Source organism: Haliotis rubra, unplaced genomic scaffold (assembly GCF_003918875.1).
Source record: "Haliotis rubra isolate DU_JTF1 unplaced genomic scaffold, ASM391887v1 Scf204, whole genome shotgun sequence".
Taxonomy (NCBI): domain Eukaryota; kingdom Metazoa; phylum Mollusca; class Gastropoda; order Lepetellida; family Haliotidae; genus Haliotis; species Haliotis rubra.
Genome location: NW_025766048.1, coordinates 727878 through 837500, shown reverse-complemented (window position 1 = coordinate 837500; position 109623 = coordinate 727878). Strand labels below are relative to the sequence as shown.

At 40.2% G+C, this 109623-nt stretch overlaps 7 protein-coding genes and 2 long non-coding RNA genes across 12 annotated transcripts in view; 6 read left to right on the top strand and 3 right to left on the bottom strand.

The window, feature by feature from the left end:
• Positions 1-2787: 2787 nt before the first annotated feature.
• LOC124275915 lies at positions 2788-5673 on the top strand. Its single transcript, XR_006898380.1, has 2 exons — positions 2788-3640; positions 3827-5673. It is a non-coding gene; the product is annotated as an uncharacterized LOC124275915 (long non-coding RNA).
• A 22477-nt stretch (positions 5674-28150) lies between these two features.
• LOC124275912 (retrograde protein of 51 kDa-like) lies at positions 28151-42053 on the top strand. Of its 2 annotated transcripts, none has more exons than XM_046711601.1 (11): positions 28151-28769; positions 31491-31677; positions 32031-32126; positions 32726-32884; positions 33300-33425; positions 34206-34426; positions 34795-34910; positions 38488-38618; positions 39162-39266; positions 40012-40137; positions 40579-42053. In XM_046711601.1, exons 1-11 carry the CDS (start codon positions 28273-28275, stop codon positions 40618-40620), a joined length of 1806 nt encoding a protein of 601 aa, XP_046567557.1. In that variant the 5' UTR covers positions 28151-28272; the 3' UTR covers positions 40621-42053. The 2 variants fall into 2 exon arrangements, with proteins under 2 accessions (XP_046567557.1, XP_046567556.1); XM_046711600.1 differs by having other exon boundaries at positions 38467-38618.
• Positions 42054-54530: 12477 nt separating this feature from the next.
• LOC124275913 (non-neuronal cytoplasmic intermediate filament protein A-like) lies at positions 54531-56092 on the top strand. Its single transcript, XM_046711602.1, has 3 exons — positions 54531-54736; positions 55252-55356; positions 55599-56092. The coding sequence occupies exons 1-3, from the start codon at positions 54608-54610 to the stop codon at positions 55743-55745; spliced, it is 381 nt and encodes a 126-aa protein (XP_046567558.1). The 5' UTR covers positions 54531-54607; the 3' UTR covers positions 55746-56092.
• A 746-nt stretch (positions 56093-56838) lies between these two features.
• LOC124275914 lies at positions 56839-57978 on the top strand. Its single transcript, XR_006898379.1, has 2 exons — positions 56839-57039; positions 57440-57978. It is a non-coding gene; the product is annotated as an uncharacterized LOC124275914 (long non-coding RNA).
• Positions 57979-62371: 4393 nt separating this feature from the next.
• LOC124275909 (non-neuronal cytoplasmic intermediate filament protein-like) lies at positions 62372-74354 on the top strand. 3 transcript variants are annotated; one of them, XM_046711597.1, is made up of 6 exons: positions 63074-63200; positions 67334-67432; positions 68051-68260; positions 70401-70505; positions 71715-71840; positions 74211-74354. In XM_046711597.1, exons 3-6 carry the CDS (start codon positions 68111-68113, stop codon positions 74274-74276), a joined length of 447 nt encoding a protein of 148 aa, XP_046567553.1. In that variant the 5' UTR covers positions 63074-63200; positions 67334-67432; positions 68051-68110; the 3' UTR covers positions 74277-74354. The 3 variants fall into 3 exon arrangements, with proteins under 3 accessions (XP_046567554.1, XP_046567553.1, XP_046567552.1); XM_046711596.1 differs by lacking the exon at positions 63074-63200 and adding an exon at positions 63631-63898; XM_046711598.1 differs by lacking the exons at positions 63074-63200; positions 67334-67432 and adding an exon at positions 62372-62433.
• A 3321-nt stretch (positions 74355-77675) lies between these two features.
• LOC124275910 (transmembrane protein 141-like) lies at positions 77676-81488 on the bottom strand. The gene is made up of 4 exons (XM_046711599.1): positions 81286-81488; positions 80507-80573; positions 79439-79630; positions 77676-77900 (listed from the first exon to the last, which is right to left on the bottom strand). The coding sequence occupies exons 1-4, from the start codon at positions 81325-81327 to the stop codon at positions 77866-77868; spliced, it is 336 nt and encodes a 111-aa protein (XP_046567555.1). The 5' UTR covers positions 81328-81488; the 3' UTR covers positions 77676-77865.
• An 855-nt stretch (positions 81489-82343) lies between these two features.
• On the top strand, positions 82344-90245 carry LOC124275908 (exosome complex component RRP4-like). The gene is made up of 8 exons (XM_046711595.1): positions 82344-83171; positions 83470-83571; positions 85091-85226; positions 85849-85914; positions 86846-86914; positions 87506-87682; positions 88601-88729; positions 89220-90245. The coding sequence occupies exons 1-8, from the start codon at positions 83050-83052 to the stop codon at positions 89298-89300; spliced, it is 882 nt and encodes a 293-aa protein (XP_046567551.1). The 5' UTR covers positions 82344-83049; the 3' UTR covers positions 89301-90245.
• A 1582-nt stretch (positions 90246-91827) lies between these two features.
• On the bottom strand, positions 91828-93088 carry LOC124275937 (glutaredoxin-1-like). The gene is made up of 2 exons (XM_046711641.1): positions 92870-93088; positions 91828-91938 (listed from the first exon to the last, which is right to left on the bottom strand). Exons 1-2 carry the CDS (start codon positions 93086-93088, stop codon positions 91828-91830), a joined length of 330 nt encoding a protein of 109 aa, XP_046567597.1.
• A 9007-nt stretch (positions 93089-102095) lies between these two features.
• Positions 102096-109623, bottom strand: part of LOC124275907 (probable inactive glycosyltransferase 25 family member 3) — a 21134-nt gene continuing 13606 nt past the window's right edge. Inside the window, exons 10-14 of the mRNA XM_046711594.1 lie at positions 109224-109298; positions 107207-107264; positions 104410-104537; positions 103602-103805; positions 102096-102403 (exon numbers count right to left, since the gene is read on the bottom strand). Of these exons, the coding sequence (XP_046567550.1) occupies positions 102172-102403; positions 103602-103805; positions 104410-104537; positions 107207-107264; positions 109224-109298 (697 nt within the window). The 3' untranslated portion in view covers positions 102096-102171. The remainder of the gene's footprint in view (positions 102404-103601; positions 103806-104409; positions 104538-107206; positions 107265-109223; positions 109299-109623) is intronic.

Below are 109623 nucleotides of genomic sequence, written 5' to 3'. Positions count from 1 at the left end.
CACTTTGTTAGGACATTGTTTTGTGCTGTAGTCAGTAAAATTCTTCACCAGACAGTCGTGAAAATGAAACCAACAGCAGGTATGCATGCCATTGAGTCAGGACAACGAAGGCACCAAAATCACAGAACCCGCTCTCAATTCCCGCATCTAGGCGAGTACCTGGTGACCCCAGTGAATTTCGGTCGTCAGTTCATACATTTTTCACCACCAGGTGGCCAATAGAATCTGTTTCGGCTGATACTCTCTGATACTTCATATTGTCTCCTAGTTCTTAAGGGGTAGTGAGGTAGCGTTGAAGACAGGGGTTCGATTCCCCTCATGGGTACAACGTGTCAAGCCCATTACTGGTGTCCCCAGTCGTGATGTTGCTGGAATATTGCTTAAAGCGGCGTAAAACTGTACTCATTCACTCCTGGTTCTTAAGACATACATGAGTTCCTCAGTGGCTGGGCCGACCCTGAATAACCATATATGTGTGTATGCACGGTGGTTGGCTAGCCTTTCCATTTGTTTATTACTGGTGCCACCAGTGGGGCAGGATAACCTCACCGTTTCGCGAACACCTGTTATCATCATTGTCTGACAATGATACATGCACACATTCTCACGACACAGTCGGTATTATCGATTCTGATGTTAGCAGAGATTTCTTATGGATGTGGAAGGGGCTTTGTCTTTTTTTATCTGTATATGAATATTTATGAATTCATAAACTGAAATATTTCTACTGTGGAAGAGAGTGAGTGAGTGAGTGAGTTTAGTTTTACGCCGCACTCAGCACTATTCCAGCTATATGGCGGCGGTCTGTAAATAATCGAGTCTGGACCAGACAATCCAGTGTTCAACAGCATGAGCATCGATCTGCGCGATTGGGAACCGATGACATGTGTCAAAAAAGTCAGCGAGTCTGACCACCCGATCCCGTTAGTCGCCTCTTACGACAAGCATAGTCGCTTTTTTGTTGCAAGCATAGGTTGCTGAAGACCTATTCTACCCCGGAAATTCAAGGGTCCTGTGGAAGATAATGTTGATATAAAGGTAAATCACCAAGGTACCCCCATGACCCAAACTATGTTCGTAAATCCGGTATTCACTATATTTTCAATGTCGGATGACTCGAATTATCTGGTATAACGAATCCACTCGTTATACCACTACACATCAGGGACCATGTCCACAAAGTGTTCGTAGCACTGCGTCATTCGTAGGTCAATGATGTTGTATAGAGTCGTAACGTTACGAACGCTTTGTGGATCCGGACCTTGATTCGTACAATACATTATTTGGCGAGTTTTACATCTGTTTTTCATTTATTATCACCATAAAACGAAATAATACTGCCATACAGTGACAGTTGAACCCCGTTAGTCCGTACACTATACAATCCGGACAATTACAATGACAAGAAAAATCGAAAAAAGGCGAATATTGACTGAGTTAAGACTTTCATTCAACGTCGTTTAATATGTAAAACGCAAACAACGAACTCTTCTATAACTGACATGTAATCGCAGAACAATACTGAGGTGTGATGTCCTTCTCTTGTAATATATCTATGACGTCATCACCAAAGAATATCCAGTGTTGATTCTCCGACAAAACAAACTTCATTGGGAGTAAAGTCATAAGACAAAATCGGACTGAATATATATGAATGTATCACTGATGACACCAGGTGTTAAAGGGTTAGTTTATCCTGCCCGATCAGCAGCATATGAACAGATAACGGAAGACTAATAAGGACACCAGGTGCTAAAGGTTAGTTTATCCTGCCCCATCAGCAGCATATGAACAGATAACGGAAGACTAATAAGGACACCAGGTGCTAAAGGTTAGTTTATCCTGCCCCATCAGCAGCATATTGATAGATCACGGAAAACCAATACGGACACCAGGTGTTAAAGGGTTAGTGTATCCTGCCCCATCAGCAGCATATGGATAGATCACGGGGAAAACAATTCGGACACCAGGTGTTAAAGGTTAGTGTATCCTGCGGTATCAGCAGCATATGGATAGATCACGGGGAAAACAATTCGGACACCAGGTGTTAAAGGTTAGTGTATCCTGCGGTATCAGCAGCATATGAATAGATAACGGAAGACCATAAGACACCAGGTGTTAAATGATTAGTTTATCCTGTCCCATCAGCAGCATATGAATAGATCGCGGAAACATCTTTAAGGACACCAGGTGTTAAAGGATTAGTTTTTCCTGTCCAATCAGCAACACCTGAAACTCACAACTTGCTTAAAACACGTGTTTGTCTGACAACACACAGCAGTAAACAATAGTCAAGAAATAAACACCAAGAATAACCGTTCCACAAGCTATGTCACTGCTGATATTTCGAAAATGGAAAATAACCAGATGACGATGAAAAACAACGGGCTACGAATTATACACACTGACACAAATCCAAGAGGAGTTAGTCCCGCAGGAATCCAGAGAACATGGATGTTGTTCGCGATGACATAACAACCACCGTTACAACACTGGACCTCGGGAAGCTTGATTGATTACTGCCGATTGTGCGGCAATGCATCTTTCTGTAAGCCCGATGCCAGAGCAAATATACGGTCTGCGGTAATCCTTGCAGTCTCGTTTTGTTCTTCACATTTTCTCCTGCACTCGGATAGGGATGAAATCAATGAACGGTGTTTTCGCAGACAAAGCCTCGATATGGAACTGCTGGTATAAGCATGACATCAGGGAAATGTATAAATCATAGGCACCGTGCCAATAACGGTAAATGCTGGGAAACGCCTCACCAGTCATCAGTCATTGACTAGTCACCATTGGACATTTTACGAATCAAGAATATGACGTTTTAAATATGGACGGTGTGTTTGATACTTACCTGAAAGGGTGGAGTGATGAAGAGACGAAATTATTTGATTCAGTGATATATATAATGATATCATTGAGACATTTCTATTTTCAAAGACGCAAAGACTTAAAAGAAAGCTGAAATTTATTGAAATTGTGCTTTAAAGCCGCCTCAATTGTGACATAACTGTTTGATAGTACCTTCGGACAGCGCCAGGTACGATCGATGTTCAAGTTATCGATCCATCATATTCCCCTGTAAGGCTGTTGTTGTTGACAATGGATCATTCAGAGAGACGTAACAGACGGTGGACCTGCTGAAAGGAGTTCTCTGTTTAACTACAGCTGTGGTGTTCAATGTGTATGAGACAGAACGTGTACATGAACGTCTGACACCAGGGGAACGTCGTACATGTGAAACAACTGTCAAGAAACAGCTTCTACACATGTAATAGCTTTTTGAAGTGGGCGTCTCTCAAAAAATAGCTTTATATAAATGGACTTCCAAAAAGGAATAGCTTCCAGAAGTGGACGTCTAACACGGAATAGTTTCTCAAAGTGGGATCCTATAAAAAATAGCTTCCTACATTCGATGTCTAACAAGGGATAGGTTCAAGGGATGTGGTCGTCAGTACGAGAACTGCCTCCAGAAGTGGGCGTCTATCAAAATATAGGTTCTGAAAGTGGACTTCCAACAAGGAATGGTTTCTAGATGTGGACGTCATTCAGAGAACAGCTTCCAGAAGTGGAGGTCTATTGAAGAATAATGTGGACCTCAATAAAGTGGACGTCTAACGAGGAATAGCTTTCAAAAGTGGATGTCTATCAAGGAATAGCTTCCCAAAGAACGCGTCCATCAAAGGAACACACCTAAAATGGACGTCTATCAAAGAATAGCTTCCTAAAGTGAACGTCTATAAAAGAATAGCTTCCTTAAGTAGACGCCTATTAAAGAATACCTTCCTAAAATGGACGTCTATCTATGAATATCTTCATAAAGTGGACGCCTATCTACGAATAGCTTCTAGCTATGGACGTCTATCAGAGAATAGCTTCCATAACTGGACGTCAACCAGGGAATAACGTTTCGAAGCGGACGCATATCAAGGAATGGATTACATCAGTGGATGTCTTACATATCCGAATTATGTACACTTCGAAGGAAAATCAAGTAACAGCTCTTTGCGGTGTATATCACATGGTTGAACTGTGTCCTCGTTCGTTTCATAGACAGATCAGAAGAGATAAGTAAGTGAACTGAACCAGATTCGACTCCAGGCATGTGTCTAGCTCAGAGCAGCATATTACACAAAGACGTTCGGAGACGACGTTTCCGATTTTACCACTGAATGATGCCTTTCAGTAGACGTCAGGGCACTTGTTCACGCTTAACATGGGATAAATGTTGAGCAGACCGCCATACCAATGCTAGATAATGTAATTGCACTCGTATTTTCGATCGCCTTCCATTTCTCCAACACCATGCGGTAATAGACTGGAAATAGGCCTATATGCCAGAACATCTGTTATTACAACATAGGGTACTGCAGGAAGTTGGCATCGATTTCCCCTATTAAGTGGCAGTGTTGCACTTGGAGACAGAGTTGAGGCACTGAAGCTGTGCAAAGTGTGGTATTGTCATGGGACGTCTCACAGACCTCGGGTGGTTCTCGCCGAACGAGAAACGTTGGATTCAGCTCAGATCATTTACACTTTATTCTTTTCAACAGGAACGGGACTAGACGGTGTATTCAATATTGATATAAACTGACAATTAATACGCTTCAAAGTTGCAGAGGGATATAGTTTAATCTCGTTAAGTAAATCAAAAATGACATGAAAAGAATCTCAATCAAATGAATTACTTATATGAATGTTCCTACTTTGAACATAACTAAATAAAGTTTGCAATGAATTCAAATGTAAAATAAAACAAATGTTTTACATTTCTATACATGTATACAAATATTAAATGTAACTGTCAAGAGCATTCTAAGGTGTGCCTATATCGTAGTACAGAAAATGATGAGTCAGCAAACAGATATAACGGTAGTTCTATATTAAGTACCTTCTACGTTAAATGCATCCCTTTTATCGCTGGAAATAGATGAGCCGTGAGCTGCAATGAAGCTTAATGGGAGGCTGATTAGGGAGGTATCAGTGTCCACAACAACTGTAAAGGTTAATACGGTGGCCCGAGCTTCGTGTCTAGGGTTACACTATATTCAGATTAAAACTTGGTTTCCACCTTCTGGACGGTGTAGCTAAGTGTATTGAGTGCGTGCGTGATTTGGAACGGGAAATCGGAGAGTTTGATTGGGACACCTGTTTCCAGGAAGAGAACGACGTGAGCTTTGTTGATAGTGTTGGTTGTAGGTCTGCCGGGATGGGTAAAGAATAATAAAGCTTTGTGATGGGTGATGTGGAGGGCATTTCAAAATGTGACACTTAAGTGACAAATGCCAGTTGCATGTGCAGCAGTTTAATACTTTGACCTTGTTCCCGAGTTGATTTTTTCAGGTGAACGCTTGACATGCTTTTGCATGTATTTCGGACAGGTGCTACGGGTTGGGCAGGACTCTTTCGCCAGTTTCACGGACACCAGGTGTCATTCCCATTTGATACCGGTTCATAAATACATGCTTTTGTTAACGTGAATTGACGAATTACAATAGTAGAAAGATGTTTGTCTTGTATTTATACAGACTATACCAATATGATGGGAAGGAGTTATTTTGTGTTTCAACACAGGGGACACTAACACTACTGTTAGAATAACAGATTGCACTGTTATTCTATTTCAACAGCATTAACTTGCTATGATAATAAAGTCAAGCATATACATACTTTACTATTCTGAGACATTCTATGTGATTGTGTGAACCAGTCATGAGCCATTGGTAGGTCTTTAATTGGTGACTTAATTGAATGTTTACATCGATGGCCTTGGTCGATGCTCACAATATCAATCACTTGTTTCCTACAAAGAGCGATATATTGACTGGAAGCATAATATTACTAAATATTTGTAGTTGAACAACATATGTTGAATAAAGAGAGAAATCCCATGTAGACATTGATATATGGACGTATAAACCCTGTGTGCTCAGAAGAAATCCGAGGTTCGGTTTGATTTGATACCTGAGCATGAATCAGTAACAATAATGACGGCACCGGGTGTCCACAAAATTAGCGTATCCTGGCACACGTGACAAACACATGCAAAGACATGTCAATGCGCAGCTAAAAACACACACACGGAATTCCAAGGAACAATTACTCTGTTAGTTATATCTGAAGTTCGAACGAGGAGTATTTTTTTAAATCAACATTTTTTTAGATTGGGATTAGATTTGATTGAGTACAGTCAACTATTCAATATGCAGTTCTCTCATATCCGAAATGGTTGTCTACTGAACCCAAACATACATCAAATCAATATTGCTTAATTGCCAAATCCTATTAATGTTAACAGGTAAAGAAATCTGTGTGCACGACCTCTGTGTAACTGATTAACAGCACCGAACTGTACAGCTCTACTAATACCCTATGACTATATATTGTCACTTTTCCTCATTATGTATTCATCTCATGACATCCCAAGGAAAATCAATGAGAAACCAAGACACATCTGTTGATCTGATCGATGAAGCTCAGCCGGCGGGCCTTTGATGAATTCACTGACAGTGTTTGATGATGCCAAACGATGCAGGTAGAAATACAGGTGTGTGTCCTGAAAGCCATTTGTTACTGCGATTTGAACGGTGTAGTCTTGTCAAGGACTGTTTGTGCAAGGTGCTGCACTCCAGCTATGCTTGTTTGCATTAGATGGGCATGACTGGAGAAAGGCTACAGTTTCGTGTGATTTAATGTGGCAGTTCATGAATTATACCTAGAGAGCATATGTGTGAAGCATATTCATGATTAAATCATGAGTAAGCACATGTGCATGTGTTCGACTGGAAAAGAGCCTGATGACACTGTGAGGTGAAACTGTGATGGTTTTATATTGCATGCAATACCTACATGATATCAATGATAACAGGGTATCATTATAGCCTTACGTGATCCTAAATTGGACTATTGCTATAATCAGATCCAGTATCGAAATACTGATGAGCAAAAGATTGTATACACTTATGTTTGATGGTTGCTCAAACTGAAACAAGAAATGGTTATTTGAGACGTGTACCATAGTGTACTCACCTTGCAGTATAGGAATGAGAAACTCGAGGTCTCAATCCACTGTAATACTGACTGACTGACTGAGTTTGGTTTTACGCCGTTTTTAGCAATATTCCAGCAACATCACGGCGGGGGGACACCAGAAATGGGCTTCACACATTGTACCCATGTGGGGATTCGAACCCGGATCTTCGGCGTGACGAGCCAACGCTTTAACCACTAGGCTACCCCACCGCCCCCACTGTAATAATAATGATGGGTACATATAATGCGCTTACTGGTACAGACAATGTGTAAAAGTCATTACCACTATAATTCTGAATGATATTTTGTCACGTCACAGATATGCTTGTCATTTCAAGCCAAATTATGATACACATATTCTAATTTCATCAGGCCTTTTTTCAATCAATGTCAATTATTACCATTCGTCATCGATGTATTGGCATCGAACCCTGAACATTTGCATCGATGGTTCAATAATCAGGTCCACACAGGTAGATGCCTGTTTAAGGGTATTAATGCCCGGTGATTCAGCATATAGTATTGCATTAATATATGGATGACACATGGCAAAACAAGAAGAAATGTGAGAAAAGAAACAAGCACATTTAAACTATGACTAAATGCAATCCTGTTGTAAAGAGCATCACACATCATAATGGGAAGAACACACCCTGGTGTTAATTTTGGAACATTTATACGTTCCTAGAGATGGCTGTATTTGTTCTGAATGAGTAAAGGGTAGCTATATATGCATTCGGTACACTGTGTTTATATACACTGGTTCACTTCAACAGGAGTACACTGGTAGCCTGGTACAGGGGTACAGCAAGGAGGAGGACTTAGGCTACATTTGTTCCTAACATAGAAGCTCTTCACAAATGACCATTGTTCAATGGAAAATCATAATGGTTAATATGTGTCTGGAATGTGATAACGTAGTTTTGATAGTTGCCATGGTAATGTATTTACGTAGGATAACGTGGGTAAATACTAGTAGATATATACGTTATCTGACGTATGTTTTAAAACGGGTTCGATAGTTATTTCAGAATCATGCCGAGAAATATGCATAGGAAAACTGGTGTACCATTTTTGCATTGACATTAATGCATGGATGGGTTCATCCAAAACTGAACGTGTATAGTGAACATAGTGAGTTATTCATGAAAATGTAGTTAGATATCACTTGTCCAAACCATTTTACATATTGTAATAATAGCTGACACAAGTAGATGAGGTGGGACATAAAATAGCAGTATTTTACCTTTCATAATCAACGTAACCAAGGTTACACGTACGTCCATACGTCCAGACAAACAAACGTATCTATTCAACGTATCCTCGCTATAAGGACGGGGTAATGAAAATAATGGTAGATTTTAATCAATTATTTGTCGATTCAAATGTGAATCTATATTCAAACTGAGAACCTGATCATCCGTCATCCTTTATAGCCTTGTGTTAAACAAGATATTGAATACGCATGTGTTTTGACTCTATTGCAGGTTACTGCAAGACCCATTCGTTCTCTGTGGCTTGGCTAATTAATTGTAAACAGAAAATGACTAAATATATCCTTGTTCCCGAGGACCTGTAGCCCAAATTACACACAGTGTGTTTAGCTTAAGCAGACCGATGCATTCATTTCAGTCATGTACATGGGCAAGGTTTGGGGACACCCAATCAGACAATGTAGAAGGGACTCTGAACCGGCTGTTGTGTAACTTAGCGTAGGTGTTGAGAAGGTCATGTCACCTCTCCATAGAACATAACTGCACGCTGGTCTATTTGCTTTAGAGAAAGCGGGACAGCACCTACATATCCCCGTAACATTGTGCCACCAGACAAGACGTCGTCCTCCTAGCAATCTGGGGACGTTAGATCGTGTTTGATAGCAGACACTGCTCCTAATCTCATGATGCTTCCATGAAACGAGAATTAGAAGAATCTGGGTTCTTTTGAGCGTATATTGACCAGTGTGCTTTGCATGCATTAAACCGTTGTGGTCTCATTCCCTTTTTGAAAAAAATATTTTTTGTCAGCTAGCACGACGTGCACACAGTTTTGGTATTTCGGGGTTGTGGTGTATTATGAACATCGCTTTGGCATGATTATCAACATAACGCCTATGGAATATTAAGAATGCACTTAAATGGATCTTTGCTTAAGAGCCGTGATGTTCCCATGTCTTTGTAAAACCCGACTAAGAGTTGTCAACTTGTACGTCATGTGTACGTAAGACATTACTCAAGTCTAAGGTCAACGATGACAAACACTTTAACACGTTTAAAACACAATACCCTAATGCATAGCGATAATGTACTTTATAGGCCATTTGACGTAAATCTGTCAACCGATACATAAATGATAACAGAAGGTATCATAGGTTTAACTGATATCAACAAATCTGTCGGTTGTTTTGATGTTATATGTGAGACAGGCTTTTAAACAGACACAATACCTGCTAACTTGTCTGGACATGTACGACGTTATTTGCTTAATCATAAAGATTCATACAAGTGATCTTCAGAACGTTACCTGTGTAGTGTGTATGTTCTATCGCTAGTGTATATTGTTAATATGTTTGCTGATACCTAGGAATATTTGCATTACTCGATTGATAGAAAGCAACATTTCGGGATGCAGTTAATATTTACAAAAAGTGGAAAAAGAAAATCTGTTAAAATGTCTTAAGTGTCTAGTGCTACAAAATATATCATAGATAAACAGAAACATCATACAACCAGGAGGAAAAGGTTAGAGTAACAACCAGGATTACTGTTGGCAAGCTTCTACTTGACCCTTGTCGTGACCGTGTGTGGTGTGGAAACATTCACAGTTACAATAAACAATACACGCCTTAGCATACGCCCTTGTTGTACGCATGTGTTGTTATTGATTATATTTCGATGCACAGGCCCACTCTTAACAAGAGACTTCGACCTGCGTACAACAGAAAATGAAGGTCTCCATAACACGCATAATGTTAGGTCAATACTGAACGACGGGCCGACTACACACATATTCAACATAGTTTGGAGTCATATATTATATCTGAACGCATGTTTCAAAACCAACAACCATCGATGTGTGAAAAGAACTGAGTCATCGCTGCTTTCATTTCGTTATGAATTAGATACTTGAGTGTAAAACTGCTTGATAAACAGTTAAATGAAATACAATTTGCTTCAAATTCATCATTTGCAGTTTGCAATTACAGTTGTACAATGATTATCCGAAATATTAATGTATTCCAAGAATAATGTTTTCAATCATTTAAAAAGCAGGGATAGTCGCGTTTGACATACCGTGTACAAACATTTCGCTGTCTCCACCGTACATGTACAGATAATTGAAAACATTAAAGTACCCTCCCTTTCAGTGCAGTCGTATATTTACAGCATTTAATTATTTTCTCCACGGTATGGACTATGAACTTCATTTTGCATTAACACAAAATTTCTCAAATAATGTCAGAGAAGTTTATTAGTAATATATTCGGGAACATAAACCCTTACGAATATTTGCTATATCTCTTGACATGAACGACCTAGTTTTTAGTCAGGAACGCCCCGCTACTGGTATAATCTATTCTCAGCGTCCACATAGAAAAGGTCGACTCACAAGATCACTCATTGACAAAAGCGAAAATTGCATTACTCGACAGATCTCTCGCTGCTCCAACTACAAAGGAGCACGGAGGTGTATTCACACACATCAACCAATCAACGCCAGCAATGTGTCAAACCCAGAATGAAAGAAATAATTCATACATAGACGCCCGCTCAGTACAAGTGAGACTTTTTATGGTCATCCAGTTGGGTGACATCAAAACGCAGGAAATAGGTTTGCCTCCTGCACAACAACGAAGGGATGTGAATAATTTGATCCTATTATTTCATTTCCTTATTGTCTAATATCGGAGCAGTGGGTATGCCATCAACTGGAACATAATGGCCTTTTTTAGAAATTTTTTTTTGTGCTTTAGTCCTTAAGTACTTGATATTTTGTTTGACGAAAACAACACTATATTTATTGCCTTAAAATTGCACCTGACTTGCTGACCCTACACATAGAAAAGTCTTCACATAATAGTCATTTATTTTTGTTATATTTAGTGATCTATTGTAAGGTAAAAAATGCTTGTCTTTTTATTCAGTATGAATTATGTCTTCATTGTTTAAGTCAGTAAACATTTTCACGATAACGGTTTATAGGAAAATGATAACTACGGAATATTTAGTTGTGTCTTCAGTAATACTTTCGAGTGACATACTTTAACTTCTACTCACTACATAAGGAGGGACGAGGGTGTCACCGGTCAATGCTTATCTTTATGTCCCCTTGAAAACCCTGTCAGACCGTCTCAATTGTTTGGATTGGATATGGAGCGTATCCAGATACCAATCGACAATAGTCAAAAGTCATATGAAGATACTTGTGATCGCTCTAGATGAGTTACCTACGCAACGATATTAATACGAATACCGTAAACGTTGGTTTTAACGAACACGCATATAACGATCTGGCGGTTATAACGAACTGGCGGATTTAACGATCTGGTATATTTTGTACAAGTCACTAGTTGTATATTTTAGTCGAAATGCATATAACGAACTGACGGATATAACGATTTGGTCAAACTGGATGGTCTGGTGTATCACTGGATGGTCTGGTGCATCACTGGATGGTCTGCTTCATCAGTGGATGATCTGGTTCATAACTGGATGGTCTGGTGCATCACTGGATGGTCTGGTGTATCACTGGATGGTCTGGTTCATCACTGGATGGTCTGGTGCATCACTGGATGGTCTGGTTCATCACTGGATGGTGTGGTGTATCACTGGATGGTCTGGTTTATCACTGGATGGTCTGGTTCATCAGTGGATGGTCTGGTGCATCACTGGATGGTCTGGTTTATCACTGGATGGTCTGGTGTATCACTGGATGGTCTGGTCTGGATGGTCTGGTTCATCACTGGATGGTCTGGATTCATCACTGGATGGTCTGGTGGTCATCACTGGATGGATGGTTCATCAGTGGATGGTGTGGTGTATCACTGGATGGTCTGGTTCATCACTGGATGGTCTGGTTCATCACTGGATGGTCTGGTGTATCACTGGATGGTCTGGTGTTAATCACTGGATGGTCTGGTTCATCACTGGATGGTCTGGTGTATCACTGGATGGTCTGGTGTATCACTGGATGGTCTGGTTATCACTGGATGGTCTGGTTCATCACTGGATGGTCTGGTTCATCACTGGATGGTCTTGTTCATTACTGGATCATCATTAGCAAATCACTAGCTGTATATTTTAGTCGAAATGCGTCTAACGAACTACGTTATAAGGAACAGGAGTAATCTCTGCTACAAGAAGAGAACATTGCATGATTCTCACTATATCATAAGCATGTGTTTATGAATCATTATCAAACAGCGATTACAACAGGTGTTCGCGAAACAGGTGAGGGTATACTGTATAACCGGTGTCCCCAGTCACAACACATGCAGTGGGAAGTCAACTGATCTCTTAGAAAACACGTGGGTAGATATGGAATAAGTAAAACAATAGGAAATGGCGTCAGACATGAGTTCGGTCATTGACTGGAACTTGGAACACAATTTGGTGCTCTAGAATAAAAGAAGTTGTCATCCATATATACTTGTTCTATCTGACTTCCAACTTCTAAAATGCCACTCAAAGAAAACAATTTGGAACTGTCATACACATATCTCCCATTGAAAAATACGAAACGTACATTCAGGCCTTGGATGTTGTAATGCTGATCAAACTTTGAGCAAGAGTCGTATGATGTTCCTTTCTTCTTCACAGTCCCAGAAGGTCTTTCGGACTAGGGTATGACTGTATCAGTTTTCCACCTTGAGTACATGAATGTTTTCTAGTACACAGCCTTTTACGCAGGTACATATCCAGTTTGTGTACAACGTATTTACACTACAATGTGCCATTTCCTAATAATACACCCAATATAACAATGTATACAGGTTCATTCAGAAGAAATCCAACATATTCGTCCTTGGGACAGCGATTGTACTACATGAACTGACTGCCTTCGCCTTAAAAAACGGTATTGTCAAATGAATTCAGCTAGAGACTTCCCCATTACAAACGTCCTCATCCACGTTTGCTTTGTCATCACGAAGAGAGATCAGGATTGCTGAAGTTGCAGTTCTGCCAGACGCTATTGATCTGTATAGTACATGGAGTACGTCACGCATGGGTCGTGGATTAATTATATATAGCTTGTCGTTCAGTGTTGTTACTGATGGCTGTGTAAGTTCATTAGTGTGGTAGGGATGCAGAAGGCAGGTGACCAGTGCACTCTATAATATTGTGCAGGACCATGCTAGAGATACTACAGCCTGCACATTATAATGAATTTGCTATAAGCAGGAACAGGAACAGTGTTATATTGCGTTGAGTAGTTGTGGGAGTACAGAGTCCCAGATTACATTTATTGATTGTGGCCTGTAGCAGATCAATGTGTGTGTGTGTGTGTGTGTGTGTGTGTGTGTGTGTGTGTGTGTGTGTGTGTGTGTGTGTGTGTGTGTGTGTGTGTGTGTGTGTGTGTGTGTGTGTGTGTGTGTGTGAGTGCGATATGTTTAGTTGCTACAAAAGGACGGATCTACCTACCTATCGTTCTGTCTGCATGTCTGTCTATGGTGCCATATATAGAGATAGAAATATTTACAGATAATATATTATCAGGTGATATATATTTAGTTGATACAAGAGGCGGTTTTTCGAATAGTGATATAATGAATTTCAGTAACACAGTGAGAGCAAGAACCCAAAATACTGTTTCATGGAAATGGTGTAGGTCGCGGTGATACTTTTAACACAGGGTCTGCTTGCTCTTTTCCCAAACACCTTTGTCATCAAGGACTTTCAGTGATTCCGTCATAACATTTCTATCACTAGTTTGCCTTTAACGCCTATCTGTTTCGACATATTATCAAGCCATTATTCTGTTCAAATTAGAATAATTTTAGAGGTAAAGTGTTCAAATTACACAAAGCCTGTTATGCATTAATATCACCGATGCCGGTTGCCTACCCCAAAGAGAGTGTTCATATCTGAAGCACTTGACTATTTAGGTCAGACTCTTGTTTAAACTGAGTTTGACAAAGACAGGTTCGATTTATTATGTAGGCGACCTGATAACTCAACGCCTTCAATAACCGAGTCAAGGCAATCAGAGGATCAGTCTTGTACTTCAAACACCTGTCGACCTCAATGCTTAATACCTACGAAGCCTTACCTACGTGTTCGTGGACATACATTCCAGTGTCGCACTGCTTCTCTTTGCTTCCTCGTCACTATATGGCTGAAATATTGCCGATGTGACGTTAAGTTTTAACTCACTCACTCACTCTCTTTGCTTACTCTCTCGTTTGAAGACAACATCATGTTTTTCTTGAAAACCTGGAGTCATGACTGATTTTCAGTAATCCATTCATATGATTTAACCACTATTATTCACGCCCTATGAAATCTGGAAACATCCGAATCTATTACAGTTGACTTGGTTTGAGCTGACCGTGTTTGCACACTCTGTAATATCGACACATTATTGAAAATCGTATTGAGGAGGAGGTTATAGTTCATTTCATTCTATACATGATTTAAACATTTCATTTACAAGGAAACTGTTTGAGCACAAGTTTTCACAAAATTTGGTAGCCTTCTCCCAAGAAACGTTACACAAAGTTCAAGGGATTTCATATTTCTGTTACAAAACATGGATATAAGTATCAAGTCAACAAAAGAAATTTGCGAATCTTTATCATATTCTGTTAAATAGAGGTTAAAGAAGATCTAATTCTTTCATAATATTTTCATTTTGCATGAGAAGAACCAGTTTCGACTATCCACAACAACAGATTCCATTTTTTGGATAAGGCTGAAAAACAGTGAAAATAATTTAACTGGATCACTGAAAATCAGCGACAGTACCAGGTGTTCCCAAAAGGGTAAGCAAGTGTCGCCCTACCGGTAGCACCGCCAATCAAAAACGTTTTATGAACAAGTAATTTTGCCTAACGCCATACAGCAGTACTCCTGCCATGAGTGTCATTTTGTACGTTGCCCAAAACAATAACACACTGTCTACTTATTGCCATCTTATGAAGTGTATATTTGATTGCTCATCACATACTATATCAGTACACGGTGAGGGTTATTGCCTCTACATGCAAAGCTTCTGATGATGTTATTAACCATTATCAAGGTCCATCAAACTGCGGATGTGTAAACGCATTTCCATCAGACTGGTTGCGAGTATATCCGTGTGTAATTGGTAGAAATAATGGCCGGCGATACCCTTTTGACATCTGCCACCCAAACTAAAGAGTGGGGTGATGCTAATTATGTTGAATAAAAGGACGAGACATAAATCATTTTAGCATCTCCCACACTCTGACTTGAAAAAAGACTTTATCGTTTATAAAGTTGTATCATTCTCGCCGGTGACATTTCCTTTGTAAATGTCAACTGCACGGTGCCATCCGTCCCTGGCCTAACCTTTCTGCTGACTTGCATTTTGACTGTTAGTCTAACTTGTTATTTCAGATTATATATAAACTAGAAATATCATAAAACACACATGCAATTTCAACTTATGTGTTTGTTTTTGTTTTGTTTTTCTACTTATTTTTGTCTAAATGTGTGTTTTTCTTCAAGAACACAAATATTTAAATATTCAGTTCTTTACGAACATAATAATGCATATTAATTTTTGTATTGCAAATAATATTAGCATAAAACTTGTTTCTAAACATATAACGAATAATCTATCAACATAAATTGTATGTCAAGTTCAAAATGTTTTAATCTATTAAAACATAAGGAAATTCCTGCCGTATAGAGTGTCTCGTTAAATCGTCACGTGAGCAAATCAGCAACAGTTGTGCAAGGTTTAACAATGGGAGTTCTCTCACAACCGGGATAGCAAGCTGTTACCTCTCTATACAGTTACATCTCGCTGTATACACGTCAAGGGTTTACACCAGAAATGCAGGCTTGTTTCCTGCGTGTGTTCATTCCTTTACCACAGTCATTGTCGTGACTCATTAAAACCGAGAATGTATCTCCAACCATGTGTCATGCCATGACCCACCGAGGTACACCAGCACAAGCATAATATGTGGATATGGGTTAAACGACAGGTATGCAATTACAGGCACTCTGGAATCGTATATATGCAGTTATGGATTATATTCAACGCATATAAACATGATGTTATACTGTACAATGTCACTGTATTTGCAACGACAGGAATATTCAGAATATGGAACTGGGTTAAATTGGTTGCTTGAATCTGCTTTCATACGAACAGTATTCGATATGACAATTTCTCAGTTTCATTACAGCTGTGCATACACAAAAACATATACTCGGGGATTTAATATATTTAATAACAGTTTGAAATATGTAAATATCCCTGTCACTTAGTGGCATGTATATGAACAGTTTGCGTATGATCTGAATCAAAATTAACAGATTCTACTTTGATCATGCCACTGTTTTTCTACTTAATAATTCTAAGATGTTTGCATTTACATATATTCCATACATAGTACAGTTATATCATGTTCCATACTGAACACTACAGTCCAATCAGGTTTATATTCTTGCATACTGAACATAACAGCCCAATAAGGTTTATATTCTTGCATACTGAACACTATAGCCCAATAAGGTTTATATTCTTGCATACTGAACATAATAGTCCAATAAGGTTTATATTCTTGCATACTGAACATAATAGTCCAATAAGGTTTATATTCTTGCATACTGAACATAATAGTCCAATAAGGTTTATTTTCCTTTATACGGAACATAATAGTCCAATAAGGTTTATATTCTTGCATACTGAACACTATAGTCCAATAAGGTTTAACACGTTTCACACTGAGCAGTATCGACTCATTAGGTTCTGTAGCCCCGTGTGTCCACAAGCACGTTCTAATATAACCGTATCAGTATTATATGTTTCTATTTAGTCCCACAGAATAGGGCATAGCGTATTTGAATTGACTTATCAATTGTGCACGTTTCAGGTGATGCACAAAAGGCCTGTACACAATGTAAACTGTAACACCTGTGCAGGAATTCACACTATGACTTGATGTACAGGCATATGCCTTCATTCAAACACTGGCCGGCTAGGGCGTGATCGTCTATTGCTTAATCAAGATATTCAGTTACAATCTCACGCAGGATTGGGTTTATATAGTTTCATCAGATATTATGTACATTGCACAGGTTAAACCTATCATGTTTGGCTCGTCGATGAGACTTCTGTTTGACAAAGTGATAATATGTTCAACTTTTTTTTGCATCAATATGGAAGTCTCTTCATTGGTCACGAGTCGAAATGTTTCCTTGTTTTGGGGACGATGGTGTTACTTGATGAAGCATTGATGGTGATACTTTATGAAGCATCGATGGTGTTACTTGATGAAACATTGATGGTGTTACTTTATGAAGCATCGATGGTGTCACTTGATGAATCATTGATGGTGTTACTTTATGAAGCATCGATGGTGTTACTTGATGAAGCATTGATGGTGTTACTTGATGAAGCATTGATGGTGTTACTTGATGAAACATTGATGGTGTTACTTTATGAAGCATTGATGGTGTTACTTTATGAAGCATCGATGGTGTTACCTGATGAAGCATTGATGGTGTTACTTGATGAAGCATTGATGGTGTTACTTGATGAAGCATTGACGGTGTTACTTGATGAAACATTGGCAAAATCCTTTCCGCAGTCTTAAGAAATCTCTACTAAAAGCAGAATCGATTGTAAAATTCCGACAATATTGTGATATGTGTTTATGAGTCATTATCCAATTGTGATGACACCGGGTGTTCGCGAAAAACATTACTTAACATATTCGATTTAAGTGATGCTAATACCATAAAGCTTTTACATGAAATCATCTCGCATATTGATCCCATCTTTTACACGTTCAACTTGCATGTCTATCACTACAGTCCAGTTTGGTTTATCATCTTGCACACTGAACATTAGAGTCAAATATGATTTATATTGTTGCATACTGAACACTATAGTCCAGTAAGGTGTATATTCTTCTATACTGAACACTACAGCTCAATACGGTTCATGTTGTATACTCAACACTATAGTCCAATAAGGTTTATATTCTTGCATACTGAGCACTATAGTCAAATATGGTTTATATTCTTGCATACTGAACACTAGAGTCAAATATGGTTTACACATTGCATACTGAACACTAGAGTCAAATATGGTTCACACATTGCATACTGAGCACTATAGTCAAACATGGTTTATCATCTTGCATACTGAACACTAGAATCAAATATGGTTCACACATTGCATACTGAACACTGTAGTCAAATATGCTTTTTATTCTTGCATGCTGAACACTAGAGTCAAATATGATTTATCATCTTGCATACTGAACACTAGAGTCAAATATGGTTTACACATTGCATACTGAACACTAGAGTCAAATATAATTTCTCATCTTGCATACTGAACACTAGAGTCAAATATGGTTCACACATTGCATACTGAACACTGTAGTCAAATATGCTTTTTATTCTTGCATGCTGAACACTAGAGTCAAATATGATTTATCATCTTGCATACTGAACACTAGAGTCAAATATGGTTTACACATTGCATACTGAACACTAGAGTCAAATATAATTTCTCATCTTGCATACTGAACACTAGAGTCAAATATGGTTTTTATTCTTGCATGCTGAACACTAGAGTCAAATAGAATTTATTATCTTGCAAACTGAACACTAGAGTCAAATATGGTTTACATAATGAACACCACAGCGAAGATGTTGTTCCACAATCTTGCATTTTGAACTCAACAGGCAATTTTAGATTTATCATCTTGCATATCCAATACTCAAGTATAACAAATAATCTTGTACACGAACATTACACTAAGGTGCAGTTACAAGTATCATCTCTCTTATAGACCACCACTGTCAAACATAGAGTATCATCTCTCTTATAGACCACCACTGTCAAATATAGAGCATCATCTCTCTCATAGACCACCACTGTCAAATATAGAGTATCATCTCTCTTATAGACCACCACTGTCAAATATAGAGTATCATCTCTCTTATAGACCACCACTGTCAAATATAGAGTATCATCTCTCTTATAGACCACCACTGTCAAATATAGAGTATCATCTCTCTTATAGACCAGCACAGTCAAATATAGAGTATCATCTCTCTTATAGACAACCACTGTCAAATATAGAGTATCATCTCTCTCATAGACCAGTACAGTCAAATATAGAGTATCATCTCTCTTATAGACCACCACTGTCAAATATAGAGTATCATCTCTCTTATAGACCACCACTGTCAAATATAGAGTTTCATCTCTCTTATAGACCACCACTGTCAAATATAGAGTATTATCTCTCTTATAGACCACCACTGTCAAATATAGAGTATCATCTCTCTTATAGACCACCACTGTCAAATATAGAGTATCATCTCTCTTATAGACCACCACTGTCAAATATAGATTATCATCTCTCTTATAGACCGCCACTGTCAAATATAGAGTACCATCTCTCTTATAGACAACCACTGTCAAATGTAGAGTATCATCTTGCATATCGAACACTGCTTTGAGGAAAGATCTCGTCATCTATCAGACGCCACAGATACAGATATATCACATATACCATTCCAACCAAATCCAGCACAACGAACATGGATGTCAAAATAGACTACGACTATACCATAAGCATAATTTGCATTAATCACTGCAAAATAATGATGATACTGCAAAACGGGAACGTATGGGGCTCCTATCACAAACAAATGCAACTGTAGGTGAACTGTTCACCTGAGTAAACCGGGAACAAAAGTTACAAGTCTTAGTCAAAATTTTGAAAATGCGTCAGACATCCTTTTATTACTTATGAGCCAAATTTGGAAATGCCCTCCACATGTCTACACGAAGTTTCGCAAAGGCCTTAAATGTTATACCCGTGAAGATCCGGGTTAGAATTGATCTTCAGTAACCCGTGCTTGTCGTAAGATGCGACTAACGGGATCGGGTGGTCAGGCTCGCTGACTTGGTTGACACATGTCATCGGTTCCCAATTGCGTAGATCGATACTATTGCTGTTGATCCCTGGATTGTCTGGTCCAGACTTGATTATTTACAGACCGCCGCCATATATAGAGAATACTACACGAGGTCTCATTACATACGAATTATACGAAACGAGTGACCTTCCTATGGTATCTGACCGAGCGAAAGCGAGGTCAGAAACCATAGGAAGGTCACGATTTTCGTATAATTCGTATGTTATGAGACCGAGTGTGGTATTTTATTTATTACCCACGTCTTACATGTATTAATTTGACAAAATAGCGTATTTTTGTTATATTTATGGTTTCAAACCGAAACCGGTTTCATAAAGAGGTTGCGGAAGAGTTTTGTACTGTAGTACACTATTTGCATGACGTCACACTGTAATGACGTCACTACCTTGGTAACCGACGTCACGATGCATGTCAGTTGTCATCGTCTCGTACAGACCCCTACAGTAAATTACTCCGTAGCACCCCGTTTCTTGGTTTGCAGTTGCTTCACTCGGCTAACATCACTGGTGGAAACATTTTTATGTTTTTCGATAGATATAATGTCTCAGTGCGACTCTCAATTAAACAGCGACACGACAACGTTCGCAATGTTTACATTCCCACAATGCATATAAGTTGTAGAATGAATGAAATCACGTGTATATTATGAATGAAAAAATAGTTACGTCAGAACGTGACCTAATTGAGAGGTCATCGGTTATCCAATCAAATCGTTAGAATCTCAGGTCAAGTCGTTACCACACAGGTCAACGCGATACGACACTCGTGTTACGTACGAGATTAGTATGCAACTACCCATACGTTGACCACGTGGGTAATAAAACTGGAATATTGCTGAGTGTGGCGTAAAACTAATCTCACTCACTCACCTTAAATGTCATAACATTGACCAAACAACGTTTCAGCAAGAGTCTTATATCTGACTTTGATGTCTTCACAGAAACAGTATGTATTGTAACTCAAGATGCAGAAAGATGGAGTCGGTTTCCATCTCAGGTGGTTAAATCGGTGGCAATTTTTCCATTATTGATCAATATAAGGTCGTCTATACCCCTTAGGGAAAATTAAAAGTCTTCGCCAAAATCCCTTGCATTAATTTAATAAAAAGAATTTTAAAAAAAACAATTTTGAGAATCTGAGAAAGAAATGCACTCTCCTATACACAGCCTATGTGATCTTCAATGAGGATCTTCAATGAGGATCTTCAGTAACCCATTCTTGTCCTTAAAGGCGAATAACGGGATCGGGTAGATGGATGCTTATGATGTCAATCACCGGAGTGTCTAGTCCAGAATCTGTAATGACGTTAGCTGGAATATTGCATGACTGCAGCGTTAACAATAAACAAACCATAAAGGTACACGTCTATTACCTACACCAAGCCGTGAGTCACTTTTCAAGCTTATGAAAATGATCAACAACTGTATAGAAAAGCCTCGCTAAAACGAACCTAAGATGACCCAAAAGCCGTCGACAAGAGACATAATAATTTCATGTGGGACACATAATTTCATCGTCCCACACACAGACGCTTCTGTCTTCAAGCCATATTGTTCAGCAAAGGATTAACAAAAACATGTGAAAATTGAGATGCATCATATTTGTGAAATGGGACCGGCTTTGTCCCTCATGGTTTCCACCTACGAGATCTGGGGGCCAGGCTCCCGACTCTGCGTGGGCCGAGTTAACCCTTGTCAATACGCCAAATGCCTCCAGGCGAACCTTGTGACGTACGGCCCGTTATCATAATACTTAATACCCTTAATCACAATAATCATGGCTAGATTAACTGTTTACGGCTTATTGAAATATGCACTGTCCTTTGAGGAAAGGGTTTGTAATGTATGCAAATTTATCTTAATAAGATCTTGGCATTCAACGTACAGACACGAGAACGTGAACCTAAATAAATAATCCGGAAAGTTTTGAGGCTTTCCCCGAATTACCGAAACACACCTAGGTCGGGTCACACTAGCGTGCTTCAGGTAAAACATGTAACGAATTCAGGTAAAACATGTATTCAGATTCAGGGCAAATGAACCTTTTGGCATGGCCCCTGATCAGCGTTTCATATTCTGGACAACCGGTAGCGTACAATCAGGTCCTATCCTAGTCAACCCGACCATAAACTATTAAAGTGTGGGGAAACCTGTCTCGCAGATTAGCTACGTAACTGTAACAAGTCTGAGATTCATCACGTAACCAAAATATCGCTTGTTTACAAACTAATTGTAAGCTTATTATGAAAATTTAATGTCCAGACATACCGAAGTGTGAATACAACATGACATGTTTCAGTGCCACAGTATGTGTGTGAAAATTGTGAATACTTTTAGTTAAACATAATAACCTTATGTCACTACACATAATGCCTGTAAGATGCATCTAAGTGAACCAGCGGGTCGGCGACGTTGTTTATCATATTAATCACTGGATTGTCTCGTCCAGGCAATATTTACGAGCCGTCGTCACATAAACGGTATTCTGCGGAGTAAACGTGTAGTGCTATCCGTGGTGACATAGATGAACATGGCTACCCAACTCAAGCATAGTGTACCGACTCTGAGCTGACCAGTCCGTGTTTTACTCCCATTATGCCAAGCGCCAGGCGTGGTAACAACAGGTATCATCTGGTACCGTCTTTAGAGGCGGTGTGGTAGCCAAGTGGTTAAAGCGGTCACTCGTCAAGCTAAAGACCCGGGTTCGATTCCCCAGAGGGTACAATAAGTGAAGCCCATTTCTGGTGTTCCCCGATGTGATATTGCTGAGGTGTAAAACAACTAAACTCACTCACTCACTGGTACCTTCTTTAGGTATGACGTCACCGGGATAGAACCCTTCTCCTGACAAACGCTTAATCCACTGGACCACGGTTGCTTTCTCGATGTTTATCAGTGTCATAATATAATACGATTTACCCAATCCATTATGGTGTAACCCGACCTAGATGTGTTTTGGTAATTCGGTTAATGCTTTAAACAACCACAAAGTTATTAAGATAAATTTGTAAATTCCACAAATCCTGTCCTTAATAGTGCCTGTCAACAGGCTGTTGAAAAAATAGTTTATTTAGCCATGATTACAGGTATACACTATCATGGCAGAGGGCTGAGAGTTGGATAAGTAAGACATGTAATTCCTCCTGACAGAGGTTATAATTTAATGTTGTACACTTGACAAGAGAGCATTTCGCTATCACAACATAATTAGTATATACAACACGGTCATTATAGCATTACAGTCCAATGCAGGATGAAACATCACAAAAGAACCATTCACTTACATTCATACCGGCCATACTTGATGATCCTAACGTTTACAATACATACAACAGTATTATCGTGTCATGGTATGAAATGCGATCGTGCCATGTATATTACATACAAATGTGCATCAGTTTCTATAGATACTTCGCAGTTTTATTGAAGAATGTTCGTGTCAGCTGAAGAAGCACTAGAAATACAATGCCTCTGAGAGCAAAGGACCTTCTTTTCAGCAGTCTTGTTTGTTGTTCATGAACGCCATTTTCAGCACTATTCTAGCTAGATGAGCCCCGTGAAGATCCGGGTTAGAATTGATCTTCAAGAGGCGACTAACGGGATCGGGTGGTCAGGCTCGCTGACTGGATTGACACATGTCATTGTATCCCAATTGCGTAGATCGATGTTCATGCTGTTGATCCCTGGATTGTCAGGTCCAGACTGGATTATTTACAGACCGCCGCTATACAGCTGGAATATTGTAGAGTGCGGCGTAAAACTAAACTCACTCATTCACCTTAAATGTTATAACATTGACCAAACAACGTTTCAGCAAGAGTCTTATGTCTGACTTTGAAGTCTTCACAGAAACAGTATGTATTGTAACTCAAGACGCAGAAAGATGGAGTCGGTTTCCATCTCAGGTGGTTGAATCGGTGGCAATTTGTCCATTATTGATCAATATAAGATCGTCTATACACCTTAGGGAAAATTAAACGTTTTCGCCAAAATCCCTTGCATTAATTTAATAAAAAGAATTTATAAAAATACAATTTTGAGAATCTGAGAAAAATATGCACTCTCCTATGCACAGCCTATGTGATCTTCAATGAGGATCTTCAATGAGGATCGGGTAGATGGATGCTTATGATGTCAATCACCGGGTTGTCTAGTCAAGAATCTGTAATGACGTTAGCTGGAATATTGCATGAGTGCAGCATTAAACGTTGTCTTTATATAACCCGATGCTGGGGTTGAAAATCCGGTGATTGACTACATGAGCATCAATACGGAATTGCGATACAATTACACGCACTAAACCAAGGCAACCAGCCTTGACCACAGATCCCTTTAGTCTGCTCATAGTCCTGAATCAAGATGCGAGCTGAAGGTGTGAGTCAATTATGAAGCAAACTTGCGCCTATACAATCAAACGACATTGCAATATAGCCTAAGGTCAGTTTTAAGACTATAGATATGATAAGCAGGTCATAATACAAACGACAAATCTCTTTCCACGTCCATAACAAATCACGCATGATTAGGTCTAACCTAATCCTACTTCAACGATGGTTATCGCTGCCTATGTAATAAGACCATCCTGCCAACATCATAGCCATCATCATCATCATCATCATCATAATCATCACATTGTTTATTTCAGCATTATTATCTCGGAATGATATTAATATCAAAATTATGAACACATTTTTATTGCAAAATATTCGATAAATGTTATACTGTTTACATACTCCGACACACTGTCTTTAAAAGCATACATGATATATCGGTAACATGCACTGTTGTCATCAGCATATGGCATATTTTCCAACATACCACTATATTCAGAATGTTAGTTATTTATACACTCCCCCGTGAAGATCAGAGACCTTATTCTCGTAACGTTCGTAGCCATAAGAATTCTTAACTTTGATCGTAGCCAATGTATTAAGATTGGGCTTAAGAAGTTCGTAGGGATACGAACGTTTCGAGAATAGCTAGCCTGGATGAGAATTATTCTGCAGCAACCAATTCTTGTCGTAAGAGGCGACTAACGCAATCGGAAGGTCAGGCCCGCTGACGTGGTTGACGCATCTCATAGATAGATGCTCATGCTGTTGATCACTGGATTGTCTGGCCCAGACTAGATTATTTACAGACCGCAATCAGATAGCTGGAATGTTGCTGAGTGCGGTGTGAAACAACAAACAAACAACAACAAAACAAATATAGGAACAGGAACTTATTGACAAAGTCAATGTCCCGAACTTCAGTGGTTCAATCCCAACATGGTGAGTTTACATGACCCTCATCCAAGAAAAGACGTATGTACAATGAAATGATGCCCTATATATTTTATTCACCTTATTCAAAACACTAAACACGGAAATAAAGATTTCGACGATATTAAAAACAACATAAAGAATTTGCAGAAATTCTGTCAACCTCATATGTGTTTTATTGGTAAGTGATTCAGATTATAAACCGGTCCTTAAATATTACACGGAAACGTAATAGCTGATTCATTACACACAATGATTACAGTTTCAATCATAATGTGATCCATTTCACGGTAAAACACACATGCATGTGACAGAGTTTGAAATAGGTGAAATCCAATTATGCTACATTTTCACAAGTGGCCCAACAATACCTATTTGCATTATACGCATTGGCAGAAATTCATCCCATATAAGTGTATTTGCACCGCAAACACTGAGACCATCAAAGATTAGGAAAACAGACAATGAGTAATTGGGTGAATTCGCCGGTCTCTTGAGAGCTGAAGGGTAGCCCCACCTTAAAAAGTAAACCCTGGTTCGCTTGAGGCTACAGGTAGCGCAAGGACCGGGGAGGTATAGCGATCAATCAATCGTTTTACTGCCTTTCAATTGGCTGCTAATTTTAGACAAATATGTCGTCTTCCTCTGAAAGAAAAACCTAACATGTATAACCTTGGATCAATATACTTATTCTATTACATAGTAATAACCGAATTAGGTTTATTTCTGCCGTTTCGTGCCTAAGCTACGGTATGTTCACAAAAACATCTCGAGTAAATTTGTAGAACGTTTGCTCGCATGATGTCAGTCGACGCCGGCCGGCATTTTGTCACGTGATCCTACTACAACTGCATGACACAGGAAAACAGGTTGAAAGAAAAGCGACAGCTCAGCCAGTTCTGCTCCAACCTGTCTCGGCTTCGTGCAGCTTATGTAAGGGCATTTAACATTAGGCGGTCCCGTCTTATTCTTACGTACACTGCTACTCTTGTCCATAACAATATCGTAACCATATCTCGTTCAGCTTGAATAAACTGACATGCTTGGTGATATGTCAAAACAACTCAACCTAGAATGAATAGCTGACATTATTTGTGACTGTATCTTGTCGTACATTGCATTTTTATTAAAAAATCGAGAACAAAATTCCACGGCATGCGTGACGTTAACGGGTTTAAAAGCAACGACAAATTTGAGCAGAGTGTTCCAAAATAGTATTAATTGCTTTCTCGTTCACACACACCTCTGGGCATACACAAGACATACACCTCCACCAAACGCCTCTGCCATACACTTCTGCCATACACATTTGCCATAATACCTCTGCCATACATCTTTGCCACATACCTAACATACACCCCTGCCATACACCTCAGACATACATCCATGCGTTTCAGTTTAATTACGAAGCATCATGTGACGTTGCAATCCTGATTTCTCCGTTTACATATTTGCCAGATGTTCCATGCCTATACAGAGGGCAACATTAAATTGTCAACGACGTCGCTTCAACATGGCCCCATGCTGGTGACCAACCATGAATAGCTTCGGCAAGATTCGCGAATCCAGTGACTAGTGTTTGTCGACACACAGGCTTAGAAGTTGTTTTAGGGAGTGTGTGTATAGGGGGAGGGTGGCGGTGAGGGGGTGAAGAGTGGGGTAGGCGGCGTTGCTTTCAGGCGAATTGGGTAGGGCAAAGCTAAAGTTACCAACTGCATTTAAATCACGTACTAACAATTTACATGGACACGTATACCTGTTTAACATCTTAAGTCATCGGTGTGGGCGGTGTATATTGTATGTGGGCTTATTAATAATAAGCGACAATAAGACAGCAGTGTAAATAAAGTTAAGGCATGTCATCTTGACCTGCAATCTTGCTGGACAATGTTAGCTCATTCTGCTTCACCATCCACGACCTCCTGGACAAATATAAGCAATCTTAATGGATGTCATTTAATATGTTCCCCGGCTTAACCAAGCATGTCCGGCCTTGCACGCATGATACACATATGCAATACACAGAACCATCTTCTGTTTATACATACAGAAATACATCACATCAATAATGATACATTTGTCATCAGTATTTAGTGTCAAATGCTATAACTATTCCATTATATATAGCCGAGAAAGTAACGTTTCGGGAACCAATTTTTCCTAAATTCTTTTCCTAAGACGACAAGGTCGGATAGGAAATATAAACACCCTGTAGACTGATTATCATGGAAGGAGGTGATCCAATCCTATTCACGTTCTGTATGGGAGGTTGCTTAAGCAAAATTTCGACGAGATATTCTAAATGCTATGAAGCAGTTTATGGTTACAGGAACAACGAAATCCGTAACGTACACATAAAAAATAAGCAAATAAGCATGATATATAGTCTGCACTATCTACTGTACGCTTGTACTAAGTCAGGCATGTGCCACCGACAGCAGGACTGGTCGATTCAGCATAGCGTCAGAAAAGTGACCGATCTACTTGCATAAGCTTGCACTTGTTGTCAAAGCTACTTTACATGCATACAAACATCAAGAATATACTTATCTATCGCCATATATGTCTAGGTAACTAATGTTTCTTTTAAAAAACGAGTTCTACGGGTTTGTAAATGAGTCAGCCTTGCGGATCGGAAGTGGCCTACTGAGCATGCGCGAGCCGGCGTTGCCTTTTAAGGGTTAGTCTCTCCCTCCAGCCGACACAAGCTCTGTAGTGTGCGTGCAGTGAACACGTCTCTCTTCGAGCTGTGGCAACCAGGATCGACTTTGCCTGCTTAGGATTTTTAACTTTACCTGTTCCAACTAAATCGGAATCATGCAACAACAACAGACAACCGTCACGAAGACATCGTCTTCCTCCACGTACCGGCCTGCCATGAATATTCGTTCAACTATTGTAAACAGAAACCAATTTCGTTCTTCTCATGGAGGCTCTCCTGGGTTTTCCTTCTCTCAGAGAAGCTCCATTAGTCCGGCTTATGCTCCTGGAACTTACCAGCATCTGTCCACCTCAGGAGTTGCCAATGTCCGCGACAGTCGCCAAAAGGAAAAGAAAGAGATGCAAGGGCTCAACGAACGCCTTGCTGGGTACATCGAGCAAGTGCGTTTCTTGGAGGCCCGCATCAAAATGCTTGAGGATCAGCTGGCCCAGATGGGACATCGGGAAAAGTTCGACCTCCAGCCTATCAGGGATATGTACGAGGCTGAGCTTAACCAGGCTAGGACAGTCATTGACGATTTGTCCAAGGAAAAAGCCTCAGTAGACGCAAGGATCGCCGGTCTCCAGGACGAAGTCCAGAGACAAGCTGGAGTGTAAGTACTAGTTTTGTTTCTTGTCAAACTACGACTGTGCTTCTTCTACTTAGTGCAATTTTATTCAGAATGTAAACCATGTCTTAAATGCGTGCTTGGCATATATGCATGTGCAAGGTAAAACTAATGCAGGTTCATTCACAATTGTAAAACGCTGCTAGTTTGGGAAGGCCCTGTATGAACAGTGCACTGTAAGCAAATATACAGCCGTGTATTCAACGATTGTCGCTGCCGTGTAAGCTTTTCTCCTGTACGACAAAGGTGGCATAGGATCGGTCTTAACCTGTAACGCCATATATCACACGAACAGATGCGTCGTTACTAGACACGGGCCGACACGCAACACCACGCTACGCCAGCTAGATGGCGACATAAGCCACGCCCCCTTTGCACGACCGATCTCTCAAACACATCCAGAGGAAAACAGGTTCACGCATGACTGTACCTGACATCAGATTTGTTGCAAGGCTTGTGCATGAACATACCCTGCCTCATACAGCTAAATCAGCTGTAGGTTACATATACTGGCAGATTGCTCGGATAAAGCTTCAGAATATTCATGCAAACAGTCAGAATGTTTTTTCATTCATTTAAGTCGGGAGGACGGAAAGATTTCTCGTATCTAATTATAAACATGTAGTTTGGAGTTACAATGCTGGTGATTGTCCCAGTTGTGCAGGTTTTGTTTTGAAATTCAACACTGGTGGTGGAATACGATACTTGCTGTGGAATGCCTGAACGGCTTGTTGACGTGGCAATCGTTATGAAATATTCACACCTAGTCTTGAATCACGTTTCTCACGAAATTATTTGACCCAACAGAGCTGCTTTGATTGATCTAACAGAAATCTGCCTGAAGTACAATACGAACATTTCAAATGTTAACACCTTTCGTACCTTACCCCAACTGACATTTGAGTTTTATCTGAAGATTTCAACTAGATCATTTCGATTTCTAGCCATTGTACAATGTTCCGCCTTAGATTTCTACCTGACACGCATTTTTGTTCCTGATTGAAACACCAACCCGGAATGTAGTTAAGTATGTAACGTATCTAGAAGTGTACCTGTTGACAAGGGTCGGGACGACCTGGGATGGTTAAGCCTTCCAGCAGCCGAATCAATAACTGCCTGGCTGCTAGTATTGACTAACACCTCACACCTCCACAAAAGCACACTTCCCTCGTCTGCCGCTCTGGTCAAGGGGAGAGCACTCTTGTTTATTTGTCATAGCTCAGTTTGTCGAAATAGAGTTACCTCCCTTAGCAGTCTGCATTTGGTCCGGACTAAGTTGTCTTTCACAAACAAAAGAAGAAATATAAGAAATTATTTCGATGGCATATGACCACTTTATTAGTTTGAAACTTAAGATATTTTTCGTTAATGAATGTTAATGCTTTAGAATTATGAACTCAATATCTAATAAGGTTATTTATAATATAACCTCTTCAATACGCGACATATTTTGGTAATGATTTCAATGTACACCAGCAAAATCCGGCGGCAGAATAATGTATGTATGTTATTACGTTCTGAAATACGACCGAATAGTAGGACCTGGATATTTTCGTATCGGAGACTGCCAACGGTGCACAAGGGAAATACAAAAGTGGATCACGGTCGACACGTGAAACGTCTTGTTTATCTTTCACAGCACTTTATGCTTGCAGTATAGCCTCTTCAGTATGTGAAAGTCCATGTTGACTTATAAATTGATTTTCCGGCCGTTCAGTCGTCGTATCTGGCGGAATGCCATAGATCGATATCCGCGGTAGTTTAAGAAGTGAAATAAATCTATATGAACCCGTTTGAAGGTCAAGGTTACTCACATACGGCAACATGGTAGGAAAACTTTCGAAATACATTTTCCTCATCTGTTTTAAAAAATTGTGTTACTAATTAGTATTTATACAATCACTTCTACCTGTTTTTTACATAAGTTCCATGCAATATATTGATAAGTCAAAGGACACACGCTCAGTTGAGCAGCCAAAGTTGAGATACAGAGTTTGTTGCCTGGGATTTCTGTTATGGATCATGTTTATATCCCTTTAATCATTATAGCTTGTAGGGTCCTGATCATTGTAGAAAGGTTTGTGACACTTGGTGTTTTAAAAGTACGAGATTTTCTGAAATTCAGATGATTATATACTAGCCTTAAACTTTGTGGTGAATAACGGATTCGAACAACCGACCAACGCCTTCTTGCCCTTTGTGCCACCGTTTGTCCCACAAAACATAAGAAACTGGAATGGGCTCTGTCCTTCTGAATGCCACAGTTCTAAAGGGAAATTAACTCGAAATCATTGTGCGTGAACATTACAAATCACATTCACGTAGAAGTCACTGGACAGTCAGAGTTCTTCAGAACCTCATGCTTCTTGTAAGAGGCAACTAACGGGATCGGGTGGTCCCATTCTCATTGATACATGCACCATATTCCAATTGGGTGGACAAATGCTCATGATGTCAATCACTGGATCCCGTCGACCAGATTCCATTATCTACGGACTGCTGTCATATAGCTAGAACATTGCTGAGCTTGGTGGCCGCAGATGCATGCACACTAGCACTCGAAGACTATTTGTTCCAGACGCCTTTGATATTTCCCAGTGGGGCGTTAAACCATACACCAACCAGCAATGAAGGAACGAAACAAACAAAAAAGTAAAGAAACAGCCCACAACGCTTTGGTTCACTGAGTTATTTTTGCCTTTGCAGAATCGACATTCTTGAGAAGCATAAGCTGGACTACATTTCCAAGATCAACCAATTGACCACCCAGGTTGGAGAGTACGAGGGCGAGCTTGGCTCCCTCCGCCTGAGAATCAGGAACAGCGAGGATGAGAACGAAAAGATCCGTGAACTCCTCAACAGGGCCAATGATGATCTGAAGAAATTCAGGGCCGTAAGTAGCGCATCCTCCAAATCTCAAACCACCAATTGTCGCATGACGTTTCTCAGTATGTTATAATTGTTCCACTATGATGACTATATAATGGATGCTTTCTTATAATTAAGAATGCAGTTGATGTAAAACCTTGAGAACACATATAAGTATTGATCGATCATGATTTTTATGTGTAATAGGTACTATCACAAGGATGAACAATTCTCTTTGGAAGTTACATAATCTTCAGTCAATAAATACATTCTTTGCCTAGAACTGTATATAAATCGTAAAATTTAAACGAATTCAATTTTAAAAAAAAACACGGGAAAAAACAAGAACAACGACTAAATTTCAATCCACGTTTCCAGGACCTTGACGGTGAGACTGCTGCCCACATCGAGGCTTCCAACAGGGCACAGACCTTCGAGGAGGAGTGCGAGTTCCTCAGGGCTCTTCTGGACAAGGTGCGTGACTGAATACAGCACACTACTTTTAAAACGAACACACCTATAACAAAACAACGGATATAACGAACTGGGTTTATTTGTGTCCCACTTTCTGTATAGTTCAGCCGAAATGCGCATAGCGAATGTATTGAGACATTCCCAGAAATACAAATGGTTAAACCACTTGAATGTGAATTGAACCGATATTCGGCTTACTCAAGGTATACGATTATGACTTTATGGTCTTTTCTTCGAAGAACATAACTTGTACATTTAAATAAAAAATTACAATAAATGATAGAGTAATCAATGTTTATAACAAGCACACTAACCGGTAAAATGAACTGTTTGGATCATTTCATGTCCTGTTTCAACTTGCTATATATTGTAGTCGAAATCCGTGTAAGGAATAACGGTTATAACGAACTAACAGTTGTAGTCCCCTTGGGTTCGTTATAACCGTTGTGTATTGTACTATTGTGATCTGTACATGCTAAAAATACCTGAAATGCCAAACGACGATATTTGTTATCAAAAATAGCATAATCCTCAATAATCCTCAATTATCCTCAATTTGAAAGTATTTCTGTTACTTACTAACACTTTGTTACCTACAGATCCCACAAGAGACACAGCAGACAACCAGGATCGCCGGTATGGATATGCGCGCCTGGTGGGACAAGGAGATGGCCCAGGCCATCAGAGACCTCTCCACCGAGTACGAGAACGTCGTTGGCACCATGAGAGACGATATGGAGATGAGAATGAATGCTCAGGTGAGTTAACCCCTTATGAACTGTGGTCCGATCTTCGAAACCATCTTAGGCGATCGTTAATCCTGCGACTGCGACGCGGCCCAGTCTACTTTTGAATGTACTTAAGCACGATGCGCAGTATTGAATATTTCAAACTCTGTTTTATTAATTCAACTCGATCCTTTGCTTTCATATGATGTACACCTGCCACTTTTGTAGCCTAGATTTAGATCATGCACTTGTAATTTCAGTATATCTCATTCGCAATTCAGCAACTCCTAGAATGCCAAATAATACTATTCGCAATAGTTATTATGTATGATGACTTGTAATAAAATCAGCAAAAGTAGAATTTGCCCTTTTCGGAATAGCTACGCATTGAGAGTTACGTCCCTTTAAAACATGGTTTTGAGAATGATCTCCCTTGTATTTATAGGTGAGACAGCTCCAGAGCGGCGCCGTGAAGGACAACTTGGAGAGTACCCATCTGAGGGAGGAGGTGAAGAAACTCAAGGGCAGCCTGTCCGACAGGACCAGCGCTCTCAACGACGCCGAGGCTAGGGTATGTAATCTACGTTACATTCAGTGACGTCATTTGGCAACATCATCACATAATCTCAGGCATTGGACTGAAAAGAACATCAGTGTATTTGCTATTCCAATAGATCTGGAGCCACTTAAATCTCGTTTCACACATTGCCACCAGTGTGTACTATTATAGTCATTACCTTTTCTTTCTGTTATAACTGAAACTATGGAAACATTGACCTCAGGAATGAGGTGAATGAATAACGTAGTAATGACAACTAACAACTGGTCTCATTTGATCCAATTTCTTTAAACCCGCGCGACACATCAATCCCATTTCATGGATTTCTGTAAGAAGATATATTCTTGGACTACGAACATGCGATATCTTTACATATAAATTCGTTTGAAAATCTCAACAGTTGTATCTTGAGCACAATGAATTAGACAACTTTATTCATGCGATACCCTATAGATGTTAAGTGAGTGTTATATATACGGTGTATATAGAAAACCTCAATACGGTGCATATAGAAAACCTCAATACGGTGTATATAGAAAACCTCAACACCAGAGAACAAGTGGGCTCGATTGCATGCCGTAACAGTTTCCATTTAGCGTAAAAGGAAAAGAAGAGTTAAAAATTGAATGAATTTATTGCTGAAACTTGAAGTAACAAGAACACGAATAGACCACTGAAATTCAGAGATGATACCTGGGGTTTCGGGAGTGTGAGAGCTTGGGTCAGACATCTGACTGTTGCCCTGACAACGGATTTCATTACAAGGTCACTGATGTGTGATTTGCCCTTCAGCTGAGGACCCTGGAGGCTGAGTTGAACGATCTCGCCCGCCAGCTGTCCGAGAGCCGTCGGGACACTGATGAGCTGAGACTGAAATACCAGACAGATGTCGACCGTCTGCAGTCCGAGCTGGAGACCTGTCTGCACGAGCTGCAGCTCATCATGGACGCCAAGCTGTCCCTGGAACTGGAGATCTGCTGCTACAGGCAGTTGTTGGAGGGTGAAGAGAACAGGTGAGGCAATCGTCACCAATTTCCCAGTTCTTATATAATATTGCTCGAAAGTATGGACTCATTTTTTAGATGGATGCGAACGTGTTGTGAGCTGGCCCTTTTTCAGCTTATTCATTCTAGCGTAGTGATATGCAGAAAGATATTGTAAGAAATAACAGAGAAGACTGCTTGGACTGGTTGAAAACGCGCTGAAGGCTTAGCTATGAATTGTGAGATCTTTGGAGTCATCGGTCAAAGGGGAGATAATCAACTTCAGATAAGTAACGTACCCAATGTAATCTTAGAAATTAGATTACATGTGTGGTGGTGGAATATGACGTGTCAGTAACGGTTCAAGATTGTTAAATATTTCCAATTTTCTCTTCCAGGGCTGGTCTCAAACAGATCGTTGAACAGGCAGTTGGGGTGCAAGGATCTGGAGCTCAAAAACTTAGTGAATTCATCACAACCTCAAGCTCCTCCAGCTCGGCTGTTGGACATAGCAGTAAGAAGTAAACACGTGGCCATCACGTGATCGTCCTTGAGGTGTCGGCCCGGGAGGACTCAAACCCTCATCTTCTAGCATGACTTTCAAATGTTTTATTTCTGACGTTAAAGCGGGCACCTTCGGGCCCTCTCATTTGGCATATATTTTTGCTTTGTGGTCGGGCTAGTTAACGCTTTGCCTATACTGTTGCAATATTTCTACTATAAACCGTATCTATAGGAGTCGCGTCACACTGGGTGAAAAACGCAGTGTCTAACGTCCAATTTCAACGTGTAAATACAACAACGAAGCATAATTTTCATAAAGTTTATAATTTTCCACCCGGCTGTCACGATATGCTTGTAAAGAGAGGCCTCAGAGTGACCGATTCCACGTACTGCTTTATTTCTGTGTATGTCACTAACATTTTCTTTGTTTTGTCAAATCTGTCGTGTGGACACTAACACCTTTGACCCAACGTCGCGTTCACTTACACCCAGGGGAGGTAATCCTTGCACCCTCCCTTCCTTACCTTCAATTCTTCGCACGAAGAACGTGGTTATCTCCCTTCCTATCACGTGTCCTTGACAGTGTAAATATGTAGCATATGTTGGCGATCGCCACGGAGATCATGTTATAAATGTGATTCGCTCTTCCGCAGCCGTGGCTGCATTTTCACCATGTTCGTGACAAAAAACTCAGACGAAATTGGAAAATTATTTCGTTCCGTTTGTTACGAGCCCGTATAAGTTTAAACTGAGCCTGTATATACGAATCCAAACATATGGCAATACTACGCACTGTTCCTTTGTTTTACCACGACAAGCATGTTCTTATCCATTCTCCGCATGATTTTGACCAATCACAAGCCATGTCACAAAAGAATTTCAAGCAGCATGCAACTCGACCAATCACGTGTCCACATGTAACAAAGCAAAGAAGATGAATGTTTCATGCAATTTCCTTTTTGTTTCTAAGGCCGGTGCTATACGTACGATCTAAGTAGGTTGTGTACATCAATGTGATAAAGTAAATATATCCTATATTCTACTCTTTGTATTTTAGCACTATTTTCGATCATGATATAGTGAATTGTCACGTTTTTTTCATTACACACGAATAAAATGTTGAATGTTAATTCATCTTGATCTTCCTTTAAGACACATATACATAATATATAACCACAAACAAGATATATGCATATATATGGTGAAGGTATATAAACCCATATCACTACAATGGTATATATTCACAGCCAATAGTATATTTGTGCATAGAAAGATATTATACAAATATTAATTATTCACAATCCTGCCGTAACGACTAAAATGTTCATGAATATGAATCTAGTTTCTATTTCAGCGACAAAATCTGAAAGTATGTATATTTCTAACAATTCGTGTATGTAATGTTGAATTACGTAAGTCGTAAAAATGCACCGTTCCCAAATTGAAACAAAGTCAATAATTTTTTAGGTCATGAGTGCAATGGTAAATGCAGTTGTGAAAGTTTTGTTTTCGGCCGTGTCTTTGAACCCTTTTTCTGTTGCATCTGTTGTGATTGATCACCCCGTTTTGTAGTTGCGTGAAAAAATATATTGATTTGTTTCTCACTCGCTTGATGTGGCTGTGACTTTCCTATAGCAATACTTTTCAGGTTCTTGTCGATGAATACTACTTCATAAATTGCTAGCTTAAGGAGTCCATTCAAATACTTTTCAGAGCAATTCGTGTGCCTTATGCTATTTCACGTAGGTCTGCTAGTTGAAATTAATATTCGTAGAAATAATTTTTAATCATATGAAGTACGTAATTTACTTTCTGGAAAACATGGAAGTGTATGTCTGACATTTATATGTTCGAAACTTTTAAATATGTTATAGAAGTTATAAAAAAAATGTGAAACTATGTAATTTACTAGGCAATAATGTCAGAAACGTAGGTTTGTTCAAAGGGGAATTTACAGTAGGATTTTAAACTAGAAATGTAAGCCTTACAAAACACTCAGGACACCATACAGACTAACATACAAAACATTAACGCAGTGAAATTGAATGATTATGTGGGACTGTAACACTGACGGAACGCAGACCTGAGGCAGTGAGTCATCTAGCTCAGCCAATCAGGCGAAACCTCAATCCATGAACTAAAGTTCAAACAGAGGCTTTCCTTCCAAAGCGAGGCTTGCAGTAATACCTGATTTGCAACTTTGAGTTGGTGACCTTTCAACCCTCTGCGCGAGGCGTCTTGTACAAACAAGTTCGCTCTGTCACTGTCATAGCAAACAGGGGCGGTCCCGATTGTTTGAAACTATTTCAACAATGTGCTATTCACAGCAGGATCTACATGTATTTGCCCTTCATGCTAAATAAAAAATTGTGGTGACTTTGTGTGACTGGGGGCTGTGAACAAATTGAACTACGAAACTACGGCTCGTGAATTGGAGAGTTAGCTGCGTGGAATTCTATTTTATATTGCCGCGTGGTATATAGGGAAATTAGATATCATTGTTATGTCCCCACCGTTTTATTATAGTTTTCAAAAGAGAGTTGCTTGCTACCGGTTGCCATTTATGTGATCACAAATGCCTTTGCGCACTTTAATGCATAACTTTTTCCACAACAGCAAGTCTTTTAGAATGAGGTTGGATCTAACTTGCATGTTGAATAGGTCCTCTGTTAACAAGTATTAAATGATTTGCATCTTCTGAAAGGGCTGTATTTATGAGTCATAGCACATCGTATGTAAATCATGTTCACCGAAGCGTAGACACTTCTGCCCATGGGAACAACTGCACAATCCTTTCATGCTCACTCAACTGAAAATATCGTTTTAAAACAGTTGACCCTTTACGTTTAATCTCTTGATATTCTACTGTATACGACCAGTAAATATTACAATGAGGTAAATCTATAGGCTCCTCTGTGTGTTAAGGTAATTTGGTACCCAAAATTGAGGATTAACATCCAGATGTATTATAAAAATGATAACCCTTAATAATCCGAAACCAGCTTACCACAAGTTCTCTCCCTTTGCTTTTCTAACGGTCGCCTATCCCTGATTGTTTCAATATTTGCCCCCACCCATCATCAGTCATTGAGAAATTCTGCATGTTTACTCTTATCTGCTTTAAATGGTGTGAATGAGGCCACACTCGTGCCGATCATGCCCACACAAGCTTTACCGGACAGGTGACGTAAATGAGACAGTCAGGTCACGTGACTAGCTGTCCCAGGTTGCCGTTATGTGGCCTGGCCTAGTCTAGTTTGCTCTGCTTGAAAATCAATAATCATATATCCCGCCGACACCTCCCCCCATTGTTCTCTCACAATGTAACCCTTTGTGTTCTTATATAACCAATTTGTATAGCAAATGTTCTACTCGTTGAAGCATATTGCACATACCAATTGAATGTTAACCACTTAACATTTCTGTCAATGTAGTCGTGTTTGCACTTAACCCATCTGTCAATATCTAAAGGATTTAACATTATCTGTATATTTAATTCCTTTATTTCTTTTCACCTCACCCTTTTCATATTCATCTCACACCTTTTTGATTGATAACTATAATAGCTGGAACAAACCGTTCTGCAGGCATGAACAGCGAGGCTTCCGGTAGAATGACCCAGTCAAGGTCGTCCCGTGGACCAATCGCCTTCGTCGAGGCATCTATTGACGGAAGTTACATCATGATTGAGAACACCACCTCTGGATCAAAGGGAAAGGTAAGAAAATGGGAAAATGTTTTTAAACTAACAAACGTCATGTTTACGTGCCCCTGTACTTGTCACCTTGGAAACGCATTGAAAATAAATACAGAAGCATGAGCTGATACGAAATTACATATTTTCGTGAAAATGATAACAGTTTTCCCAGAATATGATCAAATGAGCACTCAAATACATATACTAGTATGCTAGCGTATACCATCAACCTTAGTGTTACGACTGCCGTAAGTCTTTGTTAAGGTATGAGAGCTATGAACACCTTCGTGCTGAGGTCGCTTTAAACAACCACAGTATGAATTAAAACTGTTTGAACCAGTTGCCATATGCTCTTCATGTTGTCATGTAAGTGTGAGTGAGTTTAGTTTTAGGCCGCTTTTAGCAATATTCCACGGCGGGGGACACCAGAAATGGCTTCACACATTGTACCCATGTGGGGAATCGAACCGGCAAGACGAGCGAACATTTTAACCACTAGGCTACCCCCACCGCTCATGTAACCATGAAACCTTAGGTAAAGGTGTCCCTCTGTTTGACTTTCAGAATCAGGATCTGTCCGGATGGACGCTCAAAAGGAGCATTCCCGGCAAGGCTGACGCCGTCTTCACCTTCGGCAACACCGTTCTGAAGCAGGGCAACAAGCTGAGGGTGAGTCATTTGGATTTGAACCAGGATATTCAGAACTAGCGGATCATGGTAGGAGCCCCAGTGAGATCTAGACTAGACTAGTGAGGGAATCTAGACTTGCTTTATTTACGGCTTTAGTATTGCAGGGAGGGCCTGGCAGTAAGGAAAATAATATGGTACAGGGACTGTGAGACAGGCTACCATGTTTGATGGTGGCTTTAAACGATAGAAACGAGAAATTGTTGTTAAGTGGTGGAGTTCCATAGATATACAACCAGAAATGTTTGAGAATTTAAAGATTGTATTTTTTTAATTTTTTCACTCGTATTAAATGTGAATATTAGCAGAACATAACTCCAGATTCAAAGACAGGTGAACAGTTAGTATTTTTGTCAAGTCACCATGGGCAGCAATGCAGGCTTCAATGCGGCGGGGCATACTACTGATCTAAGAAGTTAGAAAGTCGTGGTCCATGCTGTCCCAATATCGGACCACCTCTTCTTTCAGAAATAGTTTCCTTATCTTATGCAAGTGGCACATGCTAAATGACTCGAAATGCTTTTTTCTGAAATAATTGCTTTCTCACGTTTGTGGCTTTGCGCCCACGAATAAGATATTTAATGTGAAACAAACAACCAAAATGTTTCTGAACAAAATACGACCCTCAAAATTGAAGGTTTGCACTTTTGGCTAGTCGCCAGTCAACGTCATTCCGTACGGTCCCTTTCTCTACCTTGTGCTTTAATCTATTTATTATCTCCCTTAGATCTATGCTGCTGGCAACCCCCCAGGCCCCGGCGACAAAATCCCCTGCGACTACATCATCAACAAAGAATGTTTCTCCTGGGGAGGCGGCTCCGGCACCACCATTCTCCTTGACGAAGGCAACAACGTTAGTATGATGGCGTGATATGTTATGGTTGTAATGGGGATAAATCGATGGGTGTCTGCGATCGGGGAAAGTCTTTAGGACCTTGGCGTGTTGGCGTCGCCTTAGGCAGGCGACGTTGTTCGAAACATGTGTAGACAGTTACGTCCCATTGGTGTGCCAGGATCTGCTCGTGGTTTCCAATTGATGATTGTGAAATCGTGAAAATTCGGGTGTTTAGAGTCATTTAAATTGGTATTGGCTATCAGCAAAATTTGGTTATTGATATTATCATGCTGATGTCTTCAATATTTGAACAAATCATACTACTGTAGAAACACAACGTTAACAGGACCTATTTACAGGGCACTAGGGGAGTTAACTCTTCCAGATAGGAACAATGTTTCTGGGAACTGTGACATATCATCACAGCATATAACGGTTTTGCTTTCTTTTCATCAACAGGAGAAGGCTTCTCTGAAATCAACAATCTCCGGACTGAAGTAAACGACCAACTACACTGAGCGCGCAACAAAGAACGCCGACCAGTTCTAGACAGTACTAGAACATCTGCTCTGTCAATATACATAACATTTCAGTTCCACTTTTAATTGGCTTTATAGGGCTCCTTGCCAAAGGCCAGTCTTACAACAGTGTTTAGTCTTTAGTGTTTAGTTCACTCTTAGAAAGTTGTCCAGAAATATATATTTTTTATTAGCCATTTTTGGTTCAGTTGCTCAACGAGTATTATGTCTGATTCTGAAAACGGTGGGAGAAACTGGAATGAAAACATTCGTCGGTTCTGATGTTCTTAATGCTCGTGGTCAGGTATGAAAACCGGAATGGTCAGACTGTAATCAATCATGCTTCTATGCTGAAATCAAAGTCTTGCCCTGCAGAGTGAAATACACTTAACAAAACTATATATAAATTCCATACTAGTACATGCATTACCCAACGGCAGTGGAGATCTAGTATTTGTTTGTGATTACTGTTTTGTAAATAATGTTGATGTGAGTGGGTGTCCCATGTATGTCCTTTGTGCTGAGAGCATTCTGGAGGTTGTGAATCTTATTGACACAGGGTTTAAAGGTCAAGGTTATTATGACCCTGATTTTTAAAGGTGAAGGTCGCTGGTAAAGTGGTTACGATATCGGCAGAACAGGGTTAAAGTGAACCAGCGAAATACCCGCTTCTGTCACAGGTGCCCGTGGACAATGTGAGTTTCGGATCTTTTATCGGCAGCTGAATTTTCCATCAATTTGACAAGCATAATTCGTACGACGGAAATGTTGAACTGCACGCCTTACCAATAAGTCTTTCTTTGTACAAAACGTTGATGTAACCAAACGCGACCCTCTCATTGGTTAACGGGATACTTTCGTAAGGGATTATGGGAACATTGGACGGTCGGAAATTCGACATCGTGTCGATAGAATGGGTTGTCTTTTGCATGCTGGATTAAATCATAATAATTGTTAAATATGTAGTTGAGAGTCTGGTTATGAATTCCATTTGTTAATTGTTAAGGTGCCTTTGTGGTTTGCATTGTCAGTACGGACGAGAGTGATCTGTTAACCGGAAGTGACGTCACAACGTCACATGGTGCTGTACACATCATTACTCGGCCCTATTGATGACGCAACACACAATGATCAATCCGTCTAATAATGGAACAGCAAAACATATTTATATAGCGATAATATAGGCACAAAAAGTATTGTTATGTCAATGCACGCGTGTTTGGTCTCGTTTTGAGTCATGACAAACAATAAGTGTTTGATATGTTTTCATGACGCACTACCTGCTTCGCTTTCTGAACTAGTAGATATTTTCATATTGTTACAATTCTATGTTTTCTAAACTGTACGTAGCCACATGGTGCTCTATATTTTAGGGTCTCATATAATAAATGTATGACCTTTTTGAAATAAAGAATTAAAAAAATGATTTACGAATACGTCTTTTATTAAACGACATACAGTAAGATGCAAACAGGCCCTGCTGTTCTTCATATACGCAGTTAGGTCACTTGTGTATCAGAATCTGCGTACGGGTTTAGGCCCAGGGTCGTTATTTGTCGTCAGATAAGTTATTGTAAGCACCACACATGACCTTGAGGATATGGAGGCCTCCATGGTCTAGTGGTTAAAGCGTTCGATCGTCACACCGAAGACCCGGGTTCGATTCCCCACATTGGTACAATGTGTGAAACCCAATTCTGGTGTCCCCCGCCGTGATATTGCAGGAATATTGCTAAAAGCGGCGTACAACTAAACTCACTGACTATAGATGGTTGTCTGGCATTGAGCATAATGGGGATGACGCTAAAGCTGATCGATCAGAGTCAGTCAGCCGTGTCTGACCGTGGCTATGAGCAACACATGCGTGTCGTAAAACGATACTAACGAGATCGATGGTCAGGCTGGCTCGCTGACTTGGTTGACACGTGCCATCGTATCCCAGTTGCGTAGATCGATACTCTGCTGTTGATCACTGGATTGTTTGGCCCAGGTTCGTAAGTTTACAGACCGTCGCCATACAGCTGGAATATTGGAGTGTGGCATTAAAAAAACAAACAAACTATGATAAACTGCGGCAGACGACTTGAAGATAAAGAGGAATATGCACGTGCCTAGTGATCTTGCAGTGATCTTGCAGTAATCTTCAACTTCAACAACGTTCAACATCATTTCTCATCACTTCAATAGCCTGAAATAATGTTTCATGCGACAAAGCGACGTTGGCATTTTCTCACAATGACACATTACATAATGTTTATTGTTTCAGTTTGTTGACGATGTGCATTATCTGATAATGTCAGTCGATATTGCACTCGGATTCGTATTGAATTAAGAGAGTTTATGGGAGAAGCGCACATTATCTCCCATACAACACAAACAAGTGTAGTGTACAATATGAAGCCTGAGTTTCATGGATTTGAGATAAAGGGGAATAACTCGATTGGCTTGTGACAGTGTTTGAAGAGACAGTTGGGTAACATAGTGATTGAAGCGTTCGCACGTCAGGGCGACGGGTCGGGTTCGAATCTTTAATTGCGGTGTCCTTCAACGCGATGTTGCTGGAATATTGATTCTGAGTGCAAGACAAAATGATTTTGTGTGTGTGTGTGTTTGGTGGGGTGGGGTGGAGGGGCTTGGCACTTTCTGGTAGAACAGCCAGGTGTGCGAGTTACACGTGTGAAATCGAAATTTCACTACACACGCCATTTTTGATAAACGGCTGTTCTACCAGCAAGTGATCACCCCTCGTAAAATATAGCGTAATAAGACAACAAAATAATGACCCTTGTTGAACAACTTTTTTTATTCGGGTGTCCAAAGTTATGAGACAAATAATCAGAGTTGCTCTGTCGATTTCAAGTGACTGCAAAATTTGGTTTGGTTGCAATTATTACATTTTGTGTTAGTGAGCAATTACTCGGTCTCAAATGAAATCAGACAGGCTGTATATGTAGGGGGTCTGTAAATATCCCAGTCTGTCGTCGGACAGAAAAGAAGTTGTGCTAGTCAACGTCGCCAACACCTGCGTTGGTGCCATACAGCATGTTTATTTCATGAATTCCAAGTATTCGTATTTAGAATGTTTCACTCAACCACCATTAACCAACATGCCGCAAAATCCCGCACAACGTTTAAAACTGTCTCGCTGGATAAGGATAGCTAAACTCAATTTAAATGCAACCCCTACAGATTTCTATTTTATCTGTTTCAAAAAGGCCAGCTACAGATGAATGATGTTCAGAAAACTTGCAGTATGTGCATAACCCCTTTTAATATCTGTCCACTTGAAAACTCCGGTCCTAATATCTGCCCAAGCGCAAAGTAATCATTGAAATGTTGCCTGTTTGAATGTTGTCGGAACACCCACAGGACGTGAGGCTATTGTGCTGATGGCGAGTAGAAATGCCGTGTTCAGATAACTTCAGATTCTAATCCATGCTGAGCAGAGAATATCTTGAATAGAATCGCTGAGGTGGTTTTCCACGTATAACATGCTTAAACACTTACATCAAATGATCTCCTGACTTGGAAACTATTCATTTATCCTGTGTCTTTGGTACGTTGTGTTTTCTGCATTTCCGCCCGTCTGATTTCTCCAAGGAGTCTGTCCAGAAATGGAGGATTCTCCTTTAATGATAAATAACAATAATAATAATGTACATTTATAATGAGCTTGCATCCACGCTATTGGGCATGCCCATGGCGCTACAATAAAATCAGAGTGAGTGAGTATGGTTTGACGCCGCTTTTAGCAATATTCCAGCAATATCACGGCGGGGGAGATCAGAAATGGGCTTCACACATTGCACCCATGTGGGGAATCGAACCCGGGTCTTCAGCATGTCGAGCGGTCGCTTTAACCATTAGGCTACCCCACCGCCCCCAATAAAATCAGAGGATAATATACAATAAATATACCTGATGGTTTGAAGAGTTGGTAAGGGAGATTTGAAACTTGCGAGAGAATCAGAAAGGTTTATGTTGAACGAATTCCATAGATATGGAGCTGCATGTCGGAATGGTCGCTCGCCGAATGAAACTGATCGAACCTTTGGGACTGTTAACGACTGCATGATAAACTCATGCTTATAATGGTTGTCACCCCCTTCAATTTTTGTAATTGGAAAGGGGTGGGGGTGTGTGGGGGTTGGGGTTGGGAGGGGGTGACAACCATTACTGGCATGAGTATATATGCGAAATGAATATAAATAATAAACAGGCCATATTCTTCTATTATTATTCCATTTTGAAAGCACATACATTGTTAAAAATACATGGTTAAATTATTCAGTTATGTGTTTCAAATGTATTAAGTCTATTTATTATTCATTATATAATGTGGTAACAACTATTTTCTAGTTACTATTACTTGGCGTTCAGTTTATTTCCAGCATACAACAGGAGAAAGTGGGACCAAATCATCGAACTACACTTGATCAAATTTGCTAAAATAAAGATGCTAACTATATTCAATCAGTGTGGTCGTTCAGATCCATGGTTTATGTGTACGATTTCTTGGCAATAGCGAGTTGAAACGAAACATCAAAGAACATGTCGGTGTCATTGTTTACATATCGCCAATGTAGCGACGATTTTCGTGTCTCGAAACTGCTTAAATAACGTTTTCGTACACTGAAAGTAACGATTGGCGTTGTTCTGGTGACGTGTACTTTGCCATGTTATCGATGAAAATGCTTTGAAAAATTTCTAACCACCCGTTCTCGGATTTTCCTACAGTAAATGTATGGCGCGTCTCCCTGCAGTGAAGGCCGCCATTCGGCAGTGGTTGCCTGGGTCGATGCCGGAGCGTTAGCGCAAGCGCAACAGACCCAGGGAACCAGGCTGGCCGGGCCTTGTCATCCATTATGATTGGCCCTGTTAATAAGGGATGATTGTCACAATGAGGTACTACATGTCTCCTCAAGATTTCCTTGATATCTTAGTCCTTTGAGATTTCCTCTCGCTGTCACAAGCTGAAGTTTGCAGTCACACGACACACAGACCCATACCATCAAGGATCCCCGCCGAATCAAACTTCTTCCAGGATGTTCCTTGGAGCATATGCGACTCCTGGCCTTATACCCTGCTGTTTTCAGTCGATTTCTAACAGTTTTATAACAGAGTTGTTGATGAGGAAGCGATTGACGTTTTTGTGAGTGAGTGAGTTGTTTACGCAGCTTTTAGCAATATTTCAGCAACATCACAGCAGGGGACACCAGAAATGGGCTTCACACATTGTGCCCATGTGGGGAATCGAACCCGGGTCTTCGGCGTGGCGAGTGAACACTTTAACCTCTAGGCTACCTCACCGCCCAATTGACGTTTTAACATTGGTCTTGGTGCAAAGGGAAATCGCCGAACAAGTCTAAGTAGGGCTGCATCTTGTCTAGCTGACGTCTTGAGTGGTCTGCCTGAATGATGCGGTTCCTTTATAATAATAATAATAATAAAGTTAGTATTTATATAGTGCCTTTTCCAACAACTTTGCTCAGAGGCGCTTAGGCAAAGGCACTGTCAAAAAAAGTGAGTTTTCAAGACACGTTTGAATTGTTCAAGTTCTTCAATGTTCTGGATGTTTGGTGGCAAGTTTTTCCACAGTCACGGTCCTGCTTTAGAAAAAGCTCTGACGCCGAAATTCTTTTTTCTTGTCGTTGGAATTTCTAGCACTCGTGGGGAGTTGGGTCTCAGTGCTCTTCTGGGGTTGTAAAGTGAGATCAAGTCACTGATATATACTGATGCCAGAAGGTGGAGAGAGTTTAACACAAAGATGAGAATCTTAAACATGATTCTGTATCTGATGAGGAGCCAGTGGAGAGTCTTAAGTACTGGACTGATGTGCTCTGTCCGTTTGGTCCCAGTAATGAGGCGAGCAGCACAGTTCTGGACTCTCTGTAGTTTGTCTAGTGTTTTCGCTGATGAGCCGTAAAGGAGACTATTGCAATGGTCTAAGCATGATGTAACAAAAGCATGGACAAGTGTCTTAACTGCTTTCTCTCCAATGTACCTTTTGATAAGGCTGATGCTTCTTATGTGAAAGTAGGCCTTCCTGCATACAGCATCAGAGTGACGTTCATAGCCTTTACATTGAGCGATAGTTTCCTAATAACACATTACTCCTCGATTGTACAAGACGCTGCGTCCTGGTGTTGAACTCCTTCCATTATCCGTGAAGATCAAGGTCTTCAGCAACCCATGCATAACGTAGGAGGCGACTAACGGGATCGGGTGGTCAGTCTCGCTGGTATGGTTGCCACAAGGCATTGTATCCCAATTGTGTTGATCGATGCTCATGATGTCAATCACTGATCTGTCTGGTCTGGGGGAATGACGGAGCGACAAGCTGGTTTTGTCGATGGCATCAGGAGAGAACGGAACGATTCCCGTGTTTTTCTGAACGACTCTTTGACCCTAGAAGGCGAACAAACCTGGTCAATTGAGTGGAATCGAGCTTTCCCTATTACCATTTGGTTGTTGACAAATCCAAGCTTTGTAGCTAGGTTTATGAACTTGGCCTTTAATGGGCCAAAAATGGATACATCTTGGGGCTGCAGTGTGAGGGTAGTATGAGGTGCGAGGGACAGCAATTCGATTTGGTTGTCAACTGCACACTCCAAGAGTTCAAGCCTGATATGACAGTCATGGTTATTGAGATCGAGGAGAACTCGACTCTCACGTCCATAGTTGGAACGTCCACCACTCCATGAACAGCTCGCTGTCAACATAACCACTCACAGAGCTAGAAAACAGCCAGTCGGCAGGGACACCATCAGTGTAATCTCTATGTGGCAGTGATTTGGCGAAAATAAGCATAGTTGGCGACACCCTGCCATTGGCACATACACAAATAGTGGCCGTCACATGGTCCGACGAAGTCACCGTCTGTTTGTACATAGGCAAACTGTAGCGCAAGTAGGGTTGCGCAACAAAGAGAAAATGACCAGTCTTCCCATATGCGATATATATTTACATATTTAATCAAAAATTTTAAGGGCCACTCATGCCATATCAAACCGTTCTTCGCCTCCATTACCCTTGCCAACTTCCGGTTCAACGGAGTGAAGGAACAGGGGACTTAAATCTAAATATACTTGTTGATTCACATGTCCGCCATATCAAATACTTGTGAAGTTACCTCTCCTGCTTCATTTCGCCCATCCTCGATAATCTCCAGGGTATATCTTACGATCACTCTCCACTATACCCTGGATGCATCCACGGCTTGGGGCGATGATTTTATTACCTCCCTTTGCTGGCTTTTTATCCAGTCAGGTGCCTACGCTGGGAAGTTGAGCGTACCAATCACTACTCACTTTCGCGTCTTAAATGATCTAACTGTTTAAACTTGGCAACACAATTGATGCAGAGGTACTCTGAAGTAGAAGGAGTTCTTTCATATATTCTTTTTAAAGTTTCAGATCTGTGAATTTGTCTTTATTATTTCCCCAAAAATCTGAGTGGCACTACGAACAAACCTTTGCAACTGCGACCGCAATCTTTGGCAAGCTCGGTTGTAACGGCGGCTTAGCTGATTGGCTACTGTGAGAATGCGGAGCCAGCCAAGGGAGGTAATAAAATCATCGCCCCAGGCCGTGAATGCATCCAGGGTTTAGTGGAGAGTGATCGTAACGTATACCCTGGAGATTATCGAGGATGCATTTCGCCCACTACACCTGAAGTGTTTTTTGTAGAAACAATACAACAGTTTAATGGTAAAATTACGCAATATGATATTTCTATTTAATTTCTTGTTCCTTCACTCCGTTGAACCGGAAGCTGGCAGGGGTAATGGAGGCGAAGAACGGTTTGATATGGCATGAGAGGAAAATGGGTGTCTACCTTTGATGGTAGCGATATTTTATTTTGATTCTAAAAATGTTTTTCGAACCGAAGCGAGAGAAGAACATTGCCAACCTTTGCTCGCTTCGCTTGCATATAGGAAGACTGGTCATTTTCTCTTTGTTGCGCAATCCTATTTGCGCTACAGTTTGCCTGTGGTTGATATTAGTGAGTCCCTCGTTGGCATGTCACTTTCTCCCTGACCATCTCCTTCCCAATAAATCCCGACTCATCAACATTAAAAATCTGGCCAGGTTCGTCTGAGGTCTAATTTGTCAAGTGTGGTGGCCAGCAATTCAAAATACTGACCCATAACGATCTCATTTGACATCCTAGTTCTAGAGCAATCTTGACTCTCTGGCCGTCGCTCCTGAAGCTCAGGGTGACGAGACAAGAATGATCTAAACCATCTCTCAGAGGCTCCATACTCGGAAAACAGTTTTGGAATTATATTTCAAATAATTTACAAAGCTTCTTTCCTCCTCGGCGGTTAGCAAGGGTGAGGGACCGGGTCTACCTGCCACGGGCTTGCCATGTCGTCCCTTTACAAAATTTACTTTGTCTATTCGGTATTATGTACTTTTAAAAAGTCCACTCCTTTTAAATACCATTCAGCCGAGAATCCTTTGTATATTTGCATTTGTTTAAGGCCTAAGTAATAATAACATAATTTTTGTAAAACAATTGACTGTGTATCGAGGAAATGGTATTTTTTGGTTTGTTTTTATTCCAGCATAATGGGTACAATCACATGGGTACGAACAGGCATCAGCTTATTGTACAAGCTTCATAACAAAGTTCAAGGCGATGGACATCTAAAAGTGTAATGAAGTAATTCACTGGCTGTACAGATATACAGTATTATATAAAACTGCTGTATAAAACCAGATATACTCTATCTCCGGCTGGTACAAACCGGTTCAAGATTGGCATAATGTTTGACAGAGAATGTAAACTTCAAGGTTGTATGCCAGTGATACATAAAATCAGATATAGACAGACAATCTGACTGTTTGAGATGCAAAGTTCAAGAAAGACACATATGGCTATAGGCTAATAGCAAACCAAAAGGCCAATAGTATACACGATCAGATGTAATTTGTCAGCTTAGAGATGTACAAGCATGTTTGAAAATAATTGAACAGTGGCAGAAAGTCTGCAAGCAGAGTCACTCTATGACTATGAGCAGAGACCATATAATAGAGGGACGGCCCTCTAGCCAGTGCGCAAAACCATCAGCGCTACGGCTTGTACTGCGCAGCCTATCCGGAAGCTGGCAAAAACGTGTGTTGACTTCAGTCATTGATTTCGCGTATTTTCATTGCAAAGGTAAGATTTGATTTTTTTCATGTATTCTCATGCCTATACTTACATTTGCAACAGTGCATTACAGGTGTATTAGGGGTGCTAAAGCATATATTTGTCTTTGTATTTGATGAAAACTGTCATGTGTGCTCGTCGTTCTGTGAGAACAATGGCGGAGGTGTAAAATCGGCGGCAAAAGTCCCGATTTTGATTTTCAATAACGGATACTAATTCTCAATGCAAATCCTTAGTTACCGGGGTGTAATGAAAGAAAATAAGATAAAGATTTGTATAGGGTCATTTATAAGTCTGTGGCGTTCGCGTCATTCCTTATTTTGGCTCGTGCAATGCGATGAAATATGATGTTTTCCGAAATATTTTACTCCACTACACTTGATTTTCGCACGCTTTCACAAGAACAGCTTATTACTAGCATGTTTCAAATAAACATGTGAACATTCATTGCGATTTCCTCTTTTGCGTGGTACACATTTTATATGGCTACGATCGGTATTTTATTTTTTATGATTTTTGGCGTAAACCCATATTTGCGTCGTATACTGAACATTTCAATTATCATGTAGCAGACGACATAACATTCATTTTGTTCATTAATATAACGTGAATATATATTTAAATCATTCTACAAAAGTCTCATTCACCTAATCGTTTGAATAAAGTACATATTTCCATTATTGTTCATTTTGATGATTATATTCTTGGAAAAGGTCCTCATTTATCATGTAACAATTCAAATATTTTTCTGTTATCATTATTTTTCCTAATGAAGTTTGATTATGAGTTTACCTGGGCTTACACAGTACCTACAACCTGTCTTATGCAACAACAAAAATGAAAAATGAACTCATTATTCAACATTATATTTATATCATAAAATTATCATTTGTTTTGTAGATGCCCAGGAAAAAGAAAGTTTTCATCGGAAGGGCTACTCAAAGAGCCTACTATTAAGTACAATATTCCCATCTTGATTAAGTAGATATACCTTGTTTGAAAGAGCATTGGCAACCAACTATTGCATAATTTTAATTTCAAATTCAGTTTAGAGTTTATTTTGCAACAGTTGAAATTCACATTTACTGTGTTTTTTTACTGAAAGAATATCTAAATGGTTGAATTTAGTAATACATGATTGTACATATAGATCTATGGTCCTATTCTACAATAAATACATTGTACATATAAGAACGTGTGATGTTGTGTTTTAATGTTATTGGTTGCATTTTCCTGCCAAGTTAAAGTTGACACTTTGTTGAATTTTTTTAAGTGATAGGGTAATGTAGTACAGCCCATTTAACACATATATTTCATGGGCTCGGAGGCAAGTGACTTTAGTATTTAGTGGCTTCCCTTTGAAAAAACAACAAGTGTCTCCAAACGGCCCAAAGCATAATCACTGCTAGCCCCAAACTGGCATTATAAAAACATTAACGCTCTTGGAAAATGTGAAATCGTGTTTCGTTGGGACTATAAACTTTATAATAAACACCAGTCAGTCACAGGCCCTCGTGTCTTTCCGAGGATTCATGATTTTAATAATATTGTTTTTGAGATGACACCCCGACTCGAAATGCTTCACAGTACAATACATAATGACAAGGCCGGACACTTCTAGGGTGCACCCTACCCGACTGCGATGCCGATCGCTATGCTACCATCGCATGCAATCGATTAAAACTTTATGTAAACATAATCATGGATGATTGGCCTATCGAGCAACACTCATGACACCTACCAATTCTTTATTGTTATTTCTGCAAGTCGATTGAAAACCAATTTTGACTCTCAACTAAACGATCTTGACACAAATGGATGACGATATGTCCGCACACAAAAGGGGTGTGGTCGAAGCAAGTCCTCTGATTGGCTAACGCTTGCAAATCTGCACATTCTTTATAAATTCGCGGGGAATTTTTACTTTCATCGACTGCTTGACCACACCCTCGTTTTGTGCCAACGAATACTTGCAAGTAAATCTTGAGATTAACCATGTGATGATACGTTTAGGGAGCATCGGGGATATTGGCAACTGTAATGTTAAAACTGCCTTTACCTGACTGGGTTAGTTTGATTTTTGTATTTTGAGTTTATATTCTCTGTCCTGTCGTAGTCTGTGAATTCTCCAAGTAAGTATCGAGGTCCAAGTCGGAATCATCCCAGTGAATGAATTAAGTCGCCCATGGCCATGCCGAATGTTGAAACAAATATTCCAGGCTTATGACGACACGCATTTCGCGAATGATACATGTTCTGCGATGTTGTCAGTTGACATGTGCAAATGAGAGATAAGATAAAAATTAAGATTATTGTAATCAGTTTAATGGAGCTGTCCATGTAATGCTTAACTGCCAAACGCAGCCGGTGAAATCCCGCTAAGGGAATTCACTCTCGGCCCGGATATTACGCAATATTGTTTACGTGGTTACCAGAGTGCTCATTTGCGAATGTCTGCGCATTTGTTGCGCATGTGTACCGGAAGAGGGAAGTTAGCAGCAGGGTGTCGATGTGTATCAGTTACATGCCAGGCCGTAGCGCTGATGGTTAGTGATAAACTGTTCGGGAGGGCCGTCCCTCTATTATATGGTCTCTGCTATGAGCTAATAGGCTACCATATCAGGTGTGATTTATCTGACTATAGATGTGTATACTTATTGACCTGAAAAGGTTCAAAAACACATGGAGGTAAGTATATAACTATAAGCCAATAGTAAACACCATCAGATGTAGTTTATCTGACTAAAAATCTACGGGTTATGGATCCTAAGACTCAGAAGTGGTACAACATTCTCAGAGAGAAGACAGTCAGTAGCTGTAGTCACAGTAATATACAACAATCATACATAATTTATCTGATTAAAATTGTACAGGTGTGTTTGAGCAACAAAGTTCAGTGATTGTACATTGTTTACATCGAGTAGTAACTGTGGCTGAAAGCCAATACTAAATAACATCTATATGTAATACATCTACTTAAAGTTTAAAACTAGAGGAAATGGTAGTTGATGACGACCAACTTCCGGTTGAGCATAGACAGGGCTTACCCCCTGTGACATGTGCTTTTTATGGTCACATGACAGGAAAGTGGTACTATGGGATATGTAACATAACTGAACAAATCTACAAAAGCTTGGCTTGAACCCGAGCTGGCTGGATTACTAAGATGGGAGGTATTAACTGACACTGGGATGAAGGAAGAGCTGCACTGCGCTACCGAGACAGTACAGAGTAGGATAACATTAATGATGCATGAAATATGTATATGAAAGTTATGTGATAATATCTGCAAGAGAAAAATATGCACAGAATAAATTAAATAAATGAATCTTGCATTCACAATGGCAAATTCCATTCGTTACCAACAGCTGTGAATGAAATCAGCCCGTCCATTACTAATTTGTCATAATCGACGCTGTACAGTAACTGAGAATCGGTTAAATCTACAACAGAATGCGAAAACAAATTGGGTTCAAACTCTAGGCTTTATTAATCTTAGTCTGCTAGTGGAAATGAATTGTTACGTCTGCTTTGACGAAAACGAGCAGACGACGGAAATGTGGAGATATCGCCGCGCGGTTGGAGTAGGTCTTTGCAATTTTGGCATGTTTTGTTTTCTCAGGGAAAAGTTAAAAGAGAAAGGTGATAATTGACATGTCGCCTGCTAGTTATATTTTGTCAGTATCGTCTGCATGGTATCTGTCGAGTCCATAAAACGGAGATGGAAATTTAGGTCAGTTCAAAGGTTAGTGATTGAGAGTTGGCATTATCGGTATGTTTAGGCAAATCACAATCTGCACTTTTAGTGGACTGAACTGTAATATGTCATAGATTCCTAACATAGCCAGGATGATTTTCATTCCGTTCTCATCATTTATGAAACTTCATGTAAACACACTAATGGTCACGTGACATCTCCCACACACGTGTGTTTGTGTCTAGTCGTTCGAGAGGATTCATATTTGTTACTTCTGCAATGTAAAATACTTAGAGTGATTTTAACTCTCATAGCCTATCGCTTAAGTATGGTGTCCTATAATTGCCATCGCGTGGCGCGTAAAAAAAGAACTACGTCGTGGGCGACGTCGCCCACGACGTCGCATAAAAAAGACTACGTCGACGTCGACCACGACGTCGTGCAGAAATACACAAGAATGATCTACGACAAAATTACAAAATCGACGTCGTCCACGGCGTAGTTCTTTTTTTACGCGCCACGCGATGGCAATTATAGGACACCATACTTTAGTGATGTCTCTATTACGGAAGTATAAGTCAAGCTGTCTGCGCAAGCGCTACAGCCAGGTGCTGTCGATAACTGTTACGTGGCGATACCCCTTTGCATCGTTGCCAGGCAGAGTGAGTTACAAGGTAATACGTGTATTTGGGGTTTTTTTGTGTTGAACTGAGACATTGAATCTGGTGTCCTGTGTTAAACTGAGACATTGCAGCTGTCCCAAGTTGCCTTTATGCGGTTTGGCCTAGTCCAGCTTGCTCTGCTTGCAAATCAATTATCATATATCCCGCCGACACCTCGCTCTATTGTTCTCTCACGATGTAACCCTTTGTGGTCTTATATAACCATTTTGCCTAGTAAATGTTCGACTCGTTGAAGCATATTGCACATACCCACTGAATATTAATTCCTACCAATGTCGTCGTCTTTGCACTTAACCCATCTGTCAATATTTAAAGGATTTAACATTATCTGTATATCTAATTCCTTTGTTTATTTTCACCTCACTCATTTCATTTTAATCTCACACCTTTTTTGACTGAAAATTATAATAGCTGGAACGAACCGTTCTGCAGGCATGAACAGCGAGGCTTCTGATACAATGACCCACTCAAGGTCGTCTTGTGGACCAATCAGCCTCGTCGAGGCATCTATTGACGGAAGTTACATCTTGATTGAGAACAACACCTCTGGAACTAAGAGAAAAGTAGGTCGCAATAAGAGAATGATTTATTTTTTTTTAAATTACAAACATTAAAATTAAATGCAGAAACATGAGCGAATACGAAATTACATATTTTCTTAAAAATGATGACATTTTCTCTAGAATTTATCATATTGACAAATGAGCAATCAATTACATATATGCTAGCTGATATCATCTGGGTGCCGCAAACTTAGCGCCACGACTGTCGTAAGGCTTTAAGGTATGATAGTTATGAATGCCTTCGTGCTGAGGTCGATTTAAACAACGACAGCCTGAATTAAAGCTGTTTGAACCAGTTGCCATATGCTCTTCATGTTATCATGTAAGTGTGAGTGAGTTTAGTTTTACGCCGCTTTTAGCAATATTCCACGGCGGGGGACACCAGAAATAGCTTCACACATTGTACCCATGTGGGCAAAAGAACCCAGGTTTTCGTTCGAACGCTTTAAACACCGCTCATGCTGTCATGTAACCATGAGACTTGTGGTAAAAGTGTCCCTCTATCTGACTTTCAGAATCAGGATCTGTCCGGATGGACGCTCAAAAGAAGCATTCCCGGCAAGGCTGACGCCGTCTACACCTTCGGCAACACCGTTCTCAATCCCGGCCAAAAGCTGAGGGTGAGTCATTTGGATTTGAACCAGGATATTCAGAACAACTAGTTTGTCATGGTAGTCCGGAGATGCTGTTAGTACTTAGCCCTCAGACCTAACTGCCCTATACAACAAACCCCAGTCGAAAGAAAAAACACATGTTTGATGGTGGATAAGGGACCGTTCATAATTTATGGCTATTTATGATGATGATATTTATGAAGACATTTCTCCCCTTTCTGCTTTCATATATTTATTATCTCCCTTAGATCTATGCTGCTGGCAACCCCCCAGGCCCCAGCGACAAAGTCCCTTGCGACTACTTCATCAACAAAGAATGCTTCTCCTGGGGAGGCGGCTCCGGCACCACCATTCTCCTTGACGACGACAGCAACAACGTTAGTATGATGGCGTGATATGTTATGGTTGTAATGGGGATAAATCGATGGATGTCTGCGACCGGGAAAGTCTTTAGGACCTTGGCGTTTCGGTATCGGCAGGTGAAACATGTACAGACAGTTACGTCCCATTGGTGTGCCAGGATCTGCTCGTGGTTTTCAATTGATGATTGTGAACCTTGGGTTGTAAGCACATTATCATACCGGAATAGTAACCTCCTATGACGGCTCTTGTCGAAACCATGAAAATGCGGGTGTTTAGAGTCATTTAAATTGGTATTGGTTATGAACCAAATTTGGTTATTGATATCATCATGTTTGAATTAATCATACTATTGTATAAATACATTAGTATTTTCAACCTGAAACGTTAACAGGACCTTTTTGCTAGTCGCCAGTCAACGTCATTCCGCACGATGCCTTTCTCCACCTTGTGCTTTCATATATTGATTATCTCCCTTAGATCGATGCTGCTGGCAACCCCCCAGGCCCCGGCGACAAAATCCCCTGCGACTACATCATCAACAAAGAATGTTTCTCCTGGGGAGGCGGCTTTCTCCCTTTCTGCTTTCATATATTTATTATCTCCCTTAGATCTATGCTGCTGGTAACCCCCCAGGCCCCAGCGACAAAGTCCCTTGCGACTACTTCATCAACAAAGAATGCTTCTCCTGGGGAGGCGGCTCCGGCACCACCATTCTCCTTGACGACGACAGCAACAACGTTAGTATGATGGCGTGATATGTTATGGTTGTAATGGGGATAAATCGATGGATGTCTGCGACCGGGAAAGTCTTTAGGACCTTGGCGTTTCGGTATCGGCAGGTGAAACATGTACAGACAGTTACGTCCCATTGGTGTGCCAGGATCTGCTCGTGGTTTTCAATTGATGATTGTGAACCTTGGGTTGTAAGCACATTATCATACCGGAATAGTAACCTCCTATGACGGCTCTTGTCGAAACCATGAAAATGCGGGTGTTTAGAGTCATTTAAATTGGTATTGGTTATGAACCAAATTTGGTTATTGATATCATCATGTTTGAATTAATCATACTATTGTATAAATACATTAGTATTTTCAACCTGAAACGTTAACAGGACCTTTTTGCTAGTCGCCAGTCAACGTCATTCCGCACGATGCCTTTCTCCACCTTGTGCTTTCATATATTGATTATCTCCCTTAGATCGATGCTGCTGGCAACCCCCCAGGCCCCGGCGACAAAATCCCCTGCGACTACATCATCAACAAAGAATGTTTCTCCTGGGGAGGCGGCTCCGGCACCACCATTCTCCTTGACGACAGCAACAACGTTAGTATGATGGCGTGATATGTTATGGTTGTAATGGGGATAAATCGATGGATGTCTGCTTTTGGAGAAAGTCTTTAGGACCTTGGCGTTTTTCGAAACATGTGTAGACAGTTACGTCCCATTGGTGTGCCAGGATCTGCTCGTGGTTTCCAATTGATGATTGTGAAATCGTGAAAATGCGGGTGTTTAGAGTCATTTAAATTGGTATTGGCTATCAGCAAAATTTGGTTATTGATATTATCAATATTTGAACAAATCATACTACTGTAGAAACACAACGTTAACAGGACCTATTTACAGGGCACTAGGGGAGTTAACTCTTCCAGATAGGAACAATGTTTCTGGTAACTGTGACATATCATCACAGCATATAACGGTGTTGCTTTCTTTTCATCAACAGGAGAAGGCTTCTCTGAAATCAACAATCGCCGGACTGAAGTAAACGACCAACTGCACTGAACGCGCAACATGCTAGCTTAAATCACAATAATTGTTAAATATTTTGTTGAGGTTATGAATTCCATTTGTTAATTGCCAAGGTGCCTTTTATGGTTTTCAATGTCAATACGGACGGGGTTGATCTGTTGACCGGAAGTGACGTCACTTCGTTACACGTCATTAATCGGCCCTATTGTTGAGGCAACACACAACGATCAATCCGTCTAATACTGGAACAGTAAAAAATATTCATATAGCGATAATATAGGCACAAAAAGTATTGTTATGTCAATGCACGCGTGTTTGGTCTCGTTTTGAGTCATGACAAACAATAAGTGTTTGACATGTTGTCATGACGCACTACCTGCTTCGCTTTCTGAAACTAGTAGATATTTTCATATTGTTATAATTCTATGTTTTCTAAACTGTACGTAGCCACATGGTGCTCTATATTTTAGGGTCTCATATAATACATTATGACCTTTTTGAAATAAAGAATTCCAAAAATGATTTACGAATACGTCTTTTGTTAAACGACGTACAGTAAGATGCAAACAGGCCCTGCTGTTGGTTGGTTTTATAGTTTTAGGGCGACGTGGGCCAATAAGAGGCCTATTTGGGCCCAACACATTGACTTGAAATAATAAAAATCATAGGTAATTTCATCGCCAAAAGGAATCGTTTAGTTAACATATAAGAATCGACAACACTATCAATATTCATTTGAATAGACGTATACTTATATCGAATAACCTCTTCTTCGTGTTACGATTAAAACCTTAAGTAATCGCTTCCATTTCAGAAACATGAAATACTTATTCATTAACAAAGCAATAGGTTAAGATGACAGAGCGTTAAAATGATTTAAAATCACAGAACTAAATCTGTCTAAGCCCTTTGAGAGCCTGTCCAGATCACATAATTTTCCAGATGACGAGACCCAATCTAATCTTGGATTATGTCTTATGCTATTATTAATCAGGTCATGTAATTAGATAATGTTCAATATTTTCAGGCATCTCCAAATTGCAATGGCCACAATTAGAAGAGACCGTCTTATCTATAATACTCCTGTAAGCATTAAGCCCATAGTGTCCAAGTCTGGGCGACGACGAATTTTATGACCAATGAACAATGTCATCTCTAGATCCATTTGCACCAGCTTCTATAGCTTTGATAGCTGCCATAGAATCTGTAAAGATAATTGCTTCATGGTCATGTTCATCTAAGCATCTCAAGGCTTGCAAAATGGACAAAAGTTCAGCTGCAAAAACAGAAAGATAATCAGGGAATCTGAACACCTTAGCGATTGATAAATTGGGTATTCAAAAAGCCCCAGCAGTACGATCATTAGATGGTTCTTTCGATGCATCAGTGTATATATGTGTGTGAAATTAGAATAATTTTCAGACAGAAAGTCTTGAGTTATCACTTTTATTATGTTTTGGTCCATTCTCTTATTCACTATGAAACTGAGTTCAGTATTCAATCCAGGCTTCAGCAGAAGGATCAACTGGGTTACAGTTGTAAAGACCATGTTGATCAGCTAATTTCTGTATATTGAAGCCAAAGGGTAGTTTGCCATGAGACCAGTCACACATGACATATTCCACACAGTCATTAACAATCTCAGTGACTGCATGGTGTTTGTTCTTGGTTTTCATTTTTAAGAAATATTTCAAAGATACTGCTGTCTTAAGGTGAAGGGGCATTTCTGAACACTCAACTTAAAGCGCTGAGGTTGGAGTTGTTGTATAGGCCCCAGTTCATATTCTCAAAACTTTAGATTGAATTCGATCAAGCTTATTCAGATGACATTTAGCCCCGACATATACACCTGGCAACCATAGTCAAGTCTGGACAAGATAAGGACCTTGTACAGCAATAACATAGTTGACTTATCAGCACCCCCACTTTGTTTTTGAAATACACTTTAATAGATTGATGATCTTGTTACATGTGTTATATAAATGTGTGATGTGATGAGACCATGTTAATCTTTGATCAAAATACACACCAAGACATTTGAACACCGACACCATTTCCAGTTTATGGTGTCCAAGAGTTAGATTGATATCATGAGGGAATTTACGTCTTGTGATCATCATTGACACTGATTTTGATTTTGAAATCTTAAACCTCCATTTTGAACACCATGTACTGACTTTACTTAAGCAAGTTTGTATTGATTCTAAGACAAACTGAAAATTACCAACCGTCTCCACAACGACACGTCATCAGCAAACTGTGCTGCATTTTTGTTTAGAGGCAGGTCCTCGGAAATGTCATTGATCATGATATTGAATAAAACTGGACTTATTACACTTCCTTGTGGGGTACCATTTTCAATCATATGCACGCCTAATAGTTCTTTACCTATGCGAGCGTGAATGGTTTTTCGGACAAAAATGGCCATATCCACTTGAACATGTTGCCTCTAATTTCAAGCTTCCACAATTTAAAAAGCAAACAATTTCTCCAAGCCATGTCATAAGCCTTTCCGATGTCCAGGAATACACACAACATGTCTTCTTGGTTGCATAAAGCTTTCTGTGCTTCAGTTTCCAGACGAACATGTTGATCTTTACATGAACGTCCCTTTCTGAATCCTGACTGGATAATAGTTCAAGATAATAGTTCAGGCGATTAGTAACTATTCTCTCCAGGATTTTACATAAATTAGAAGTGAGAGCAATCCTGGTTTGGGCACATGAACTTTTATTGCATCACGCCATGTCCAAAGCAAGGATCCAAACACCAACTTAAGTTCAAAAGTTCCCGAATAACAGCTACAGTAGAATATGGCATATGCTTTTCTGGCATATACATTTCATAGCACAGCTCATCTGCACCTGGTGCCGCATTATGTGTTCTTGATATGGCTGCCTTAAGTTCATCATGACTGATAGCTGTATTAGGATCCAAGCTACTTTCCAACATGACAGAAGACATTTCAGGCAGAAAGTTTGTTTCAAAGACTTGCTTATATTCTCTAAATTCATGACAATAATTTTCAGAACTGCAACCAGATTCAAATTGTTTAACAAGAGCATTTACTTTCTGAATTTTTTATATGAGTTCTCCAGTTTCTCCCATTACCAGTAAAGGAGAACGAATATTATTTCCTCCGATCGTGAATGATGTAAATCTATTAATATTGGGCATATAGTCCCTCCAGCTTAATCGTTTTGTACTCCGTACAATACGCTGGAACGTAGCTCGTTTCTTACGAAAATCAGCCAAGTCACATGATAATGACGAGTGGCGAACCTTATTAAATGCCTTTCTTCTTGCGATATTGGCTTTGTCACAGCTGTCATTGCACCAGTACTTTGGCGGGAAAGCCGCTTTCATAGCAGACGATTTTCCCATGGACTCTTCTGCAATTCAGCACAAAGACCAGAAAAAAGTGCCCAATTAGCCTTCTTGAATTTCCACCAAGGGACATTATCACATGAATCACGATGTGGTCGAACCTGAATTTCAGTAAAAACAGGAAAATGGTTACTACCTAACGCATCTTCCTGAAATACACCCCAGTTACACTTACTGGCTATGGGTGATTGTATCATTGATAGATCTAAGGGAGAAACAGTCCTTTTGCCAAGATCCATGCGGGTTATTTTACCATGATTAAAAGGACAAGATCTGTTTAAGCTAAATATTCGAGTCTAGACCAGACAATACAGTGATCAACAGCACGACCATCGATCTGCGCAATTGGGAACCGATGGCATGTGCCAACCAAGTCAGCGAGGTTGACCACCCGATCCCGTTAGTCGCATCTTACGACAAGCATGGGTTACTGAAGATCAATTCTAACCCGGATCTTCACGGGTACCGCACGTCACGGTAAAGGGTCGAGTTGGAATATATTATCCCTGATTGTGGTGCCCTTCAATGTGATGTTGCTGGAATATTGATAAAGACTAACTCGGGGGGAAACACACTTATTGATTCTGTGTGAAAGACAAAAATGATGTTGGCGTATTGTGTGACTGCGCGGGTGGTGCATGTGTGCGTGCGTGCATATAGAGACATGTGACAGCTGTGATTGGATGAAATAATGTAAGATTTTTACGTAAAATACACATCCATCCAGTAATTTAAACTAACCACAATTTTAAGTATTTGGTGCTGTCATTTTTATCACCATCACTTATGTTTATTGTGTGTGCAGATATTTTCCAGTAGGTGACATTTGGTGCGGAACTGGGGTTGATGTGTTCAGGTTCATGTGCTCGGAAAATTTGCCGGATAAGTTAGCCGGAATTTGTGTTTTTATAGTTGTTTAAAGGCCAGACTGCACCCATGTGTACATGGAACAGCTGTTAACAGCCTGGATGAAATATAACGTTACTATAGAAATCTATGGGAAAACATTTAGTGTTGTATAACGTGTAACACTAGCTGAGAATTCTAATGGTTGTCCAAGGGACGCAACTCTGCACAGCGAATTGCGGCGCTTCAAACAGCTGTGGTTGTGAAGATTGTAGCTTTCGTCGGACTGTTTGTTTATTGTTTAACGTCGCATTCAGTAGTATTCCAGCAATATGGCGGCGGTTTGTAAATATTCGAGTCTTTTGTAGGACTGAGAAGACGTTGTGGTAGTCACGATCCTAATTTTCACGATGCCTAGTGTGAAATCATACAGATGTCGATATTATCCTGTCAACAGTTAAACTGTGATTAAGGAAAACACCAAAATTCATTTTATCATCTTTTTGCATTAAAAATGGCTTGCTTGTCGTACGAGGCGACTAACGGGATCGGGTGGTCAGGCTCGCTGACTTGGTTAAGACGTGTCATCGTATCCCATTTACGTAGATCGATGCTCATTGTGTTGATCACTTGATTGTCTGGTCTCTAATATTTACATGCCGCCCATATGGCAGGGGTCAGCGTCAGAACACCTGCGGTAAATGATGTCAGAAGATGACAAAGACGTCGTAGGAGGTAAGTATTCAATCAGATATGATGTAACCGAGAGGCAAAAGCGGTCGTCGCCACATCACAGTGTGTTTGCTTGTTTGTTGTTTAGTTTAACGCCACACTCAGCAGTATTCCAGCTATATGACGGCGGTCTGTAAATAGTCCAGACAATCCAGTGATCAGCACCATGAGTATCGATCTACGTAACTGGGATACGATGACATGTGTCAACCAAGTCAGCGGGCCTGCATTAAAAATGGCATAAGGTCAAATAATGCACATATACTTTATTCCAGTTTTATAGGTTTTACAAGACGCTGCATCCTCGTGTTTAATTCCTTCCCTTACCCGTGAAGATCCGGGTTAGAATTGGTTTTCAGCAACCCATGCTTGTCGTACTAGGCGACTAACGGGATCGGGTGGTCAGGCTCGCGGACTTGGTTAAGACGTGTCATCGTATCCCAGTTACGTAGATCGATGCTCATTGTGTTGATCACTTGATTGTCTGGTCTCTAATATTTACATGCCGCCCATATAGCAGGAATTCTGCAGAGTGAGGCGTTAACCAGAAAAGCCCCTTTCCTGGTACCCCATGCGTGTCCGGCGTAAGAGATAAGATAACAATGTGTGACCTTGTTGATAGCGTGACATCATTTTCCGACAACTTGAATTTATGCTTGGGCCTCCACCCACTTGAATGCTCGGCTCAGTTTCGACAATCTACTGGATTCCTTGCTCTAGTGGGGATATTACTGACTGTGACGGAACCAGTCTACCCATACACTTAACAGGTATCACACGATTATTTATGCATGACATTTTGACGAAACTTGAAACGAGTTGAAGTCAGTATATGCACTAAAGGAGGCACTGATAGATACGTGGTTAGACAGGGGGGTGTCTTAGGCCCGTGCACTTTTCCTTAGATGCTATACAGGAAATGCCGAGCCCATTGCGGGCTAGAATGACAACCAGGACCACTGGCATGCACAATTGTATGACACATCCTATGACAGAAGGTCATGGTGATTACACATGCTGCATAATAGAGCACAAATATAGCATTCGCGTTCGAGAGAGCAGGTTTACCCCCGTACTTTTCACCTTCATTCTCTGCTGTGGGCGTTGTCATTCGCCGAGGCAATTCTATCTCCAACGGAGTGTAGCATGGTCGTTTAATGCAATGAATTGATAAATGTCCTCATTTATATCATAGGATGCTTGCTATTAGTATTGAGTGCATTATAATTTGAATGCTATTTCTTTTCATGACTACACAATGTCTCTTTGTATTTCGGTGCATGTGATCCAGTGTGTGTTACCTGTGTGGTGCGTTTAATCAGTTGAAATGTAGTTCAGGTGAACATATACCTCGGTAGAAGCATGTAGGTTTGTTTGCTTTGAACATTCCTTTGTGGGATCTCTTAAGGCTGACGATTTACGCCATATCAGAACTTATACACAATCACAAGGCCTGCGCAGTGACAAGGTGAGTTTAAATCACCCCCTTTTCAATTTAACCTTGAATGCACTATGCTCGCACAAACCTGACGACGATCGGTTAGAATATGTTTTCAAGAATTCAGTAGTGAAGTTAAAGTCAGGACATGGAAACTTGGATGACCACGATTACTCAGGAACTGTATTTATGTCTATCTTGACACAGAGACGATTTATGGAGGAAGCAGGGCACACGCTCTAGTTTCTTAAGCGTCTTTGCCTAGGTCTAAATATGTCGTGCGAGGTCAGTTTGTTGTTTGTTGTTTAAAGCTGCACTCAGCAATATCCCAGCTATGTAACAGTGATCTGTAAGTGATAGACCCTGGACCAGAAACTGCAGCGAATGGCATGATGATGTCATCATCGATCAGCGCAGCTAGGATACGATTGTCGGTATCAACAATGAGCTCCACACATTATATAATTAGGATATGTTATAGGCTTCACACAAGGCACCATATAGAACCTCTCAGTTTAACACAGGGCATTTATAACACTGTATCAGCTTCGTACATGGCACTCTGTGTTTCAGATTAACACAGGGCACCAGATACAATGTCTCTGTTTAACACAGGGCACCAGATACAATGTCTCTGTTTAACACAGGGCACCAGATACAATGTCTCAGTTTAACACAGGGCACCAGATACAATGTCTCTGTTTAACACAGGGCACAAGACACAATGTCTCTGTTTAACACAGGGCACCAGATACAATGTCTCAGTTTAACACAGGGCACCAGATACAATGTCTCTGTTTAACACAGGGCATCAGATACAATGTCTCTGTTTAACACAGGGCACCAGATACAATGTCTCTGTTTAACACAGGGCACCAGATACAATGTCTCTGTTTAACACAGGGCACCAGATACAATGTCTCAGTTTAACACAGGGCACCAGATACAATGTCTCTGTTTAACACAGGGCACCAGATACAATGTCTCTGTTTAACACAGGGCACCAGATACAATGTCTCAGTTTAACACAGGGCACCAGATACAATGTCTCAGTTTAACACAGGGCACCAGATACAATGTCTCAGTTTAACGCAGGGCACCAGATACAATGTCTCTGTTTAACACAGGGCACTAGATACAATGTCTCTGTTTAACACAGGGCACCAGATACAATGTCTCTGTTTAACACAGGGCACCAGATACAATGTCTCTGTTTAACACAGGGCACCAGATACAATGTCTCTGTTTAACACAGGGCACCAGATACAATGTCTCAATTTAACACAGGGCACCAGATACAATGTCTCAGTTTAACACAGGGCACCAGATACAATGTCTCTGTTTAACACAGGGCACCAGATACAATGTCTCAGTTTAACACAGGGCGCCAGATACAATGTCTCTGTTTAACACAGGGCACCAGATACAATATGTCTGTTTAACACATGGCACCAGATACAATGTCTCAATTTAACACAGGGAACAAGACACAATGTCTCTGTTTAACACAGGTTACCAGATACAATGTCTCAGTTTAACACAGGGCACCAGATACAATGCCTCAGTTTAACACAGGGCACCAGATACACTGTCTCAGTATAACACAGGGCACCAGATACAATGTCTCAGTTTAACACAGGGCACCAGACACAATGTCTCTGTTTAACACAGGTTACCAGATACCATGTCTCAGTTTAACACAGGGCACCAGATACAATGTCTCAGTATAACACAGGGCACCAGATACACTGTCTCTGTTTAACACAGGGCACCAGATATAATGTCTCAGTTTAACACAGGGCACAAGACACAATGTCTCTGTTTAACACAGGTTACCAGATACAATGTCTCAGTTTAACACAGGGCACCAGATACAATGTCTCAGTTTAACACAGGGCACCAGACACAATGTCTCTGTTTAACACAGGTTACCAGATACAATGTCTCAGTTTAACACAGGGCACCAGATACAATGTCTCAGTTTAACAAAGGGCACCAGATACACTGTCTCTGTTTAACACAGGGCACCAGATACAATGTCTCAGTTTAACACAGGGCACAAGACACAATGTCTCTGTTTAACACAGGTTACCAGATACAATGTCTCAGTTTAACACAGGGCACCAGATACAATGTCTCAGTATAACACAGGGCACCAGATACAATATTTCTGTTTAACACAGGGCACCAGATACAATGTCTCAGTTTAACACAGGTTACCAGATACAATGTCTCTGTTTAACACAGGGCACCAGATACAATGTCTCAGTATAACACAGGGCACCAGATACACTGTCTCTGTTTAACACAGGGCACCAGATATAATGTCTCAGTTTAACACAGGGCACAAGACACAATGTCTCTGTTTAACACAGGTTACCAGATACAATGTCTCAGTTTAACACAGGGCACCAGATACAATGTCTCAGTTTAACACAGGGCACCAGACACAATGTCTCTGTTTAACACAGGTTACCAGATACAATGTCTCAGTTTAACACAGGGCACCAGATACAATGTCTCAGTATAACAAAGGGCACCAGATACACTGTCTCTGTTTAACACAGGGCACCAGATACAATGTCTCAGTTTAACACAGGGCACAAGACACAATGTCTCTGTTTAACACAGGTTACCAGATACAATGTCTCAGTTTAACACAGGGCACCAGATACAATGTCTCAGTATAACACAGGGCACCAGATACAATATTTCTGTTTAACACAGGGCACCAGATACAATGTCTCAGTTTAACACAGGTTACCAGATACAATGTCTCTGTTTAACACAGGGCACCAGATACAATGTCTCAGTATAACACAGGGCACCAGATACACTGTCTCTGTTTAACGCAGGGCACCAGATACAATGTCTCAGTTTAACACAGGGCACCAGATACAATATTTCTGTTTAACACAGGGCACCAGATACAATGTCTCAGTTTAACACAGGTTACCAGATACAATGTCTCTGTTTAACACAGGGCACCAGTTTCCATATCTCATTTTAACGCAGGGCACCAGATACAATGTCTCAGGTTAACGCAGGGCACCAGATACAATATCTCAGTTTAATGCAGGGCACCAGATGCAATGTTTCTGTTTAAGGCAGGGTAACTAGATACAATGTCTCAGTTTAACACAGGGCACCAGACACAATGTCTCAGTTTAACACAGGGCACCAGATACAATGTCTCTGTTTAACACAGGGCACAAGACACAATGTCTCAGTTTAACACAGGGCACCAGATACAATGTCTCAGTTTAACACAGGGCACCAGATACAATGTCTCAATTTAACACAGGGCACAAGACACAATGTCTCAGTTTAACACAGGGCACCAGATACAATGTCTCAGTTTAACGCAGGACACCAGACACAATTTCTGGTCATAAAATTAAAAATGACTGTAGCATTCGTTTGTGTCAGTGTTATGATCTTGTATTGATTTTTGCTTTCATATAGTTGTCCCCTCGTTAGACCTGAATGGACTCACCCCTTCGGGGTCAGCGTCAGAACACCTGCAGTAAATGATGTCAGAAGATGACAAAGACGTCGTAGGAGGTAAGTATTCAATCAGATATGATGTAACCGAGAGGCAAAAGCGGTCGTCGCCACATCAAAGTTTGTTTGCTTGTTTGTTGTTTTGCTTAACGCCAGACTCAGCAGTATTCCAGCTATATGACGGCGGTCTGTAAATAGTCCAGACAATCCAGTGATCAGCACCATGAGTATCGATCTACGTAACTGGGATACGATAACATGTGTCAACCAAGTCAGCGGGCCTGACCACCCGATCCCGTTAGTTGCCCCTTTCGACAAGCACAGGTTGACTGAAGACCAATTCTAACCCGGACCTTCACGGGTCGCCACATCAAAGACCGGTACGATGTTAGTAGTATGAAAAATGTTTTGTGTGTATCCGTGTATGTATTCCACGTTTAACAAATGATGACCATCGATCCAAGCAATTGGGATTCCAACCCATACTCTCAGAGTCAGTCATCTATTCGCCAGCACACAAAGTCAGCGATCTAACCGACTCAAATTTGGCCTTTATTGAGAAAGCGTATTCGCAAATATAACATATGTTACAAACGATATACTTTATGAACGCATACAACTAATATAACATCAGTGTTCGTGTACAACTAACCAATGTGTTATTGATTTTCCTTACAGACAAAAACGAACTGATTTGAAGAGACAGGTTGTGTTGGCCGATGTAATATCCGTGTTGAAATGTTAGCGCATGCGCAGACAAAAAACTCTTGCGTTTCCGGTCGAATGGTACTGTCACGGTCAGCCCGTGGACCAGTCAGCTTCGTTGAAGTATCATTGGACGGAAGTTACATAACAATAGAGAACACCACGACTGCATCGAAGTCAAAGGTTGGACTGTATTTTACTGTCTCTTGTGTGTATAGCTTTAGCTTCCCTTATATTGTTCGGACATGTTTATACAACCGGTTTAACACTAAAGAGAGTAAAGTACAATGATTAAAAACAACTTGTTGATTGGCTAAATCACGGAGGGGAATACCAGTTTGGACCGTTGCAGGGCAGGGTGAGTTTCAGGACAATACCAGTTTGGGTCGTTGCTGGACAGGGTGAGTTTCAGGGATATACCAGTTTGGATCGTTGCTGGGCAGGGTGGGTTTCAGGGATATACCAGTTTGGATTGTTCCTGGGCAGGTTGGGTTTCAGGGATATACCAGTTTGGATCGTTGCTTGGCAGGGTGAGTTTCAAGGCAATACCAGTTTGGATCGTTGCTGGGCAGGGTGAGTTTCAAGGCAATACCAGTTTGGACCGTTGCTGGGCAGGGTGAGTTTCAAGGCAATACCAGTTTGGACCGTTGCTGGGCAGGGTGAGTTTCAGGACAATACCAGTTTGGGTCGTTGCTTGGCAGGGTGGGTTTCAGGGATATACCAGTTTGGATCGTTGCTGGGCAGGGTGGGTTTCAGGACAATACCAGTTTGGATCGTTGCTGGACAGGGTGAGTTTCAGGGATATACCAGTTTGGATCGTTGCTTGGCAGGGTGAGTTTCAGGGATATACCAGTTTGGATCGTTGCTGGGCAGGGTGAGTTTCAGGGATATACCAGTTTGGATCGTTGCTGGGCAGGGTGAGTTTCAGGACAATACCAGTTTGGACCGTTGCTGGCCAGGGTGGGTTTCAGGGATATACCAGTTTGGATCGTTGCTGGGCAGGGTGGGTTTCAGGAATATACCAGTTTGGATCGTTGCTTGGCAGGGTGAGTTTCAAGGCAATACCAGTTTGGATCGTTGCTTTGCAGGGTGAGTTTCAAGGCAATACCAGTTTAGATCGTTGCTGGACAGGGTGAGTTTCAAGGCAATACCAGTTTGGACCGTTGCTGGGCAGGGTGAGTTTCAGGACAATACCAGTTTGGGTCGTTGCTGGGCAGAGTGAGTTTCAGGGATATACCAGTTTGGATCGTTGCTGGGCAGATAGGGTTTCAGGGATATACCAGTTTGGATCGTTGCTGGGCAGGGTGGGTTTCAGGGATATACCAGTTTGGATCGTTGCTGGGCAGGGTGGGTTTCAAGGCAATACCAGTTTGGATCGTTGCAGGGCAGGCTGAGTTTCAAGGCAATACCAGTTTGGATCGTTGCTTGGCAGGCTGAGTTTCAAGGCAATACCAGTTTGGATCGTTGCTTGGCAGGCTGAGTTTCAAGGCAATACCAGTTTGGACCGTTGCTTGGCAGGGTGAGTTTCAAGGCAATACCAGTTTGGATCGTTGCTGGGCAGGCTGAGTTTCAAGGCAATACCAGTTTGGATCGTTGCTGGGCAGGGTGGGTTTCAGGGATATACCAGTTTGGATCGTTGCTTGGCAGGGTGAGTTTCAAGGCAATACCAGTTTGGATCGTTGCTTGGCAGGGTGAGTTTCAAGGCAATACCAGTTTGGATCGTTGCTTGGCAGGGTGAGTTTCAAGGCAATACCAGTTTGGATCGTTGCTGGGCAGGCTGAGTTTCAAGGCAATACCAGTTTGGATCGTTGCTGGGCAGGCTGAGTTTCAAGGCAATACAAGTTTGGATCGTTGGTAGGCAGGGTGAGTTTCAGGGCAATACCAGTTTGGATCGTTGCTGGGCAGGCTGAGTTTCAAGGCAATACCAGTTTGGATCGTTGCTTGGCAGGGTGAGTTTCAAGGCAATACCAGTTTGGATCGTTGCTGGGCAGGGTGAGTTTCAAGGCAATACCAGTTTGGATCGTTGCTGGGCAGGCTGAGTTTCAAGGCAATACCAGTTTGGATCGTTGCTTGGCAGGCTGAGTTTCAAGGCAATACCAGTTTGGATCGTTGCTGGGCAGGGTGAGTTTCAAGGCAATACCAGTTTGGATCGTTGCTAGGCAGTGTGAGTTTCAGGGCAATACCAATTTGGATCGTTGCTGGGCAGGGTGAGTTTCAGGGCAATACCAGTTTGGATGGCTGCTTGTTAACATTTAATCAGACATGAACTTACCACGAAGTATCACTACCATTGTCTAACTACATGACTCTGTTTGGCATCTAGTCGGTGCAGTTGCAAGGATGGAGTTTGAGAAAAAAGAGAAAAGGCCAACCCGACATCCTCTACAAATTCGGGGACTATGTCCTACATCCGGGTGCTAAACTCAGAGTAAGTAGCAGCAGAAAGAACACTCTAACTCAGAGAATGAATGAATGTAGTATTGCGCCGCAGCAGTGTTACACATAATCACCAAGATACACAGTAGAACTACCTGTAATACCTGGTCATCAATTACTGCACACGACACGCGCGGGATACTAGAGACCTATTGCCTCGAATCCCCCACGTGGATTCTTCGTGGGCCACGAAATCATTACAAAGCACACTGTACTTCTTTCTTAAAAACGATGGTGACTCTTGGTCTTTGCGAAAACATTACATTTCAAGGTGATCAATAATGTTTGGGTTTTGCCATGTTTAATAAGTATCAATGTGAATGTTGAAATTGATAGGATTTTAGGGGCGGTGGGGTAGCCTAGTGGTTAAGGCGTTCGCTCGTCACGCCGAAAACCCGGGTTCGATTCCCCACATGGGCACAATGTGTTAAGTCCATTTCTGGTGTCCCCCGCCGTGATATTGCTGGAATATTGCTAAAAAGCGTCGTAAAACTAAACTCACTCACTCACTGATAGGATTTTAACCGGAGTGTTTTCTTACATTTGGGTAACTATGGGCGGCTGAATGCACGGTCAGTGGTGCGATCATCGGCAGCGTCATACCTGAAGACCTGCATATCGATATTAATAGGATTAAATGTGGATTGACTGGCTCGGAATCCATGTTATCAATGTCCAAATTAAGTATCGCTGTCAAGCTACGGCATGGATGATCACTGGTATACAGAGCGGGGTTTTCGGTTGTTTTGTATTTTTCTTTTTGGTTGTTGTTTTGGGGGATTTATTTTATGTTTGGTTGGTTTATTTGTTCGGGGGTGTGGGGTGTGGGGTTTGGGGTGGTTCTTGTTTGTTTTTTGCTTTTTTTGTTGTTGTTTTTTGGGGGTGGTGGTGGTTTGTTTTGATTGTTTTGTTTGTTTTTGGTTTGGGGTTGGTTTTGGTTTTGTTGTTGTTGTTGTTTTGTTGTTGTTTTGTTGTGTGTTTTTGGGGTTTTTTGGGGGTATTTTAAATGTACCCTCTAAAAATCTTTTAATTTTATTGGGGGGGGGGGGTTGTTCTTACTTCAGCAATGAAAGGAATCTAAAGCAGGCTAATTTGGACTTCATATATTGTCATCTTCATGTCAACCAGGTAGTTGTTAAATCAGCACCAACTGCAATAGCGTTGAAACTGTTGTTAAGCCCCTCATTACTCACTTCCTCAGATCTACGGTCGCTGGAACACCCCTGCTCCCCAACAAGACATCGGCTGTGACTACATCATCAACTACGACGTTTTCAACTGGGGATTCGGCACGACCGCCGTGTATCTCTATAACGAGGAACACAAGGTTAGTACCATTCTCTTCCCACAGAGGTTACTCCTGTCATATCTTCCTACGTAACCTCTGTTCTAATACGGCCCTTTCATGGTGTGAGCGTTCAAGACTCGTGATTGGAGGCAATCAGATTTAGTTGTGCAATCAGCGACGTTGTTTCAAAAGTGATCATTCGCAAGGCCTCGGTAATTTCCGTATGCTTCGAGAAAACTAAACCTCTTCCCCTGCGCGATGCGCAAACGTTTCTTCTAGACAGTCATGTTATGGCGGATCAGTGGCGTCTCCATCGCCCTCGTTGACAACGGACAAGCTAGCCATTAAACGTCTTGTGTGTAATATCAACACAAGTCCCCGGCAGATGGAGGATATTTGTGGCCCCACATTTGCTTGTGTTAGTCAAGTTTAATCTAAGTCGATGTAACACGTGTTCTGATTGGATAGAAAGAAGGGAGATAATTCGTGTTGCGATCTTTTGCCGCTAGGGGATTTTACGAGAACCGGGAAATATGGCCGTATTAGAACAGAGGTTCGTAGGAAGATATGACAAGTAACCTCTGTGGGAAGAGAATGGGTTAGTACAAGTATAACGCTTCACCAAAACACAGCTGAGAATCGTCACACAAACCAGACCAATCGCGCAGTATAGCCTGTACTCGGAACTATCTGTTTTGGCCTATTAGATGTGAGCAAGTTGAAAAGTGAACTCTGAAGCATAAACAGGTGCTATTACTCTCACAAGAATACAGTGGAAGCTCTCGGCAGCCCTCCAATCCGGTATGCTCTCAATATCGGCACTAGAATTTGGTCCCGACAGAAGCTAGTTAATTTATGAGATTGACGCCCTCTAAGCCGGCGTCAGTGTATTCCGTATTTCGGCACAACAAAGGTCGCCTATTTGACTGTTTGAACAGTACTTAACACTCTCTAAACCGGCATCCGGTATCTCGGCTCTCCTGTTTATTGGCTGAACGTGTATTAACAACACAGTGAATTACCATCGGCATTAAGCTCATGGATGTTGCCTGATAAAAGGAGTATGGATAAGGATTAAGTAGGTGAGGTAAATTGGTGAGTGTATAGTGATTATTTCCGTGCTGCAAACTTACACTTTCATGGAGAGATTAAGTTAAAGGAGCAATTTAGTTAGCCAATCAATGAATGTATTGGCGGTTAATCCTTAGAAGGAAGGGCGTTTGTTTTTACAAAGAGACTTTACGACAGGATGTATTCAGTATAGATTAGTAAATCTATATACATAAACTCTACCTTTTGACAAATCCACTGTGCAGGATAAAAGCAATTAAACAATCAGCGTGTTACCGGTTAATCCTTTGATCGCTGTTTGTTTTGTAACTCAGCTGATAATTCCTCTTGCTGCACGTCCATGCACATATTACATAAGATATCATACATTTGCCACCTAAGACCTCAATTTATCATGTTGAGTATTTACTCCAGACACAAGAAATGCCAAATGGGAACCTTTGTCGGGTAATCTGAGCGGTGTTATTACTAATTATACCTGTTGTAAATTCATTAACTGACCATCAAGTCAATGATGACAAATAACATGTGTAGGTTTACCACCAAACAAGGGTTACAGCTAGAGTGTAGTAATCACTGTATTGCATGCAAGTTTGATTGCCTGAAAAATATCTTATGGGCCGACACTGATTTGAGGATACGAACGGAACTTCATTGTTACATAAGAAACATATGTAAGCATTTGCTGTGTACTTAGTTAAAAACTGTATATACCTATGTACCTAAGTAAAATGTCAGAGTTTTTAGCAATGGCAAAGTGGGGTTGTTTAGTTTATGGATTCAAATATATCAAATGTGTGTTTTTGATATCATAGCATAGGTAATAGACATCATATTTTTACATGATTAAATATCGAGGTAAAAAACACAGAAATAGGATCAAATTGGATCAGTCACTATACCATCCAAACATCTGAAAATCTGATAAAGCCTACACTGCTGGGATACTTTATTACAATCAGACAAAAAGTAGCGGGGATATTTTCAAATAAGGGCATCTGATGGGCATCCACCCTTCCTAATGTCCCACCAATTAGGTTGAAGAAATTCTGCCAAGGTGGACAGTAGCCCAGTCCCCGTGTCCGTCACGGTCGAGGGAGCAGAGGCTGACCAGTTTGCAGCTAGGTTTCGTAATTAGACTGTTGGCTGGAAACATTAATCGCTCTGGATCAGTGGCCCTTTAATTTATCAAACAATAACACCAGCATACCATGATTCTTTCGTCACTTGAATACTTATTTTTTCTTAGACGATGATGATGATGATGATGATGATGATGACAGCCGATATTGACAATAACGGATACCGGAATGGTGTATTACTTTTTTTGTTTAACAGGAAAAGGCTTCATTAGAGTCAACAGTCACTTCGATGACAAGCGTGCCCGTCCCCTTTAGACCATAACAACCAACATCTTGATACTAGTATCATACGTAACGTCACACATATTTATTTTGTATTAAATGCGATTTCATCTAAAAATGAAGTTTGTTGTCTTTGTCAAGGTGTTTCGTAACCAGATCTGTCTCTTGATCGTCATTGTAAAGAGATAATGTATCAAGCGACTTGTCTCTTGCGGCTCAGGGCGGTGGGGTTGCCTAGTGGCTAAAGCGTTCGTTCGTCACGCAGAAGACTGGGGTTTGACTCTCCACATGGGTACAATGTGTGAAGCCCATTCTCGTAACCCCGCCCCGATACTGCTGGGACATTGCTAAAAGCGGGGTAAAACCGTACTCACTTACTAACTTACGCTCAATTAACTAACAGTATTTAAGCTATATCATGAGACCCGTGAAGATCCGGGTTAGAAGATTGATCTTCAGTAACCCATGCTTGTCGTAAGAGGCGACTAACGGGATCGGGTGGTCAGGCTCGCTGACTTGGTTGACACATGTCATCGGTTCCCAATTGCGCAGATTGATGCTCATGCTGTTGATCACTGGATTGTCTGGTCTAGACTCGATTACTTGCAGACCGCCGCCATATAGCTGGAATATTGCCGAGTGCGGCGTAAAACTCACTCACTCACTATATCATGGCATGTCAGATTATTTGTGGAGGAGTGAGTGTGAGTGAGTTTGCTTTAGAAAGTATACACAGATGAGTGAGTGAGTTAGTGTTATGCAACATTTACGAATATTCGAGCACTATCACGTCGGGGTACACCTGAAATGAGCTTCACACTTCGTGACGAGCGTATATAAAGTTCTGCTGAGAACAGTGCAGATATACATCAAAGAAAACAGCAGTTCTATCTTCCTTTGCTGTTCATTTTTCAATGAACAGCTTTACCAACCCAAGCTTATTCATGAGCATGTATTTGGTTTGGTTCAGAAGTTGACCGGATTCAGATTCAGATTCAAACACACAATCCTGCCACGCACAAAGAACATTAAATTAGCTGTACATAAATGCTCCATTACAAAAGGGGCGGTGGAGTAGCCTTCTGGTTAAAGGGTTCGCTCGTCACGCCAAAGGCCCGAGTTCGAATCCCCACATGGGTACAACGTGTGAAGCCCATTTCTGGTGTCCCCCGCCTAGATATTGAACATTGCCTAGAACATTGCCAAAAGTGGCGGAAAACCATACTCACTCCATTATAAGAATAAACAATACGAAAAACACACAACAATTTAAGATAGTCAGGCTTTATTTCAAAGGAGGACTTCCTAAGAAGGCAGCCATTTTAGCCAGATCCAAGTACATCTTTGTGTAGGCCTATTGTATTCCTTGACAAGACAAGATCTTGTCACCTCCATGAGTGGGTGAGCCAAGTTTACTATTTCATGTAGTACTTATGGTATTTCACTATATCTGAATGTCAAACAAAGGCCAAAGTGAGGTATGTTGTTTATTACCCATGGTGCTAAAATAAGATAATATATAAAATATACACTTTGGGTCAAGTTCAAGGTGACTAAGGGAGACCACTTCTACCACCTGCATCACAAACTTATCCAATAACAAACATTAACTTCAATTACTTCATTTCTGACCTGGAAGCAGGAATGTCCTTTGACTAGATTTGATTGTCAGGGATCGATCACAGCTCACCAACCAGACATGACAAGGGAGACAATGCTGTAGCCATCCAACAGAGAAGGGACATAACTCAGCAGCCAGCAAACTGACAAACCAGAATGTTCTCCAAGACAGGCCTCGATACAACTCAAGCCAGGGTAACATGACATTTAGTATACAGAGCCCAGGCCGAGACTGTTCACGAAGATCAGTTCGAATCACTTCACTGTGTTCCCTTTGGGTGAAATCTAACTGTTGTATAATGGAACATGTATCTTGAAACAGCTGAACTATATTTTAAAATTCAGACAGATTACATATTTTTGTTTAAATTGTAGTGTACACAGTATGTATGACATATATGGCAATTGCTCAGAACAAACTCTGTATAAATACTATCAACAGTGAGACCTCTTATTATTATGTCTTTACAACTTATATCACTGTACAGGGCCGTATACAGCTTTTTGAGAAAAGGGGGGAGGGGGTGTTTGCACGCTCTTGAGAAAGGGGGTCTGCATACTTCAGTTTCACCCACGAGTGTTTCAATGGTCATTTAATAATCTTTCAGGACAAAAGGGTGTGTGTCCCATTCTGAATGAGCCTGTGCTCAGGGTCTGTATATCTGATATCAAAGGCATAAGGCTGAGATTCTAGATATCATTCAAAATCATTCTTAAACTGTAAACAGAAATAGCCATTGTCTTGTGTGTAAAATGCACAGCTCTGATTGGCCTGTGTGGATATACATGATATCAAATACACTGGATGATATCCTCATTTTATATCGTGGTCAGGGGGATAATTTACCATCATGCTCATATTTGCCAGTAGAAAAACATGAATATAAACTTGGTTAAACATGCAGTATCAGAGATATGATTATTGAAATTGGTTAGCACAAATTTAATGCTTCATACAGATTGTTAATAAATACTGGGAACACATTCCACATTCAATCAAGCAATTCTGGCAATGTTTTATGTTCATTTTGGACAGAACCTCCGAATGCTGTAAATATCCAGATATTTGTTTGTACTTCTCTATCTATATTAGGGACCGTTCATAATATATGGCTAGGGGGCATGATGATGATTTTTATGGAGAAGCATGTACAATGGCAATGACCCCCCTAAAATTTATGTACAAAATAAGTGATCCCCTCTTGCATGTCATGTACAAAATCGATGCCCCCACCCCACCCCTCCCTTCCCATACTTTCTAGCATAATTTTAAACATGTTTATGTACAAAATTGATGACCACCCCTAGTAATGCGTGTACAAAATTGATGAATCCCCTAACAAAATGGGTGACCCCTTAAAATCATCATCATCCACCACCCCACCCCCACCATAAATTATGAACGGTCCCTTAAAGTGGAAAATATTGGTTAATTTGTCTCTTTTGTAATGAAGTCCCCAAAACATAAATTCACCCACCCACCCTCTTCAGAGCGCCTAATGCTGAAAGTGTAACCTGTAGATAAGCCAACCCCCTTCCACAGATTGCATTTTGGAGTCCTCAAAATTCAGCTTATCTGAATGTCTACTGTCATATATGTTAATCCAGCATGCAGGGTTAAGAGTGAGTGAGTTAATATTTAACGTCACATCGGCAATATCTCAGCCATATCGTGACGATGCAGGGTTAAGAAGAGTGGAAACAATTGAACAGGCCAAAGTCCCTGTTCTACACTGCTGAGACATTGCTTCCTGTGTGAAACTATGTGCTACATGCCGTAAACTACTTTTAGAATAAACTGATAGTTATATATCAATTGTTTTCCCGTTTTAATCGAAATGCATACAACAAACTACTGTTATAACAAACTAAACTTAGTGGTTGCCTTGAGTTTGTTCTAACTGGAGTTTACTGTAAAGGTATTGTAGGATGTCACACAGGAGTGTGGCCTGGTATGTGTCATCATGCTCAAAAAATGACGACTCAGCACTGGTATGACGGAGTTGATGTCAGTGTGTTTGATTGGTTTCCATTTTTTTCCTTTCTGAAACAAATGGAAAATATTTCATCATAAATGATGTCCAAATCTTGTAACTGTTTATATTTTGTTTACGTGTTATGGTGGTTAGCTTAAACTGTCTCAGCGAAAATCTTTATAAAATAGAGACTTCATGAAGGGTATGATATTATAACAATTTATCACCATGACAGACAGACACCGTCATTGATACTGTTGAGTGAGTGAGTTTAGTTTTATGCCGCTTTTAGCAAAATTCCAGCAATATCAAGGCAGGGAACACCAGAAATGGGTTTGAAACATTGTACCCATGTGGGGAATTGAACCTGTGTCTTCGGTGTGATGAGCGAACGCTTTAACCACTAGTTAACCCCACTAGTTAACCCCCCTGCCCCAATGTGTCAAGTCATAAAAGTATCCATGTCATCCTTGTAACAACGACTTTTGTGTCTTGAAAATTGTTTTCCTTCTCTAAAAGTAACGATGGGCGTTACTCTGGTGTATCAATGAAAATGCTACGAAAAGATTCTAACCACCCGTTTTGGGATTATTCTGCAGTAAATATATGGGATGTCACCCAATGGAGGCCAGCATTGTGCAGTCCTAGCTGGGGTCAGCGAAGTGCCAGCACAACCAGATTGGTGAATGTTTGAGTATATTTCTACAGCTGCAATATAGTAGGTGTATAACGTTGTGGCCTCTATAATGAGTGTATAAGGTTTTAACTTTGGTTAAGGAGGAAACGAGGTTTGGGTGTTTTTATTTAGGGTGCGAGGTTTTAGCCTTGATGTTTAGAGTATGAGGTTAAGGTCTAGATAGTCAGGGAATGAGGTTTAAGGCCAGTGCATGATGAAGATCTGTACAAGTTTGAAAAGATATGTTCATAAGGCCATCCATATTTTGTTATGTGTTTCTCACCTCCAACCTCAACCAGTGGGCACACTCAAAAAATAGATGAAAATTCAAAACAATTTAAAATTGTTTCATTAATCTTGTAATAAATATAATAAAAACTTAGATCACTTCAAAAAATATTTTATAATGTAGCTTTGTTTCAGAAACAAGTTATTAATATATTTAGATGAAGAAACATCAGGCTGACCTGGGCTATTTTTTTTAAACATGCGTAACTAAGACTCTTTCTTTTTATGACATCACGGTATTCATTTCCATATTTGTAGGTAAGATTGAGATAGAAAACTTTCTATTATATCACAAACCGAACTCAAAATTTATGGCAGACAGAAGGAAACAGAAAAAATTATGGACAGCCTTACAAAATGAAATACACAATGCCATTTTAGAAAGTGATCAAATGTAACATATGTTATATTTGGGATTACACTTTCTTAGGAAAGTACAGATTCTAGTACTTTTGGGGGGTTAAGTCCCATGCAGGATTCGAATCCACACCCTCAGAGTCAGGAACCTAATCGCCAGCACACAAAGTCAGCCGCCTAGACCGCTGTAGGGCCTTACTAAGAAAGAGTAATCCCAAATATAACATATGTTACAGCCTTACAAAACATACAAATTGTGTTTGTTTCCATGGCAGCTAAACCCACCATCAGCAGATGTCAGTGCAGTGTGTCGGTCCTCCATTGCCATCCACATGTCTTGACAGTCCTTGGTCTTCTTGCGAGTATACGCATACGAGATCATGCTCCCGCCTAGCACAGAGGTCAGCAAGAAGGATGACCAGTTGTACGGGAGGCGTGTCTTCAGCAGTTCCTGTACAACATACAAACTAGCAGTGGCTGAAAAATATGAAAAAAATGTTTAATGGATCAGATTCTCTAAATCAAACATACATCCCTTCAGAAAACTGAATTTCACAAAGCATATTTGTCTCAAAATGATGAGACAAATGACATTTATCATTTTGTTGCAAAGCCATAAAACATACGTTCACACATTATAACAATAACAACATAAATTGTGAAATTTCTCATTCCAATTAGGCAAATTTTACAGACTATGGCTGCAGACTTGAATTGGGGTTGAATATCAGTGTTTAAGCAGGTCCAGTGTTTGCAATACTTTAATTTGCCAGTTGGCCATCAGGGCCTGCTGCCGCCGCCGCTTTAAAATCTACAGGCCCTGAATGAAATCTGCAGGCCCATTTTGTTATAGTCAATCCAATAAAAACAAAATAGACTACACTGTACACAGTTTCACACTGTTTCTACAAAATCAATTAGCGAAGCCTATTGCGTAGAGAGATGTTTCTATTTGTTAAAGACTGGTGTCGACATTCCTATATACAAAGCTCTGAAGTACCAGGAAGTGAAACTGTAAGTTATCGTAACATGATGGATCATGGATGATTCCTGAACGTTAATAAAGAAAATAAGTAAGGGAAAGATTCCTGGAAAAAAGACAGGTAATTCACTGAAGGCCACAAGGGCCTGCAAATATTTGAAACTGCCGGCCCGATACAATAAAAACCGGTTCTGGGCCTCCAGGCTGGCAATTATTTCGAAGGCTGAGCAGGTCTAGACAAATCCCTGCAATATCCATCAATATATTGTAATGGAACACCAGAAATAGTATCCCAAATGTCCCGGTCTACAGAAGGAAGAAAAATCTGACCACTAGGCTTGCCAAACATGTTTGAAATAACATTGTCTTACCTGTTGCAAAGGCAAATGTCCCTCCCATGAATGCTGAGGACTGGCACTTGGCATATGTCTCATAGTGCTGAAATCAAACATGATAATGATGATCATACCAATATCACAAGGTTATCTCATACTAATATTGCTAAAGGTTTATCATTAGACACGACTAAACATGATCTCGTGATCAGGCTCGCTGACTGACTGACTGACTGAGTTTGGTTTTACGCCGTTTTTAGCAATATTCCAGCAACATCATGGCGGGGGACACCAGAAATGGGCTTCACACATTGTACCCAATAAGTGGGGATTCGAACCCGGGTCTTCGGCATGACAAGCCAACGCTTTATCCACTAGGCTACCCCACCGCCCCAGGTTCGCTGACTTTTGTTGACACATCATTGTGTTCCAACTGCTAAGATGGATGCTCATGATGTTGATCACTGGATTGTCTGGTCCAGACTTACTTTTTTTACAGACTGCCGCTATATAGCTGGAATATTGCCGAGTGCAGTGTTAAACAAGGTTAATACCGATATAACTTATACTAAAGGTTCATCATGCTTCAGATGGGTTCATTTCCTTATCATAATCGGATGAAAGTACCACACCTGTTTCCCAATCTTAGATCTTTGAATCATGACTACTACATACTTCGATTGGCGTATAACGGTATTAAAACAACGGTTGTGAAAGCTTATTCTCGACCTGAGGACATGCATTCTAAATTGACAAGATACATTCATAAATAATAATGTCAAAGTCAGTGATTTATTTAAAAGGTGACAACCAACTGGATATTTTTCTTTCAGTTCGTCTGGGACTTTCCTATTCATGTTTGCTTGCAGGTATAATCAATGTGTAGGCATCAAGCAGTAATCGTGCTGTTACGATTGCTTTCAATGCCTGACATTGCCAAGTTTTCACACAAAGGGAGACAACTCTAAGATATTGATTATACTACTTTCCTAAACCATTTCTCAAAGATACGAGGGGCGTTCAAAAAGTAGTCAGCCTCACCTAGAAAATGATACAAATTTTATGTTTTATTTTCTACATATTATCTGTCAACCTCAAGGAAATTGGTTTTGCTGTGTTCCAGCCTCACGATCCCCATTTTGTTTGACTTTATATCTTGGTGCCCCCTTAAAACGCATAATATCCAATAAATGCATCACAAACTTCAGACAGATGTTTTTTCATAACCAGCAATGCATATTATATGTCATGAATAAGTGATAATTGTGTTTTAATTATGTTTGATTTTTTGGTTGCATGTGACCTTTAAGCTCGGAGTATTCATATTAAACACCGGCGTGGTGTCTTGGATAGCTAGGTCTATTCCAGCATTATCATGATTTCTGCCACACATTCTCTCGCATTCTATCGCTGAGGATAATTATAGAAATCGACATTAATCCAATTTCTTATTAACATCGTTAAATTTTCCGTTTGCAGGAACTGTTCACCATCTATACACGGATGCTATTCTTGGCACTTGAGTATTCCCGGCTGTGAGCAGAGACCATATAATATGGTCTCTGCTGTGAGGCAGACATCGGACCCGTGACATTATTTAAATATAGATATAACAGATATATAGGTAAAGTTGCTGTTTCCTTCTGTCCCAATACAGGACTAACCGACACTTAATAACCGTCCCCAATATAATACGACCCTTGAAAAGATCCCGGTTAGAATTGGTCTTCAGTAACCCATGCTGTAAGAGTGGTCGGGTGGTCAGACTCGCTGACTTGGTTGGCAGATGTAATCGTATCCCAACTGCGCAGATCGATGCTCATAATGTTGATCACTGGATTGTGTGGTCCAGACTAAATTAATTACAGACCGCCGCCATTTAGCTGGAATATTGTTGAGTGCGGCTTTAAACAATAACCAACCAAATGTAATACCCTCTATAGTATTCAGCATATCCGGACACCTTGAGTACTAAACATCATCTGGACAGAGGAGCTTGGTGTAACTCGGACACGGTATCTTTGCTTTATCGGGTCTTTATTCTTTAACTTCCTTGAGTGACATCTAAAAGTTGGTGTGATGAACGAACTCGATAGTTCGTATAGCACTGTTAAAGGAGGCATATTGTTTGAAGCACTTGTCAGATATTATACTACACTTGACCCAACGACAAACGGCCGTTACTGTCAACCCAGTAGGAGTCATAACTCTAAATATGGACTCCCTGGTTCCATTTACAATATTCTGATCACATAATTCACACAGAAGGTTAACTTCAGCAGTCAGTAAGATAACTTGTAGCACATGCAAGCTGACTGACCGGGACATATAATATATTTCAGAAAGAGAGAAACAAAATACTCCACCTCCTCCTTTGAGAGAAAAATACTTATGGTTTAAAGAACAGTTAAAACTTTTGACTTTTAAATGCCCATTAGAGAACTTAACAGTAATGTCCGAAAAAACCTCAGAGATCACTTTCTTGACATATCAACAGAGGTTTTATTTTACTTATTATCGATATAAACTGCAGAGAGGAATGTAGTATCTCTTTTCAAGGGAGATAATATATTTTCAAAATGGCGACTGTTGATATTCGACTGGCAAGTGCACGTGTTCGACAGAAGACGGGTGACGTCGAGGAGATCAACAATCTTGTCACGCCTGGGGATGTCATCACAACCGATACCGGATTCATGCGGTAAATGTTTTAAATTTAGATTAATTCGTGAACATTGGATAGATGAAGTTTAATACCGATACAGTTATGGTTGTCCATTTTTCGATCACCGTAAATGGTGTCTGTATCTGTAAAATTACTGCCCCACATCCGCCTGTTACATAACTGTCAACGGAAATATAATTGGGTTTTATGTTAGATAAAGATGATTGGGGGTAGGGCTGATCACCAAGAACTAATGATTAATTTCAATCTTGTGTTATGTTTCTATTTTGTTGTGACGAAAGCATGGCTTGAAGTCTGTCATCTTTGTTTCCAGTGGTCATGGGACTTATATGGAGGATGAGAAGCTGCATTCCTCAGTGGCAGGAGTTGTGGAGCGTGTCAACAAACTCATCTGTGTGAAGCCTCTCAAGACACGGTGGGCACAAACAGTACACCTTTTCATGATTTCTTTTTGACAATCTACTAGGCAGGTGACCTTAATGGCTTGGTTGATGCATGATATAGCAGCATGCCATTTGTGCATATCAATGCCCATGATGTCAGTTGCTTGATTGTCTGGTCCTGACTCAGTTATTTGATAAAAACATGACAGACACAAACGAAAACCTTAACCTTTGGTTTCAAAAATTGTTTTTCGTCCCTGACATCTCCAAAAACAGATGTGACAGTATGTGACTAAATGTATTGAGTGGTCAGGCTTGGATGATGGTATGAACATGGTGAAGGTGGCATTATAATAATAATAATGTGTCCATTTATGTAGCGCCAAACTCCACACTAGGTATGCTCATAGCGCTAACAATCAAGGCACAGCACATTATTACCCCGAATAACCCAAGCTGCCTGTTAGGTGCTAGAAGGTTATAGTCATATGACTTTTTCCACCAGGTACCCATTTTCCTGCTGGGTGAAGAGAGACAATTTTGAACAAACTCACTTGACTAAGGTGAGACCACATGTGTCACATGTGCTTCGTTGTGGGCATGGAATGTTGCTCATGACATCAATCATTGGATTGTGTGGTCCAGGCTTGATTATTTATAGACTGCCTTCCTAGAGCTGGAACAAGCTGAGTACTGCAGCTGTGGCAATAGTATAGTTAACACTCACTCACTCACTACACAATGACTACACATACTTTGTAAGAGAAAACATAACCAGTTTATTTGACACTTCCTGGGAGGCTTTTGTTAGCGATAGTACAGACTGTGTGACATGACAGCCTGCAGATCCTGGTTGCTGGCCTTCAGTAACCCATGCTTGGTGTAAGAGGAGCCTAACGGGATCGGTTGGTCAGGCTCGCTGACTTGGTTGACACACGTCATCATATCCCAATTGCGTCGATCAATGCTCATGCTGTTGATCACTGGATTGTCTGGTCATCGCCATACAGCTGGAATATTGCGAAGAAGCCAATAAACCAATCGATCAAGCCTTTAGCTATTATGAAGAACCTCTGTGAATATAGTAAAGTTAGCAGATTGGTCAAGATTCTCAGGCGTGTTCTTTGATTTGTCTCTAACTCTGAGTACCACAATGTTGGCACCAGAAACAGCATCATGTCTTATGGCATGATGCAGGGGTTGAAAAATACCATTGCCCGGCGCCATGGTCCAGTGGAATTATCCGGTCGGTGATGTAAATATCAACAATAAACTTTACCGTGGTACAGCAGTGCCAAACTGCTGAAATCAAATGTTTTGATATAAGTATTTTGATGATGAAATAAAAATGCAATATTGCTTCCAATTGATAAAGATTATTTGCAAAAGAAATCAAATTGGTATTTGTGGTCAAGTCAAATTATTATTTGGTCAAGTGGATTTTAAAGTTTACTGGACCTGTGTCCAGTGGAGTTTTAAAAAAAATTCAACCCCTGATGATTTATAATGAGTGTTGAGTTAGGTGATGTGATACCAACTTGTCTCCATCAGGTATAACGGTGAAGTAGGGGATGTGGTGATTGGTCGGATCCTAGAAGTGTGTCAGCGACGCTGGAAGGTGGAAACTCACTCCAAGCTGGACTCTGTCCTAATGCTGTCTTCGGTCAACCTCCCGGGGGGAGAACTGGTATGGATATTTACACATTGAATTGGCAAGAAGTGTTTTCTTTTTTTATCTGTCTACAGATTTTTTACATCATAGAAAATGAAAGACTGAAACATGGAATCAAAAGGTCCTTCTGATTTGTTTTTGAATTCAAAGTTACATATTAACCACAAAATCTATAGGATTACAGGTTATAGTAGGTTAGACAGCAAGGTTAAAAGTTACGGAACTGCAGTTGGAGACAAGCGTGTGTGTAGCAGTCCACATTCATGGTAACCCGCTAGCCTACGACTACTAAATTATGCTGAGGACTCTAGAAATCTGATACTTGCAGTCCTCAATGACTTGTTGCATTTGGGGACTGTAATTCTTAATTTTTCTCCACTGCCCCAAAGAATTTCTACGAGTTGGAGCTGACTATAATCGACATAAATTGTAAATGAATGTAAACAGTTTTGTCTTGTTCAAGCAGAACTAACCAGGCTAACTACAAGTTCTGAGAATCAGTGAAATAGGCTAACAGTTGTCTTTTGGACTGGTTCTAAAATTTGAATTCTAAAGTTGTTCTGGTTTCAAAACCTGTTTTATAGTAGCGAATATCAATGTTGAAGTGACTGCATTTTGACTGGTTCTTTGTCAACAGCGAAGAAGGTCGGAGGAGGACGAGAAGTTGATGAGACATTACCTAAAGGAAGGGGACCTCATCAGTGTATCCTTGGTGTATAACTATTACATTCCTTATTTACCAGTGAAGACCTGCGTTGGAACTGGCCTCCAGCAACTCTGCTTGTCGTAAGAGACAAGGATGGCTAGTCACATGGGTGAAGTAGGTTGATGCATAACGTCGTGGCCTACATTGATGCTCATGATCTCAGTGACTGGATTGTCTGGTCCAGATTCTGTCTACAGACTGTCGTCGTATAGTTGGAAGACTGCTGTGTTTGGTGTTCATAGATGCAGGCACACACATCCCTTATTGATGACTTAGTTAGAATCGGTTCCCAATACTTTACTGTTTGCCAGAGGCCTGAATCGATAGGATGACTCAAGTTGCAGATTGCATGTAGCCCAGTCATCTGAGGTGCTACAATTCTTAATGTAGAGTTGTGTCCCTTACATTTGTCAGGAGCATGTGATTGTGAATGATTCGGGTTGGCCCTGATCATATTCCTAGGCCTGTCTGCTTGTGGGTTTCACAAAGTTTCACAAAGCTCTCTTCCCATATTGTGCTGTCATGCTGTGATATTGCTGACATACTGGGTGTTTTTTGGTTTTTTTAATATTTTTATTAATTTCAGTGAGGAATATACAGAAATATATGAATGTAGTACAATGTAATGGATCTGTTGCTGACATACTGTTAGCTTTAAACCCAATTCACTCACTGTTTTACATTAAGCTAATACAAAGACCATTGGAGTGAGTGAGTATGGTTTTTACCTAGGCTTTAGCAATATTCCAGCAATATCAATGCGGAGGACTCCAGAAATATGCTTCACTAATTTTACCAATGTGGGGAATCAAACCTTGATCTTCAGCGTGATGAGCAAACATATTAACAATAGGGCTACCCTACCCGTAAGATTATTAGAGCTAATCAGTTGATGATATGGTCTGTTATTTTTCCCTGACTGAGCCAGGCAGAGGTGCAGAACGTCATGGGGGATGGATGCTTGTCTCTACACACCAGAAGTCTCAAGTACGGGAAGGTATGACAAGGGGACTCGATACTGCCGTTGTCATTACACACAATCATCTCGGAGCCTCATTTAATCTTTCCACATGTTTACCTTGGAAACATTGTAACAACATTAACCTGTCATACTATATGTGGTACATGATTTGGGGTTGGTCAGTTGTATAATGGGAATTCAAACCATTTTGCTGTAAGAAATTTGAGTCAGAAATTGGCTCCAAGAAAGATGAGTCAGAAATTAAGTTAAAGAATGTTTTCTTTATTGCTTGGTTTTGAAACTTAAATACGAGATACTGAAAAGAAACCAATATTGAATTTTCAGAAAAGTGGTATTGACACTATGTGGTATCTAACTCACAGAACCCTGTATATCTCTAAACCTGGCAATTATGGACGTGAATGCTCTATATATGCATATGTGGTATTACCCTACAACTGTAAATTGTTAGTTAGTTTGTTAATCAAATTATCCCAGTTGGAATGTGACCATCCAGGATAACAGAGTTTCACAGTGCATATTAATCATGTTGAACTAGAAACATTTAAACTCTTGTGAATAAGTAATGGGTTGATAAAAGATTGACGTTATTATGTTTGTTGACAGTTAGGTCAGGGTACGCTGCTTCAAATCTCCCCCTCACTCGTAAAGAGGAGGAAAACCCATTTTCACAACCTTCCGTGTGGAGCGTCCATCATCCTTGGCAACAACGGTTTCATATGGATCTCCCCAACCGCCAACGAGGACAGCGACGACACCGGCGGATATGAACAAAACCTAGAGGTGAAATACCCCTTCACGTTATATTCATTGGTTGATACTTTCTCTCTTTGTTGACAATGTTTGTCAGATATGCAGCCAAAACATTATCATGTTCATGTCACAGTGTTGAGGAATTATTTTTATGAATTATTTATTGTTTTTCGTAATTTTTAAGATATACTTACAACTTATTTTAATAATGATTTAAATCATTCATTTTTTTTAGCTCTAGCAATTTTAATTTTTTTAATAAAGTTTTTAATTTATTTTTGAAAGTAGATTAACATAAACACAGCTTTCTTTTATTTCAGAATCAATGTTTTGAAGTCATCAGATTTGTAAATCAAGTTTCAAAAAATCTCTGTGATTAACATTAAATACACTATGAGATTGTCATGGAATATCAAGACAATATGAGATTGTCATGGAATATCAAGACAATATGAGATTGTCATGGAATACCAAGACAATATGAGATTGTCATGGAATATCAAGAGCAGTGGTGTATTTCATCTTATTGGTCATCACTGTCAAAGGCACTTTGACACTTTTAGTGAAACTCTAGTCTCTGTGTTGATATGGTTCATTGCTCCGTTTCAGTTTCTGGATTATCTGCCCCAGACTCAATATCTTACAGGCCATCCTCACATGGCTGGTGGATGGTGGGGTAGCCTAGTGGTTAAAGCGTTCACTCGTCATGCCTAAGGACTGGGTTCAGTTCCCTACATGGGTACAATGTGTGAAGCCCATTTATAGTGTCCCCTGCCATGACATTGCTGGAATATTGCTGAAAGCGGCGTAAAACAATACTCACTCACATGGCTGGAATTTGTTGAAACAATATGCACACACCATCATATTTGATAGTATTTTCAGATATTTTTGGTAGTTATCTGCACATTTTTGTGACACTAACGAGAATTTTTAACCTCCTTGCAGCCAGTCCCAAGAGCAGATCGTGAGGTGATAGCGCGACTCCGAAACTGTGTTCTGGCGTTGGCCGACCACCAGGTGATGATGTACGACACCACTATTCTGTATGTGTACGAGGCCTCTGAGAACTATGCAGTAAGTTGAGAAAGGATATTTAATGAATGGGTTTCACATTTGGTCTCTGCATCAAGGGTTCAATATTCTCAATATCAGCCTTACACGCCACCATATAGCTGGCAAAATTGCTGAGTGTGGCATTAGACAAAAAACAATATCATCCTATCTACATCACAGACATTTAGAAAGGATGCATGACTTCCCATATGGCCAAAAGAAGGCGGCTTTTGGAATTGTTGGAGCTACTTCAACTGAAGCACACACCTAAGACTGTGACTCTAAACCTTCAGGTAACTAGGGTTGCATGATCCCTAGGGAGCTGAGAATAGAAATCAAGTGATGGAATATTTATCATGTTTATCTTTAGTATATTTTCTATATCCATCAATAATCCTGTAACCAATCAACCAAGATGTCTGACAGTACCAGCCAGCAGAAGAATGTTTATGACCTGCTTATTCATTGCCATTGGCTCTTACAAGTCCAAGTATTTGTTTGTTTGTTTCAGGTTAGTGAAATGTTGAAGCCAGAAGTATCGGCAGAGTTAATTGACCTTGTTCGTCAGAGGCTGGAAATGGAAGGCACCTAAATGTGTCTTCTCAGTATTTCATTGGTGTTGCATTGATTCAAATAGTTACAGACATGGCAAAACTGAAGCTGCTGCAAGACATAGTAGTGCTTTGGAGAAAGATTGTGGTTCATGGACCTTTTTCTTTCATGCAGCGGTTTGAAATATTCCAGTTATATTACCGCAACCTGTAAATAATTAAGTTTTGATGAACAAGGTTGACTTGTTTAGCAAGGATACTTACATTTGTCAGGGGAAGACAAGTGGATAACGCCTCAGCTCATCACGCCGAAGACACGGGTTCGATTCCCCACATGGGTACATTGTGTGAACCCCATTTCTGGTGTCCCCCGCCGTGATGTTGCTGGAATATTGCTGAAAGTGGCATAAAACTAATCTCACTCAGCATCTGTTAGGGCTCAGGAAGATCCAGGAGCGATAAACAGGATTGGATTCCAAGACGGTGAAAGAGGTTTTAGAAGGATGCAAAATGCCACATCAGACATACGACAGGCTTGCTGACTTGGTTGACACATCAAATCTGAGTTGTATCGATCGATGCTCATGATGTCAATCACTGATTTGTCTGGTCCAGACGTGATTATATACAGACCTGCCATAGCTGCAAATTGCAATGTGTGGCACAGAGCTACAGATAACTTTTTGGGTCATTGAGTTATGTACTCACTTGTGTTGATTTCAATTGGGTATCCTAATTTTTTATGAGATAACAAGGGAAACCAGTAGTTAATTGGTTGATGGACAAGTGGAAGCCGGGGATCGCTAATCCAGGCATGATTAGGGTAACAAAGGTGGCACTTTAACATGGGATACGAAAAACAAATGGAAGCCAGGGGGATATAATTAGCACTATCTTGGTGGATGGACAATTTGAAGCCAGGGATTGTTAATCCAGGAATAGTTGATGAGGTAACAATAGTGGAATATAACCAGGGGGTAAGAAAACTAATGGAAGCCCGGCCTAAAAGTAATAATTACAAGGAAAATGAGGCCAGCAGTGATGATTAAATTAGATTAATAAGTACTTCAATGGTTTGAAAACTTTGCATTCCTCCATCACCTGTGAATACATTGTGAACATAAGCAGTGTTATAGTAATCTGTGTTCGTCTGTGAATGAAACGAGGCCTTGTGTTATTTCATTGAAGTCGAAAGAAGACTGTGCATGAACTTTGTACTAACCCCACCATTGCCTCATATTGAAACCATGTGTGGGGTATTTGTTGCACGGAAATATTGCTGATCTATTTTGAGTGCTCATTGATCTGATGGCAGGCTTGTATGTATTCTCAGAATCCTGATTCATGAAGTATTAATCATGTTGATGGTTTGAAACCTTAACCATAACAGGTGGATATTTTTAGTTTTTGTCTTTGAATTTTTTTTTAACTTGTCCTCAGACTGAATTGACTCATCTAACTGTAGGTGAGGTGAGGTGAAATTGGGTTTAACGTCGTACTTGAGAATATTCACTCATATGACGACGTGCATGTGTGTGTATGTGCGGCTGCTTGTACTAGCCCAGACTTCAGCTGGTTTTATAGTGCTAGCCCACTGAGATACCATGCCGCAGTGAAGCATGGATACCCCACTCAGACACATTTTACTGACTCCGAGCCGACCAGTCCTTGTTGTACCCATTAATGCCGAGCGCCAGGCAGGGACCAACAAGTACCATATTTTAAGGTCTTTTGGTATGACGCGGTCGGGGCGGACGCTCTAACCACTACACCACGGAGGCGGTCCCTAGAAATATGATCTGGGCCAACCCGAATCATACACAATCACATGCTCCTGACAAATGTAAGGGACACAACTCTACATTAAGAATTGTAGCACCTCAGATGACTGGGCTACATGCAATCTGCAACTTGAGTCATCCTATCGATTCAGGCCTCTGGCAAACAGTAGAGGCGGTAATTGGTAATTGTATGGTAGTACTTCGTGTTGCAAAAAAAAAGATGACTTCTAGAACAACACTGTCCTATGACAAGGTTCTCCCCCCGCTCTCAGATGATTGATCACACATGCTGTATCATGTATCATGTACCATTATCATGTCTGTGATGACAGACTCTGTGTCGTTCATTGTAAAACTTGGTGTACATAAAAAGCATTATTTACTGTAAATGTGTGATTATTTTATTTCTTGAAAACAAATCTTGGTGTTCACATTGTGCCATGGCAGGATCTAGTCAGAATCATCCCAAAGACATTATTCAGTAACCATGGTAACACCCGTATGGGAAGTTCAGGTGAAAACTGACCACCGAGTACAGTTTTGATTACAGTTTTGACTAAAAGAGGTGATAAACCTCAAGACAGAACACCATCATAATCATAATACAATCTACAACAATCAAAAACCCTCTACAACGCTTTCATTTATGTTTATTACTTGTGAAATAATGCAAATGACATGATTTGTTATCTACAGGATCCTTTTTTTAAAATGCAGGCATGAACGAAAATAATTGACCTGTGGAAGTTTTTATGGCTAAATTGTGAAGTACTGTACTCTCTACACGTCACACTGCATCCACTTCCTTCAGTAGTGTTTTCAACTCCCCAGATTCGTGAAATCTCGTAATTTCTTTGAAGCCACCAACATACTTTCCTTTCACAAAGAGTTGGGGGACCTGAAAGTGAAAAATATTTCAACATTTACAGCAGACACTAAGACAACAATGACACCAGATGTATCACAGTGTATCACTTCTGTTTACCTCGCTTCACTTACCATTTGTTTACTCCAATTTGATGTTTGTTTTGTTTTGTTTACTAACACACTTAGAAGTTGTGTTTTGATCACTGGCCGTCTCACAGCAAAAGATGTTAAAATATGCTATCTGATGATTGACATTAAGAGGTAAACCAAGTAAAGGACTGATTTACATAAATTGTAGTCATTTAATGGCACACACACAAACAAAAAATTATCATTTCAAATGTTCATGTCATACAAGTCATTCGGCTACCCATAAATATGACATGTTTGACAACTGATATTGTATTGAATACTGAGTTCAATAAGTGCACAGATGTGTTTGTGAGTGAGTGAGTTTAGTTTTACGCCGCACACAGCAATATTCCAGCTATATTGCGGCGGTCTGTAAATAATCGAGTCAGTCAGTCACTGCTCTGGTCACTCAGCAATATTCCAGCTGTCTGTAAATAATCAAGTATGGACCAGACAATCCAGTGATCAACAGCATGAGCATCGATCTACGCAATTGGGAACCGATGACATGTGTCAACCAAGTTAGCGAGTCTGACCACCCAATCCCGTTAAGTCGCCTCTCACAACGAGGATGGATTATTGAAGATCAATTTTAACCCAGATCATTCATGTCATTCACATTTTACATGATCCATAAAAATCATCATCACCCCCACCCCACCCCACCCCCTTTGCCATAAATTATGAACGCTCCCTTAGCGTCTGAACACCCATAACAAGCGGATATGCGTACGAATGTAGTCATCCGTGTTTACCCTAGTTCCAGAGACTAATAAAACTGCATTTAAAGTATTTAATTAGCTAACATGTTAAGCAAGTGATATGTTTACCGCTCTGCTGTCAGTCAGACATAGAATCTGGAAGTAGTTTTCCAACTGGTTGCAGTCTTGGCGTTTTTCAATCTCCACAACTTCGTATGTCTGAGGTGGCATTTTGTATCCTTCTAAAACCTCTTTCACTGTCTTGGAATCTGGGCAGTATGTCTTTGAAAACAGTAGCACCTTTCGTTGTGCTAATTTGGCATCAACAAACGGCTGTGCACCTGCCATTGTAGTGTTTTTGGAACAGTGCACGTGAATGTGTTTACATTGGCAACTCCTTGTTGTCATTGAAATTTCTACCTCCTTTGTGGAGAGTTCAGAGAGTTGTCCCCCTTCTCACCAAACTCCTTGACAGCACCTCCAAGGGCATAACGAATATTGTGTGTCAGTGCGAGGAGTTCCGAGTTTTCTTGAAATTTATCAGCGATCATCTCTCAGTCCCCTGTATTTTATTTTTAATAAATATAAAATAACCCAACATTGTAAAAATAATTTATTGCCATTATACATGGTTTCACATATGATAACTGCTTAAAATAGCACCACAGATTCTCAATAAAAATACATGAACACAAGACCAAACGAATGTGTCTTTCAAAAATGACACATGGTGCTGTTAGTTGATGTTTTGTAACCATATTACAAGGGATGCGAGCACATGTAACAGCATGCAAGAGGATTAGCTAACAAAAACACGAACACAAAACTACTACAAGAACAACTAATCATTATCAAGCAGACTAATATTAAAGAACAAACTAGTTCACCATAAATTGTGTTGTCTTTAAAATCACTATGCCAGAAATTGTACATATTCATACTGCTGCTATACTAATATTGCTCATAGGCCTTTTTTTAACATGTGACAAAATCATGTGTTGCAAAGATCATTTTTTTCTGGATTAACTGAAACAATGATTAATTGTGTGAACAGAATTCTCTGACGAAAATCTGTTTTGCCAGTTCCAAACTTTGGTTTAAAATGGGTTAATTTTTCACACATTAAGACTTACTGCAGCATTTGGTTGATGAATAAACTCTTGCTTACAGTCAAAAGAACACTTGTAACTTTCATAAAATTTCTTGAAAATGAATTTTCCTATTTTCTAGCATTCTAATATGTCCTTTTCTTACCCTGCCTCTACATTCTACATATTACCAGCATACATGTAAAAATTAAACACTCTCTTTTCAAAGGAATCTGAATTCAAAGCAAGGAACAGTTATTAAATGGTGTGATGCAATCAATCAATCAAATGTCACAGTGAAAGGGTGAAACCCTTATCTTGCACACTCAATCTTCATTTGCCTTTGCAAAAACAATATTTTAGCACTACCCATGATTCACAAAGTCCGTTTAATAAAAAAATAATCTGTGCACTTATCTGAGATTATTTCCACACTCCTTTTCCTACCTTATCTGGAAACTGGAAATAATGATGAAACATATGAACAGTGTATAAAACATAGCCCGTCCCACTGTCCTTGATGGTCTATTTTTGTGAAGGACGGTCTATTAAATAAGTAAGGCCGTCCTTAGGTTGGGGGAAATATTTGAAAAAATATACTTAACTTGGTTTGAACCTCGTGTTATCTATTTTATTCATTGTTTTAGTTTTTGGGACTGGCTGTGTTTGTTCAGGACTGGTCACTTTTTGGGACAGCCAGTCCTTGGACAAGCCATATTTCAAAACTTTTTTATACACTGATATAAAAGGGAGAGTTCCCACATGCACAGAGTCATCACCACTTTCATTCAGACTAATGCCCAATGAAACATTTAAAGCTACAACTATTCCACGATATTTAAATAAGTATTAAAACTTTACTTTTTATATTTAAGACAACTAAATATTAAACCCCATAAGCCCAGTAGGAATTCCTGGTTATAATTGGTTCCCAACAACCCATGCTGATAATATCAATCACAGGATTGTCTGGTCTTGGCTTGATTATTTTGGCCGTTGCTATATATGAACACAATAATGCTGAGTGTAGAGTTAAACAAGCATCAAACAAAAGCAGAAATATTACTTTGCTAACAGAATTATTCAAACTTGGTTCAAAGAGAAATATATGTTATATATGGGATTACACTTTCTTAGTAAAATACAGATTCTTGTACTTATGTTTGGTTGAGTCCCATGCGGGATTCGAACCCACACCGTTAGAGTCAGGCACCTAAGCGCCAGCACACAAAGTCAGCTGCCTAACCCGCTCAGCCACCATGACTTCCACAAAAATGGAAGTCGGACAACTGGTAGCCTAGACTGCGGACTTTGTGTAGCCCTCTGATAAGTGTTAATTGGCACAGATCCCACTTCCGAAAGCTATGGGACAGCCTGCATGGGACTCAACCTAACAAAAGTACAAGAATCTGTACTTTACTAAGAAAGTGTAATCCCAAATATAACATATGTTACATTTGACCACTTTCTAAATGGCATTGTGTAATTGTAATCAGGGTTCAAAGAGAACACAACATGACTTACATACATTTGAAAATGTTACTATAAATAGTATATTTATATACTTATCCTATCTCACGGTATGCACCTCTCTTCTTCTTCTACGACCATGTGTGGAAACGTGCTGTAGTCTAATAATACTTTACAACTGTGAAGATGCATAACCCAAGGAGGCCAGGAGAAAACACCAACACCCGATATGCAAACTCCAAACTTGTGATGGGTTGCTTCAGATAACCCCTTGGCTTACACAGCACAAAAACTCCAGGGAGTGGGCGATCCCGAATTAACTTTTGACAAGAAAAGGACGCAGTTTGGCAAGTAGGCCCTGCCGCCCCATGATTTATCAGGTGACCCCAGTGAATTAAAGCCGAGGACCTTAATCTGGCCAGTCCCTGCTTCGAAACTACCCCCCACAGACACACACTGGAAGGCGGTGAAAGAGGGAATAGCCCGGTTGCTCAACTAATTTTACGTTCAGTACCAATCCCCCTAACTTACCAAAGGTGAGAAAGGACTTTAGAGCGGAGCGCTTCAAAAACCACACAGGTAATCGGAAATCAACACTTCACTGACGTAATTGTTGAGAGAGTAGAGGTCAGTAAGCGGAGTGTCGACCACCTCTGCATGTAGCACAAGACTGGCCTCTCAGTCTATTGAGTCATAACTATGACAGTGCAGACACGCCCTAGTACCCTAGGTGAGGTGGTCTATGCCCAATATAATCCATACCAATAAGAAAGATAGGACCGATATCTTTCATGACATAGAGAATGCAAAACCTACACGAAAGTAGGAACTGCATCTTATCTGCGTTTGCCAGCCGACGACAACTGCTACGCCAGAACCAATGGACCCAGATGGTGAAGACCTTCCACGTCAGTGACAGACAGATCCCGGAGGTAGGGTGAGACAAAGACCGAGTCCAACTCCAAAAACAACCCTCCATGATGCTGTGAAGAAAACAGTTTTTCGTTGTGCCATCGTAGAGGTCAAGGCTTCTTGGGATGGCTAGAACGTCGTGTTCCCAGGCCAAAGGATCCGGGATCAGGGACACGAATATCGGAAGCAGGTGATGGAAGCGGGTAGCAAACAGATCCACTGTCGGGTCAGACATTGGAAGGCACAAAGTCTGGAACACCTGCGGATGCAGTTTCCACCCCATCGGGTATGGTCGAACCGGACTGGACAAAGAATCTGCAATGACGTACTTCAACCCTGGGATGTGATTGGCCTGAACCGTGATGTTGAAAAGGGCCACTAAGTGGAAAAAACTGTTGTGTCCACTAAAGAAGCTGAGGAGACCCCGTGGATCCCATTCGATTGATGTGCCACACAATCGCAGCATAGTCCGATCGAAACAATAGCTTGGTTGATTGTAACAGGTGATGCCAATGAGTGATGGCAAGAATCACTGCCCTAAGCTCCAAATGTTGATGTGACATGCGCAGTCTGCGGCAAACCATAACCCTGCCACTTGCTGATGGAGAAAGTGAGCTCCCCGCCCGTGTAGAAAAGTGACTACATACAGGCGATGTACTGGAGCAAACGGCCTTAAAGAGACTCCACTGTAAATATTCAACCCATCCAACCACCACTGGAGATGGAGCGCTGGAGGAAGAGAGATCAATGCGTGAGGGACGCCAAACCTGATGTGCTGACCCAGAAAAAAGTGGAAAGGCCGTAGTTGAAGCTATCCCCTGAGAGTCAATGCTTGAGCTGACGTCAACAGACCCAGAAGTTCTTGCCACTGACAAAAAGTCCTGATTTGTGAGAGTGCTAGGGGTACCAAGTCCAGCGCAGACCTTCTGTTCATCGGGCCACACTGAAGGACTGGACGAAGTGGTTCAGGAAGGCGAAACAATTCCTTTGGGTTCAGTTATCAACCTCGAGATACGAGCGTAGAATCGCAGTATCTGTTGAAGTTGGAGATGGCCTCTGTACGTTGGGGCTTAAGCTGACGTCAGAAGGCCTAGCAACTATCGCCACTGAAGAAAAAATCTCTCCTGAGATAGGATACGTTCCAGTAGCCAAGCTACCATGACAGCACTGAAGAAGTGCTGAATGTATAGGAGGTTCGTGGCATGGAGATGTCAGTCAACCTATAGGAACGTACACATTGTACACAGTGATGAAGGCTGTATAAACAGTGATCGTAGGAACGTATAGTTCGCCAAATGAAGTGTTGGTCTGCCAGATGGAGTGACAAAGTTAGTAGATGCGATGCATGGGTCTACCGGAACATTCGTAAAGTTTATGGAATGGCAGAGGTAAAAAAGACCAGTGACCCCAGGAACGTTCGTAAAGGAGACGAAGGTAGTAACACCGATGCCTACGAACAGTCCGGACATAGCTGCAGTGACCTCTGAACTGAGGCCTTAAGCTAAGAACCGAGTAAACCCAGCCAAAGTGAAAGCGTCATGGCGGTTCTTTCTGGCACCCTCGGTAAACTGTTTCTCCCGGCTGACTGACGAAACTTGACATAATCACTCTTACCAGGAATGGCACTGTCCATCATCACTGGCAATTAAAGGCTGGGATAGTTATCCGCTTTGTAGGACCAAGACAAGTCTGTCAGGGCACTCCATAGTCACTCTAATTATCAAAAAAATCTCTGGTAAACAAACAGTAGTCCGCCATTGCAATCGTACGGTGCAAGGTACGGGAAAAGTGTTGAAAGCCAGTGTATGAAAGAAGACCCGTCCAACCGCCCAAGACGGTCTAGATTTCTGACGGACGGTCTACATTTACAGCTAGCCAGCCTGACGGTCTGGTGAAAATTTCAGATGTTCCATACATCTGAGTAAATTCACCATATTTGGCCAGGTTAAATCCATGTCTGGCTGGACTTTTGGCTTATTTCATAAAATAGAGTATATAACAGCTGTGTAGCAATGTAACTTGTGACATTTTGCCAAAGCCCCATGCATTACTGTCATCCAAAACATTAGGCTATGTGCTGCATTGTTGTGATGCTAGTTTTCCTTATAAAAATGTCACTGAATTTTTTTTAATTTAGCAACTGCAGGATGCATTTGTTAGTTTAATCACTTAATACTAAACATAAGGTATTCTTGAATAAATATTCATATCTGTTAGCCTATATTCATGAAACATATCATATTTGTCTCATAGCTTATTATCTGCAGCTCTTGTGCTGACAAATCTTGAATATTGAACAGGGAGAAAAAAAAATGCTGAACCAAAGTATTATGTCAAACAAATGAAAACAGATTCATAAATTCAACAGTGATGCATGTATATATAGACAGATTTTGCTGATTGAGCAAGCTTAGGCAAATCATACATCTGGGTAACATAGCGTCCAGTTCCAGTAAATGCCCACCTATGTGTGATAACCTAATTTCAAATATCCTCCTCTATCAAGGACTTATTTACATGCAGAGATTTTCTTCTCATCTTTATTTTGTATAATTAACCTCAGAATGAAATATAAAGAAACTTAATCACAAGCTAAAACTAAAAATCTAAACTGCCGAGCAAAAGAAAGTACACAATTGATGGTGATTAAAAATTAAAAATGAAACAAATCTTAAATCAGTTTTTAATAGTGATAGATTTTATGCAGGTACCGCAGTTGTTCTTTAGACCTTCAGTTTTCAGTTTTTCAGTGACTGTTTTGAGCCTAGAAAGTTTTGATAATGTTTGTAATATTTTGTCAAAACCAATATTCAAGTGTATCTCTTTCGCTCAGCAGTCAACATTTTAATGAACACTCATTCTTTCATGTACTCTTCAAAACAGCCATGTCTGATATGATGTTTTCATTAAAATGAATTTTTCTATGTTTTCGTCAGAAAACAACAACAACAGCCAAGATCAGGCTTTTGATACACACAATATTTTGATTACAACATTTTTTTACCAGTGTTGTTTCAAAACATGTTGGCAGTGAGAGAATGAAACTATCTACCTCAGACATCAATATTCACGGATACAGAATGACAATAACAAATCAGGTCAGACTGGTCTTCATGAATTTTACGTAAGAAGCAACATTCATGTACCATAAATGCAAATAAATAGCTAATTTGGCAGAGTGGTAATACATATGTTGTCTGTAATAATATATATGCCATTAATTGTTGAAAGCAATTTGGGTTAGAATATTAACAGATCATATATTCATCTTACTGTGTAAATACGGACGGACGATTTGACAGCTACATACAAAGCCGAGAAAACTAACTACAGAACTACACTAGTCTATATGTAAATTCTAAATACAAAATAACGGGTAAAAGTTACTCAATCGACAGCTAAATACAACGCAGACCTTAACTAGCTACAGAACTACACTAGTCTACATATAATTTTATAGTCAAAAAACTTTTTCCGAAAAAGGACTCTGTTTCCTTCTGAACACACTGGTCAGTCTGAAAATGTCAACATAAGTCTTCACTAAATATGAAATTGCACTTTCTGACAATTTGTTGAACAACGTTTGTGGTATTTAGGGCTTCACTATGTATTGCACAATTATAGTTTTTTTATATTTATTAATTCATGACCATGACGGTCGTTACACCAACATTCACCCTGTGTACCGTTTTACATTGCCTCATCAAATAACTGAAACAGACATGACAAATCCATATTTTGTTGAAACAAACATAATTTCTAAATGCTTTTCCTTCCCCTTAGCCCTGATGAGTGTCTGGTCCTTTATTTACAGGGATGAGATTGGGTATGAGTGTAAAAAGAGGAAAAGGAGCCGGGGGTGATGGAGGCTGTCCAATGACCCCAGTGCGATCAAATCTACAGATCCGTGGAAAGTTCTCATTCCTGATTATAAAGTTGGAGTCAGTGTGGGGGTGTCGGGGTCTGTGGATGGTAGAGATGAAAAGCAGTTAAGGGTGGTTATGGAAAAATGACACCGATTTGAACATTAAGGGAGGTCATGGGGCAATACAGTAATGTTAGCACCAATTTGGGGAAAAGGGTGGAGGTAGCCATCAAAATTTGATACATTCCTAAGACCGACCACACCCCCCTAACTCCACTATAATAAATGACCAGTCCCAAAAGTCAGTCCCCTGACAATATCAGACGGATCCACAGTGAAATATTTACATTTCTCACAAATTGTTATTTCAAATCATGTCTGCAGCTTTAACAAATCAGTTGCATCAACAATCTCAAGATGGCAGCATAAGAAAATTTTAAAGTGAGTTACACACAGTATTCAGTGAAGGGAGGTGTAGTGATTCAGTTCAGTGGTCAAACCAAACAGAACCATAGCAACAAGACTATGGTATTTAGTATTAAAATATATGATATTACACAAATATTGCTCAATTTTTTGTATGAGAATTCGTCTTAAACATGTGACCTTTAAACACAAGTTAGTGAGTGAAAAGGTTTAGCTTTACGCCGCTTTTAGCAATATTCCAGCAATATCACGATGGGCGACACAAGAAATGGGCTTCACACATTGTACTCATGTGGGAATCAAACCCTGATCTTTGGCGTAACAAGCGAACACTTTAACCGCTAGACTATCCAACCACCCCTATTAAACACGAGACAATATTCTCTCATGGAAATGTACACACAACAGAATTACAAAGAAACCCTGTTTATCCAGACAAAACTTTCTCCTGTGAAAACATCTGGGTTAAAATGTCTGGATTATCAAGTCACTGTGACCATCAACACATGCAGCATTGTCAATATGGTGAAACTTATCCGACTGTTAAAACAATATGATTAGGAATACTTTAATTGAACATCACATGTGAAACTATGAACACTTATTGTATGTGGGTACAGATTATCAAACAATTGTTTTCACAGATAGTTTAGTTTAGACAAGTGTGAGTATTGTAACAAATATGGCTACATCTGCAACATCACCACAACGAACACAAGACAGGCTTCATACATTGTACCTGTGGTGGGAATCAAACCTTGGTCTATGGTGAGAGTAGGCAAACACATACCACTAGGCTACCATTCAAACTTTAGACATTTCAGAAAGTGAGGGAGTAGAATGTAAAAACGGTTAATTCTGGTGTTAAATTTGAAGAAAATAACATAAAGATTTTCAAACGCTCAGATAGATGTGCAGACAGTTAAGGGGACAGGTGATGTACTTACAGTATCAATAACCCCAGCCATCCCAGTAATGTAGATTTCATGTTTCAAGTGTGAATACAGCTTTTGGAAAAGAGGGGGAATGCACAAAAAGTGTAAAAAATTGAATGGATTTAACACTGGCAACAATTTGTGTTTGTTAGCCAAACATTAGTCCATTAACTGTTATTTTTGTTGACATGTTACTAAATGATTAAGTCACATTTCAAAATACATCACAATGTTAAGTTTGCTTCCAAATGAAGGATGCAAGCACTAGGGCTGGCTAATATGATACATAATTGGAAATATTATCGGTGGGGAAAATATCAATGAATATCGATATGAACATTGTGTCATCGATTATATCGTACATAAATTATTGTGATGAAAATAAAGCTTTAAATTCCTCAGACAATACACAAAGTTAGGCCTTTATTTATGGACTGCTTCTAAATTATGTTCAGGATACCATTTGTTTGTAATCCAAGTCTAAATATGTCACCACTCACCACTGATGTGAAATATGTTGATTTCTTGTAATTTTTTTTGACATTTTGCTCAAAGTTACTTTCCGGATATTTCTTGAAAATCAATCGATATTCAAGTAACAATTATTGATATCTATGATCAATATCGATAGCTAGCCCTAGCAAGCACCTTCATTCTTCTTTGGATCAGTTTTGGTTCATCATTACAATACCAGTCATCATTACTTAAAGGAGTGACTTTCCTATACTGTTTTCATCACAACTCATCGTGTATACATTCAGGAGATTTACATTTAGCCGTTTCCTCAATGGTTGGGAGAGGGTCCACTTTAGGTTCATCTTCTATATCTTCAGTGGTGATGATGCTGGACACTTCAGTGTCGCTGATGTAGTTCGTCTCGCCGGTGTAGTGGGTGGGGAAGACGAGCAGTGGGTCGGCGGACAGTCCCACGAGGTTCCTTGGTTCAAACTGCAGGAGCCAGTCAGTCCTAGAACAGAAGTTGGTCCTTTTGTAAAGCTGAAGATCCACAGAGCACAAACAGTGATCGTAATAAGAGATTCCTGCTGCAGTAAATCATTAACTCCAGCATTTTGATTATAAGTCCTTCAGTTTTGAACACTGATAATTATCTTCAGGCTATGTCACATGAACCCATGAAGATACATACTTAGGGACCGTTCATAATTTATGGCTAGGGGGTGATGATGATTTTAAGGGGGGGTCACCCATTTTGTTCTGGGGAGGTTGGGGGTAGCAATTTTGTACACAAGTTTCTTGGGGGTCAGCAATTTTGTACATAAAAATATTTTAATATATGCTTTAAAAATATGGAAAGGAGGAGGGGGGGTCATTGACTTTGTACATGACATGCAGGGGGGTCACTTACTTTGTACATAAACTTTAGGGGGGTCATTCACATTGTACATGCTTCTCCATAAAAAACATCATCACCCCCCCTAGCCATAAATTATGAACGGTCCCTTATATTTGGAAGTGAACTGGAAAACTCATATTTTTACAGAAACACTGTGATGATATACCAGTTGCATAGAGCGATGCTCATGACGTCAATCACTGGATTGCCTGATCAAGACTTGACTACCTATGTATAACCCTTTGTATAATACCACTGTCATAAGGGTGGAATATTACTGAGTACTGTATTAACAAGAAGACAGAGTCATCAATATCCCCCGCAATGGCAAAATACTCTTCATGAATATGTCTACTAGTTATGATTATGCCAAATGTTTTGGAGTGTACAGAGCAAAGTGGAAGGAGAGTATTGAAAGGTGTTAAACCTCTGCTCCAGAAAGGAACACTACCACCAAATTCAGTTGAAGGAAAATTGTTGCCATGGAAATGCAAAAAATGTTTTATTCAGAAATCCAAAACTACCAAAAGACACCAGTACACAACCAGACCAATCTATTTGCCACATTTAGTGATGAAATAGTGAACGGTTGTAAAGTTCTGCTTTGAGTGTGCACGGACGGACAGACGGACGGACGCACAGACAGATGGAAGGACAAACAGAGTCCATTGTAATACCCCCCGCAAAACACGTTGCAGGAGATAAAAAACAAACAAAAGCAAGCCATCATTGATTAGAAACCCAATACATCAGAATCCTGAAAAGCCAATGTGTACTCATCAGAACCCTGCATGAAGACAGTGTCACCTACTCTGGATGCTTGTCGAACATGATGGGCAAGAACTCATCAACCGGGATCATCTTGCCAAGGGGTTTCTGGTCAAGCAGCTTCTTTGTGCCTGACCTCTGGAGTATGTAGCTGAGTGTCCAGTAGGAGTAGCTAGGCCACACCAGATTCTCTGTGCCCTTCACCAGGAACTCTAGTCGGCTCTGCAAGATCTTCCGTCCAAGGTAGCTGTAACACATTAGGTCATCATGCTCGTTATTTGTAATATATAGGATTGTATCTGCTATTGCCTAGTGAGAGACTAGTGAAGATCTGGGTTAGAAATGGTCTTCAGCAACCCATGCTTGTTGTAAGAGGTGACGAATGGGATCGGTTGGCCCAGCTCGCGTACTTGATGCATGTCATTGTTTCCAAATAGGTTACTGCCCATGATGTCAATCACTAGACTGACTGACTGACTGACTGAGTTTGGTTTTACGCCGCTTTTAGCAATATTCCAGCAACATCACGGCGGGGGACACCAGAAATGGGCTTCACACATTGTGCCCATGTGGGGATTTGAACCCGGGTCTTCGGCGTGACGAGCCAACGCTTTAACCATTGGGCTACCCCACCGGCCCGTCAGTCACTAGAGTGTCAGGTCCAGACATACAGCTGGAATACTGTGAGCGCTGTGTTAACCAACAGAGAAAGTAAAAAGCCTTTTAGTTTCTTGGTTGGTTGAGATCACACTCTTTAAAAGTATGCAAAATAAACATCAAAACTAACAAAATAAATTTAAAAACATAAAGGTTTGGGTATTCACTTCAGTCAAACAGACATGACTACGTACATGAGTTCCCAGTTGGGTACGTGGGCCTGTGCTTCTTTCAGCATGTATTTAAACTTCTTTCCGAAATATGCCTCGAACCTGACATCGTCCTCGAAGACGAGGATGCGTTCATAACCCTTCTCCATCATCTGAAACATGAAAATGTTCAATTTAATGAAAACAAGTGTTTGCCACTGATATGGTAATGTCCCCCGCCGCTAAAGAATGGAATATGTATATTTACTATTTTTTATTTTTGGGTCACACACACGATGCCTGAAATGACTGGTGTCTGCATAATACCCCAATGTAGGCTGTCAACATAACTGAAAACATTAGGTGCAATGTTTTATGAGATACCGCGTTTAAATAAGTTTTAAATGTGGTCAAAGTGTCGTGGTGACCTTGAAGATAAGGTCAAGGTCACGCAAATCAACTGGTGTCTGCGTCCCCAATGTAGGCTGACACCAAATTTCGTACAACAGTTCTGAGATATGTCAAGAGTTTGAAAAGTGCGTGACCTTGAAGATAAAGGTCAAGGTCCCAAATGTAGCGTAATCCCCAATGTAGGCTGACACCAAATTTGAAGACAATGGGTACAACAGTTCATGAGATATCGTGTGAACAAGAGTTTGAAAAGTGGTCAAAGTCGTGGTGACCAAAGTCAAGGTCACGCAAATCGGTGACCTTGAAAATTTAAAGTCAAGGTCACGCAAATCGACTGGTGTCTGCATAATACCCCAATGTAGGCTGACACCAAATTTGAAGACATTGGGTACAACAGTTCATGAGATATCGCGTGAACAAGAGTTTGAAAAGTGGTCAAAGTGTCATGGTGACCTTGAAATTAAGGTCAAGGTCACGCAAATCGACTGGTGTCTGCGTAATCCCCCAATGTAGGCTGACACCAAATTTGAAGACAATGGGTACAACAGTTCATGAGATATCGTGTGAACAAGAGTTTGAAAAGTGGTCAAAGTGTCGTGGTGACCTTGAAAATAAAGTCAAGGTCACGCAAATCGACTGGTGTCTGCGTAATACCCCAATGTAGGCTGACACCAAATTTGAAGACATTGGGTACAACAGTTCATGAGATATCGCGTTAACAAGAATCGGGACGTACGGACGGATGCTGCTGAATACATAGTCCCCCGTTCCGCGCTGCGGCGGGGGACAATTAGATCTTTTAGTCAGACATGATAACTGTGAGTCAAGACAATGAAACCTCTAGAGAAAGTCAAGTCAGATGATCTCTGAGCAGACTTTGAAAGCGTAATTAATGGACGGTACTTAAGCCAATCAGATGTCAGTTTTCTAAAATGATTCCAGGATATCTAGTCTGTGATGAATGAAACAATGGATATCTAGTTTGCGATAAATGAAACAATGGATATCTAGTTTGTGATGACTGAAACAATGGATATCTTGTTTGTGATGACTGTAACAATGGATATCTTGTTTGTGATGACTGTAACAATGGATACTGAAACAATGGATAACTAGTCTGTGATGACTGAAACAATGGATAACTAGTTTGTGATGACTGTAACAATGGAAACTGAAACAATGGATAACTAGTCTGTGATGACTGAAACAATGGATATTTAGTCTGTGACGACTGTAACAATGGATACTGAAACAATGGATATTTAGTCTGTGATGACTGAAACAATGGATAACTAGTCTGTGATGACTGAATCAATGGATATTTAGTCTGTGACGACTGAGTGAGTGAGTGAGTGAGTGAGTTGAGTTTTACGCCGCACTCAGCAATATTCCAGCTATATGGCGGCGGTCTGTAAATAATCGAGTCTGGACCAGACAATCCAGTGATCAACAGCATGAGCATCGATATGCGCAATGGGGAACCGATGACATGTGTCAACCAAGTCAGCGAGCCTGACCACCCGATCCCGTTAGTCGCCTTTTACGACAAGCATAGTCGCCTTTTACAGCAAGCATGGGTTGCTGAAGGGCTATTCTAATAGACCCGGACCTTCACGGGTCTGTGACGACTGAAACAATGGATACTGAAACAATGGATATTTAGTCTGTGATGACTGAAACAATGGATAACTAGTTTGTGATAAATGAAACAATGGATATCTAGTTTGTGATGACTGAAACAATGGATATCTTGTTTGTGATGACAGTAACAATGGATACTGAAACAATGGATAACTAGTCTGTGATGACTGAAACAATGGATATCTTGTTTGTGATGACTGAAACAATGGATATCTAGTCTGTGATGAATGAAACAATGGATATCTTGTTTGTGATGACTGAAACAATGGATATCTAGTCTGTGATGACTGTAACAATGGATACTGAAACAATGGATAACTAGTCTGTGATGACTGAAACAATGGATAACTAGTCTGTGACAACTGAAACAATGTATTTTTAGTCTGTGACGACCGAAACAATGGATACTGAAACAATGGATATTTAGTCTGTGATGACTGAAACAATGGATATCTAGTCTGTGATGACTGTCAAACAATGGATATTTAGTCTGTGGTTACTGCAACAATTCATAATTTAGTCAGTAATTACTGAAACAATGGATATTTAGTCTGTGGTTACTGAAACAATGGCTATTTAGTCTGTAATTACTGCAACAATTCATATTTTAGTCTGTGATTACTGAAACAATGGATATTTTAGTCTGTGATTACTGATACATTTGCTATTTTAGTCTGTGATTACTGAAACAATAGATACTTGAAATATTGAAATAAATATTGAATTGTCAAAATATTTAGTAGAAATAATGGATGCAACCCATTACACAGAGAGACAGAGACAGACCTACCTCAACCCAGATGAAATAGTGACTCAGAAAACATCCAATCTCTCCAAGTGTCAGCGCTCTGAAAGGAAAAACATTATGGGATTTCCACCGTTAGTCCTATGACATATTCATAGTTAAGTGGATACACACGGCCACGCTAAATGTGCAACGGACTTCACTAAAGTACTGTCGGAAATGCTAGAAAAATGCTTTTTGACTTATATTTAAAATTCAGAAGTATTACAGTTACTTAAATAACAAATATCACTTCAAGAAACATCTACCTAATGTAGACCGAGGGAATAAATTTTGAGACATGCTCTAAAATGTGTTTTTACTGATGAAAATACCAAAAACTTAGAAAAATAAGGGGTAGTGGGACGTTATTTGATACAAACATTAACTGCCTGTGTTACATCATCAGCATGCACGGTATCGACAGGTGAAATTGACACCTGAGCACACGCTCGGGTGAGGGGTCATCTCAATAGATGTTTTGTTCAAAATGTTGAATATGTGTACGTATAGTATACATATCAGTTATGTAAGGGATCATTTGTGTATGTGTGTTTGTTTTGAAATAAACATACGAATTACTGTACATTGGAAAGAATCCTATCACTTGTGTTATCTTATCGATTGATTGTAGAAATGTGCAACGTTTTAATAAATGTTTTGCATGTCAACAGTATATTTCATTGTAAAAATATGGATGTAATTCGGTCAGTTTAAACTAGTTGTGAACATTGGCCAAAGATTTAACGAAGTCACTGGTGTAGCTTCTTTAGAATATATATATTTTTCTTCTCATAAAGTTTGTAGACCGCCCGTCTAAGCATTCCCTTGTCAAAGTTGTCAAGGATGGTTTTACGTCCGGTTTTGCATTTGAGACGGTCCCTGTCTTGTCTGATTTGTTTACAATATTGTAAACTTGTTGGTAAGACATGCCAACAGCTCTACAAGTTCTGTAATAAACCCTTTCTAAACTAATGACAGTTTTACCTCTGTCTTTTTTAAGCAGAAAAACCTATAAACCTTTGCAACAATCGACTGCAAATCGTTGGCCATAGTGGACGCTGTGATAAAGATGTGCATGCATGACGGGAAACTTATTTATTAAGACTTAACATTTATATTAATATTTCTTCAATAAAGAAAACGATAATTAAGTAAAGTAACATGAACATTCAACATTTATTTGTGTAGGAAAAATGTTAATTTATAATTTTACACCACCTGTATTATTAGCATAAATGTAAAGACTATTTCAGATTTCTGTTGTTTAACTCTGAAGAAATCTTAAGTTGCTGTTTTGGTACCACATTCTCTCCTGTAAACTGCCCTTTAAATGCATGGGGATGTTAAATCGATTGAAATAAAAATTAGGTAGACAATAGGCGAGTTGATATATTGACAACATAGTACATTTATCACTTTTATAAAGATATTAAGGCTAAAAAGCATTTTTCAAGCATTTCCGACAGTACTTTAACTAACTTCAAGTTGAGTCAAAATCCTATAATTAAGGCACCAAGTTTGGACTGACCTTTACATTGCTGTACTGTAAAATATAATTCATCATCAACAGTAATTCAAGATTCTAGTTTCAATACAGCATCACTCACTGGGTTCATTTTTGTTCTTACAAATTGACAGTAGAAGCTAAACAATGTCCTCTCACTCAGGTGCTTAACAGTTTTAGTATTATAACAGCTGTGAAGGAGAAAACCATGTCACGGTCGATAACCTCCCACCTTGATGAATAAACGCCAGGGTTAATCTGAGTAAATCTGGGATTCAAACCTATGAGTAGTGAATCCTGTCACATTGAGGGGAGGTAACTGCAAAAGCAATACATTACATTATCTTTGCATTCATTTCCCAATGAATGTAATAAATTTAGCTGTGCCCATCACAGGGAACTACTTTCACGGTTATGAATTGTTGGTGAATCCCATCTACAGTTAAGGGAATTCCCATTCTATTTACCCACATCATGTTGGTCATGAAGAATGTGCAACATAAATTGTCAGCTGACCTGTGAGAGTATGGGTCAGCGTATCCTGGCAACATATCTATACCCAAACTGTCCATGTAGGTATCATTGAGAAGCCTGAAAAAACAAGGAAGGAACTTTAATAGTCTTTAGTATTTGATGTAGGTTAAAAGTACTCTGCAGGTACTTTGGTAATATATTAAATATTTTGTAGATTAATAATGTCTGGAGGTAATTATTAAATATTCTGGAGGTTAACAGTAGTCTGTAGGTTAATAGAATTCTGTAAATTTATAGTAGTAGGTACGTTAATGGTAGTCTGTACGTTAATGGTAGTCTGTATGTTAATGGTAGTCTGTATGTTATGTTAATAGTAGTCTGTATGTTTAATGTATGTAAGTAGTGTATGTTAATGGTAGTCTGTATGTTAATGGTAGTCTGT

Coding starts and splice junctions, on each gene's coding strand:
- LOC124275912 (XM_046711600.1), top strand. CDS start 28,273: ATGCAACAACAACAGACAACCGTCACGAAGACATCGTCTTCCTCCACG. Junction 32,127..32,725: donor TCAGGGCTCTTCTGGACAAG/GTGCGTGACTGA, acceptor TGTTACCTACAG/ATCCCACAAGAGACACAGCA. Junction 34,911..38,466: donor CTCGGCTGTTGGACATAGCA/GTAAGAAGTAAA, acceptor TAACTATAATAG/CTGGAACAAACCGTTCTGCA.
- LOC124275913 (XM_046711602.1), top strand. CDS start 54,608: ATGAACAGCGAGGCTTCTGATACAATGACCCACTCAAGGTCGTCTTGT. Junction 54,737..55,251: donor CCTCTGGAACTAAGAGAAAA/GTAGGTCGCAAT, acceptor TCTGACTTTCAG/AATCAGGATCTGTCCGGATG. Junction 55,357..55,598: donor ATCCCGGCCAAAAGCTGAGG/GTGAGTCATTTG, acceptor TATCTCCCTTAG/ATCTATGCTGCTGGCAACCC.
- LOC124275909 (XM_046711598.1), top strand. CDS start 68,111: ATGTTAGCGCATGCGCAGACAAAAAACTCTTGCGTTTCCGGTCGAATG. Junction 70,506..71,714: donor ATCCGGGTGCTAAACTCAGA/GTAAGTAGCAGC, acceptor TCACTTCCTCAG/ATCTACGGTCGCTGGAACAC. Junction 71,841..74,210: donor TCTATAACGAGGAACACAAG/GTTAGTACCATT, acceptor TTTGTTTAACAG/GAAAAGGCTTCATTAGAGTC.
- LOC124275910 (XM_046711599.1), bottom strand. CDS start 81,327: ATGAATAGGAAAGTCCCAGACGAACTGAAAGAAAAATATCCA. Junction 80,574..81,285: donor AACTGAAAGAAAAATATCCA/GTTGGTTGTCAC, acceptor GTTTGATTTCAG/CACTATGAGACATATGCCAA. Junction 77,901..79,438: donor TGCACTGACATCTGCTGATG/GTGGGTTTAGCT, acceptor CATTTGTTTCAG/AAAGGAAAAAAATGGAAACC.
- LOC124275908 (XM_046711595.1), top strand. CDS start 83,050: ATGGCGACTGTTGATATTCGACTGGCAAGTGCACGTGTTCGACAGAAG. Junction 83,572..85,090: donor GTGAAGCCTCTCAAGACACG/GTGGGCACAAAC, acceptor TGTCTCCATCAG/GTATAACGGTGAAGTAGGGG. Junction 85,227..85,848: donor ACCTCCCGGGGGGAGAACTG/GTATGGATATTT, acceptor CTTTGTCAACAG/CGAAGAAGGTCGGAGGAGGA.
- LOC124275937 (XM_046711641.1), bottom strand. CDS start 93,088: ATGGCAGGTGCACAGCCGTTTGTTGATGCCAAATTAGCACAACGAAAG. Junction 91,939..92,869: donor GTCTGACTGACAGCAGAGCG/GTAAACATATCA, acceptor TTTCACTTTCAG/GTCCCCCAACTCTTTGTGAA.